Source organism: Ranitomeya variabilis, chromosome 1, assembly GCF_051348905.1.
Source record: "Ranitomeya variabilis isolate aRanVar5 chromosome 1, aRanVar5.hap1, whole genome shotgun sequence".
NCBI classification, from domain to species: Eukaryota; Metazoa; Chordata; class Amphibia; order Anura; family Dendrobatidae; genus Ranitomeya; species Ranitomeya variabilis.
Window position 1 is genome coordinate 1,156,890,558 of NC_135232.1, and position 144,179 is coordinate 1,157,034,736.

Consider the following 144,179-nt stretch of genomic DNA (forward strand, 5'->3'; position numbering starts at 1 on the left):
GGTTCGTTTGCATGGCATTCCGGAGAATATTGTGTCCGATAGAGGTTCCCAGTTTGTTTCTAGGTTTTGGCGGGCCTTTTGTGCTAAGCTGGGCATTGATTTGTCTTTTTCTTCCGCATTTCATCCTCAGACAAATGGCCAAACCGAGCGAACTAATCAGACTTTGGAAACTTATTTGAGATGCTTTGTGTCTGCTGATCAGGATGATTGGGTGGCTTTCTTGCCATTGGCCGAGTTTGCCCTTAATAATCGGGCTAGTTCTGCTACCTTGGTTTCGCCCTTCTTTTGCAATTCTGGTTTTCATCCTCGTTTTTCTTCAGGGCAGGTTGAGCCTTCTGATTGTCCTGGGGTGGATTCTGTGGTTGACAGGTTGCAGCAAATTTGGGCTCATGTGGTGGACAATTTGGTGTTGTCTCAGGAGGAGGCTCAGCGTTTTGCTAACCGTCGTCGGTGTGTTTGTTCCCGGCTTCGGGTTGGGGATTTGGTCTGGTTGTCTTCCCGTCATGTTCCTATGAAGGTTTCTTCCCCTAAGTTCAAGCCTCGGTTTATTGGCCCTTATAGGATTTCTGAGATTATTAATCCTGTGTCTTTTCGTTTGGCCCTTCCAGTCTCTTTTTCCATCCATAATGTTTTTCATAGATCTTTGTTGCGGAAATATGTGGTGCCCGTTGTCCCCTCTGTTGATCCTCCTGCCCCGGTGTTGATTGATGGGTAGTTGGAGTATGTGGTTGAGAAGATTTTGGATTCTCGTTTTTCGAGGAGGAGGCTTCAGTATCTTGTCAAATGGAAGGGTTATGGCCAGGAGGATAATTCTTGGGTTGTTGCCTCCGATGTTCATGCTGACGATTTGGTTCGTGCCTTTCATTTGGCTCGTCCTGATCGGCCGGGGGGCTCTGGTGAGGGTTCGGTGACTCCTCCTCAAGGGGGGGGTACTGTTGTGAATTCTGCTCTTGGGCTCCATCTGGTGGTTATAAGTGGTAGCGCTGCTGTCTTCAATCATAGCATGTCATCAGGTGGGTCCACTTAATGCAATCCACTGGGCTATTTAGTTTTGTTTCACCCTTTTGTTAGTGCCAGTTGTCCATTGTTCCTGGAGGATTCACATCTCTGCCTGGTCTCTCCTGCTTTGCTGTTCATTGCAACAAAGATTAGTTCTGGCTTTGTTTTTGCAGTCCACATGCTGTGGGCCTTATAGTTCAGTGCATTTCTATGTTTAGTCTTGTCCAGCTTGGTCAGTATAAGGACTTGCTCATCCAAGCTGGTATCTCTGGAGATGCAGATATACCCTCTATATCTTTAGTTAGATGTGGAGATTTTGTATTTTCTGTGGTGGATATTTTCTAGTGTATTAATACTGACTGCATAGTACTCTGTCCTATCCTTTCTATCTAGCTAGAATGGCCTCCTTTGCTAAATCCTGATTTCAGTCTGTGTATGTTAATTCCCTCTCCTCTCACCGTCAATATTTGTGGGGGGTTGTCTATCCTTTGGGGATTTTCTCTGAGGCAAGATAGTTTTTCTGTTTCTTTCTCTAGGGGTATTTAGTCCTCCGGCTGTGACGAGGTGTCTAGGGAGTGTCAGGAACATCCCACGGCTACTTCTAGTTGCGGTGTTAAGTTCAGGGTCCGTGATCAGTACAGGTACCACATTCTCCAGAGTACGTCTCATGCTGCTCCTAGGCCACCAGATCACAACAGGGCACAGGCTCTAGCGAAACCAGGGCCACAGTCCTCAGGCTCTCAGAGCCGAGGTTCTTCCTCCTCCGCAGCTGATGACACTACGGAGTGGGAAAGAGCGTCGGCACAAATGTTCTTCTCCCCGGAGAGAAAATGGAGGGTGAAATGGAACCGGGAGAAGAACAGGGACCATCTAGCCTAGCGAGAATTTAGCCGCTGGGCAATCTATATATAGACCAAATTTTTGTGGTTGGTGTAAACTTGAAAGGGAAAGTGAGCCCCCTCCAGGAGGTGTCTCCACTCTGAGAAAGCCAACTTCATGGCTAGCAACTCCCTGTCCCCCATGGAATAATTCCTCTCGGCTGGTGTGAAGGTCTTGGAGAAGAAGAAGCAAGGATGCTTCCGACCTTGAGCATCCTTCTGGAAGAGGACTACTCCAGCACCGACGGAAGAGGCATCCACCTATATAATAAATGGTTTATTGACATCGGGGCGATGTAAAATGGGAGCGCTAGCGAAGTGTGACTTAATAGAGGGAAAGGCCCTGGAAACCTCCTCCGACCACAATTTGGGAATTGCTCCCTTTTTGGTGAGGGCAACCAAGGGAGTTACCAAAGTTGAGAAGTGGGGAATGAAAGTAATAAAAAGCGATAGTAATTAATGAACCCCATAAAGCGCTGCATCGCTTTGAGAGAATGGGGTCCCTGCCAGTCCATCACAACCTGTAGCTTGGCAGGATCCATAGCCAATACCTGGGCGGAGATGACATAGCCAAGGAAAGGCAAGAACTCCTGCTCAAACACACACTTCTCCAACTTGGCGTAGAGGGAGTTTGCCCGTAGGAGGTCGAAGACTTTGCAAACATCTCTCCAGTGGGAGTCTTTATCTGGAGAGTAGATGAGAACATCATCCAGAGAGACTACAACCGAGGTGGAGAGCATATCCCGGAAGATATAATTCACAAAGTCTTGGAAAATGGCAGGAGCATTACAGAGCCCGAAGGGCATAATCACTTATTCATAGTGCCCATCCCTGGTGTTAAATGCCATCTTCCATTCATCCCCTCACGGATGCGAATCAGGTTGTAAGCACCCCGCAGATCAAGTTTAGTAAATACCCTCGTATCATGTTCTCATACACTTTATGCAGTTAATAGCCCTCTGTGTCTGTACTGTTACATACTTAGGCAGTTAACTGGTTCATGCAGCTTTACATGAACACCCGAGCCTTACACTATGGCTGGTCCAAATAACTAAAGCAATTGCTACCATCCACCTCTCGTGTCTCCCCTTTTCCTCATAGTTTGTAAGCTTGCGAGCAGGGCCCTCATTCCTCCTGGTATCTATTTTGAACTGTGAATTCTGTTATGCTGTAATTAGTGTTGAGCATTCCGATACCGCAAGCATCGGGTATCGGCGGATATTTGCGGTATCGCAATTCCGATACCGAGTTCCGATACTATTGTGATATCAGGAATCGGTATCGGGATCCATATTAATACGTAAAATAAAGAATAAAAATAAAACATATTGATATACTCACCTCTCCGACGGAGCCTGGACCTTACCGATGTAACCGGCAGCCTCCGTTCCTAAGAATGAGCGCGAGAAAGACCTTCGATGACGTCGCAGCTTGTGATTGGTCGCGTGAGCGGTCACATAAGGTCCAGGCTCCGTCGGAGAAGTGAGTATATCAATATTTTTTATTTTTATTCTTTATTTTACACATTAATATGGATCCCAGGGCCTGAAGTATCCCGATACTTGGTGTCCCATTGACTTGTATTGGTATCGGGTATCGGTATCGGCGATATCCGATACTTTTCGGGTATCGGCCGATACTATCCGATACCGATACTTTCAATTATCGGACGGTATCGCTCAACACTAGCTGTAATGTCTATTGTCTGTACAAGTCCCCTCTATAATTTGTAAAGCGCTGCAGAATATGTTGGCGCTATATAAATAAAATTATTATTATTATTATTATTACCCTCGCTCCCCGCAACCTATCAAATAGCTCTGATATCAGAGGCAGAGGGTATTTGTTCTTAACGGTGATGGCGTTAAGACCCCTGTAATCAATACATGGACGTAGTTCTCCATTCTTCTTCTGCACAAAGAAGAACCCAGCCCCTGCAGGTGACACTGACTTCCTAATGAATAGTGTTGAGCGATAAGGTCCGATACTTGAAAGTATCGGTATCGGATAATATCGGCCGATACCCGAAAAGTATCGGATATCGCCGATACCGATACCCGATACCAATACAAGTCAATGGGACACCAAGTATCGGAAGGTATCCTGATGGTTCCCAGGGTCTGAAGGAGAGGAAACTCTCCTTCAGGCCCTGGGATCCATATTACTGTGTAAAATAAAGAATTAAAATAAAAGATATTGATATACTCCCCTGTCCGGAGGCCCCTGGACATCACCGCTGGTAACCGGCAGCTTGCTTTGCTTAAAATGAGCGCGTTCAGCGCCTTCCATGACGTCACGGCTTCTGATTGGTCGCGTGCCGCTCATGTGACCGCCACGCGACCAATCACAAGCCGTGACGTAATTCTCAGGTCCTAAATTCCTAAAATTAGGAATTTAGGACCTGAGAATTACGTCATGGCTTGTGATTGGTCGTGTGGCGGTCACATGAGCGGCACGCGACCAATCAGAAGCCGTGACGTCATAGAAGGCGCTGAACGCGCTCATTTTAAGCAAAGCAAGCTGCCGGTTACTACCAGGGCGCGTCAGAGGGTGAGTATATCCCTATTTTTTATTTTAATTCTTTATTTTTTACATGGATATGGATCCCAGGGCCTGAAGGAGAGTTTCCTCTCCTTCAGACCCTGGGAACCATACACTGGGAACTTCCGATTCCGATTCCCGATACCACAAAAGTATCGGATCTCGGTATTGGAATTCCGATACCGCAAGTATCGGCCGATACCCGATACTTGCGGTATCGGAATGCTCAACACTACTAATGAATCCTTTCGCCAGATTCTCCTGGATGTATTGTTGTGACATCGCCTCTGTCTCTGGGAGAGAAAGTGGATAGACTCGACCCCGGGGATGCTCTGCACCAGGCAAGAGGTCAATAGGACAGTCATAGAGGCGGTGGGGCGGAAAGTTCTCCGCAGCCCTCTTGGAGAATTCGTCCGCATAGGGCCAATAGTACATGGGGAGAGAGGAAAGATCTGCGGGTACTTCAATAGCAGCAACCTGAACACACTCCCTCAGACATCTGCCCTCACAAGATTCACTCCATCCCAAAATCCTCCCTGAGGACCACTCTATATGAGGGGAGTGGTAACGTAACCAGGGTATCCCTAGCAGGATCTCGTCTATTCCCTCGGGGATGACAAGAAGGAAAATAATCTCCTGATGGGATGGAGACATAGATAATGTAAATGGGATGGTCTGGTGTGTTATTTGTGAGGACAGTGTCGACCCATTCACCACTCTTACAGTCACCAGCTTGGCGAGCATCACCAGGGGTAATGATTGGCATTGGGCGAAGGCTGAGGACATAAAATTCCCCTCTGCCCCAGAATCCACACAAAGCTCGACTGGAAGAGTGGATGGGCCAAAGGTGATTGTCTCATTAAAGGACAGTTTGGAGGAAAATACTGCTGTGCCTAGGGAACCTCCTCCTACTTTTACTAGACGCGGTCGTTTCCCGACCGCTGGGTACATTCTTGGCATAATGTCCTAACTGATGGCAGACATTACAGACTTGAGTGGCCTGAGACTTAGGTCCTGCTCGAGAAACCTCCATGGCCTCATGGGACTTGGATGCTTGAACAGGAGATTCCAGAGGACTGGCGAAGGTAGGAGCCAACTGGAACCTCTGCCTACACTCATTAAAATGAAGGTCGATGTGGGTAGAAATAGTTATAAGTAGTGTTGAGCATTCTGATACTGCAAATATCGGGTATCGGCCGATATTCGCTGTATCGGAATTCCGATACCGAGTTCCGATATTTTTGCGATATCGGAAATCGGAATCGGAAGTTCCTATAGTGAAATTATGCAATATATTGAAGTGTGGGTGGTGCGTGGGCGGTGCGTGGGCGGAGACTGCGTGTGTGCATGTGTGCATGTGCGGGCGGTGTCTGTGCGTGACCGTGGGGCTCTCTGCGGCGTGCGGGGTCTCTGTGCGGCGTGCGGAGTGTCTCTGTGCGGCGTGCGGGGTGTCTCTGTGCAGCGTGTCTCTGTGCGGTGTGTCTCTGTGCGGCGTGCGGGGTGTCTCTGTGTGGCATGCGGGGTGTCTCTGTGCAGCATGTCTATGTGCGGCGTGCGGGGTGTCTCTGTGCGGCGTGCGGGGTGTCTCTGTGTGGCGTGCGGGGTCTCTGCGGCGTGCAGGGTGTCTCAGTGCGGGCATATTCCAATGGGACAACAAGTCCCATTGGACGATGCCTGCTACACTGACACTGATTGACACATTAGCCAATGATGGGACAGTAGTAGTCCCATCATCTGGCTAATGTGTTGAATGATGAAAAAAAAAATACTCCATACATACTCCATACATACTCTATACATACATACTCCATACATACATACTCCACACATACATACTAGATGCATACATATTACATACATACATACATACATACTACACACATACTGTGAGGCTGTGGCCTCTGATACAGCTAGGGGTCTCTGTTTGTTCTCCCCAGAATGTGCATGCAGACGGATGAAGTCCATAGGTGTTGATGTGAGTCACGGATTTCCGGTCCATGTTTTCCAGGTGGCTGAAGGCCACAGGTTTGCATGTGTTTAAAAATCCTGCAGTAAGGAGTATGGGTGTGTCAGACCATGTCAGGTGTGTGAGGTGCACGTCATTGTCAGTCTGGTGTGTGCTGGTCTGCAGAGTGCACGGAGGCCAGCAGAGCCAGCACCCAGGGCAGCTGAATAGCCTGGCACCCGCAGCGTACACAGAGATGCAAGTCATCCATGGTACTGGTCTCGGATGTGGACAGTCCTGTGCCCGGAGGTGGATGTCCTGTGCCCGTAGGAGTCAGATGTGGACAGTCCTGTGCCCGGAGGTGGATGTCCTGTGCCCGAAGGAGTCAGATGTGGACAGTCCTGTGCCCGGAGGTGGATGTCCTGTGCCCGAAAGAGGACTAGCAGGTGCAACCATTGCAAACAGGTGGATATGGTGCCCGGCTGCTATCCGGAGGATATCCTGAACTGTGTACGACTGTGTGAGTAAAGAGTCTGTAAAGAGACTGTGATACAGCAATGCAGGACACCCACGAGAACTAGGCAGAGGAGGGCTGGCGTGTGTAGTGTCTGCAACATATGAGGCTGTGTGTATGGAGACGTATAGAGACTGTGAGATGGTGTGCGGTCGCCCAGGGAAACTGGACAAGGGAAGTCTGGCCTGTTTAGGGACTGCAAATCTAAAGCCATGTGATATTTATTGCTTTGAACTGGTGTAAACTGGTCACTGATAATATCCACTGAAGTTATATGCATTTATGTGAATTGGACTTTAGCGCTGTAAAGAAACACATTAAAAGAGACTTTTGTGTTTGAATTTGTGGGTCACTGCTTCTTCACTGCGTACGAAGCTACTGCAGCTTTACAATACATACATACTACATACATACATACTACATACATACATACATACTACATACATACATACTACATACATGCTGCATACATACTACATACATACATACTACATACATACATACTACAGACATACTACATACATTCATACATACTACATACTACATACATTCTACATATATACTACATACATACATACTACATGCATACATACTACATACATGCTGTACACATGCTGCATACATGCTACATACATGCTACATACATAATACATGCTACAAACATACTACATACATACATACTGCATACATACTACATACATACTGCATACATACTGCATACATACTACATACATACTGCATACATGCTACATACATACTACATACATGCTGCATACATGCTACATACATACTACATGCTACATACATGCTACATACATACATACTACATACATACTGCATACATACATATTCCATACAGTACATTCACACATTACATACATGACATACATATAGACATACAGTACATTAAACATAGAATACATACTCACCGTTACTTGTCATTTTGATCCCCGAAGCCAGTGTCATCTGTAAAAAATATGAAAAAAACAAACAACCAATATACTCCCTGTCCGCAGAAATCCACGAGTGTCCCACGACGGTCTCCCGTGGAGAATGGCAGCAACAGCTGTTGCAACCGCTCTCCAGGGGACCCAGGAACACAATGACGGGAGGACGGTATCCTTCCGCACTGTATTCCTCCGCCGCTGTAAAAAAAAGTCCCTAGTCTCACTTTATGGCATTGCTGGCTGAGAAATTTTCCCAGGCAGCAATTGCCATAAAGTGAGACTTTGAACTCAGATAACCTCAGTGATACACTGCAGGAGCCATTGTCTCCTGTCAGTGTGTCACTGAGGGTCCTATAGAGCAGTGACATCACCCGATGTCACTGCTCTATAGGGGAGATCATCGTGGGACACTCTTTATTAATTGGACTACGGCGGACAGGTAGCATACGGTTTATTATTTTAAATTTTTTGCAGGCGCTGAAGTATGGTAAGTATGGTGAAATGAAGAATATTAAAATACTTTTTCCTAATGTGTGCGTGTTTTATTAACCCTTTCTTACTATTGGATTAATAAGGGATAGGCGTCTTATTGACGCCTGAAGACACAAAAGAGCACAGTGAGGTCAAAAATACTCTGTTGTAAAAAAATCACAGTAATCAGCAAGTGCTAGTCAAAAGATGTAAAGAAAACAGGGTATTTAGTTGATACGTTTTTTTGCAAAAAAATGTATACTAAGCTGCTCCACCAAATCGTCAAGGTATACCCTTATAGAGCAGTCCTAACTAATGTATAAAATCCCTATCTGATCGTCTGTATAGTACCTGTATAAGCAGGGTTCAGAGAAGGACTATCCATGTGGACATGCAGGATGGAACAGCTTAAATGCAAATGACCCACAGAGGAGTGGTGGACTCCCCAGTCTTGTAGAAACAAGAGAACAATTAGAGAACCAGAAACACATGGGCCACTTGCACATTGAACAAGTCTGTAGGAACCTGTTCACACCACCAGAAAACTTGAAGACACAAAAGAGCACAGTGAGGTCAAAAATACTCTGTTGTAAAAAAAATCACAGTAATCAGCAAGTGCTAGTCAAAAGATGTAAAGAAAACAGGGTATTTAGTTGATACGTTTTTTTGCAAAAAAATGTATACTAAGCTGCTCCACCAAATCGTCAAGGTATACCCTTATAGAGCAGTCCTAACTAATGTATAAAATCCCTATCTGATATATTTAAAACCTGATCATCTGTATAGTACCTGTATAAGCAGGGTTCAGAGAAGGACTATCCATGTGGACATGCAGGATGGAACAGCTTAAATGCAAATGACCCACAGAGGAGTGGTGGACTCCCCAGTCTTGTAGAAACATGAGAACAATTAGAGAACCAGAAACACATGGGCCACTTGCACATTGAACAAGTCTGTAGGAACCTGTTCACACCACTAGGGTTGAGCGACCTTAGCTTTTTTAGGATCGAGGTGGGTTTTGTGAAACCCGACCTTCTTGGATGTCGGATCGTATGGAATCGGCCGATTCTACTGTAAAGTCGGGTTCCGGACCCGGAACACGAAACCCAATGTATGTCAATGAAATTATATTTTTTTTATTCTCTCTCTCTCTCTCTCTCTCTCTCTCTCTCTCTCTCTCTCTCTCTCTCTCTCTCTCTCTCTCCCCTCCGTGCAAGGCATATGTTATTTTTTGACTCCGGAAATTACTACGTCCGAAAACGTAACATAGCACTATGATGCCGCAGGAGCCGGAACCTATGTCATCATGCTGCCCACAATTAATTGGCTCAAAAAAATGGCGGGGAAGGCGTCATTCGAAATGCGACTTTGGCGCCAAGTTCGCGTTCCACGTGGCCGACCCACACTGGGATCGGATCGGGTTTCATGAGACGCCGACTTTGCCAAAAGTCGGCGACTTATGAAAATGAACGACCCGTTTCGCTCAACCCTACACACCACCAGAAAACTTGAAGACACAAAAGAGCACAGTGAGGTCAAAAATACTCTGTTGTAAAAAAATCACAGTAATCAGCAAGTGCTAGTCAAAAGATGTAAAGAAAACAGGGTATTTAGTTGATACGTTTTTTTGCAAAAAAATGTATACTAAGCTGCTCCACCAAATCGTCAAGGTATACCCTTATAGAGCAGTCCTAACTAATGTATAAAATCCCGATCTGATATATTTAAAACCTGATCATCTGTATAGTACCTGTATAAGCAGGGTTCAGAGAAGGACTATCCATGTGGACATGCAGGATGGAACAGCTTAAATGCAAATGACCCACAGAGGAGTGGTGGACTCCCCAGTCTTGTAGAAACAAGAGAACAATTAGAGAACCAGAAACACATGGGCCACTTGCACATTGAACAAGTCTGTAGGAACCTGTTCACACCACCAGAAAACTTGAAGACACAAAAGAGCACAGTGAGGTCAAAAATACTCTGTTGTAAAAAAAATCACAGTAATCAGCAAGTGCTAGTCAAAAGATGTAAAGAAAACAGGGTATTTTAGAAAACACCAGTAATTGTCTTACCGCTGTCTCCAACATCATGTCCTCCCTCTATCTGAAACTGAACCTGTCAAAAATGGAACTCCTCATGTTTCCTCCCTCTACTACTCGCTTTGCCTGACATTGCTATCTCTGTGTGTGGTTCTACCATTACTCTCAAGCAACATACCTGCTGCCTTGGGGTCATACTTGATTTTGAGCTTTCGTTCACCCCCCACAGCCGATCACTGGCTCGCTCTTCTTATCTGCACCTCAAAAACATTTCTAGAATTCACCCTTTTCTCAATTTTGACTTTGCAAAAATTCTTACTGTTTCACTTATTCATTCTCATCTAGACTATTGTAACTCTCTACTAATCGGCCTCCCTCTTACCAAACTCTCCCCGCTCCAATCTGTCCTGAATGCTGCAGCCAGGATCATATTCCACACCAACCGTCATACCGATGCCTCTACCTTGTGCCAGTCATTACACTGGTTACCCATCCACTCCAGAATCCAGTACAAAACTACTACCCTCATGCACAAAGCACTCCTTTGCTCAGCACCACCCTACATCTCCTCTCTGGTCTCAGTCTACCACCCTACCCTTGCCCTCCGCTCCACTAATGACCTCAGGTTAGCATCCTCAATAATCAGAACCTCCCACTCCCATCTCTAAGACTTTTAATGTCCTTCACCAATTCTTTGGAATGCACTACCCAGGTTAATATGATTAATCCCCAATCCCCACAGTTTTAAGCGTGCCCTAAAAATGCATTTGTTCAGACTGGCCTACCGCCTCAACGCATTAACCTAACTATCCTTGTGTGGCCCATTCAAAAAACCTCAACCATAATCAAGTTCCTCGCATCCTGTTCTCATACACTTTATGCAGTTAATAGCCCTCTGTGTCTGTACTGCTACATATTTAGGCAGTTAACTGGCTCATGCAGCTTTACATGAACACCCGAGCCTTACACTATGGCTGGTACGAACAATGAAAGCAATTGTCACCATCCACCTCTCGTGTCTCCCCTTTTTCCTCATAGATTGTAAGCTTGCGAGCAGCAGGGCCCTCATTCCTCCTGGTATCTGTTTTGATCTGTGTTTATTGTTATGCTGTAATGTCTATTGTCTGTACAAGTCCCCTCTATAATGTAAAGCGCTGTGGAATATGTTGGCGCTATAGAAATACAATTATTATTATTATTATGTTTTGGTTATGACAAATGCATTTATTGTCTTTATCATCTCTTTATTGTGCTCTGTGAGTCCATTTAGGAGGGACTATTTTTGTTTTTGAGCGTTTGGAATTTTTTTAATGTTTTTATTGTGTGGCCGATGTTTGTTCTTTTTTGGTATCCCATTTCATAATAAAAATTGTTGTTCAGGTGATCCCTGTTTTTGTGCATATTCTTTTATTCTTTCTGCTTTTTGTTTTTTCATGTATATTTTGTATGCATGCTGATGATCCCTAGATTAACAAATACTGACATTTCGGAAACACACATAGAAGGATAATGGTCCCAATATAAGGACCTAAATGAGAGCGCGACAGCAACTCTACTGAAATATATTAATACTATAGAGAACAAGGAGTATACCCTCAAACATAATTAACCATGAAGATAGCAATAAAGTGAGACATCAAAAGATGGTAAATTAAGCATGTAAAACGTATATCTTTATTCCATAAGCTCACATACATAGAATAACAACAATAAATACATACGGGCATCAAGCCCAAAGTACAAATACCTGACAAAGTGCAATAGGGGGGATTAAACCAATGGCGTCAATGAATGCCAGGGAACCATTCTAGTGGTGTAATTTGTAGCAGGTGATCATAAATAAACTCAGAGCTAGGGTTGAGCGAAACGGGTCGTTCATTTTCAAAAGTCGCCGACTTTTGGCTAAGTCGGCGTCTCATGAAACCCGATCCGACCCCTGTGCTTGTCGGCCATGCGGTACGCGACTTTCGCGCCAAAGTCGCGTTTCAATGACGCTAAAAGCGCCATTTCTCAGCCAATGAAGGTGAACGCAGAGTGTGGGCAGCGTGATGACATAGATCCTGGTCCCCACCATCTTAGAGAAGGGCATTGCAGTGATTGGCTTGCTGTCTGCGGCGTCACAGGGGCTATAAAGGGGCGTTCCCGCCGACCGCCATCTTACTGCTGCTGATCTGAGCTTAGGGACAGGTTGCTGCCGCTTCGTCAGAAGCAGGGAGAGCGTTAGGCAGGGTCCACTAACCACCAAACCGCTTGTGCTGTAGCGATTTCCACTGTCCAACACCACCTTCGGTGTGCAGGGACAGTGGAAGCTACATTTTTTTTTTTCTCTCAGCACTGTAGCTCATTGGGCTGCCCTAGAAGGCTCCCTGATAGCTGTATTGCTGTGTGTACGCCACTGTGGAAACCAACTGCTTTTTTCAAAGCACATATCCTCTTGTTCCTTCCTTTCTGCACAGCTATCTTTTTTGTTTGTCCACACTTTTTATTTAATTTGTGCATCAGTCCACTCCTATTGCTGCCTGCCATACCTGGCTTACATTACTGCAGGGAGATAGTAATTGTAGGACAGTCCCTGTTTTGTTTTGTTTTTTTGTTTTTTTTGTGGGAGATTAAGATTTGCATTTCTGCTACAGTGCCATCCGTGTGTGTGCCATCCCTGTGTGCGCCATCTCTCACTCAGTGGGCCATAGAAAGCCTATTTATTTTTTTGCTTGATTTGGATTCTAAAATCTACCTGAAAAAAAAACACTACATCAATCAGTGGGAGATTAATACTGTCCTCAGGGCTTGTGTGCCACTCCTGATCCTGACTCCTGTGAGCGCCATCTCTCACTCAGTGGGCCATAGAAAGCCTATTTATTTTTTTGCTTGATTTGGGTTCTAAAATCTACCTGAAAAAAAAATCACTACATCCATCAGTGGGAGATTAATACTGTCCTCAGGGCTTGTGTGCCACTCCTGATCCTGACTCCTGTGCGCGCCATCTCTCACTCAGTGGGCCATAGAAAGCCTATTTATTTTTTTGCTTGATTTGGGTTCTAAAATCTACCTGAAAAAAACACACTACATCCATCAGTGGGAGATTAATATTGTCCTCAGGGCTTGTGTGCCACTCCTGATCCTGACTCCTGTGAGCGCCATCTCTCACTCAGTGGGCCATAGAAAGCCTATTTATTTTTTTGCTTGATTTGGGTTCTAAAATCTACCTGAAAAAAAACACTACATCAATCAGTGGGAGATTAATATTGTCCTCAGGGCTTGTGTGCCACTCCTGATCCTGACTCCTGTGAGCGCCATCTCTCACTCAGTGGGCCATAGAAAGCCTATTTATTTTTTTGCTTGATTTGGGTTCTAAAATCTACCTGAAAAAAAAAACACTACATCCATCAGTGGGAGATTAATGCTGTCCTCAGGGCTTGTGTGCCACTCCTGATCCTGACTCCTGTGAGCGCCATCTCTCACTCAGTGGGCCATAGAAAGCCTATTTATTTTTTTGCTTGATTTGGGTTCTAAAATCTACCTGAAAAAAAAACACTACATCAATCAGTGGGAGATTAATATTGTCCTCAGGGCTTGTGTGCCACTCCTGATCCTGACTCCTGTGAGCGCCATCTCTCACTCAGTGGGCCATAGAAAGCCTATTTATTTTTTTGCTTGATTTGGGTTCTAAAATCTACCTGAAAAAAAAACACTGCATCAATCAGTGGGAGATTAATATTGTCCTCAGGGATTGTGTGCCACTCCTGATCCTGACTCCTGTGAGCGCCATCTCTCACTCAGTGGGCCATAGAAAGCCTATTTATTTTTTTGCTTGATTTGGGTTCTAAAATCTACCTGAAAAAAAAAAACACTACATCCATCAGTGGGAGATTAATGCTGTCCTCAGGGCTTGTGTGCCACTCCTGATCCTGACTCCTGTGCGCGCCATCTCTCACTCAGTGGGCCATAGAAAGCCTATTTATTTTTTTGCTTGATTTGGGTTCTAAAATCTACCTGAAAAAAAAACACTACATCCATCAGTGGGAGATTAATATTGTCCTCAGGGCTTGTGTGCCACTCCTGATCCTGACTCCTGTGAGCGCCATCTCTCACTCAGTGAGCCATAGAAAGCCTATTTATTTTTTTGCTTGATTTGGGTTCTAAAATCTACCTGAAAAAAAAACACTACATCCATCAGTGGGAGATTAATATTGTCCTCAGGGCTTGTGTGCCACTCCTGATCCTGACTCCTGTGCGCGCCATCTCTCACTCAGTGGGCCATAGAAAGCCTATTTATTTTTTTGCTTGATTTGGGTTCTAAAATCTACCTGAAAAAAAAAACACTACATCCATCAGTGGGAGATTAATGCTGTCCTCAGGGCTTGTGTGCCACTCCTGATCCTGACTCCTGTGCGCGCCATCTCTCACTCAGTGGGCCATAGAAAGCCTATTTATTTTTTTGCTTGATTTGGGTTCTAAAATCTACCTGAAAAAAAAACACTACATCCATCAGTGGGAGATTAATATTGTCCTCAGGGCTTGTGTGCCACTCCTGATCCTGACTCCTGTGAGCGCCATCTCTCACTCAGTGGGCCATAGAAAGCCTATTTATTTTTTTGCTTGATTTGGGTTCTAAAATCTACCTGAAAAAAAAACACTACATCCATCAGTGGGAGATTAATATTGTCCTCAGGGCTTGTGTGCCACTCCTGATCCTGACTCCTGTGAGCGCCATCTCTCACTCAGTGGGCCATAGAAAGCCTATTTATTTTTTTGCTTGATTTGGGTTCTAAAATCTACCTGAAAAAAAAACACTACATCCATCAGTGGGAGATTAATATTGTCCTCAGGGCTTGTGTGCCACTCCTGATCCTGACTCCTGTGAGCGCCATCTCTCACTCAGTGGGCCATAGAAAGCCTATTTATTTTTTTGCTTGATTTGGGTTCTAAAATCTACCTGAAAAAAAAACACTACATCAATCAGTGGGAGATTAATACTGTCCTCAGGGCTTGTGTGCCACTCCTTATCCTGACTCCTGTGTGTGCCATCTCTCACTCAGTGGGCACTGGGCCATAGAAAGCTTTTTTTTTTTTTATTATTATTATTTGGTTTCTAAATTGTCCCTGAAAAAAACAATTTATCTTATTTGGTTTCTAAAGTCTCCCTGAGGAAAAAAAAAAAAGGTGGGAGATTAATATTGACATTTGTGCTTGAGTGACAGTCCTGCGTGTGTGGCATCTCTGTGATTTTGTGCCACAGAAAACAGAGTGTGTAACATTGTGCCTGATTTTCCTTGTGGTCTCACCAACCTGTTAAGGGATATTGAAATCATACTGAAGTTATAGCTTACCGTGTAAGTTGTTTGACAGCAACAAATAAAGTTACTTTGGTTAAGTTTTTAAAACAATGAGGAAGTCTGGTGCAAGAGGTCGTGGCTGTGGGCGTTCATTGTCAGCTGGTAATGATGGTAGTGGTAGTGGAGCATCAGGTGGTCGTGGGGATAAAAATATTCCACGTAAGTCTGGAGCTGTGGAGCCAGTTTCGTCGTCTGGCTACACAAGGCCTCGAACGCTCTCTTTTCTGGGAGTAGGAAAACCGCTTTTAAAGGCGGAGCAGCAACAGCAAGTTTTGGCTTACATTGCAGACTCAGCCTCTAGCTCTTTTGCCTCCTCTTCTGAAACTGGTAAATGTAAAAGCAGCGCGTCGCTTGTGGATGTCCACGGTCAGGGACAAGTCGCTTCCTTGTCCTCTTCAGCAAAAACTACAACAAGAGAGAAGGATGCAGCAGGCGACACAACGGGTTACTCCATGGAGCTCTTTACACATACCATCCCTGGCTTACAAAGTGAAACACTTAACAGGCCATGCCCATTACAAGTTGATTCTGACATGGAGTGCACTGATGCACAGCCACAGCCAGAGTACTATGCTGCTCCTTTGACTCAGACCACCACATTGCCCTCTCAGGGTACTGATCCACAATCAGACCCTGATGAGACTATGTTGCCCCGCCACGAACGCTATACCACCGACCGACACAGTGACACAGACGAAGTTGCACACGAGCTCAAAGAGGAGTTAATAGATGACCCAGTTATTGACCCCGATTGGCAGCCATTGGGGGAACAGGGTGCAGGCGGCAGTAGTTCAGAAGCGGAGGTGGAGGAGGGGCCACAGCAGGCATCAACATCGCAACAGGTTCCATCTGCCGGGCCCGTATCTGGCCCAAAACGCGTGTCAAAGCCAAAACCTGTTGGAGGACAGCGTGGCCATCCGGTTAAAGCTCAGTCTGCAATCCCTGAAAAGGGATCCGATGCTAGGAAGAGTGCAGTCTGGCATTTTTTTAAACAACATCCAATTGATCAGCGCAAAGTCATCTGTCAAAAATGTTCAACTAGCTTAAGCAGAGGTCAGAATCTGAAATGTCTCAATACTAGTTGCATGCATAGACACTTAACCACCATGCATTTTCAAGCCTGGACTAACTACCAAACGTCCCTTAAGGTTGTAGCACCCTCGGCCAATGAAGCTAGTCAGCAACGCAACATCCCTTCCGTCACTGTAAGGCCACCATTTTCCGCACCACCGGCAGTATCTGTACAGGTTTCTTTGCCAGCCAAAAGCACTCAGGGTCAGGGAATCACCAGTTTTGTAGGAGGAAATATTGCATCTAGGTCACCGGCGGAAACAATACCATCTCCAACTGTCTCGCAGTCTGCCATGTCCACCGGCACACCCGCAAGTTCCACGATCTCCATCTCTCCAGTTCAGCCCACACTACATGAGACTCTGGTTAGAAAAAGGAAGTACTTATCCTCGCATCCGCGTACACAGGGTTTTAACGCCCACATAGCTAGACTAATATCGTTAGAGATGATGCCCTACCGGTTAGTTGAAAGCGAAGCTTTCAAAGCCCTGATGGAGTACGCTGAACCACGATACGAGCTACCCAGTCGACACTTTTTTTCCAGAAAAGCCATCCCGGCCCTGCACCAGCATGTTAAACAGCGCATCGTCCATGCACTCAGGCAATCTGTGAGTACAAAGGTGCACCTGACTACAGATGCATGGACCAGTAGGCATGGCCAGGGACGTTATGTGTCCATCACGGCACACTGGGTGAATGTGGTGGATGCAGGGTCCTCAGGGGACATCAATTTCGGGACAGTTGTGCCTAGCCCACGGTCTAGGAAACAGTTGGCTGTAGGCGTTCGCACCACCTCCTCCTCCTCCTCCTCCTCGTCCTCCTGCAGAAGCTACAGCTCTTCCACAGACCACAGTCGGCCAACCACTCCATCGGCAGATGACACTGTTGCACACCAGTTGTCCCATTATGGGCCAGCTACTGCCAAGCGTCAGCAGGCTGTATTGGCTATGAAGTGTTTGGGCGACAACAGACACACCGCGGAAGTTCTGTCCGAGTTCTTGCAACAAGAAACGCAGTCGTGGCTGGGCACAGTAGATCTTGAGGCAGGCAAGGTAGTGAGTGATAACGGAAGGAATTTCATGGCTGCCATCTCCCTTTCCCAACTGAAACACATTCCTTGCCTGGCTCACACCTTAAACCTGGTGGTGCAGTGCTTAATGAAAACTTATCCTGGGTTCTCCGACCTGCTCCTCAAAGTGCGTGGACTTTGCTCACATATCCGACGTTCGCCTGTACACTCCAGCCGTATGCAGACCTATCAGCGGTCTTTGAACCTTCCCCAGCATCGCCTAATCATAGACGTTGCAACAAGGTGGAACTCAACACTGCACATGCTTCAGAGACTGTGCCAACAGAGGCGGGCTGTTATGTTTTTGTGGGAGGATACACATACACGGGCAGGCAGTAGGATGGCAGACATGGAGTTGTCTGGTGTGCAGTGGTCCAAGATACAAAACATGTGTCAAGTCCTTCAGTGTTTTGAGGAATGCACACGGCTGGTTAGTGCAGACAACGCCGTAATAAGCATGAGCATCCCCCTAATGCGTCTGCTGATGCAAAGTTTGACGCACATAAAGGAGCAGGCGTCTGCACCAGAGGAAGAGGAAAGCCTTGATGACAGTCAGCCATTGTCTGGTCAGGGCAGTGTACAGGACGAGGTAGCGGGCGAAGAGGAGGTGGAGGACGAGGAGGATGATGGGGATGAGTATATTTTTAATGCGGAAGCTTTCCCGGGGGCACTGGAAATTGGTTGCGTGGCAAGGCCGGGTTCTGGTTTTTTGAGGGACACAAGTGACGTAGATTTGCCTGAAACTGCCCCTCAACCAATCACAACCGGAGATTTGACAACTGGAACTTTGGCCCACATGGCGGATTATGCCTTACGTATCCTAAAAAGGGACACACGCATAACGAAAATGATGAACGATGACGATTACTGGTTGGCCTGCCTCTTTGATCCACGCTATAAAGGCAAATTGCAAAATATTATGCCACATGAGAACTTGGAACTAATATTAGCAACCAAACAATCAACTCTTGTTGACCGTTTGCTTCAGGCATTCCCAGCACACAGCGCACGTGATCGTTATCACACGAGCTCCAGGGGGCAGCAGATTAGTAGTGTTAGGGGTGCACACATCAGAAGTGGCGTTGGACAAAGGGGTTTTCTGACCAGGTTGTGGAGTGATTTTGCTATGACCGCAGACAGGACAGGTACTGCTGCATCAATTGAAAGTGACAGGAGACAACATTTGTCCAGTATGGTTACTAACTATTTTTCATCCCTTATCGATGTTCTCCCTCAACCGTCATTCCCATTTGATTACTGGGCCTCAAAATTAGACACCTGGCCAGAATTGGCAGAATATGCATTGCAGGAGCTTGCTTGCCCGGCAGCAAGTGTCCTATCAGAAAGAGTATTCAGTGCTGCAGGTTCAATATTAACCGAAAAAAGGACACGTCTGGCTACCCAAAATGTTGACGATCTAACATTCATTAAAATGAACCACAACTGGATTTCAAAATCTTTTGCCCCACCTTGCCCGGCCGACACCTAGCTTTCCTATGAAAAGTTCTTGCCTGTGGACTACTGTGAATTACTTTTCTAATGTCTAATTTTCTGCAGCTGATTGTCCGGCATATGACATGTTTACACCTCCCTAAATGGCCAAACTCACCACACGGGGCCGTGGTATCGCGACTTGGCGCAAGCACCCGTGAGACAGCTGTTTGCCTGAAGAGGTGGGTGTGCTCGCTTTTGGTCGACGGCATTGGTACTGGGTCCCTCATAGTACAATAAAGTGTCTCTGGCGGTGGTGGTGCGCACCCAACGTCAGACACACTGTTGTAACATGAGGGGCCCAGGGCCTGTACCGCCGGCCACAAGAGAGTTCACCCACCCCCAGGTCAAACATTGCTCTACCACTTCCACAGTTATCTCTCACACTTCCACCAATGTTTAGTCTATGCGCTGACATCCTTCCATACCTGCCACTGACAATACCATTGTGTTGACATGTATGATGGTACATAACATAGTCAGGGGCAGTGTCCTCTATTTACCACAGTAAATACTTTGCGCTAAATTAGTAGGTCTGAAACAACGCAGAGGATCCCACCCCTGAACCTAATGATTGCACCCTTTAGTGTCTTTGTTTTAATGCGAGACATTCACATTTATTTGTTGTTTTTTGACTACTAACTGGCAGACACTCATTACAATCGGCCTCCGTTGACCACACCACTGCTGCCCGTGTACCCCTGGAACCTATTTTACAGTGCCTACAGCCAGCCAATTTTATTATGTTAGGCCTTCGAAGCCTGTCTGCGGTCCCTCCTTCCACTAGGCCTCCACTGACCAGACCACTGCTGCCCATGTACCCCTGGAACCAATTATAAAGTGCCTCCAGCCAGCCCATTTTATTGTGTTAGGCCTTCGAAGCCTGTCTGCGGTCCCTCCTTCCACTAGGCCTCTACTGACCAGACCACTGCTGCCCGTGTACCCCTGGAACCAATTATATATGTATGATGGTACTTAACATAGTCAGGGGCAGTGTCCTCTATTTACCACAGTAAATACTTTGCGCTAAATTAGTAGGTCTGAAACAACGCAGAGGATCCCACCCCTGAACCTAATGATTGCACCCTTTAGTGTTTTTGTTTTGTTTTAAGGCGAGACATTCACATTTAATTGTTGTTTTTGACTACTAACTGGCAGACACTCATTCCACTAGGCCTCCGCTGACCAGACCACTGCTGCCCATGTACCCCTGGAACCAATTATAAAGTGCCTACAGCCAGCCCATTTTATTATGTTAGGCCTTCGAAGCCTGTCTGCGGTCCCTCCTTCCACTAGGCCTCCACTGACCAGACCACTGCTGCCCGTGTACCCCTGGAAACAATTATAAAGTGCCTACAGCCAGCCCATTTTATCATGTTAGGCCTTCAAAGCCTGTCTGCGGTCCTTCCTTCCACTAGGCCTCCACTGACCAGACCACTGCTGCCCGTGTACCCCTGGAACCTATTTTACAGTGCCTACAGCCAGACCATTTTATTATGTTAGGCCTTCGAAGCCTGTCTGCGGTCCCTCCTTCCACTAGGCCTCCACTGACCAGACCACTGCTGCCCGTGTACCCCTGGAACCTATTTTACAGTGCCTACAGCCAGCCCATTTTATTATGTTAGGCCTTCGAAGCCTGTCTGCGGTCCCTCCTTCCACTAGGCCTCCACTGACCAGACCACTGCTGCCCGTGTACCCCTGGAACCAATTATAAAGTGCCTACAGCCAGCCCATTTTATTATGTTAGGCCTTCGAAGCCTGTCTGCGGTCCCTCCTTCCACTAGGCCTCCACTGACCAGACCACTGCTGCCCGTGTACCCCTGGAACCTATTTTACAGTGCCTACAGCCAGCCCATTTTATTATGTTAGGCCTTCGAAGCCTGTCTGCGGTCCCTCCTTCCACTAGGCCTCCACTGACCAGACCACTGCTGCCCGTGTACCCCTGGAACCAATTATAAAGTGCCTACAGCCAGCCCATTTTATCATGTTAGGCCTTCGAAGCCTGTCTGCGGTCCCTCCTTCCACTAGGCCTCCACTGACCAGACCACTGCTGCCCGTGTACCCCTGGAACCAATTATAAAGTGCCTACAGCCAGCCCATTTTATTATTTTAGGCCTTCGAAGCCTGTCTGCGGTCCCTCCTTCCACTAGGCCTCCACTGACCAGACCACTGCTGCCCGTGTACCCCTGGAACCTATTTTACAGTGCCTACAGCCAGCCCATTTTATCATGTTAGGCCTTCAAAGCCTGTCTGCGGTCCTTCCTTCCACTAGGCCTCCACTGACCAGACCACTGCTGCCCGTGTACCCCTGGAACCAATTATAAAGTGCCTACAGCCAGCCCATTTTATTATGTTAGGCCTTCGAAGCCTGTCTGCGGTCCCTCCTTCCACTAGGCCTCCACTGACCAGACCACTGCTGCCCGTGTACCCCTGGAACCAATTATCAAGTTTATAAGCGTGTCCCGAGGAACACTCCGGTATAAAACATCAGAAAATATAAAAATAAGTATTTTGCTTATAATAAAGAAAATACTGGAGAGATATCAAATGCATACATTTTAACATTAAAAACAAAAACACATACAACCAAAAACTGGTACAGTACCAAAATTGGCCACCAGCTACAAAAACTTTCTCCTGCAAGTAGTTAACTGAAAGGTTTTTTTCCATTGAAAACACAGATATGGCATCCACCGAGTGTTGTCCTGTCGCGTCTTCTTTATATTATTGCAAAGAAGCTGCAACTGAATAAAGCTGTGCTTCAACCTTCTGGCTTTCGGCCTATAGTATCAGATATTAAACTGCATTTGGCCTTCAACTTTGGTTACGGCCTACTAACGGTGTCTGCCCCTCCCTGGTGTTGCCCTCAACTGAATACAGCTGAGCTTCAACCTTCTGGCTCTCATTAAGTGCTGTGTTTTTCAAAGTTGGTGGTTAGGGCCTACTAACGGTGTCTGCCCCTCCCTGGTGTTGCCCGCAACTGAATAAAGCTGTGCTTCAACCTTGTGGCTTTCGGCCTATAGTATCAGATATTAAACTGCATTTGGCCTTCAACTTTGGTTACGGCCTACTAACGGTGTCTGCCCCTCCCTGGTGTTGCCCTCAACTGAATAAAGCTGTGCTTCAACCTTGTGGCTTTCGGCCTATAGTATCAGATATTAAACTGCATTTGGCCTTCAACTTTGGTTACGGCCTACTAACGGTGTCTGCCCCTCCCTGGTGTTGCCCTCAACTGAATAAAGCTGAGCTTCAACCTTCTGGCTCTCATTAAGTGCTGTGTTTTTAAAAATTGGTGGTTAGGGCCTACTAACGGTGTCTGCCCCTCCCTGGTGCTGCCCTCAACTGAATAAAGCTGTGCTTCAACCTTCTGGCTTTCAGCCTATAGTATCAGATATTAAACTGCATTTGGCCTTCAACTTTGGTTACGGCCTACTAACGGTGTCTGCCCCTCCCTGGTGTTGTCCTCAACTGAATACAGCTGAGCTTCAACCTTCTGGCTCTCATTAAGTGTTTTTTAAAAAACAAAATGGTGGTTAGGGCCTACTAACGGTGTCTGCCCCTCCCTGGTGTTGCCCTCAACTGAATACAGCTGAGCTTCAACCTTCTTGCTCTCATTAAGTGCTGTGTTTTTAAAAATTGGTGGTTAGGGCCTACTAACGGTGTCTGCCCCTGCCTGGTGTTGTCCTCCACTGAACAAAGCTGAGTTTCCACCTTCTGGCTCTTTTTTTTTTTTTTTAAATTGCTGGATGGGGCCTAATAGCTCTGTTTGCTCCTCCCTGGTGTTTGTCCTCAACTAAAAAAAGCTGAGCTTCAACTTTATGGCTTTCGGCCTATAGTATCAGATATTAAACTGCATTTGGCCTATTAGTGTGTTTGGGCCCTTAAAACAGTGTCTGCTGCTCCTGGGTTTGCTACTCCACTCAACAAAGCAATGCCGCCTGTTTAGTCCTGTTACCAATTTTGAACTGCATTTAGCCTACTTTATTCTTTGGCCCTATATCTGTTTCCTCCTCATCCTGCCCACTGCCCAGCCACTGCTACATGAGTCTGCTGGTACATTGACCTAGACCACTACATTCCCCTTGCACTCTACACAGCCAGAATCTGACCCTGCTGAAAGTCAGGTTCCCCTTCCCGCATGTCACCTTACACAGGGACAAAGAGGAAGGTGCAGATGAAAGTGCAGGTTCCTTCATCAGGTGGGGGGGGCATACTCGTTGGCGACGTCACTGGCACATGGCCCCTCAGAGTACGCAAAAGTGTCGCTGCTGGTGGGAGGCGCCCCCGCCGTGCAAACACACCGCTGTACTTTGAGGGGCCCTGTGCCAGTGCCAATGCCAACGAGTGGGCCCCCCTGCTTGCTTAGGATCACAGCACTTGCAAACTTGACATACTTACCTCTCACTGCTCCACCGCCGTGACGTAGTCCATGTTTCCTGTGCCCACTAAAACCTTGAACCAGCCCTACCCCCCACAACTTTTGCCAAATCACCCCCAATTTCCAGTGCCCAATTATTATTATAAAGTTAATTTAGATTGACAAGCTTCAGAAAACAAGAATGGATGTTTTTGGCATTAAAATGGGCACTGTAGGTGTTTTCCTGGCCTCCACTCACTGCCGGCTATGCTTCCCCATTGACTTGCATTGGGTTTCGTGTTTCGGTCGATCCCCGACTTTTAGCGATAATCGGCCGACTTCACTCGACTCGACTCTGGACTAAGTCGGGTTTCACAAAACCCGACTCGATCTTAAAAAAATGAAAGTCGCTCAACCCTACTCAGAGCAAAAGAAAATGCATGTGCAGTTCTCCATAGGGGAAGGGATGCACGTGCTAGCTATACCCCAGGAGAAACACATACTCACTACATCAAAAAATTGATCAGCTGCTTACCCATGTGAGAGAATAAGGGTGCCCGGCAGGCAATGAACGCCACTAGCCCCAAATCTTTTGATGTCCCACTTTATTGCTATGTTTATGTTTGAGGGTATACTCCTTGTTCTCTATAGGATTAATAATGCTGATGATCCCTGTTTAATATAATTTTCTTTATCTGTGGTGCCCGCAAACCTTCTTCCTTCTCCCAAGTCTAGGACACACACTCCTTTACATTGGGCCTAGTTTTTAATGAGGCCTTCCTCAACATATCATCATTCGCCGCCACTCAAACACCATGGTGAACGTGTTGTATGCTGCTACAGCCATTCAATTTTTGGCCAAGGGTGTGTATGATACCCATAAATACATTTTTTAAACTGTAACACCCATGGGGAAATGTTGGTCAGCCCATACACTTATTGTATGGGCATTACGAGTCTAGGAGACACTCCTTGGTAATGGGTCAGTTTTGTTTAAGAGGCCTCCTCCATGTTTCTTCCAAGGGGGGATTGGGGTGCTTGCAAATTTGGGTCAAGGCGGCCCTTGCATTCAATGCAAAATTAAACAGTATGGCAGGACCAACTGAAGAATGTGAAGCAGGTTTTCCTGTGGCCTCTAGTATCTGGGTTCAAAGGCTTATTGGGGTGCAAATGACTTGATAGCAGGGCAGGCCTTGCAGTCAGTGCAACATTTTTTCAGGAAGCCCTCCTGTACCTCTCGTGAAAGGGGTATTGAGGTGTGTTGTAATTGTTGACAGCCCAGCCACTCATTGCATAGGCTATAACAGCATAGGAGACCCACTGTTTAATAATGGCCCTTTAAAAATACTAATGCCGCCTGTAGCCCCTCTAAAAGTAAGCTTTGTGACTTTAAGTCTCTCCTTTGTAAATGAAACAAGATGGGTCTCCTTATGTGTCACACACCACATGGCCAGCTAGGGGTGATACATGTTACAATGACATTTCACAGTGAATGCATTTCTATTGGTTGAAAGCAATGTTAAAGTTGAAAAAAGCATCAAAAACGCTCTGGGGTTAATTATTCTGCCTTATATACAAGTCATTACCCTGGGAAGGATGTACCTTAACATATTTCCCAGCAAAATCCATTTTGGTTTAGTTTTTGTATGCATTTTGGCGCACCAGTAAAAAGAGCGGGAAACTCTGACAACATTGCTTACTGCCAGGCTCGGACTGGCCAATAGGGTAACAGGGGAAACCCCCGGTGGGCCCTTGTGTAGATCTGGGCCCCCAACCCCACTGTATGGGCAGTGCTTGGCATAATTCACTTGATTCACTCTGTAGAGAAAAAAAGCAGCATTTTATCATTCATTAACCAAACTACCCAGTTTATTACTATAAAGACAAGGAATACAAAACAAGCGAAATCTGGTAACACCTCTACTCATGATTGAACATCTATAATATGTATGAGAGGAACCTGGCGCTTGTGCAAAGGATGTCACAGGACACACCCAAATGATTGCTAAAGCAAATACTACCAAAAAATAGGTGCAAAGAAACGTCCAAATTAAGCAAAAAATCTTTATTAAATATATAAATATTATAACAAGGAATAAAGAAACAGTGGGTAAAAGAGCAGATGTCACATACAGTACGCATGTAGACAGACCGCACCCCCACACATTAGCAGCCAGGCAGGACACAATGGAAGTGCAGGGTATCCATTGCTTGCTAACAGCTCCATTCTGAAAATCACTGACCATATCACATATATATATACACTCTCTTCAGGAGCCCATGTACGTGAACACCCATCAAGGTGACAGTTTTAAATAGATCCAAAGAGTATCTTACCAGCTGCCAATACGGGGAGCGCGTCCGCTACAGACCCACCCCGACGCGCGTTTCGGCGGTATCCTTCCTCAGGGAGCGTGTCGTGTCAGCATGCTCATTGGGTTTATATAGTGCTACCGGTCAAGAGTAACCAATGCGCAGGGACGTCACGCAATCAGGGCACCGGACCGGCACCGGAAAGCACGGGCCCATGCGATTCGATGCCGGGCCGCGACCCGGAAACGCCGCGACAGCCCATTGCGCATGACCGGAAATACCAAGGCGGCCATATTGGAATAGGGAACGCTGCAATATAGGTAATGTACCCACATAAAGGATCAGAAGCAGATGCGCGGCCATATTGCAAAAGGGAGGCAATGCCCAACCAAATATAACAAACAGCAGATCATCATGCACATTTATACAGATAAAAGGAATATATCCGGAGCCATACAGACCCCACTGCTGACATCAATGGCGATGATAAATAATGACAAAAGCAAGTAACGCTGCACATATTATGTATAATCTGTATGCCCAATTGAAGTTGCAACAGATATATCACCATAGTATATAGATATATCCCCATGGTATATATCTAACATAGCCCATAGTACAGCCATGTTCATACTGTTGTTACCTATTTTTCCAAAGATATATAATACATCTCACTCTTAATGTTAAGTAGACAAGGTATATATATATATGTATATGCATATCTGAAAAACAATGATAGTCTATACATTTTTTTATTCAAATGGGATTCTGAAATGGGCGGGGAGTCTGATTTTAAACATTCATCAATACTATTGGAGTAACACACCTTAATGCATACACAGCATATATAATAAATCCATCTTATATAAATATACGTGCACACAGAATATGGTAGGCATAAAAACGTCATAATTCTATTGCAGAAAAGAGGCCGCATAGGTAGTTGATCCAACGATATTCATGCACCACACCAGAGCTGGCTAGCAAATGGATGACACGACAACAGGCGTAATATTGCTATAAAGATAGAAAAGTTAATAAAAAAATTAATAACATATATAAAAAGATTAATTAAAAAGCCAACTGTACAGAAATCCACAAATATAGCCACATATGTGGCCAACCAATTCATAGAAAAGGGACGAATGAGAGACATTCATTAAGGCCATGTGGATCTACGGTATTCAATCGCCAAATCCATTTGCCCTCCATCTGACTAAGACGTCTAGATAGATTTCCGCCGCATATATTAATTTTAATGCAATCAATGCCACGTACTCGAAAGAGAGCACTATTGCAGTTATGAAAAAGCTTGAAATGGCGAGGGATGGTTTTGAGGGTGGCTTGCTTCGTGTGAGTGGCCGCCGCCTCGATGCCCATAACGTGTTTCCTGACACGGACTTTGAGTTGTCTGGATGTAAGGCCTATGTATACCAGACCACAAGGACATGTGGCATTATACACCACATACCTTGTAGTACAAGTTATGTGGTGACTGATTTTATATGTCCTAGTACCATCAGCATTCCTGAACGTGTCAGCACGGTCCATGTTTGGGCAGGCGACACAGCCACCACACGGAACACAGCCAACCTTTTAAGGAAATCTATCCAGAAATGTCATTTTATGATTTTTATCATAATGGCTAGAGACCAAAAGGTTACGTAGATTCTTACCCCGCCTATATGCCACCGATGGTTTATCTGGAATAATTTTGGCGAGAGTTGCATCCACTTTAAGCATAGGCCAAGCATTTAAAATAGCGGAATAAACCCTGTCGGACTGGGAGTTGAAGGTAGTGACAAAACGTGTCACTTGTTTATTGGAAGAGGATTGGAGACGTGAGTTGTCATAGAGAAGATCGTGCCTAGAAGAGTGTTTAGCCCTGTGGTATGCCCTTTTGAGCACCCGACGGCTGTATCCCCTGGCGACGTTGTTTTAGTTCCTCAGCCCTGTATTCAAAATCAGCATCAGTGGAACAAATGCTCCTGATGCGGAGAAATTGGCTGATGGGGACTGACCTAACCATGTGCCTAGGATGCCCAGATGTGGCATGAAGCAGGGTATTTGTGGCAGTTTCTTTTCTAAATATGTCCGACTGCAACATGCCCCAAGGATCCCTACTTATAGTCACATCTAAGAAGTCGAGTGTACTTACACTTGAACAAAATGTCAAATGGATGTTGCGGTCGTTGCTATTTAATACATCAATGAACTGCGCAAGGTCGAACGGAGTGCCCTGCCAGACAAAGAAGATATCATCGATGTAGCGCGTCCATAAAAGGACACGCTCAATCGACCCCAATCTGTCAGACAGGAAGAGGTCCCTCTCCCACAGCCCCAGAAAGAGGCCGGCATAGGACGGCGCAAAGGCCGCCCCCATGTTGGTCCCCTGGAGCTGTAGGTAGAAGCACCCCTTAAATGTGAAAAAATTGTGAGTGAGGGCGAACTCCAATAGCTCCAGCAGAAGTGTACGAATACCAATGGGTAAAGATGACATATCTAAAAAGAATTTCACAGCCATTAGGCCGTCACTGTGTTTGATATTCGTATATAATGATTCCACATCCGCTGAAGCCATCAGAGTATCGTCCTCCAGATACAGTCCGTCGACCCGGCGCAGAAAATCCCCTGTGTCTTTCAGGAAGGAAGGGAGGCCCATAACTAAAGGTTGGAGATAATAATCTATCCATTTGTTGGTATTCTCCAAGAAATTCCCCACCCCAGAAATAATGGGTCTCCCAGGTGGTGTGGTGGAGCTTTTATGAATCTTAGGGAATAAGTATAAAGTAGATATCGTAGGCTCAGGAACCACCAAGGCCAATGCAAGATCTTTGGTTATAATGCCCTCATCTAATGCCCTTTGGATGATCATTTCAAGTTGGGATGAATAAGCTGAGAGGGGGTTATAGGAAAGTTTCCTATAGCATGTTGTATTGTTAAGCTGACGAAAAGCCTCCCTCTCGTACATCTCTCTGGGCCAGAGGACGACATTACCTCCCTTATCGGCAGGCTTCAGAATAATATTAGGTAGTTCCTGCAGATATCTTAGCCTACTCCTCTCATTTTTAGAAATATTGTCTTTAATTGAGAATTTTGGAATTTTATATAGCTCCGCCACAACCACCTGGACAAACAACTCAATGTTTGCACAGGTAGATAGTGGGGGGAATTTCTTGGAACGTGGGCGGATAGATGGAGGAACCTTACCTCCTTCTCCCACGTGTTCAATGGCAAGTTCTTCCAAAATTCTTAGGGCCTCTTGTTCCTCCTCTGTTGGAAAAAGGGAATTTAATGCATTGTTATGAAAATATCTCTTAAAAAGCAACGACCGTGCAAAGATGTGTAAATCCTTAATAGTTGAAAATAAATCAAAACAGGACGTAGGCACATATGAAGGGCCCTTCCCCAGCAGATTCAAATCGACATCAGATAGTGTCAAATCACTCAAATTAATCACCTTATTGTCACGGTGCATTTTTGATGGTGCTGCATTCCTTTTCTAGGGATGAAATGAATGATCCCGAAGTCTTGCATCAGAACCAATTGTAGATACGGAAGCACCTGAAATATCAGAATGCCCGCTCATGGTTGACACTGAAGTATTAGATGGGCTCCTACGTAAGGGCCCACTAACAGATTTTCTCCACATGTATACTCTATTAGCCTGGTAGTCCTTTGAATCCCTATTGAATTTGATCATTTGGGAATCTTGGATCTTCTTAATTAATGTTTCAATAGATTTATCCAATTCAGCTTCAAATTTCAAGATCCTCTCTGATGAACAACCGGCCCGTATCTCCAATTGGATGGCATCAATCTGTGTATCCAGTTCACTGATTTTAGTTGTGTTTAACCCAATCAGTAACTGTAGAAACACCTCTGAACATTTATTACACGCCTCCTCCCATTTAGTAACAAAATCTGAATATTCCACCGGATATGAAGGGATGACTCAAACACGCAGTCCTCTAGGGATCATTCCGCTAGATACATATCTCTCAAGAAATAGGCGATTCCACCATATACGTGATCTCTTGAGTATAAGACCATTAATACTGTGGAATTTTTCTTCCCAAGTTCTATCAATTGGCTGCTTGGTAACTGACACACTATTCCCAAAAACCTTGTCCACCTCGCTGAGCCAAGTCTTGTCTCTGGCTCTAAAATCCATCTTGTAAACCAAGAAACCTGTGCATAACACAGAAAATATACAATAAAGACAAGGAATACAAAACAAGCGAAATCTGGTAACACCTCTACTCATGATTGAACATCTATAATATGTATGAGAGGCAACTGGCGCTTGTGCATAGGATGTCACAGGACACACCCAAATGATTGCTAAAGCAAATACTACCAAAAAAATAGGTGCAAAGAAACGTCCAAATTAGGCAAAAAATCTTTATTAAATATATAAATATTATAACAAGGAATAAAGAAACAGTGGGTAAAAGAGCAGATGTCACATACAGTACGCATGTAGACAGACCGCACCCCCACACATTAGCAGCCAGGCAGGACACAATGGAAGTGCAGGGTATCCATTGCTTGCTAACAGCTCCATTCTGAAAATCACTAACCATATCACATATATATATACACTCTCTTCAGGAGCCCATGTACGTGAACACCCATCAAGGTGACAGTTTTAAATAGATCCAAAGAGTATCTTACCAGCTGAAAAAAACACCATTGGAGGAAAACCTCCACTAAACTAAACAAAAAAACACCAGAAGACAGGCATGGATGCTTACCTGTTCAAGGCCTCCAACAATTGCACTACCCAGGGTGCACCAGGCCCAAGTAAAGATAGCAAACAACACAGGTGCAAATAATACCGATGCAGCCAACCTACAATCAGGAATTGGCTGCTTGGAGCACCCATGCAAAAAAATATAGTCTGTATGTGGCATGGTTAGCCCGCTATATATATGGCGTCATTAATAGGCTATTCACCATATATTTTGCAGTCCTGTGTGAACATGCCACATACAGACTATATTTTTTTGCATGGGTGCTCCAAGCAGCCAATTCCTGATTGTAGGTTGGCTGCATCGGTATTATTTGCACCTGTGTTGTTTGCTATCTTTACTTGGGCCTGGTGCACCCTGGGTAGTGCAATTGTTGGAGGCCTTGAACAGGTAAGCATGCCTGTGCTCTGGTGTTTTTTTATCTTACCAGCTGCCAATACTGGGAGCGCGTCCGCTACAGACCCACCCCGACGCGCGCTTCGGCGGTATCCTTCCTCAGGGGGCGTGTCGTGTCAGCATGCTCAGTGGGTTTATATAGTGCTACCGGTCAAGAGTAACCAATGCGCAGGGACGTCACGCAATCAGGGCGCCGGACCGGCACCGGAAGGCACGGGCCCATGCGATCCGATGCCGGGCCGCGACCCGGAAACACCGCGACAGCCCATTGCGCATGACCGGAAATACCAAGGCGGCCATATTGGAATAGGGAACGCTGCAATATAGGTAATGTACCCGCATAAAGGATCAGAAGCAGATGCGCGGCCATATTGCAAAAGGGAGGCAATGCCCAACCAAATATAACAAACAGCAGATCATCATGCACATTTATACAGATAAAAGGAATATATCCGGAGCCATACAGACCCCACTGCTGACATCAATGGCGATGATAAATAATGACAAAAGCAAGTAACGCTGCACATATTATGTATAATCTGTATGCCCAATTGAAGTTGCAACAGATATATCACCATAGTATATAGATATATCCCCATGGTATATACAGTTAGGTCCATATATATTTGGACAGAGACAACATTTTTCTCATTTTGGTTATACACATTACCACAATTTAATTTTAAACAAAACAATTCAGATGCAGTTGAAGTTCAGACTTTCAGCTTTCATTTGAGGGTATCCATATTAAAATTGGATGAAGAGTTTAGGAGTTTCAGCTCCTTAACATGTGCCACCCTGTTTTTTAAAGGGACCAAAAGTAATTGGACAATTGACTCCAAGGCTATTTCATGGACAGGTGTGGGCAATCCCTTCATTATGTCATTCTCAACTAAGCAGATAAAAGGCCTGGAGTTGATTTGAGGTGTGGTGCTTGCATTTGGAAGGTTTTCCTATGAAGTAAACATGCGGTAAAGGAGCTCTCCATGCAGGTGAAACAAGCCATCCTTAAGCTGTGAAAACAGAGAAAAAACCCATCCGAGAAATTGCTACAATATTAGGAGTGGCAAAATCTACAGTTTGGTACATCCTGAGAAAGAAAGAAAGCACTGGTGAACTCATCAATGCAAAAAGACCTGGGCGTCCACGGAAGACAACCGTGGTGGGTGATCGCAGAATAATCTCCATGGTGAAGAGAAACCCCTTCACAACAGCCAACCAAGTGACCAACACTCTCCAGGAGGTCGGCGTATCAATAACCAAATCTACCATAAAGAGAAGACTGCATGAAAGTAAATACAGAGGGATCACTGCACGGTGCAAGCCACTCATAAGCATCAAGAATAAAAAGGCTAAAAAACATCTAAAAAAGCCGGCACAGTTCAGGAAGAACATTCTTTGGACAGATGAAACCAAGATCAACCTCTACCAGAATGATGGAAAGAGAAAAGTATGGCGAAGGCGTGATACAGCTCATGATCCAAAGCATACCACATCATCTGTAAAACACGGCGGAGGCAGTGTGATGGCTTGGGCATGCATGGCTGCCAGTGGCACTGGGGCACTAGTGTTTATTGATGATGTGACACAGGAATGAATTCTGAGGTCTTCAGAGCCGCCATACTGTGTGCTCAGATCCAGCCAAATGCAGAAAACTGATTGGTCGTCGTTTCATACTACAGATGGACAATGACCCAAAACATAAAGCCAAAGCAACCCAGGAGTTTATTAAAGCAAAGAAGTGGAATATTCCTGAATGGCCAAGTCAGTCACCTGATCTCAACCCAATTGAGCAACATTTCACTTGTTAAAGACTAAACTTCAGACAGAAAGGCCACAAACAAACAGCAACTGAAAACCACCGCAGTGAAGGCCTGGAAGAGCATCAAAAAGGAGGAAACACAGCGTCTGGTGATGTCCATGAGTTCAAGACTTCAGGCCGTCATTGCGAACAAAGGGTTTTCAACCAAGTACTAGAAATGAACATTTTATTTAAAATTATTGAATCTGTCCAATTACTTTTGGTCCCTTTAAAAACAGGGTGGCACGTGTTAAGGAGCTGAAACTCCTAAACCCTTCATCCAATTTTAATGTGGATACCCTCAAATGAAAGCTGAAAGTCTGAACTTCAACTGCATCTGAATTGTTTTGTTTAAAATTCATTGTGGTAATGTCTATAACCAAAATGAGAAAAATGTTGTCTCTGTCCAAATATATATGGACCTAACTGTATCTAACATAGCCCATAGTACAGCCATGTTCATACTGTTGTTACCTATTTTTCCAAAGATATATAATACATCTCACTCTTAATGTTAAGTAGACAAGGTATCTATTTATATATATGTATATGCATATCTGAAAAACAATGATAGTCTATACATGTTTTTATTCAAATGGGATTCTGAAATGGGCGGGGAGTCTGATTTTAAACATTCATCAATACTATTGGAGTAACACACCTTAATGCATACACAGCATATATAATAAATCCATCTTATATAAATATACGTGCACACAGAAGATGGTAGGCATAAAAACGTCATAATTCTATTGCAGAAAAGAGGCCGCATAGGTAGTTGATCCAACGATATTCATGCACCACACCAGAGCTGGCTAGCAAATGGATGACACGACAACAGGCGTAATATTGCTATAAAGATAGAAAAGTTAATAAAAAAATGAATAACATATATAAAGATATATAGTATATATATAAGTTTATTACTATATAGAGATACAGGTAAATTTGTGAACGAGGGAAGTGTAATAATTGTATGAGGTGAAAAATGTGCCCCCCCCAAGTCAATGTTACTGGTGGGCCCTTGGCAACCCAGTCCGACACTGCTTACTGCTGTGACCTAGGAGTCAGAAATGCTTCTTAGGGCAAACCCCATGATGTCCCTGTGTCATTTGAGCAGTGTTTCCATCATTTTCAGACATTTTTAGACTTTAAAAGGACCCCGGGGGGATCACGGTAAAAATACTCGGGTCTCCCATAGACTTACATTGGGCTCGTTGTTCTGGCCAAGTACCCGAGTATTCCAATTTGCTCGACCCGAGCATCGAGCACCCGAGCATTCTAGTGCTCGCCCATCACTAATAATAATCTTAAAATATAGATGACATAAAAAAAGGTGGGGGCAGGAATAAGCACAGCTCAATGTAGGCCCCCATGACCGTGCTTGGCCATAGGCATCTTTCAAATTTGGTGGTAGAGGGTTCCAATTGGTTAGGGGGGGAGCTTGGGGAGGGACCTTAGTGGTGGGGGCATTGGCAACAAGGAAAGTGTGAGAAGAATGTCACTTGGGGACAGGAAGCCAGTGTGAAGAGACCCACCCAGCCTCCCTCTCTCTTTTGTATTCGGTAATTGGTGATTGTTTTGTCACAGTGGCATAGCTGGCGGGGGTGGGGTTCTTGGAGTTGATGCTGATTCAGCGAGGAAGGAATTGTAAGTAAATTCCGGACAGTTAAAATGGTGTTGGTTGATCTGGCATTTTTGGTTATGGGCTCTGGATGGGGATTTTTGCCCTGGGAGCTGGTCGGTGGTTCATTTTCCCAGAGTGGGATTTATGGTGCCCCCGAGCTGGTGGTGTACGGCTGAGGGTAAATAGTGGTTTTTAAGTTCTTTTTGGTTTTGCAAAAAATATTTTAAGCCAGATTGTTCCGCGTGCTCCAAGAACCCTCCCCTCCATTTTTACATAAATACATATTAATGATTAATGAAAATGTTTGTTATTGTTTGCTAATAAACTGGCCGCCTTGGCCAAAATTTATCCAAAAATAATTAATGTGTCTCGTCTTTATTTAACAGAGTGTTGTTTTGTTTTGACGAGTTAGTGGGGGTGGTGGTCACAGGTAGACGGGAGCCATATTGGGCATACACGATCAGGGAAACAATATGACAAAATATGCAAGAGCACAGCACAATAATTGTAGTGGGTACAAGGACACAGGTTCAACCTCCTACTTCTACAAAACCCCATAACATTAGCCTTTAACCCCTTAACGACCGCTGATACGCCTTTTAATGGCGGCCGCTAAGGGTACTTAAACCACAGCGCCATTAATTAACGGCGCTGTGGAAAAAGTGAATAGCGCCCCCCAGAGTCGGATTTTCTCTGGGGTCTCGGTTGCCGAGGGTAGCCGAGACCCCAGAGAACATGATTCGGGGGGGTTTTACCGACCCCCGAGTTGCGATCGCCGGTAATTAACCGTTTACCGGCGGTCGCAACAAAAAAAAAAAACACGATTTGCCGTTTAATTTCTCTGTCCTCTGATGTGATCGCACATCGGAGGACAGAGAAATGTGGTCCCCGATGGCCCCCAATAGCCCGATACTTACCTACCTCCCCCGGTGCTCCTCGTGGCTCCCGATGGGCGCCGCCATCTTTTTTCCGGGAAAAAATGGCGGGCGCACGCGCAGTGCGCCCGCCGCCCGGCACCCGGAAGATCTTTGGGGTCTCGGCTGCTGGGGGTAGCCGAGACCCCAAAGAACATGATCGGGGTCGGTTTGCACCGTCCCCTGTTTTGCGATCGCCGGTAATTAACAGTTTACCGGCGACCGCAAAAAAAAAAAAAAAAAAGCGATCGATCTGTAATTCTCTGTCCTCTGATGTGATCGCACATCAGAGGACAGAGAAATAGGGGGATTCGGGGACCCTAACATACTCACCCGGTGTCCCTGGGTCCCCTTCTGAGAGAAGACGATTTGGGGCTAAAATTAGGGTTAGGGTTAGGGTTAGGGTTAGGGTTAGGGTTAGAGTTAGGGTTAGAGTTAGGGTTAGGGTTAGGGTTAGAGTTAGGGTTAGGGTTGGGGCTAAATTTAGGGTTAGGGTTAGGGCTAGGGTTAGGGTTAGGGTTAGGCTACTTTCACACTAGCGTTTTTTGGCTTCCGTCGCAATGCGTCGTTGGAGAAAAAACGCATCCTGCAAAAGTGCTTGCAGGATGCGTTTTTTCTCCAGTGGCTTGCATTAGCGACGCATTGCGACGGATTGCCACATGTCGCATCCGTCGTGAGACGGATGCGTAGTGCTTTGGCGGACCGTCGGCACAAAAAAAGCTACATGTAACTTTTTTGTGCGACGTGTCCGCCATTTCCGACCGCGCATGCGTGGCTGGAACTCCGCCCCCGCCTCCCCGCACCTCACAATGGGGCAGCGGATGCGTTGAAAAAACAGCATCCGCTGCACCCGTTGTGCGGCGCTTACAACGCTAGCGTCGGTACGTCGGCCCGACACACTGCGATGGGCCGAGTACGACGCTAGTGTGAAAGTAGCCTTAGGCTTCTTTCACACTTGCGTCGGTACGGGGCGGTCGCAATGCGTCGGCCCGACGTACCGACGCATGTTGTGAAAATTGTGCACAACGTGGGCAGCGGATGCAGTTTTTCAACGCATCCGCTGCCCAGTCTATGTCCTGGGGAGGAGGGGGCAGAGTTACGGCCACGCATGCGCGGAAATGGCGGACGCGACGTACAAAAAAAAAGTTACATTGAACTTTTTTTGTGACGACGGGGGCTAAAGTTATGGTTAGGGTTGGGGCTAAAGTTAGGGTTAGAGTTGGGATTAGGGTTAGGGTTTGGATTAGTATTGGGATTAGTGTTACGTTTGGGATTAGGGTTGGGATTAGGGTTAGGGTTGGGATTAGGGTTAGGGGTGTGTTGAATTTAGGGTTTTGATTAGGGTTATGGTTAGGGTTGAGATTAGGGCTGTTTTGGGGTTAGGGTTGTGATTATCGTTAGGGTTGTGATTAGGATTATGGATCGGGTTGAGATTAGGGTTAGGGGTGTGTTGGAGTTAGGGTTGGAGTTATAATTTGGGGGTTTCCACTGTTTAGGTACATCAGGGGGTCTCCAAACACGACAGCCAATTTTGCGCTAAAAAAGTCAAATGGTGCTCCCTTCCTTCTGAGCTCTGCCGTGCGCCCAAACAGTGGTTTACCCCCACATATGGGGCATCAGCGTACTCGAGATAAATTGGACAACAACTTTTGTGGTCCAATTTCTCCTGTTACCCTTGTGAAAATAAAAACTTGGGGGCTAAAAATCTTTTTTGTGGGAAAAAAAAATATTTTTTTATTTTTGCTACTCTGCATTATAAACTTCTGTGAAGCACTTGAGCATTCAAAGTTCTCACCACATATCTAGATAAGTTCCTTAGGGGGTCTAGTTTCCAAAATTTGGTCACTTTTGGGGGGTTTCTACTGTTTAGGTAAATCAGGGGCTCTGCAAACACAACATAACACCCACAGACAATTCTATCAAAGTCTGAATTCCAAAATGGCGCTCCTTCTCTTCCGAGCTCTGCCGTGTGCCAAAACAGTGGTTTACCCCCACATATGGGGTACCAGCATACTCAGAACAAATTGGACAACAACTTTTGAGGTCCAATTTCTCTTGTTACCCTTGTGAAAATAAAAATTTGGGGGCTAAAAAAATCTTTTTTGTGGGAAAAAAAAATGTTTTTTATTTTCACTACTCTGCATTATAAACCTCTGTGAAGCACTTGGGGATTCAAAGTTCTCACCACATATCTAGATAAGTTCCTTGGGGGGTCTAGTTTTCAAAATGGGGTCACTTGTGGGGGGTTTCTACTGTTTAGGTACATCAGTGGCTCTGCAAACGCAACATAACGCCCGCAGACCATTCTATCAAAGCCTGCATTTCAAAATGGCGCTCCTTCCCTTCCGAGCTCTGCCGTGCGCCCAAACAGTGGTTTACCCCCACATATTGGGTACCACCATACTCAGGAGAAATTGGACAACAACTTTTGGGGTCCAATTTCTATTGTTACCCTTGTGAAAATAAAAATTTGGGTGCTAAAAAAATCTTTTTTGTGGGAAAAAAAATATTTTTTATTTTCACTACTCTGCATTATAAACTTCTGTGAAGCACTTGGGCATTCAAAGTTCTCACCACATATCTAGATAAGTTCCTTGGGGGGTCTATTTTCCAAAATTGGGTCACTTGTTGGGGGTTTCTACTGTTTAGGTACATTAAGGGTCTGCAAACGCAACATAACACCCGCAGACAATTCTATAAAAGTCTGCATTCCAAAATGGCGCTCCTTCCCTTCCGAGCTCTGCCGTGCACCCAAACAGTGGTTTACCCCCACATTTGGGGTACCAGCATACTCAGGACAAATTGGACAACAACTTTTGGGGTCCAATTTCTCTTGTTACCCTTGTGAAAATAAAAACTTGGGGGCTAAAAAATCTTTATTGTTAAAAAATATATATATTTTTTTTTCACGACTCTGCATTATAAACTTCTGTGATGCACTTGGGCATTCAAAGTTCTCACTACACATCTAGATAAATTCCATGGGGGGTCTAGTTTCCAAAATGGGGCAACTTTTGGGGGGTTCCTACTGTTTAGGCACATCAGGGGCTCTCCAAACGCGACATGGCGTCCGATCTCAATTCCAGTCAATTTTGCATTGAAAAGTCAAATGGCGCTCCTTTGCTTCCGAGCTCAGCCATGCGCCCAAACAGTGGTTTACCCCCACATATGGGGTGTCGGCGTACTCAAGATAAATTGTACAACAACTTCTGTGGTCTAATTTCTCCTGTTACCCTTGTGAAAATAAAAATTTGGGGGCAAAAAGATCATTTTTGTAGAAAAAATGTGATTTTTTATTTTCACGGCTCTACGTTATAAACTTCTGTGAAGCACTTGGGGGTTCAAAGTGCTCACCACACATCTAGATAAGTTCCTTAAGGGGTCTAGTTTCCAAAATGGTATCACTTGTGGGGGGTTTCCACTGTTTAGGCACATCAGGGGCTCTCCAAACGCGACATGGCATCCGATCTCAATTCCAGCCAATTCTGCATTGAAAAAGTCAAACGGTGCTCCTTCACTTCCAAGCGCCGCGGTGCGCCCAAACAGTGGTTTACCTCCACATATGGGGTATCGGCGTACTCAGGAAAAATTGCACAACAAAATTTATGGTTAAATTTCTGTTTTTACACTTGTGAAAATTAAAAAAAATGGTTCTGAAGTAAAATGTTTGCAAAAAAAAGTTAAATGTTCATTTTTTTCTTCCACATTGTTTCAGTTCCTGTGAAGTACGTAAAGGGTTAATAAACTTCTTGAATGTGGTTTTGAGCAGCTTGAGGGGTGCAGTTTTTAGAATGGTGTCACACTTGGTTATTTTCTATCATATAAACCCCTCAAAATGACTTCAAAGGTGATGTGGTCCCTAAAAAAAACATGGTGTTGTAAAAATGAGAAATTGCTGGTCAACTTTTAACCCTTATAACTCCCAAACAAAAAAAAAATTGTTTCCAAAATTGTGCTGATGTAAAGTAGACATGTGGGAAATGTTATTTATGAACTATTTTTTGTGACATATCTCTCTGATTTAAGGGCATAAAAATACAAAGTTTGAAAATTGCAAAATTTTAAAAATTTTCGCCATATTTCCATTTTTTTCATAAATAATCGCAATTAATATCGAAGGAATGTTACCATTAACTTTAAGTACAATATGTCACTAAAAAACAATCTCAGAATCAGCGGGATCCGATAAAGCGTTCCAGAGTTATAACCTCTTAAAGTGACACTGGTCAGAATTGTAAAAATTGGCTCGGTCATTAAGTACCAAATTGGCTCTGTCACTAAGGGGTTAAACTGATATAAGTAAATATTGCAAACATGCATTATACATAGAAAGGCAAAAGAGAGATGGAGTAAGAGAATACATAAAACATGCCAGTACTCCGCACCCCGTGGCTTCTGTGACTCCAACGCACGTTTCGCCTAGTGGCTTTCTCAGGGAGTGTCCTAGTCGTCCTTGAGTAGGTGATGTCATTGTTTATGAGCGAATATCCTACTATACACTTTATTATTATTATGAGCTAATCTCAGTTCTTGTATCAAAGCTGCTTATTTTCATGTCTACTATTAATTTCTGAAATAAAAACTAAAACGAGGGTTAGGCTTTAAGTTTACGAGTGTGATGTGAGAAAGTGTGGAAGAGCTCTCAGAAAAACAATACTTTACAAAGCACTGTGTATTTATATATATATTTATATATTTATTTAAAGATTCTTTTTGTAGGGAACGCTTTACGGAAATAATTTCTTATCTGATTTTTCTTTTTGCCATCGGAAATATCAACAAGAATCCGGACATTTTGCCCAATATTACACTGGGATATCATCTTTATGACTCGTGCTCTGACGGACGACTGGCAGCACGACATGTGTTACGTTTTCTGTCTGGCCCGGGTGAGATAATACCGAATTACTCTTGTACGGGCCGTGGTCAGCTGGTTGGTATCGTTGGGGATCAGCACTCACCGTCCACTATTGCAGCAGCACAAATCCTTGGTTTATATGGATACCCTCAGGTACTGGATATTCCCCGCATTTCTTTAGTAGAAGTGATGTAATATGATTGAATAATTATTTTCTAATAATGTCTCTAATAATTGTGATAAGTAATGTTAGTAAAGCACAGCACACCTTCTACACACATCATCTAATGTTCTGAGTCACTAGAAAAAGGAAAGATTCCCATGTACAGTCATTTGTTACATATGGAAACATCCAAACATCACTTGGTTCTTTATTCAACCAGCATGTAAAGGAGAAAGTGACTGAAATAAGCAAACAGGAAAATAATGATTTTATTTATATGGCACCAATAAAATCCACAGCTCTTTATAATTAAGTGTAACATGTACAAATAACATCAGACATTACAGAGTGTGGAGACTAGAGATGAGCGAATATTGCAATGTTCAGTTTGGATTAAGATCACCTGCGAGGTGGGTGAGGTATGTGTAGGCCTGCTGTGCTGGGAGCCCTCATACGAGGTGGGTGAGGTATGTGTAGGCCGGCTGTGCTGGGAGCCCTCATACGAGGTGGGTGACGTATGTGTAGGCCGGCTGTGCTGGGAGCCCTCATACGAGGTGGGTGAGGTATGTGTAGGCCTGCTGTGCTGGGAGCCCTCATACGAGGTGGGTGAGGTATGTGTAGGCCGGCTGTGCTGGGAGCCCTCATACGAGGTGGGTGACGTATGTGTAGGCCGGCTGTGCTGGGAGCCCTCATACGAGGTGGGTGACGTATGTGTAGGCCGGCTGTGCTGGGAGCCCTCATACGAGGTGGGTGACGTATGTGTAGGCCAGCTGTGCTGAGAGCCATCATACGAGGGGGGTGAGGTATGTGTAGGCCTGCTGTGCTGGGAGCTCTTATACGAGGTGGATGACGTATGTGTAGGCCTGCTGTGCTGGGAGCCCTCATACGAGGTGGGTGAGGTATGTGTAGGCCTGCTGTGCTGGGAGCCCTCATATGAGGGGGGTGAGGTATGTGTAGGCCTGCTGTGCTGAGAGCCCTCATACGAGGGGGGTGAGGTATGTGTAGGCCGGCTGTGCTGGGAGCCCCCATACGAGGTGGGTGAGGTATGTGTAGGCCGGCTGTGCTGGGAGCCCTCATACGAGGTGGGTGAGGTATGTGTAGGCCGGCTGTGCTGGGAGCCCTCATACGAGGTGGGTGAGGTATGTGTAGGCCGGCTGTGCAGGGAGCCCTCATACGAGGTGGGTGAGGTATGTGTAGGCCGGCTGTGCTGGGAGCCCCCATACGAGGTGGGTGAGGTATGTGTAGGCAGGCTGTGCTGGGAGCCCTCATACGAGGTGGGTGAGGTATGTGTAGGCCGGCTGTGCTGGTAGCCCTCATACGAGGGGGGTGAGGTATGTGTAGGCTGGCTGTGCTGGGAGCCCCCATACGAGGTGGGTGAGGTATGTGTAGGCCGGCTGTGCTGGGAGCCCTCATACGAGGTGGGTGACGTATGTGTAGGCCGGCTGTGCTGGGAGCCCTCATACGAGGTGGGTGAGGTATGTGTAGGCCGGCTGTGCAGGGAGCCCTCATACGAGGTGGGTGAGGTATGTGTAGGCCGGCTGTGCTGGGAGCCCTCATACGAGGTGGGTGAGGTATGTGTAGGCCGGCTGTGCTGGGAGCCCTCATACGAGGTGGGTGACGTATGTGTAGGCCGGCTGTGCTGGGAGCCCTCATACGAGGTGGGTGAGGTATGTGTAGGCCTGCTGTGCTGGGAGCCCTCATACGAGGTGGGTGAGGTATGTGTAGGCCGGCTGTGCTGGGAGCCCTCATACGAGGTGGGTGACGTATGTGTAGGCCGGCTGTGCTGGGAGCCCTCATACGAGGTGGGTGACGTATGTGTAGGCCGGCTGTGCTGGGAGCCCTCATACGAGGTGGGTGACGTATGTGTAGGCCAGCTGTGCTGAGAGCCATCATACGAGGGGGGTGAGGTATGTGTAGGCCTGCTGTGCTGGGAGCTCTTATACGAGGTGGATGACGTATGTGTAGGCCTGCTGTGCTGGGAGCCCTCATACGAGGTGGGTGAGGTATGTGTAGGCCTGCTGTGCTGGGAGCCCTCATATGAGGGGGGTGAGGTATGTGTAGGCCTGCTGTGCTGAGAGCCCTCATACGAGGGGGGTGAGGTATGTGTAGGCCGGCTGTGCTGGGAGCCCCCATACGAGGTGGGTGAGGTATGTGTAGGCCGGCTGTGCTGGGAGCCCTCATACGAGGTGGGTGAGGTATGTGTAGGCCGGCTGTGCTGGGAGCCCTCATACGAGGTGGGTGAGGTATGTGTAGGCCGGCTGTGCAGGGAGCCCTCATACGAGGTGGGTGAGGTATGTGTAGGCCGGCTGTGCTGGGAGCCCCCATACGAGGTGGGTGAGGTATGTGTAGGCAGGCTGTGCTGGGAGCCCTCATACGAGGTGGGTGAGGTATGTGTAGGCCGGCTGTGCTGGTAGCCCTCATACGAGGGGGGTGAGGTATGTGTAGGCTGGCTGTGCTGGGAGCCCCCATACGAGGTGGGTGAGGTATGTGTAGGCCGGCTGTGCTGGGAGCCCTCATACGAGGTGGGTGACGTATGTGTAGGCCGGCTGTGCTGGGAGCCCTCATACGAGGTGGGTGAGGTATGTGTAGGCCGGCTGTGCAGGGAGCCCTCATACGAGGTGGGTGAGGTATGTGTAGGCCGGCTGTGCTGGGAGCCCCCATACGAGGTGGGTGAGGTATGTGTAGGCAGGCTGTGCTGGGAGCCCTCATACGAGGTGGGTGAGGTATGTGTAGGCCGGCTGTGCTGGGAGCCCTCATACGAGGTGGGTGAGGTATGTGTAGGCCGGCTGTGCTGGGAGCTCTCATACGAGGTGGGTGAGGTATGTATAGGCCGGCTGTGCTGGGAGCCCTCATACGAGGTGGGTGAGGTATGTGTAGGCCGGCTGTGCAGGGAGCCCTCATACGAGGTGGGTGAGGTATGTGTAGGCCGGCTGTGCTGGGAGCCCCCATACGAGGTGGGTGAGGTATGTGTAGGCAGGCTGTGCTGGGAACCATCATACGAGGGGGGTGAGGTATGTGTAGGCCGCCTGTGCTGGGAGCCCCCATACGAGGGGGGTGAGGTATGTGTAGGCCGGGTGCGCTGGGAGCCCTCATATGAGGTGGGTGAGGTATGTGTAGGCTGGCTGTGCTGGGAGCCCTCATACGAGGTGGGTGAGGTATGTGTAGGCTGGCTGTGCTGGGAGCCCTCATACGAGGTGAGTGAGGTATGTGTAGGCCGGCTGTGCTGGGAGCTCTCATACGAGGCGGGTGAGGTATGTGTAGGCCGCCTGTGCTGGGAGCCCCCATATGAGGGGGGTGAGGTATGTGTAGGCCGGCTGTGCTGGGAGCGCTCATACGAGGTGGGTGAGGTATGTGTTGGCTGGCTGTGCTGGGAGCCCTCATACGAGGTGAGTGAGGTATGTGTAGGCCGGCTGTGCTGGGAGCCCTCATACGAGGTGGGTGAGGTATATGTAGGCCGGCTGCGCTGGGAGCCCTCATATGAGGTGGGTGAGGTATGTGTAGGCTGGCTGTGCTGGGAGCCCTCATACGAGGTGGGTGAGGTATGTGTAGGCTGGCTGTGCTGGGAGCCCTCATACGAGGTGAGTGAGGTATGTGTAGGCCGGCTGTGCTGGGAGCTCTCATACGAGGTGGGTGAGGTATGTGTAGGCCGCCTGTGCTGGGAGCCCCCATATGAGGGGGGTGAGGTATGTGTAGGCCTGCTGTGCTGGGTGCCCTCATACCACATGCAGCAGCTCAACCTGTTTTTATGCTCATCCACTCCCAGATGGCACAAAATGAGTTTCATAGACTACTATTGTCAGAAAAATGTAAGGATAATAATCCGAGCAGTTGACTCAAAAGATGCAGAGGACTGCCGGTCTCAGAGGCCTACTGATACAGGCAACAGACATGAATTAGACCCATCCAGAAGTGTTCATATTTGCAAAAATAATTGGCAGACATAGTGATGAGCGAGTGTATTTGTTATTATTCGCTATTGATATGGTATTCGGGTTACACAATATATGTAGTCACAAGCGAACACTAAATTGCTCGAGTGCTTGTTGCTCGGGTCGAGCAGATTGGAATACTCGGGTACTCTGCCAGAACAACAAGCCCAATGTAAGTCTATGGGAGACCCGAGTATTTTTACCGTGATCCCCCCAGGGTCATCTGAAAATGATGGGAACACTGCTCAATTGACACGGAACATCATGTGGATTGCCCCTGGAAGCATTCCTGTCTCCAAGGTCACAGCTGTAAGCAATGTTGTCAGAGTTTTATGCCATTTTTACAGGTGCGCCAAAAAACAAACAAAAATGAAACTAAAATGGATTTTGCTGGGAGATATGTTAACGTACATCCTTTCCAGGGTAATGTCTTGTATATAAGGCAAAATAATTAATCCAGATCGAAATGTTCCTCCACCACTTGGGCTATGTTCACACGCAGCATTTTTGAAGCGTTCTTTAACTTTAACATTGCTTTCAACCAATAAAAATTCATTCACTGGGAAATGTCTAATCACCGAATTTCAAATATTAGAGACACAAAACATAAACAACTCTCACTGAATAGTGCTCAATTCATGTAATAAAACAGAACCTTTAATAGATTACAATAAAAAATCTCAATAGCAAATTATAAATAGTTTTTTGGCCACACCCCATAAAAATGACATGGGTTTGCTACTTTTGATACAGAGAAAAGGAAGGATCCACCCTAAGATGTAACTATACTAACCCTTCCTACCAGCGGAGGTTGGCACCCTAAACCTGCGCACTGGCTCCTCCGCTCAATGTCGACTCTCCCTCCTTATCCCTAGATCACCCTATGAAGAAGCAGCGCACAGGAAATCATGAGAGTACCATATGTAGAAGTACAGTACCCAACCTCTGATATACCACATGGTACGTGTAATATATCGAAGGGGGGAGATTTTTTTGCAGAACACCAAAATCAAGTTTGAGATTATAAAAATAGGCAGGTATTGATCAAGATATATACCATCCCTTAGACAGTTATGCCAGGGATGGTATCATTAAATAGATCATATAGATATTTTTGCTAATCATTAATGCACAATAGTCATGCTTCACAAAATAAGTGTCCAGTGCGTAAAGACACTCCGGCATATCTATCATAGGCAATTATTGTGCTTCACATACATTGCACTTTGCCCAGGCAACAAAAAAATCCCCTCTTAATAGGGTAAATACTGGGAATAATATAGTACACCAGCATGCAAATCTTGCTGCACCTTAATCCGATTTCACAATAAGGCTAGGTTCACATTGCGTTAATGTGTGCACGCTAAGGGACAGCGTTGCACGGCGAAAATGTCGCAATTACCGCCATGCAACGGGTCCGTTAGCGCACCCATTGACAGCAATGTGAATTTTCCTTGCAGCGCATTGCTATCGCGCGCCTTTTTCGCTTCGCGCTAGCGATGTGCCGTTCTTCTGTGGCGTGCCTCGGGAGCGCTGCTTGCAGCGTCCGCGGCACGCCCGAGGTCCGTTCCCCGCTCTCGCAGATCGGGGATCTGCGAGAGCGGGGACGTTAACGAGACCCCTAATGCGACCCCTAAATAAACATTGCATTAGCGCAATCCGCTAGCGCAATTCGCTAGCGCTAGCGCTAAACAGATTGCCCTAACGCAATGTGAACCTAGACTTAAGATGGTCAGAAACATATTTTTTAGCTATATATTAAGTCCCAGTATAGCCATCATCGGCAGACATTCATTTAAACCCCAGTTGGTATTATATAGATATTGCACCGTGCCCAGAAAAAAGGAACCATATATCAAGCTCTCATAATGCGTGATCAAAAAAGATACCAAGACTTTTTTTGTGTCCTCAGAGGGGTTAAATTGTCAATCCATACCTCCATTTATACTCAGACAAAGTATATTTGGTCAGTATGCATATTTCTCGACGCGTTTCCCCAATTGTTGGTTCTTCAGGAGAACATACTGGTATAAAGATCCCATACAAGGGAGACTTATCTATAGATCAGGGTGACAGCGTGCGGGGTAATGCCATATTCACATGTCAAGGACCGGCATCCGCCATTTCTTAGAACCTCCTTTCAACCCCTCACCTTATACCACCCAGTATTACATCTTCCGGGGTAAGGGCGGGACGCATCCACGCCCCATGCTTCTGGAACACAAATGCGGTCCACCAGGGGCAAGCACAGATACACTTCCAGGACGTGCACCATAATACGTCACCTGTGGGCAGTTCTAACTCATGGAGCGCAAATGCATTCCACCGGGCGCATGTACGCACCGGTCATATAAACAACTACCTCCATATCCAGGTAGTATTAGGATATAGCCCATACCAAGTAACTGTCATGTCGGACGCTGTTCACACTAGGGCGTCCGACAGACAGCGGTAATTCCGCTTTTGTCCACTATGCGCTCATTGACGTCGGCTACATTTTATCGAGCTGGTCTGGGGTTAATTTACCTGGTGCTCGGATTGGAAGCTGGGTCACGCCCACTGCCTTTAAATAGTTCTTCTGAACATTGGGCATCACCGATTATAGCTTCAGTCTAGTGCTTGGTTATCTCGGTCTGGAGTGGTGAGCTAGTGGTTGGAGTATCGTATCTGGTGGAGTATATTTCCCTTTGTCTTATTTACTCCTTCCTATATTTGTGTTTATTTTTCCCTGAGCATTTATAGTGTATTCCTGAGTGTCTGAGGCGTGGTGTATATTTTCCGTTATCCTTGTCTGTTCGATTGTGGGTATTGGCGTGTTATCACTTCACTGGGTGGAGGGTGGTTGTTGTGAATTCCGTTCTTGGGCTCCCTCCTGTGGTTGTGAATGGTACTTTTGTGAGTTCTGCCCTTGGGCTCCCTCTGATGGTTTCGAGTGGAACTGCTGCTCCTTGAGTTTAGCTGTAGCAGCTGCTTTCACTAATCGTCTCTCCTGGATTTGCTATTTAACCTGGCTCTGGTCTTCAGTTCATGCCAGCTGTCAATGTTTTCTGGGTTGGATTCAGATCTCTCCTTGGATTTCTCTGATGGCCTGTCCATTTCAGCAAAAGATAAGTTCTTGCTAGTTCTTTGGTTGTCCATTTGCTTTGGACTTTATTCCTCAGCTCATGTTATGTTTCTTTTTGTCCAGCTTGTCATTATGATATATTCAGGATAGCTGGAAGCTCTGGGGAAGCAGATTTGCCCCTCCACACCGTGAGTCGGTGTGGAGATCATTTTTGTAAACTCTGCATGGATTTTTAGTTTTTAATACTGACCGCACAGTATCCTTTCCTATTTCTGTCTATCTAGATTAGAATTGGCCTCCTTTGCTAAAATCTGTTTTCATTTCTGTGTACGTCATTTCCCTCTCCACTCACAGTCAATATTTGTGGGGGGCTATCTTTCCTTTTGGGAATTTCTCTGAGGCAAGATAGTTTTCTGTTTCCATCTTTAGGGGTAGTTAGTTCTCAGGCTGTGACGAGGTGTCAAGGGAGTGACAGGAACATCCCACGGCTATTTCTAGTGTTGGTTTTAGGATTAGAAACTGCGGTCAGTAAAGTTACCACCTTGTTGTGAATTTGGATTCTGGGCTCCCCCGGTGGCCGCTTTTGGAATTGGACTTGTCATCCTCTTTCCTGTTTCACCTGGTTCCATCAGTAGTGGGTGTCGCTATTTAAGCTCATTTCTCTGGTGGTTTCTTGCCGGTCAACAATGTTATCTGATGCCTCTCAGTGCTTGTTCCTGCTTCTAGACAACTACTAGATAAGTTGGACTTTTGTCCATGTTTTGTTTTGCCTATTTGTTCCAGTTCACAGCTGAAGTTTTGTTACTGTGTCTGGAAAGCTCTCGTTGATCAGGGATTGCTACTCTGGCGTTATGAGTTAATGCCAGAGTTTAAGGTAATCTCTGGATGGTGTTTTGTTAGTGTTTTTCTGCTGACCATGAAAGTATACTATCTGTCTTCTGCTATCTAGTAAGCGGACCTCAAATTTGCTAAGACTATTTTCCTGCTGCGTTTGTTGTTTCATCTGAACTCACCGTCATTATATGTGGGGGGCTACTGTCTTCTTTGGAATATTTCTCTAGAGGTGAGCCAGGTCTTATATTTCCCTCTGCTAGCTATTTAGGTCTTAGGCCAGAGCTGGGCATCTAGCGATAAATAGGAAATGCTACCTGGCTATTTCTAGTTGCGCGGCAGGCTTAGTTCATGGTCAGTATAGTTCCATCTTCCGAGAGCTTGTCCCTCTATAGGCTTGCTATGATCTCTGCTTGCAGAGATCATGACAGTTTGACCGGCCAATAAAGTGTTAAAGACCCAGGTTGAGAAAGGAGAGTTATAAGAAGTCTGCTGGAATTTTTTTTTTTTTTTTTTTCTCCTCCAGTCTGCCTTGCTGCAGTCTTTTTTCTCTCTCTCCTCCTAATCTCTGTATGCTCTGTGTGCACCTGACAATAATGGATCTCCAGAGTGTAACTGCGGGTTTGAATAATCTCATCACGAAAGTACAAAATTTACAAGATTTTGTGGTACATGCTCCGGTATCTGAACCGAGAATTCCTTTGCCGGAGTTCTTCACAGGGAATAGAGCTAGCTTCCAGAATTTCCGAAATAATTGTAAGCTTTATTTGTCCCTGAAGTCTCGTTCAGCTGGAGACCCTGCTCAGCAGGTTAGGATTGTGATTTCCTTGCTCAGGGGTGACCCTCAAGATTGGGCCTTCTCATTGCCAGCAGGGGATCCTGCGTTACGCGATGTGGATGCGTTTTTTCTGGCCTTGGGCTTGCTTTATGAGGAACCTCATTTGGAACTTCAGGCAGAAAAAACTTTGATGGCACTATCTCAGGGGCAAGACGAAGCTGAAGTTTTCTGCCAAAAATTCCGTAAATGGTCTGTGCTTACTCAGTGGAATGAGTGCGCCTTGGCGGCAACTTTCAGAGAAGGTCTCTCTGATGCCGTTAAGGATGTTATGGTGGGGTTCCCTTTGCCTGCAGGTCTGAATGAGTCCATGACAATGGCTATTCAGATTGATAGGCGTCTGCGGGAGCGCAAACCGGTGCACCATCTGGCGGTGTCTATGGAAAAGACGCCAGAAAGTATGCAGTGTGATAGAATTCTGTCCAGGAGCGAGCGACAGAATTTTAGACGGAAGAATGGATTGTGTTTCTATTGTGGGGATTCTACTCATGTTATATCAGCATGCTCTAGGCGTACAAAGAAGCTTGATAAGTCTGTTTCCATTGGCACCATTCAGTCTAAGTTTATTTTGTCTGTAACCCTGATTTGCTCTTTGTCATCCATTGCCACGGACGCCTATGTTGACTCTGGCGCCGCTCTGAGTCTTATGGATTGGTCCTTTGCCAATCGTTGTGGTTTTGATTTAGAGCCTTTGGAGACTCTTATTCCTCTGAAGGGGATTGACTCCACCCCATTGGCTAATAATAAACCACAATACTGGACACAAGTAACCATGCGTATCAATCCGGATCACCAGGAGATTATTCGTTTCCTGGTGCTGTATAATTTACATGACGATTTGGTACTGGGATTGCCATGGTTGCAGTCTCACAACCCAGTCTTGGACTGGAGAGCAATGTCTGTGTTGAGCTGGGGATGTAAGGGTATTCATGGGGACGTACCTTTGGTTTCTATTTCGTCGTCCATTCCCTCTGAAGTCCCTGAGTTCCTCTCTGATTATCAAGACGTCTTTGACGAACCCAAGCTTGGGTCGTTACCTCCGCACCGTGAGTGCGATTGTGCCATAGATTTGATACCGGGTTGTAAATATCCAAAGGGTCGTTTGTTTAATTTGTCTGTGCCGGAACATGCTGCTATGCGGGAATATATAAAGGAGTCTTTGGAAAAGGGACATATTCGTCCATCTTCTTCTCCCTTGGGAGCTGGGTTTTTCTTTGTCTCAAAAAAAGACGGCTCTTTGAGACCATGTATTGATTATCGGCTTCTGAATAAGATCACTGTTAAGTATCAATACCCATTGCCATTGCTTACTGATTTGTTTGCTCGTATAGAGGGTGCTAAGTGGTTCTCTAAAATTGATCTTCGTGGGGCGTATAATTTGGTGCGGATCAGGCAGGGGGATGAGTGGAAGACCGCATTTAATACGCCCGAGGGCCACTTTGAGTATTTGGTCATGCCTTTTGGTCTTTCTAATGCCCCTTCAGTTTTCCAGTCTTTTATGCATGATATTTTCCGCGATTTTCTGGATAAATTTATGATAATATATCTGGATGATATTCTGATTTTTTCTGATGACTGGGACTCTCATGTCCAGCAGGTCAGGAGAGTTTTTCAGGTTCTGCGGTCTAATTCTTTATGTGTGAAGGGGTCTAAGTGCGTTTTTGGGGTCCAGAAAATTTCCTTTTTGGGGTATATTTTTTCTCCCTCTTCCATTGAGATGGATCCCGTCAAGGTGCAAGCTATTTGTGACTGGACTCAGCCCTCCTCTCTTAAGGGTCTTCAGAGATTTTTGGGCTTTGCCAACTTTTACCGCCGATTTATTGCTGGTTTTTCGGATGTCGTTAAACCACTGACTGATTTGACCAGACAAGGCGCTGATGTTGCTAATTGGTCCCCTCATGCTGTAGAGGCCTTTCAGGAACTTAAGCGCCGTTTTGCCTCTGCCCCTGTGTTGCGTCAGCCTGATGTGAATCTGCCTTTTCAGGTTGAGGTTGACGCTTCGGAGATCGGAGCTGGGGCAGTGTTGTCGCAGAAAGGTTCCGACTGCTCCGTCATTAGGCCTTGTGCCTTCTTTTCTCGCAAATTTTCGCCCGCAGAGCGGAATTATGATGTTGGGAATCGGGAGCTTTTGGCCATGAAGTGGGCGTTTGAGGAGTGGCGCCATTGGCTCGAGGGGGCTAGGCATCAGGTGGTGGTATTGACTGACCACAAAAATTTGATTTATCTTGAGACTGCCAGACGCCTGAATCCTAGACAGGCGCGCTGGTCTTTATTTTTTTCTCGCTTTAATTTTGTGGTGTCATACCTACCGGGTTCTAAGAATGTTAAGGCAGATGCCCTTTCTAGGAGTTTTGACCCGGACTCTCCTGGTAATTCTGAACCCACAGGTATCCTTAGGGAGGGAGTAATTTTGTCGGCCGTTTCTCCTGATCTGCGGCGGTCCTTGCAAGAGTTTCAGGCGGATAGACCGGATCGTTGTCCGCCTGATAGACTGTTTGTTCCGGATGATTGGACCAGCAGAGTCATCTCTGAGGTACATTCTTCTGCATTGGCAGGTCATCCCGGAATTTTTGGTACCAGGGATTTGGTGGCAAGATCCTTCTGGTGGCCTTCCCTGTCACGAGATGTGCGAGTCTTTGTGCAGTCATGTGACGTTTGTGCTCGGGCCAAGTCTTGTAGTTCTCGGGCTAGCGGACTGCTGTTGCCCTTGCCTATTCCTAAGAGGCCTTGGACACACATCTCGATGGATTTTATTTCAGATCTGCCTGTTTCCCAGAAGATGTCTGTCATCTGGGTGGTCTGTGACCGTTTCTCTAAAATGGTCCATTTGGTTCCTCTGCCCAAGTTGCCTTCTTCTTCTGAGTTGGTTCCTCTGTTTTTTCAGAATGTTGTCCGATTGCACGGTATTCCTGAGAATATTGTTTCTGACAGAGGTACCCAATTTGTGTCTAGATTTTGGCGGGCATTCTGTGCTAGGATGGGCATAGATTTGTCTTTTTCATCTGCTTTTCACCCTCAGACTAATGGCCAGACCGAGCGGACTAATCAGACCCTTGAGACATATCTGAGGTGTTTTGTCTCTGCTGACCAGGATGATTGGGTTGCTTTTTTGCCATTGGCAGAGTTCGCCCTCAATAATCGGGCCAGTTCTTCCACCTTGGTGTCCCCGTTTTTCTGTAATTCGGGGTTTCACCCTCGATTTTCCTCCGGTCAGGTGGAATCCTCGGATTGTCCTGGAGTGGATGCGGTGGTGGAGAGATTGCATCACATCTGGGGGCAGGTTATGGACAATTTGAAGTTGTCCCAGGAGAAGACTCAGCGTTTTGCCAACCGTCGTCGTCGTGTTGGTTCTCGGCTTTGTGTTGGAGATTTGGTGTGGTTGTCTTCTCGTTTTGTCCCTATGAGGGTCTCTTCTCCTAAGTTTAAGCCTCGGTTTATCGGCCCTTATAGAATATTGGAGATTCTTAATCCTGTTTCTTTCCGTTTGGACCTCCCTGCGTCCTTTTCCATTCATAACGTTTTTCATCGGTCGTTATTGCGCAGGTATGAGGTGCCTGTTGTACCTTCAGTTGAGCCTCCTGCTCCGGTGTTGGTTGAGGGTGAGTTGGAGTACGTTGTGGAGAAAATTTTGGACTCTCGTGTTTCCAGACGGAAACTCCAGTATCTGGTCAACTGGAAGGGTTACGGCCAGGAGGATAATTCTTGGGTCAATGCATCTGATGTTCATGCTTCTGATCTTGTTCGTGCCTTCCATAGGGCTCATCCTGGTCGCCCTGGTGGATCTGGTGAGGGTTCGGTGCCCCCTCCTTGAGGGGGGGGTACTGTTGTGAATTTGGATTCTGGGCTCCCCCGGTGGCCGCTTTTGGAATTGGACTTGTCATCCTCTTTCCTGTTTCACCTGGTTCCATCAGTAGTGGGTGTCGCTATTTAAGCTCATTTCTCTGGTGGTTTCTTGCCGGTCAACAATGTTATCTGATGCCTCTCAGTGCTTGTTCCTGCTTCTAGACAACTACTAGATAAGTTGGACTTTTGTCCATGTTTTGTTTTGCCTATTTGTTCCAGTTCACAGCTGAAGTTTTGTTACTGTGTCTGGAAAGCTCTCGTTGATCAGGGATTGCTACTCTGGCGTTATGAGTTAATGCCAGAGTTTAAGGTAATCTCTGGATGGTGTTTTGTTAGTGTTTTTCTGCTGACCATGAAAGTATACTATCTGTCTTCTGCTATCTAGTAAGCGGACCTCAAATTTGCTAAGACTATTTTCCTGCTGCGTTTGTTGTTTCATCTGAACTCACCGTCATTATATGTGGGGGGCTACTGTCTTCTTTGGAATATTTCTCTAGAGGTGAGCCAGGTCTTATATTTCCCTCTGCTAGCTATTTAGGTCTTAGGCCAGAGCTGGGCATCTAGCGATAAATAGGAAATGCTACCTGGCTATTTCTAGTTGCGCGGCAGGCTTAGTTCATGGTCAGTATAGTTCCATCTTCCGAGAGCTTGTCCCTCTATAGGCTTGCTATGATCTCTGCTTGCAGAGATCATGACAGTTTGACCGGCCAATAAAGTGTTAAAGACCCAGGTTGAGAAAGGAGAGTTATAAGAAGTCTGCTGGAATTTTTTTTTTTTTTTTTTTCTCCTCCAGTCTGCCTTGCTGCAGTCTTTTTTCTCTCTCTCCTCCTAATCTCTGTATGCTCTGTGTGCACCTGACAATAATGGATCTCCAGAGTGTAACTGCGGGTTTGAATAATCTCATCACGAAAGTACAAAATTTACAAGATTTTGTGGTACATGCTCCGGTATCTGAACCGAGAATTCCTTTGCCGGAGTTCTTCACAGGGAATAGAGCTAGCTTCCAGAATTTCCGAAATAATTGTAAGCTTTATTTGTCCCTGAAGTCTCGTTCAGCTGGAGACCCTGCTCAGCAGGTTAGGATTGTGATTTCCTTGCTCAGGGGTGACCCTCAAGATTGGGCCTTCTCATTGCCAGCAGGGGATCCTGCGTTACGCGATGTGGATGCGTTTTTTCTGGCCTTGGGCTTGCTTTATGAGGAACCTCATTTGGAACTTCAGGCAGAAAAAACTTTGATGGCACTATCTCAGGGGCAAGACGAAGCTGAAGTTTTCTGCCAAAAATTCCGTAAATGGTCTGTGCTTACTCAGTGGAATGAGTGCGCCTTGGCGGCAACTTTCAGAGAAGGTCTCTCTGATGCCGTTAAGGATGTTATGGTGGGGTTCCCTTTGCCTGCAGGTCTGAATGAGTCCATGACAATGGCTATTCAGATTGATAGGCGTCTGCGGGAGCGCAAACCGGTGCACCATCTGGCGGTGTCTATGGAAAAGACGCCAGAAAGTATGCAGTGTGATAGAATTCTGTCCAGGAGCGAGCGACAGAATTTTAGACGGAAGAATGGATTGTGTTTCTATTGTGGGGATTCTACTCATGTTATATCAGCATGCTCTAGGCGTACAAAGAAGCTTGATAAGTCTGTTTCCATTGGCACCATTCAGTCTAAGTTTATTTTGTCTGTAACCCTGATTTGCTCTTTGTCATCCATTGCCACGGACGCCTATGTTGACTCTGGCGCCGCTCTGAGTCTTATGGATTGGTCCTTTGCCAATCGTTGTGGTTTTGATTTAGAGCCTTTGGAGACTCTTATTCCTCTGAAGGGGATTGACTCCACCCCATTGGCTAATAATAAACCACAATACTGGACACAAGTAACCATGCGTATCAATCCGGATCACCAGGAGATTATTCGTTTCCTGGTGCTGTATAATTTACATGACGATTTGGTACTGGGATTGCCATGGTTGCAGTCTCACAACCCAGTCTTGGACTGGAGAGCAATGTCTGTGTTGAGCTGGGGATGTAAGGGTATTCATGGGGACGTACCTTTGGTTTCTATTTCGTCGTCCATTCCCTCTGAAGTCCCTGAGTTCCTCTCTGATTATCAAGACGTCTTTGACGAACCCAAGCTTGGGTCGTTACCTCCGCACCGTGAGTGCGATTGTGCCATAGATTTGATACCGGGTTGTAAATATCCAAAGGGTCGTTTGTTTAATTTGTCTGTGCCGGAACATGCTGCTATGCGGGAATATATAAAGGAGTCTTTGGAAAAGGGACATATTCGTCCATCTTCTTCTCCCTTGGGAGCTGGGTTTTTCTTTGTCTCAAAAAAAGACGGCTCTTTGAGACCATGTATTGATTATCGGCTTCTGAATAAGATCACTGTTAAGTATCAATACCCATTGCCATTGCTTACTGATTTGTTTGCTCGTATAGAGGGTGCTAAGTGGTTCTCTAAAATTGATCTTCGTGGGGCGTATAATTTGGTGCGGATCAGGCAGGGGGATGAGTGGAAGACCGCATTTAATACGCCCGAGGGCCACTTTGAGTATTTGGTCATGCCTTTTGGTCTTTCTAATGCCCCTTCAGTTTTCCAGTCTTTTATGCATGATATTTTCCGCGATTTTCTGGATAAATTTATGATAATATATCTGGATGATATTCTGATTTTTTCTGATGACTGGGACTCTCATGTCCAGCAGGTCAGGAGAGTTTTTCAGGTTCTGCGGTCTAATTCTTTATGTGTGAAGGGGTCTAAGTGCGTTTTTGGGGTCCAGAAAATTTCCTTTTTGGGGTATATTTTTTCTCCCTCTTCCATTGAGATGGATCCCGTCAAGGTGCAAGCTATTTGTGACTGGACTCAGCCCTCCTCTCTTAAGGGTCTTCAGAGATTTTTGGGCTTTGCCAACTTTTACCGCCGATTTATTGCTGGTTTTTCGGATGTCGTTAAACCACTGACTGATTTGACCAGACAAGGCGCTGATGTTGCTAATTGGTCCCCTCATGCTGTAGAGGCCTTTCAGGAACTTAAGCGCCGTTTTGCCTCTGCCCCTGTGTTGCGTCAGCCTGATGTGAATCTGCCTTTTCAGGTTGAGGTTGACGCTTCGGAGATCGGAGCTGGGGCAGTGTTGTCGCAGAAAGGTTCCGACTGCTCCGTCATTAGGCCTTGTGCCTTCTTTTCTCGCAAATTTTCGCCCGCAGAGCGGAATTATGATGTTGGGAATCGGGAGCTTTTGGCCATGAAGTGGGCGTTTGAGGAGTGGCGCCATTGGCTCGAGGGGGCTAGGCATCAGGTGGTGGTATTGACTGACCACAAAAATTTGATTTATCTTGAGACTGCCAGACGCCTGAATCCTAGACAGGCGCGCTGGTCTTTATTTTTTTCTCGCTTTAATTTTGTGGTGTCATACCTACCGGGTTCTAAGAATGTTAAGGCAGATGCCCTTTCTAGGAGTTTTGACCCGGACTCTCCTGGTAATTCTGAACCCACAGGTATCCTTAGGGAGGGAGTAATTTTGTCGGCCGTTTCTCCTGATCTGCGGCGGTCCTTGCAAGAGTTTCAGGCGGATAGACCGGATCGTTGTCCGCCTGATAGACTGTTTGTTCCGGATGATTGGACCAGCAGAGTCATCTCTGAGGTACATTCTTCTGCATTGGCAGGTCATCCCGGAATTTTTGGTACCAGGGATTTGGTGGCAAGATCCTTCTGGTGGCCTTCCCTGTCACGAGATGTGCGAGTCTTTGTGCAGTCATGTGACGTTTGTGCTCGGGCCAAGTCTTGTAGTTCTCGGGCTAGCGGACTGCTGTTGCCCTTGCCTATTCCTAAGAGGCCTTGGACACACATCTCGATGGATTTTATTTCAGATCTGCCTGTTTCCCAGAAGATGTCTGTCATCTGGGTGGTCTGTGACCGTTTCTCTAAAATGGTCCATTTGGTTCCTCTGCCCAAGTTGCCTTCTTCTTCTGAGTTGGTTCCTCTGTTTTTTCAGAATGTTGTCCGATTGCACGGTATTCCTGAGAATATTGTTTCTGACAGAGGTACCCAATTTGTGTCTAGATTTTGGCGGGCATTCTGTGCTAGGATGGGCATAGATTTGTCTTTTTCATCTGCTTTTCACCCTCAGACTAATGGCCAGACCGAGCGGACTAATCAGACCCTTGAGACATATCTGAGGTGTTTTGTCTCTGCTGACCAGGATGATTGGGTTGCTTTTTTGCCATTGGCAGAGTTCGCCCTCAATAATCGGGCCAGTTCTTCCACCTTGGTGTCCCCGTTTTTCTGTAATTCGGGGTTTCACCCTCGATTTTCCTCCGGTCAGGTGGAATCCTCGGATTGTCCTGGAGTGGATGCGGTGGTGGAGAGATTGCATCACATCTGGGGGCAGGTTATGGACAATTTGAAGTTGTCCCAGGAGAAGACTCAGCGTTTTGCCAACCGTCGTCGTCGTGTTGGTTCTCGGCTTTGTGTTGGAGATTTGGTGTGGTTGTCTTCTCGTTTTGTCCCTATGAGGGTCTCTTCTCCTAAGTTTAAGCCTCGGTTTATCGGCCCTTATAGAATATTGGAGATTCTTAATCCTGTTTCTTTCCGTTTGGACCTCCCTGCGTCCTTTTCCATTCATAACGTTTTTCATCGGTCGTTATTGCGCAGGTATGAGGTGCCTGTTGTACCTTCAGTTGAGCCTCCTGCTCCGGTGTTGGTTGAGGGTGAGTTGGAGTACGTTGTGGAGAAAATTTTGGACTCTCGTGTTTCCAGACGGAAACTCCAGTATCTGGTCAACTGGAAGGGTTACGGCCAGGAGGATAATTCTTGGGTCAATGCATCTGATGTTCATGCTTCTGATCTTGTTCGTGCCTTCCATAGGGCTCATCCTGGTCGCCCTGGTGGATCTGGTGAGGGTTCGGTGCCCCCTCCTTGAGGGGGGGGTACTGTTGTGAATTTGGATTCTGGGCTCCCCCGGTGGCCGCTTTTGGAATTGGACTTGTCATCCTCTTTCCTGTTTCACCTGGTTCCATCAGTAGTGGGTGTCGCTATTTAAGCTCATTTCTCTGGTGGTTTCTTGCCGGTCAACAATGTTATCTGATGCCTCTCAGTGCTTGTTCCTGCTTCTAGACAACTACTAGATAAGTTGGACTTTTGTCCATGTTTTGTTTTGCCTATTTGTTCCAGTTCACAGCTGAAGTTTTGTTACTGTGTCTGGAAAGCTCTCGTTGATCAGGGATTGCTACTCTGGCGTTATGAGTTAATGCCAGAGTTTAAGGTAATCTCTGGATGGTGTTTTGTTAGTGTTTTTCTGCTGACCATGAAAGTATACTATCTGTCTTCTGCTATCTAGTAAGCGGACCTCAAATTTGCTAAGACTATTTTCCTGCTGCGTTTGTTGTTTCATCTGAACTCACCGTCATTATATGTGGGGGGCTACTGTCTTCTTTGGAATATTTCTCTAGAGGTGAGCCAGGTCTTATATTTCCCTCTGCTAGCTATTTAGGTCTTAGGCCAGAGCTGGGCATCTAGCGATAAATAGGAAATGCTACCTGGCTATTTCTAGTTGCGCGGCAGGCTTAGTTCATGGTCAGTATAGTTCCATCTTCCGAGAGCTTGTCCCTCTATAGGCTTGCTATGATCTCTGCTTGCAGAGATCATGACACCACCTCCTCAGAGCTTGTCCCATGTTTCTCTTTAACCACCAGGTCATATCAGTGTTGCTTCCTAACCACCAGGTCATAACAGTACAGCTGGCCCGCAATGTGTTGAATGCATCTCAAAAGAGGGAAAAAAAAAAAGTTCTGAGCCATTTTTTTTTTCTTTGCAGCCTGTTTTGTCTTTTTTTCCCCTTAATCTCTGGGTGGTTCAGGATTCTGGTGCTGACATGGAGGTTCAGGGTCTGTCCTCGCGTGTGGATCAACTCGCTGCAAGGGTACAGAGTATCCAAGATTATGTTGTCCAGACTCCAGTTTTAGAGCCTAGAATTCCTATTCCTGATTTGTTTTCTGGGGATAGATCTAAATTTTTGAACTTTAAAAATAACTGCAGATTGTTTTTTGCTCTGAGACCCCGTTCCTCTGGTGACCCCATTCAGCAGGTGAAGATTGTCATTTCTCTGCTGCGTGGCGACCCGCAGGACTGGGCATCCTCCCTTGAGCCAGGGAATCCTGCATTGCTCAATGTAGATGCATTTTTTCAAGCGCTCGGATTGCTGTATGACGAACATAATTCTGTGTGTCAGGCAGAAAAAACCTTGCTGGCTCTGTGTCAGGGTCAGGAAGCAGCAGAAGTATACTGCCAGAAATTTTGAAAGTGGTCTGTGCTCACAAAATGGAATGAGTATGCCCTGGCAGCGATTTTCAGATAGGGTCTTTCAGAAGCCCTTAAAGATGTTATGGTGGGGTTCCCCACGCCTGCTGGTTTGAACGAATCAATGTCTTTGGCCATTCAGATTGATCGGCGCCTGCGCGAGCGCAAGGTGGTGCACCATATGGCGGTGTCTTCTGGGCTGAGTCCTGAGCCTATGCAATGTGATAGGATTTTGACTAGAGCAGAACGGCAGGAATTCAGACGTCAGAATGGGCTGTGTTTTTACTGTGGTGACTCTACTCATGCTATTTCTGATTGTCCAAAGTGTACTAAGAGGGTCGCTAGGTCTGTTACCATTAGTACTGTACAGCCTAAATTTCTCTTGTCTATTACCCTGATTTGCTCATTGTCGTCCTTTTCAGTTATGGCATTTGTGGATTCTGGCGCTGCCCTGAACTTAATGGACTTAGAATTTGCCAAACGCTGTGGTTTTTCCTTGGAGCCTTTGCAGAGCCCTATTCCCTTAAGGGGGATTGATGCTACGCCATTGGCCAAGAATAAGCCTCAGTACTGGACACAGTTGACCATGTACATGGCTCCAGCACATCAGGAAAATATTCGCTTTTTGGTGTTGCATAATTTGCATGATGTGGTTGTGCTGGGTTTTCCATGGTTACAGGTACATAATCCAGTGCCGGATTGGAAATCTATGTCTGTAACTAGTTGGGGTTGTCAAGGGATACATAGTGATATTCCTTCGATGTCAATTTCCTCTTCCCCTTCTTCTGAAGTTCCTGAGTTTTTGTCGGATTTCCAGGATATATTTGATGAGCCCAAGTCCAGTTCCCTACCTCCTCATAGGGACTGTGATTGTGGTATTAACTTGATTCCTGGCTGTAAGTTCCCTAAGGGCCGACTTTTCAATCTGTCTGTGCCAGAGCATGCCGCTATGCGGAGTTATGTAAAGGAGTCTTTGGAGAAGGGGCATATTCACCCGTCTTTGTCACCGTTGAGAGCAGGGTTCTTTTTTGTTGCCAAGAAGGATGGCTCCTTGAGGCCCTGTATAGATTATCGCCTTCTCAATAAGATCACGGTCAAGTTCCAGTACCCTTTACCTTTGCTTTCTGATTTGTTTGCTTGGATTAAGGGGGCTAGTTGGTTTACCAAGATCGACCTTCGAGGGGCGTATAATCTTGTTCGTGTTAAACAGGGTGATGAATGGAAAACAGCATTTAATACGCCCGAAGGCCATTTTGAATACCTTGTGATGCCATTTGGGCTCTCTAATGCTTCATCTGTGTTTCAGTCCTTTATGCATGATATCTTCCGGAATTATCTGGATAAATTCATGATTGTATATTTGGATGATATTTTGTTTTTTTCTGATGATTGGGAGTATCATGTGAAGCAGGTCAGGATGGTATTTCAGGTCCTTCGTGCTAATGCGTTGTTTGTGAAGGGGTCTAAGTGCCTCTTTGGAGTTCAGAAGGTTTCTTTTTTGGGTTTCATTTTTTCTTCCTCGGCTATTGAAATGGACCCTGTTAAAGTCCAGGCCATTCATGATTGGACTCAACCCACATCTGTGAAGAGCCTTCAGAAATTTTTGGGCTTTGCTAATTTTTATCGCTGCTTCATTGCTAATTTTTCCAGTGTGGTTAAGCCTCTGACCGATTTGACGAAGAAAGGCGCTGATGTGATGAATTGGTCCACCGCGGCTATTGAGGCCTTTCAGGAGCTTAAACATCGTTTTACTTCTGCCCCTGTGTTGCGTCAGCCAGATGTTTCTCTCCCTTTTCAGGTTGAGGTTGACGCTTCTGAGATTGGGGCAGGGGCCGTTTTGTCTCAGAGAAGTCCTGATAGCTCTTTGATGAAACCATGTGCTTTCTTCTCCAGAAAGTCTATGCCTGCTGAGCGTAATTATGATGTTGGCAATCGGAAGTTGTTGGCTATGAAGTGGGCATTTGAGGAGTGGCGACTAGGGTTGAGCGAAACGGGTCGTTCATTTTCAAAAGTCGCCGACTTTTGGCAAAGTCGGGTTTCATGAAACCCGATCCGACCCCTGTGCGGGGTCGGCCATGCGGTACGCGACTTTCGCGCCAAAGTCGCGTTTCAATGACGCGAAAAGCGCCATTTCTCAGCCAATGAAGGTGAACACAGAGTGTGGGCAGCGTGATGACATAGATCTCAGTCCCCACCATCTTAGAGAAGGGCATTGCAGTGATTGGCTTGCTTTCTGCGGCGTCACAGGGGCTATAAAGCTGCGTTCCCGCCGACCGCCATCTTACTGCTGCTGATCTGAGCGTAGGGAGAGGTTGCTGCCGCTTCTTCAGAAGCAGGGATAGTGATAGGCAGGGTACATAAAGCTGCAAACTGCTTGTGCTGTAGCGATTTCCACTGTCCAACACCACCTTTTGTTTGCAGGGACAGTGGAAGCTACATTTTTTTTTCCTCAGCGCTGTCGCTCATTGGGCTGCCCTAGAAGGCTCCCTGACCCTGATAGCTGCGTTGCTGTGCCTGTGTGTGTACGACGCTGTGCAAACCAACTGCTTTTTTCAAAGCACAAATCCTCTTGTTCCTTCCTTTCTGCACAGCTATCTTTTTTGTTTGTCCACACTTTTTATTTAATTTGTGCATCAGTCCACTCCTTATTGCTGCCTGCCATACCTGGCTGAGATTACTGCAGGGAGATAGTAATTGTAGGACAGTCCCTGTTTTTTTTTTTGTGGGAGATTAAGATTGGCATTTCTGCTAGAGTGCCATCCCTGTGTGTGCCATCTCTCACTCAGTGGGCCATAGAAAGCCTATTAATTTTTTTGCTTGATTTGGGTTCTAAAATCTACCTGAAAAAAAATCACTACATCAATCAGTGGGAGAAAAACATTGGCCTCAGGGCTTGTGTGCCACTCCTGACTCCTGTGTGTGCCATCTCTCACTCAGTGGGCCATAGAAAGCCTTTTTTTTTATTATTTGGTTTCTAAAGTCTCCCTGAAAAAAAAAAAATTCAAACAGTAGGAGATTAATATTGCCCTTTCTGCTTGTGTGCCACTCCTGACTCCTGTGTGTGCCATCTCTCACTCAGTGGGCCATAGAAAGCCTATTTATTTTTTTGCTTGATTTGGGTTCTAAAATCTACCTGAAAAAAAATCACTACATCAATCAGTGGGAGAAAAATATTGGCCTCAGGGCTTGTGAGCCACTCCTGACTCCTGTGTGTGCCATCTCTCACTCAGTGGGCCATAGAAAGCCTTTTTTTATTATTATTTGGTTTCTAAAGTCTCCCTGAAAAAAAAAAAAAATTCAAACAGTAGGAGATTAATATTGCCCTTTCTGCTTGTGTGCCACTCCTGACTCCTGTGTGTGCCATCTCTCACTCAGTGGGCCATAGAAAGCCTATTAATTTTTTTGCTTGATTTGGGTTCTAAAATCTACCTGAAAAAAAATCACTACATCAATCAGTGGGAGAAAAATATTGGCCTCAGGGCTTGTGTGCCACTCCTGACTCCTGTGTGTGCCATCTCTCACTCAGTGGGCCATAGAAAACCTTTTTTTTTTATTATTTGGTTTCTAAAGTCTCCCTGAAAAAAAAAAAAAATTTCAAACAGTGGGAGATTAATATTGCCCTTTCTGCTTGTGTGCCACTCCTGACTCCTGTGTATGCCATCTCTCACTCAGTGGGCCATAGAAAGCCTTTTTTTTTTTTTCTTGATTTGGGTTCTAAAATCTACCTGAAAAAAAAAAATTCAAACAGTGGGAGATTAATATTGCCCTTTCTGCTTGTGTGCCACTCCTGACTCCTGTGTGTGCCATCTCTCACTCAGTGGGCCATAGAAAGCCTATTAATTTTTTTGCTTGATTTGGGTTCTAAAATCTACCTGAAAAAAAAAAAAATTCAAACAGTGGGAGATTAATATTGCCCTTTCTGCTTGTGTGCCACTCCTGACTCCTGTGTGTGCCATCTCTCACTCAGTGGGCCATAGAAAGCCTATTTATTTTTTTGCTTGATTTGGGTTCTAAAATCTACCTGAAAAAAAAAAAAAATTCAAACAGTGGGAGATTAATATTGCCCTCTCTACTTGTGTGCCACTCCTGACTCCTGTGTGTGCCATCTCTCACTCAGTGGGCCATAGAAAGCCTATTAATTTTTTTGCTTGATTTGGGTTCTAAAATGTACCTGAAAAAAAATCACTACATCAATCAGTGGGAGAAAAATATTGGCCTCAGGGCTTGTGTGCCACTCCTGACTCCTGTGTGTGCCATCTCTCACTCAGTGGGCCATAGAAAGCCTATTTATTTTTTTGCTTGATTTGGGTTCTAAAATCTACCTGAAAAAAAAAAAATTCAAACAGTGGGAGATTAATATTGCCCTTTCTGCTTGTGTGCCACTCCTGACTCCTGTGTGTGCCATCTCTCACTCAGTGGGCCATAGAAAGCCTATTAATTTTTTTGCTTGATTTGGGTTCTAAAATCTACCTGAAAAAAAATCACTACATCAATCAGTGGGAGAAAAATATTGGCCTCAGGGCTTGTGTGCCACTCCTGACTCCTGTGTGTGCCATCTCTCACTCAGTGGGCCATAGAAAGCCTATTTATTTTTTTGCTTGATTTGGGTTCTAAAATCTACCTGAAAAAAAAAAAATTCAAACAGTGGGAGATTAATATTGCCCTTTCTGCTTGTGTGCCACTCCTGACTCCTGTGTGTGCCATCTCTCACTCAGTGGGCCATAGAAAGCCTATTAATTTTTTTGCTTGATTTTGGTTCTAAAATCTACCTGAAAAAAAATCACTACATCAATCAGTGGGAGAAAAATATTGGCCTCAGGGCTTGTGTGCCACTCCTGACTCCTGTGTGTGCCATCTCTCACTCAGTGGGCCATAGAAAGCCTATTTATTTTTTTGCTTGATTTGGGTTCTAACATCTACCTGAAAAAAAAAAAATTCAAACAGTGGGAGATTAATATTGCCCTTTCTGCTTGTGTGCCACTCCTGACTCCTGTGTGTGCCATCTCTCACTCAGTGGGCCATAGAAAGCCTACTAATTTTTTTGCTTGATTTGGGTTCTAAAATCTACCTGAAAAAAAATCACTACATCAATCAGTGGGAGAAAAATATTGGCCTCAGGGCTTGTGTGCAACTCCTGACTCCTGTGTGTGCCATCTCTCACTCAGTGGGCCATAGAAAGCCTTTTTTTTTATTATTTGGTTTCTAAAGTCTCCCTGAAAAAGAAAAAAAAATTAAAACAGTGGGAGATTAATATTGCCCTTTCTGCTTGTGTGCCACTCCTGACTCCTATGTGTGCCATCTCTCACTCAGTGGGCCATAGAAAGCCTATTTATTTTTTATTATTTGGTTTCTAAAGTCTCCCTGAAAAAGAAAAAAAAAAGAAAACAGTTGGAGATTAATATTGCCCTTTCTGCTTGTGTGCCACTCCTGACTCCTGTGTGTGCCATCTCTCACTCAGTGGGCCATAGAAAGCCAATTTATTTTTTATTATTTGGTTTCTAAAGTCTCCCTGAAAAAGAAAAAAAAAATAAAACAGTGGGAGATTAATATTGCCCTTTCTGCTTGTGTGCCACTCCTGACTCCTGTGTGTGCCATCTCTCACTCAGTGGGCCATAGAAAGCCTTTGTTTTTTTTTATTATTTGGTTTCTAAAGTCTCCCTGAAAAAGAAAAAAAAAAGTTAAAACAGTGGGAGATTAATATTGCCCTTTCTGCTTGTGTGCCACTCCTGACTCCTGTGTGTGCCATCTCTCACTCAGTGGGCCACAGAAAGCCTATTTATTTTTTATTATTTGGTTTCTAAAGTCTCCCTGAAAAAGAAAAAAAAAAGAAAACAGTGGGAGATTAATATTGCCCTTTCTGCTTGTGTGCCACTCCTGACTCCTGTGTGTGCCATCTCTCACTCAGTGGGCCATAGAAAGCCTATTTATTTTTTATTATTTGGTTTCTAAAGTCTCCCTGAAAAAGAAAAAAAAAATAAAACAGTGGGAGATTAATATTGCCCTTTCTGCTTGTGTGCCACTCCTGACTCCTGTGTGTGCCATCTCTCACTCAGTGGGCCATAGAAAGCCTTTGTTTTTTTTATTATTTGGTTTCTAAAGTCTCCCTGAAAAAGAAAAAAAAAAGTTAAAACAGTGGGAGATTAATATTGCCCTTTCTGCTTGTGTGCCACTCCTGACTCCTGTGTGTGCCATCTCTCACTCAGTGGGCCATAGAAAGCCTCTTTATTTTTTATTATTTGGTTTCTAAAGTCTCCCTGAAAAAGAAAAAAAAAATAAAACAGTGGGAGATTCGCCAGAAGACTCGCTACACTCATCAGGAGGGCGTTAAAATAGAAGAAGAGGGGATGGGAAGAAAAACATTAGACTCGAACAAAGAAGACCCAGGAAAACATACTCAGAAGGGAGGTAAGAACATTTCTAAAACAATCCACAGCGAGGAGATTGGAACAAAACAAAATCCTCTAAACTGCATGCTCGCAAACGCCAGAAGCCTGACAAACAAGATGGAAGAACTAGAAGCAGAAATATCTACAGGTAACTTTGACATAGTGGGAATAACCGAGACATGGTTAGATGAAAGCTATGACTGGGCAGTTAACTTACAGGGTTACAGTCTGTTTAGAAAGGATCGTAAAAATCGAAGAGGAGGAGGGGTTTGTCTCTATGTAAAGTCTTATCTAAAGTCCACTTTAAGGGAGGATATTAGCGAAGGGAATGAGGATGTCGAGTCCATATGGGTCGAAATTCATGGAGGGAAAAATGGTAACAAAATTCTCATTGGGGTCTGTTACAAACCCCCAAATATAACAGAAATCATGGAAAGTCTACTTCTAAAGCAGATAGATGAAGCTGCAACCCATAATGAGGTCCTGGTTATGGGGGACTTTAACTACCCGGATATTAACTGGGAAACAGAAACCTGTGAAACCCATAAAGGCAACAGGTTTCTGCTAATAACCAAGAAAAATTATCTTTCACAATTGGTGCAGAATCCAACCAGAGGAGCAGCACTTTTAGACCTAATACTATCTAATAGACCTGACAGAATAACAAATCTGCAGGTGGTCGGGCATCTAGGAAATAGCGACCACAATATTGTACAGTTTCACCTGTCTTTCACTAGGGGGACTTGTCAGGGAGTCACAAAAACACTGAACTTTAGGAAGGCAAAGTTTGACCAGCTTAGAGATGCCTTTAATCTGGTAGACTGGGACAATATCCTCAGAAATAAGAATACAGATAATAAATGGAAAATGTTTAAGAACATCCTAAATAGGCACTGTAAGCGGTTTATACCTTGTGGGAATAAAAGGACTAGAAATAGGAAAAACCCAATGTGGCTAAACAAAGAAGTAAGACAGGCAATTAACAGTAAAAAGAAAGCATTTTCTCTACTAAAGCAGGATGGCACCATTGAAGCTCTAAAAAACTATAGGGAGAAAAATACTTTATCTAAAAAACTAATTAAAGCTGCCAAAAAGGAAACAGAGAAGCACATTGCTAAGGAGAGTAAAACTAATCCCAAACTGTTCTTCAACTATATCAATAGTAAAAGAATAAAAACTGAAAATGTAGACCCCTTAAAAAATAGTGAGGAAAGAATGGTTGTAGATGACGAGGAAAAGGCTAACATATTAAACACCTTCTTCTCCACGGTATTCACGGTGGAAAATGAAATGCTAGGTGAAATCCCAAGAAACAATGAAAACACTATATTAAGGGTCACCAATCTAACCCAAGAAGAGGTGCGAAACCGGCTAAATAAGATTAAAATAGATAAATCTCCGGGTCCGGATGGCATACACCCACGAGTACTAAGAGAACTAAGTAATGTAATAGATAAAACATTATTTCTTATTTTTAGGGACTCTATAGCGACGCGGTCTGTTCCGCAGGACTGGCGCATAGCAAATGTGGTGCCAATATTCAAAAAGGGCTCTAAAAGTGAACCTGGAAATTATAGGCCAGTAAGTCTAACCTCTACTGTTGGTAAAATATTTGAACGGTTTCTGAAGGATGTTATTCTGGATTATCTCAATGAGAATAACTGTTTAACTCCATATCAGCATGGGTTTATGAGAAATCGCTCCTGTCACCAATCTAATCAGTTTTTATGAAGAGGTAAGCTATAGGCTAGACCACGGTGAGTCATTGGACGTGGTATATCTCGATTTTTCCAAAGCATTTGATACCGTGCCGCACAAGAGGTTGGTACACAAAATGAGAATGCTTGGTCTGGGGGAAAATGTGTGTAAATGGGTTAGTAACTGGCTTAGTGATAGAAAGCAGAGGGTGGTTATAAATGGTATAGTCTCTAACTGGGTCACTGTGACCAGTGGGGTACCGCAGGGGTCGGTATTGGGACCTGTTCTCTTCAACATATTCATTAATGATCTGGTAGAAGGTTTACACAGTAAAATATTGATATTTGCAGATGATACAAAACTATGTAAAGCAGTTAATACAAGAGAAGATAGTATTCTGCTACAGATGGATCTGGATAAGTTGGAAACTTGGGCTGAAAGGTGGCAGATGAGGTTTAACAATGATAAATGTAAGGTTATACACATGGGAAGAAGGAATCAATATCACCATTACACACTGAACGGGAAACCACTGGGTAAATCTGACAGGGAGAAGGACTTGGGGATCCTAGTTAATGATAAACTTACCTGGAGCAGCCAGTGCCAGGCAGCAGCTGCCAAGGCAAACAGGATCATGGGGTGCATTAAAAGAGGCCTGGATACACATGATGAGAGCATTATACTGCCTCTGTACAAATCCCTAGTTAGACCGCACATGGAGTACTGTGTCCAGTTTTGGTCACCGGTGCTCAGGAAGGATATAATGGAACTAGAGAGAGTACAAAGGAGGGCAACAAAGTTAATAAAGGGGATGGGAGAACTACAATACCCAGATAGATTAGCGAAATTAGGATTATTTAGTCTAGAAAAAAGACGACTGAGGGGCGATCTAATAACCATGTATAAGTATATAAGGGGACAATACAAATATCTCGCTGAGGACCTGTTTATACCAAGGAAGGTGACGGGCACAAGGGGGCATTCTTTGCGTTTGGAGGAGAGAAGGTTTTTCCACCAACATAGAAGAGGATTCTTTACTGTTAGGGCAGTGAGAATCTGGAATTGCTTGCCTGAGGAGGTGGTGATGGCGAACTCAGTCGAGGGGTTCAAGAGAGGCCTGGATGTCTTCCTGGAGCAGAACAATATTGTATCATACAATTATTAGGTTCTGTAGAAGGATGTAGATCTGGGGATTTATTATGATGGAATATAGGAATATAGGCTGAACTGGATGGACAAATGTCTTTTTTCGGCCTTACTAACTATGTTACTATGTTACTATGTATTAATATTGCCCTTTCTGCTTGTGTGCCACTCCTGATTCCTGTGTGTGCCATCTCTCACTCAGTGGGCCATAGAAAGCCTATTTATTTTTTATTATTTGGTTTCTAAAGTCTCCCTGAAAAAGAAAAAAAAATAAAACAGTGGGAGATTAATATTGACATTTGTGCTTGAGTGACAGTCCTGTGTGTGTGGCATCTCTGTGATTTGGTGCCACAGAAAACAGAGTGTGTAACATTGTGCCTGATTTTCCTTGTGGTCTCACCAACCTGTTAAGGGATATTGAAATCATACTGAAGTTATAGCTCACCGTGTAAGTTGTTTGACAGCAACAAATAAAGTTACTTTGGTTAAGTTTCTAAAACAATGAGGAAGTCTGGTGCAAGAGGTCGTCATGGCCGTGGGCGTTCATTGTCAGCTGGTAATGATGGTAGTGGTAGTGGAGCATCAGGTGGTCGTGGGGATAAAAATATTCCACTTAAGTCTGGAGCTGTGGAGCCAGTTTCTTCGTCTGGCTACACAAGGCCTTGAACGCTCTCTTTTCTGGGAGTAGGAAAACCGCTTTTAAAGGCGGAGCAGCAACAGCAAGTTTTGGCTTACATTGCAGACTCAGCCTTTAGCTCTTTTGCCTCCTCTTCTGAAACTGGTAAATGTAAAAGCAGCGCGTCGCTTGTGGATGTTCACGGTCAGGGACAAGTCGCTTCCTTGTCCTCTTCAGCAAAAACTACAACAAGAGAGAAGGATGCAGCAGGCGACACAACGGGTTACTCCATGGAGCTCTTTACACATACCGTCCCTGGATTAGAAAGTGAAACACTTAACAGGCCATGCCCATTACAAGTAGATTCTGACATGGAGTGCACTGATGCACAGCCACAGCCAGAGTACTATGCTGCTCCTTTGACTCAGACCACCACATTGCCCTCTCAGGGTACTGATCCACAATCAGACCCTGATGAGACTATGTTGCCCCGCCACGAACGCTATACCACCGACCGACACAGTGACACAGACGAAGTTGCACACGAGCTCGAAGAGGAGGTAATAGATGACCCAGTTGTTGACCCCGATTGGCAGCCATTGGGGGAACAGGGTGCAGGCGGCAGTAGTTCAGAAGCGGAGGTTGAGGAGGGGCCGCAGCAGGCATCAACATCGCAACAGGTTCCATCTGCCGGGCCCGTATCTGGCCCAAAACGCGTGTCAAAGCCAAAACCTGTTGGAGGACAGCGTGGCCATCCGGTTAAAGCTCAGTCTGCAATCCCTGAAAAGGGATCCGATGCTAGGAAGAGTGCAGTCTGGCATTTTTTTAAACAACATCCAATTGATCAGCGCAAAGTCATCTGTCAAAAATGTTCAACTAGCTTAAGCAGAGGTCAGAATCTGAAAAGTCTCAATACTAGTTGCATGCATAGACACTTAACCACCATGCATTTTCAAGCCTGGACTAACTACCAAACGTCCCTTAAGGTTGTAGCACCCTCGGCCAATGAAGCTAGTCAGCAACGCAACATCCCTTCCGTCACTATAAGGCCACCATTTTCCGCACCACCGGCAGTATCTGTGCAGGTTTCTTTGCCAGCCAAAAGCAGTCAGGGTAAGGGAATCACCAGTTTTGTAGGAGGAAATATTGCATCTAGGGCACCGGCGGAAACAATACCATCTCCAACCGTCTCTCAGTCTGCCATGTACACCGGCACACCCGAAAGTTCCACGATCTCCAGCTCTCCAGTCCAGCTCACCCTACATGAGACTCTGGTTAGAAAAAGGAAGTACTTATCCTCGCATCCGCGTACACAGGGTTTTAACGCCCACATAGCTAGACTAATCTCGTTAGAGATGATGCCCTACCGGTTAGTTGAAAGCGAAGCTTTCAAAGCCCTGATGGAGTACGCTGAACCACGATACGAGCTACCCAGTCGACACTTTTTTTCCAGAAAAGCCATCCCAGCCCTACACCAGCATGTTAAACAGTGCATCGTCCATGCACTCAGGCAATCTGTGAGTACAAAGGTGCACCTGACTACAGATGCATGGACCAGTAGGCATGGCCAGGGACGTTATGTGTCCATCACGGCACACTGGGTGAATGTGGTGGATGCAGGGTCCACAGGTGACATCAATTTCGGGACAGTTGTGCCTAGCCCACGGTCTAGGAAACAGTTGGCTGTAGGCGTTCGCACCCCCTCCTCCTCCTCCTCCTCGTCCTCCTGCAGAAGCTACAGCTCTTCCACAGACCGCAGTCGGCCAACCACTCCATCGGCAGATGACACTGTTGCACACCAGTTGTCCCATTATGGGCCAGCTACTGGCAAGCGTCAGCAGGCTGTATTGGCTATGAAGTGTTTGGGCGACAACAGACACACCGCGGAAGTTCTGTCCGAGTTCTTGCAACAAGAAACGCAGTCGTGGCTGGGCACAGTAGATCTTGAGGCAGGCAAGGTAGTGAGTGATAACGGAAGGAATTTCATGGCTGCCATCTCCCTTTCCCAACTGAAACACATTCCTTGCCTGGCTCACACCTTAAACCTGGTGGTGCAGTGCTTATTGAAAACTTATCCTGGGTTCTCCGACCTGCTCCTCAAAGTGCGTGGACTTTGCTCACATATCCGATGTTCGCCTGTACACTCCAGCCGTATGCAGACCTATCAGCGGTCTTTGAACCTTCTCCAGCATCGCCTAATCATAGACGTTGCAACAAGGTGGAACTCAACACTGCACATGCTTCAGAGACTGTGCCAACAGAGGCGGGCTGTTATGTTTTTGTGGGAGGATACACATACACGGGCAGGCAGTAGGATGGCAGACATTGAGTTGTCAGGTGTGCAGTGGTCGAAGATACAAGACATGTGTCAAGTCCTTCAGTGTTTTGAGGAATGCACACGGCTGGTTAGTGCAGACAACGCCATAATAAGCATGAGCATCCCCCTAATGCGTCTGCTGATGCAAAGTTTGACGCACATAAAGGATCAGGCGTCTGCACCAGAGGAAGAGGAAAGCCTTGATGACAGTCAGCCATTGTCTGGTCAGGGCAGTGTACAGGACGAGGTAGCGGGCGAAGAGGAGGTGGAGGAAGAGGAGGATGATGGGGATGAGTATATTTTTAATGCGGAAGCTTTCCCGGGGGCACTGGAAATTGGTTGCGTGGCAAGGCCGGGTTCTGGTTTTTTGAGGGACACAAGTGACGTAGATTTGCCTGAAACTGCCCCTCAACCAATCACAACCGGAGATTTGACAACTGGAACTTTGGCCCACATGGCGGATTATGCCTTACGTATCCTAAAAAAGGACACACGCATTACGAAAATGATGAACGATGACGATTACTGGTTGGCCTGCCTCCTTGATCCACGCTATAAAGGCAAATTGCAAAATATTATGCCACATGAGAACTTGGAACTAATATTAGCAACCAAACAATCAACTCTTGTTGACCGTTTGCTTCAGGCATTCCCAGCACACAGCGCACGTGATCGTTCTCACACGAGCTCCAGGGGGCAGCAGACTAGGAGTGTTAGGGGTGCACACATCAGAAGTGGTGTTGGACAGAGGGGTTTTCTGACCAGGTTGTGGAGTGATTTTGCTATGACCGCAGACAGGACAGGTACTGCTGCATCAATTGAAAGTGACAGGCGACAACATTTGTCCAGTATGGTTACTAACTATTTTTCATCCTTTATCGATGTTATCCCTCAACCGTCATTCCCATTTGATTACTGGGCATCAAAATTAGACACCTGGCCGGAATTGGCAGAATATGCATTGCAGGAGCTTGCTTGCCCGGCAGCAAGTGTCCTATCAGAAAGAGTATCCAGTGCTGCAGGTTCAATATTAACCGAAAAAAGGACTCGTCTGGCTACCCAAAATGTTGACGATCTAACATTCATTAAAATGAACCACAACTGGATTTCGAAATCTTTTGCCCCACCTTGCCCGGCCGACACCTAGCTTTCCTATGAAAAGCTCTTGCCTGTGGACTACTGTGAATTACTTTTCTAATGTCTAATTTTCTGCAGCTGATTGTCCAGCATACGACATGTTTACACCTCCCTAAATGGCCAAACTCCCCACACGGGGCCGTGGTATCGCGACTTGGCGCAAGCACCCGTGAGACTGCTGTTTGTCTGAAGAGGTGGGTGTGCTCGCTTTTGGTCGACGGCATTGCTACTGGTTCACTCATAGTACAATAAAGTGTCTCTGGCGGTGGTGGTGCGCACCCAACGTCAGACACACTGTTGTAACATGAGGGGCCCTGGGCCTGTACCGCCGGCCACAAGAGAGTTCACCCACCCCCAGGTCAAACATTGCTCTACCACTTCCACAGTTATCTCTCACACTTCCACCAATGTTTAGTCTATGCGCTGATATCCTTCCATACCTTCCACTGACAATACCATTGTGTTGACATGTATGATGGTACTTAACATAGTCAGGGGCAGTGTCCTCTATTTACCACAGTAAATACTTTGCACTAAATTAGTAGGTCTGAAACAACGCAGAGGATCCCACCCCTGAACCTAATGATTGCACCCTTTAGTATTTTTGTTTTGTTTTAATGCGAGACATTCACATTTAATTGTTGTTTTTGACTACTAACTGGCAGACACTCATTACAATCGGCCTCCATTGACCAGACCACTGCTGCCCATGTACCCCTGGAACCAATTATAAAGTGCCTACAGCCAGCCCATTTTATTGTGTTAGGCCTTCGAAGCCTGTCTGCGGTCCCTCCTTCCACTAGGCCTCCACTGACCAGACCACTGCTGCCCGTGTACCCCTGGAACCAATTATAAAGTGCCTACAGCCCGCCCATTTTATTGTGTTAGGCCTTCGAAGCCTGTCTGCCGTCCCTCCTTCCACTAGGCCTCCACTGACCAGACCACTGCTGCCCGTGTACCCCTGGAACCAATTATAAAGTGCCTACAGCCCGCCCATTTTATTGTGTTAGGCCTTCGAAGCCTGTCTGCGGTCCCTCCTTCCACTAGGCCTCCACTGACCAGACCACTGCTGCCCGTGTACCCCTGGAACCAATTATAAAGTGCCTACAGCCTGCCCATTTTATTGTGTTAGGCCTTCGAAGCCTGTCTGCGGTCCCTCCTTCCACTAGGCCTCCACTGACCAGACCACTGCTGCCCGTGTACCCCTGGAACCAATTATAAAGTGCCTACAGCCCGCCCATTTTATTGTGTTAGGCCTTCAAAGCCTGTCTGCGGTCCCTCCTTCCACTAGGCCTCCACTGACCAGACCACTGCTGCCCGTGTACCCCTGGAACCAATTATAAAGTGCCTACAGCACGCCCATTTTATTGTGTTAGGCCTTGGAAGCCTGTCTGCGGTCCCTCCTTCCACTAGGCCTCCACTCACCTGACCACTGCTGCCCGTGTACCCCTGGAACCAATTGTAAAGTGCCTACAGCCAGCCCATTTTAGTATGTTAGGCCTTGGAAGCCTGTCTGCGGTCCCTCCTTCCACTAGGCCTCCACTGACCTGACCACTGCTGCCCGTGTACCCCTGGAACCTATTTTACAGTGCCTACAGCCCGCCCATTTTAGTATGTTAGGCCTTGGAAGCCTGTCTGCGGTCCCTCCTTCCACTAGGCCTCCACTCACCTGACCACTGCTGCCCGTGTACCCCTGGAACCAATTGTAAAGTGCCTACAGCCAGCCCATTTTAGTATGTTAGGCCTTGGAAGCCTGTCTGCGGTCCCGCCTTCCACTAGGCCTCCACTCACCTGACCACTGCTGCCCGTGTACCCCTGGAACCTATTTTACAGTGCATAGAGCCTATTTTTTTTATTTTATTTAATAATAATAAAGCCATGATGGACTACGCTGTACCACGCTATGAGCTACCCAGTTGACAATTCTTTTGCGAGAAAAGCCATCCCACCCCTCCACCAGCATGTTAAAGACCACATTGTCCTTTCATTCTGTCAATCTGTGAGTCCAAAGGTACACCTGAAAACAGACACATGGAGCGGAAGGCATGGCCACGGAAGGTTACGTGTCCTTTGTGGCGCAATGGGTTAATGTATTGGATGCATGGTCCACACAAAGGACAGCCTGGTAAGTCTGTCTGCAGTCCCTAATTCAAGTTGTCCTCAAATGAATAAATCTGAGCTTCTAACTTCTGGCTCTGATTAACTGCTGTTTTTAAAAATATTGTTGGTTCCGGCCTACTAACGGTGTCTGCCCCTGCCTGGTGTTGTCCTCAACTGAATAAACCTGAGCTTCTACCTTCTGGCTCTGATTAACTGCTATTTTTAAAAAAATTGTTGGTTCTGGCCTACTAACGGTGTTTGCCCCTGCCTGGTGTTGTCCTCAACTGAATAAAGCTGTGCTTCAACCTTCTGGCTCTCATTAAGTGCTGTGTTTTTAAAAATTGGTGGTTAGGGCCTACTAACGGTGTCTGCCCCTCCCTGGTGTTGCCCTCAACTGAATACAGCTGAGCTTCTACCTTCTGGCTCTGATTAACTGCTGTTTTTAAAAAAAATGTTGGTTCCGGCCTACTAACGGTGTCTGCCCCTGCCTGGTGTTGTCCTCAACTGAATAAAGCTGTGCTTCAACCTTCTGGCTCTCATTAAGTGCTGTGTTTTTAAAAATTGGTGGTTAGGGCCTACTAACGGTGTCTGCCTCTCCCTGGTGTTGCCCTCAAATGAATACAGCTGAGCTTCTACCTTCTGGCTCTGATTAACTGCTGTTTTTAAAAAAATTGGTGGTTCCGGCCTATTAACGGTGTCTGCCCCTGCCTGGTGTTGTCCTCAACTGAATAAAGCTGAGCTTCTACCTTCTGGCTCTGATTAACTGCTGTTTTTAAAAAAATTGTTGGTTCCGGCCTACTAACGGTGTCTGCCCCTGCCTGGTGTTGTCCTCAACTGAATAAAGCTGAGCTTCTACCTTCTGGCTCTGATTAAGCTTTTTTTTTTTCTTTTTTTTTTTATTGCTGGATGGGGCCTAATACCTCTGTTTGTTGCTCCCTGGTGTTTGTCCTCAACTGAATAAAGCTGAGCTTCTACCTTCTGGCTCGCATTAAGTGCTGTTTTTTAAAAGATTGGTGGTTCCGGCCTACTAACGGTGTCTGCCCCTGCCTGGTGTTGTCCTCAACTGAATAAAGCTGTGCTTCAACCTTCTGGCTCTCATTAAGTGCTGTGTTTTTAAAAATTGGTGGTTAGGGCCTACTAACGGTGTCTGCCCCTCCCTGGTGTTGCCCTCAACTGAATACAGCTGAGCTTCTACCTTCTGGCTCTGATTAACTGCTGTTTTTAAAACAATTGGTGGTTCCGGCCTACTAACGGTGTCTGCCCCTGCCTGGTGTTGTCCTCAACTGAATAAAGCTGAGCTTCTACCTTCTGGCTCTGATTAACTGCTGTTTTTAAAACAATTGGTGGTTCCGGCCTACTAACGGTGTCTGCCCCTGCCTGGTGTTGTCCTCAACTGAATAAAGCTGAGCTTCTACCTTCTGGCTCTGATGAACTGCTGTTTTTAAAAAAATTGTTGGTTCCGGCCTACTAACGGTGTCTGCCCCTGCCTGGTGTTGTCCTCAACTGAATAAAGCTGTGCTTCAACCTTCTGGCTCTCATTAAGTGCTGTGTTTTTAAAAATTGGTGGCTAGGGCCTACTAACGGTGTCTGCCTCTCCCTGGTGTTGCCCTCAAATGAATACAGCTGAGCTTCTACCTTCTGGCTCTGATTAACTGCTGTTTTTAAAAAAATTGGTGGTTCCGGCCTACTAACGGTGTCTGCCCCTGCCTGGTGTTGTCCTCAACTGAATAAAGCTGAGCTTCTACCTTCTGGCTCTGATTAACTGCTGTTTTTAAAAAAAATTGTTGGTTCCGGCCTACTAACGGTGTCTGCCCCTGCCTGGTGTTGTCCTCAACTGAATAAAGCTGAGCTTCTACCTTCTGGCTCTGATTAACTGCTGTTTTTAAAAAAATTGGTGGTTCCGGCCTACTAACGGTGTCTGCCCCTGCCTGGTGTTGTCCTCAACTGAATAAAGCTGAGCTTCTACCTTCTGGCTCTGATTAAGCTTTTTTTTTTTTTTTTATTGCTGGATGGGGCCTAATACCTCTGTTTGTTGCTCCCTGGTGTTTGTCCTCAACTGAATAAAGCTGAGCTTCTACCTTCTGGCTCTCATTAAGTGCTGTTTTTTAAAAGATTGGTGGTTCCGGCCTACTAACGGTGTCTTCCCCTGCCTGGTGTTGTCCTCAACTGAATAAAGCTGTGCTTCAACCTTCTGGCTCTCATTAAGTGCTGTGTTTTTAAAAATTGGTGGTTAGGGCCTACTAACGGTGTCTGCCCCTCCCTGGTGTTGCCCTCAACTGAATACAGCTGAGGTTCTACCTTCTGGCTCTGATTAACTGCTGTTTTTAAAAAAATTGGTGGTTCCGGAATACTAACGGTGTCTGCCCCTGCCTGGTGTTGTCCTCAACTGAATAAAGCTGAGCTTCTACCTTCTAGCTCTGATTAACTGCTGTTTTTAAAAAAAAATTGTTGGTTCCGGCCTACTAACGGTGTCTGCCCCTGCCTGGTGTTGTCCTCAACTGAATAAAGCTGAGCTTCTACCTTCTGGCTCTGATTAACTGCTGTTTTTAAAAAAATTGGTGTTTCCTGCCTACTAACGGTGTCTGCCCCTGCCTGGTGTTGTCCTCAACTGAATAAAGCTGAGCTTCTACCTTCTGGCTCTGATTAACTGCTGTTTTTAAAAAAATTGGTGGTTCCGGCCTACTAACGGTGTCTGCCCCTGCCTGGTGTTGTCCTCAACTGAATAAAGCTGAGCTTCTACCTTCTGGCTCTGATTAACTGCTGTTTTTAAAAAAATTGTTGGTTCCGGCCTACTAACGGTGTCTGCTCCTCCCTGGTGTTGCCCTCAACTGAATACAGCTGAGCTTCTACCTTCTGGCTCTGATTAACTGCTGTTTTTAAAAAAATTGGTGGTTGCGGCCTACTAACGGTGTCTGCCCCTGCCTGGTGTTGTCCTCAACTGAATAAAGCTGAGCTTCTACCTTCTGGCTCTGATTAACTGCTGTTTTTTAAAAAAATTGGTGGTTCCGGCCTACTAACGGTGTCTGCCCCTGCCCGGTGTTGTCCTCAACTGAATAAAGCTGAGCTTCTACCTTCTGGCTCTGATTAACTGCTGTTTTTAAAAAAAATTGGTGGTTCTGGCCTACTAACGGTGTCTGCCCCTGCCTGGTGTTGTCCTTGTAGTGCCCCCACTGCCGCAGGGCCGAGGGGTACCTGGTGCCGGGCCTCTGAGTCTCTGCTCCGGGGTTGTCACGGTGGCTAGGCCCGGTCCGTGACCCTGTCGTGGGGCGCACAGTGTAATAGGTATAACAGTTGATGGTGATAAGGCTGTAGTGGTGCAGTGCAGTAAATAACGAGGACACCAGGTTGCAGTCTCTTTACCTCTTTACTGATGATCTCTGGGTCCTCAGTCCAGAATATGGTTCACCAGGCTGCGCAAGTCCAGCCGGTCCAATGGCACCTCCAGAGTTCTCTTCACAGGTGGAAATCGGTGCCTTCCCTCTAGCGCTATGTGTTGCGGTCCTTCCCTGCTGTGCTTACGGAAAGTCCCCACAACTGTTGTGTCTGTTTCTTAAGTTCCCTCACAACTCAATTAGATGATGTTCTGCTAATTATCTGTCCCTCCCTGGTATTCTGGTTGGGACGGCACCCGTTTAACGGGTAGGCTCGGAGCTCTTCCGGGACCCTAGAGTCGCCCCTCTCCACAAGTTGCCCCCCAAGACTGCATAGGTGATTTAAGTTAGACAGCCCGCCTCAGACTGACTGTCCTGCCGCTGTTTAGAGTATTGCTTGAAGCTGAATGTTATTATACTCCCTCGGCGTTCCGGCCACCGGTAGTGCGCATCAGTAGGATGTTGCCTCGGTCTTACAGCACGACCCCTACTGGTATTTCTCCTTTTGCGTGATCTCGTTTCTCACTCAGCACAATCTATCTCTCTTCTAGTCCTTCCTTGGGCACCGCCGCTACCCGGAGCAGGCACGGTCCCGTTACGTTCGTTCAAGTTGCCAAGCCTCTGTCAGGATCCCACCCCTGACAGAGACCCTACCGTATCTTCCCCCACAACACCCTCTGCCACCAGGTGTTGCCTGGTTCCAACCCAGTCAGCTTTCTGATCTAACTTCCTGCCTGACCCCCAGTTTACCCACTATGGTGGGGAGTGGCCTAGTGAATAGAACCCTTAGCTCCCCCCGGAGGCCTGACTGTGAAATGTATTGGTGTCTGTGATACCTGATCAGATGAACTCCTTCAGTGCCATCAGATGTACCATAGCTCCCCTTAGTGGAGGAGCCACAGTACTGCAACGACCAGGACTCTGGGGCGCTGCATCCTCAACTGAATAAAGCTGAGCTTCTACCTTCTGGCTCTGGTTAACTGCTGTTTTTAAAAAAATTGGTGGTTCCGGCCTACTAACGGTGTCTGCCCCTGCCTGGTGTTGTCCTCAACTGAATAAAGCTGAGCTTCTACCTTCTGGCTCTGATTAAGCTTTTTTTTTTCTTTTTTTTTTTAATTGCTGGATGGGGCCTAATACCTCTGTTTGCTGCTCCCTGGTGTTTGTCCTCAACTGAATAAAGCTGAGCTTCTACCTTCTGGCTCTCATTAAGTGCTGATTTTTAAAAGATTGGTGGTTCCGGCCTACTAACGGTGTCTGCCCCTGCCTGGTGTTGTCCTCAACTGAATAAAGCTGTGCTTCAACCTTCTGGCTCTCATTAAGTGCTGTGTTTTTAAAAATTGTGGTTAGGGCCTACTAACGGTGTCTGCCCCTCCCTGGTGTTGCCCTCAACTGAATACAGCTGAGCTTCTACCTTCTGGCTCTGATTAACTGCTGTTTTTAAAAAAATTGGTGGTTCCGGCCTACTAACGGTGTCTGCCCCTGCCTGGTGTTGTCCTCAACTGAATAAAGCTGAGCTTCTACCTTCTGGCTCTGATTAACTGCTGTTTTTAAAAAAAATTGTTGGTTCCGGCCTACTAATGGTGTCTGCCCCTGCCTGGTGTTGTCCTCAACTGAATAAAGCTGAGCTTCTACCTTCTGGCTCTGATTAACTGCTGTTTTTAAAAAAATTGTTGGTTCCGGCCTACTAACGGTGTCTGCCCCTGCCTGGTGTTGTCCTCAACTGAATAAAGCTGAGCTTCTACCTTCTGGCTCTGATTAACTGCTGTTTTTTAAAAAAAATTGTTGGTTCCGGCCTACTAACGGTATCTGCCCCTGCCTGGTGTTGTCCTCAACTGAATAAAGCTGAGCTTCTACCTTCTGGCTCTGATTAACTGCTGTTTTTAAAAAAATTGGTGGTTCTGGCCTGCTAACGGTGTCTGCCCCTGCCTGGTGTTGTCCTCAACTGAATAAAGCTGAGCTTCTACCTTCTGGCTCTGATTAACTGCTGTTTTTTAAAAAAAATTGTTGGTTCCGGCCTACTAACGGTATCTGCCCCTGCCTGGTGTTGTCCTCAACTGAATAAAGCTGAGCTTCTACCTTCTGGCTCTGATTAACTGCTGTTTTTAAAAAAATTGGTGGTTCCGGCCTACTAACGGTGTCTGCCCCTGCCTAGTGTTGTCCTCAACTGAATAAAGCTGAGCTTCTACCTTCTGGATCTGATTAAGCTTTTTTTTTTTTTTTTTTTTTAATTGCTGGATGGGGCCTAATACCTCTGTTTGCTGCTCCCTGGTGTTTGTCCTCAACTGAATAAAGCTGAGCTTCTACCTTCTGGCTCTCATTAAGTGCTGTTTTTTAAAAGATTGGTGGTTCCGGCCTACTAACGGTGTCTGCCCCTGCCTGGTGTTGTCCTCAACTGAATAAAGCTGTGCTTCAACCTTCTGGCTCTCATTAAGTGCTGTGTTTTTAAAAATTGTGGTTAGGGCCTACTAACGGTGTCTGCCCCTCCCTGGTGTTGCCCTCAACTGAATACAGCTGAGCTTCTACCTTCTGGCTCTGATTAACTGCTGTTTTTAAAAAAATTGGTGGTTCCGGCCTACTAACGGTGTCTGCCCCTGCCTGGTGTTGTCCTCAACTGAATAAAGCTGAGCTTCTACCTTCTGGCTCTGATTAACTGCTGTTTTTAAAAAAAATTGTTGGTTCCGGCCTACTAATGGTGTCTGCCCCTGCCTGGTGTTGTCCTCAACTGAATAAAGCTGAGCTTCTACCTTCTGGCTCTGATTAACTGCTGTTTTTAAAAAAATTGTTGGTTCCGGCCTACTAACGGTGTCTGCCCCTGCCTGGTGTTGTCCTCAACTGAATAAAGCTGAGCTTCTACCTTCTGGCTCTGATTAACTGCTGTTTTTTAAAACAAATTGTTGGTTCCGGCCTACTAACGGTATCTGCCCCTGCCTGGTGTTGTCCTCAACTGAATAAAGCTGAGCTTCTACCTTCTGGCTCTGATTAACTGCTGTTTTTAAAAAAATTGGTGGTTCTGGCCTACTAACGGTGTCTGCCCCTGCCTGGTGTTGTCCTCAACTGAATAAAGCTGAGCTTCTACCTTCTGGCTCTGATTAACTGCTGTTTTTTAAAAAAAATTGTTGGTTCCGGCCTACTAACGGTATCTGCCCCTGCCTGGTGTTGTCCTCAACTGAATAAAGCTGAGCTTCTACCTTCTGGCTCTGATTAACTGCTGTTTTTAAAAAAATTGGTGGTTCCGGCCTACTAACGGTGTCTGCCCCTGCCTAGTGTTGTCCTCAACTGAATAAAGCTGAGCTTCTACCTTCTGGATCTGATTAAGCTTTTTTTTTTTTTTTTTTTTTAATTGCTGGATGGGGCCTAATACCTCTGTTTGCTGCTCCCTGGTGTTTGTCCTCAACTGAATAAAGCTGAGCTTCTACCTTCTGGCTCTCATTAAGTGCTGTTTTTTAAAAGATTGGTGGTTCCGGCCTACTAACGGTGTCTGCCCCTGCCTGGTGTTGTCCTCAACTGAATAAAGCTGTGCTTCAACCTTCTGGCTCTCATTAAGTGCTGTGTTTTTAAAAATTGGTGGTTAGGGCCTACTAACGGTGTCTGCCCCTCCCTGGTGTTGCCCTCAACTAAATACAGCTGAGCTTCTACCTTCTGGCTCTGATTAACTGCTGTTTTTTAAAAAATTGGTGGTTCCGGCCTACTAACGGTGTCTGCCCCTGCCTGGTGTTGTCCTCAACTGAATAAAGCTGAGCTTCTACCTTCTGGCTCTGATTAACTGCTGTTTTTAAAAAAAATTGTTGGTTCCGGCCTACTAACGGTGTCTGCCCCTGCCTGGTGTTGTCCTCAACTGAATAAAGCTGAGCTTCTACCTTCTGGCTCTGATTAAGCTTTTTTTTTTTTTTTTTTTTTTTAATTGCTGGATGGGGCCTAATACCTCTGTTTGCTGCTCCCTGGTGTTTGTCCTCAACTGAATAAAGCTGAGCTTCTACCTTCTGGCTCTCATTAAGTGCTGTTTTTTAAAAGATTGGTGGTTCCGGCCTACTAACGGTGTCTGCCCCTGCCTGGTGTTGCCCTCAACTGAATACAGCTGAGCTTCTACCTTATGGCTTTCGGCCTATAGTATCAGATATTAAACTGCATTTGGCCTACTAGTGTGGTTGGGCCCTTAAAACAGTGTCTGCTGCTCTTGGGTTTGCTACTCCACTGAACAAAGCAGTGCCGCCTGTTTAGTCCTGTTACCAATTTTGAACTGCATTTAGCCTACTTTATTCTTTGGCCCTATATCTGTTTCCTCCTCATCCTGCCCATTGCCCAGCCACTGCTAGATGAGTCTGCTGGTACATTGACCCAGACCACTACTTTCCCCTTGCACTCTACACAGCCAGAATCTGACCCTGCTGAAAGTAAGGTTCCCCTTCCCGCATGTTATACCACCTTACACAGGGACAAAAAGGAAGGTGCAGATGAAAGTGCAGGTTCCTTCATCAGGTGGGGGGGGCATACTCGTTGGCGACGTCACTGGCACAGGGCCCCTCAGAGTACGCAAAAGTGTCGCTGCTGGTGGGAGGCGCCCCCGCCGTGCAAACACACCGCTGTACTTTGAGGGGCCTTGTGCCAGTGCCAATGCCAACGAGTGGGCCCCCCTGCTTGCTTAGGATCACAGCACTTGCAAACTTGACATACTTACCTCTCACTGCTCCACCGCCGTGACGTAGTCCACGTTTCCTGTGCCCACTAAAACCTTGAACCAGCCCTACCCCCACAACTTTTGCCAAATGACCCCAATTTCCAATGCCCAACTATTATTATAAAGTTAATTAAGATTGACAAGCTTCAGAAACAAGAATGGATGTTTTTGGCATTAAAATGGGCACTGTAGGTGTTTTCCTGGCCTCCACTCACTGCCGGCTATGCTTCCCCATTGACTTGCATTGGGTTTCGTGTTTCGGTCGATCCCCGACTTTTAGCGATAATCGGCCGACTGCACTCGACTCGACTCTGGACAAAGTCGGGTTTCACAAAACCCGACTCGACCGTAAAAAAAATGAAAGTCGCTCAACCCTAGTGGCGACATTGGCTTGAGGGAGCTAAGCATCGCGTTGTGGTCTTGACCGATCATAAGAATCTGATTTACCTCGAGTCTGCCAAGCGGTTGAATCCTAGACAAGCTCGATGGTCTCTGTTTTTCTCCCGTTTTGATTTTGTGGTCTCGTATCTTCTGGGATCTAAGAATGTGAAGGCTGATGCCCTTTCTAGGAGTTTTTTGCCTGATTCTCCGGGAGTCCTTGAGCCCGCTGGTATTCTCAAGGAGGGGGTGATTCTTTCTGTCATCTCCCCTGATTTGCGGTGGGTGCTTCGGGAGTTTCAGGCTGATAAACCTGACCGCTGTCCAGTGGGGAAACTGTTTGTTCCTGATAGATGGACTAGCAAGGTAATTTCGGAGGTTCATTGTTCAGTCTTGGCTGGTCATCCTGGGATTTTTGGTACCAGAGATTTGGTTGCTAGGTCCTTTTGGTGGCCTTCCTTGTCACGGGATGTGCGTTCTTTTGTTCAGTCCTGTGGGACTTGTGCCCGGGCCAAGCCTTGCTGTTCCCATGCTAGTGGGATGCTGTTGCCTTTGCCGATCCCTGAGAGGCCCTGGATGCATATTTCCATAAATTTTATTTCTGATCTTCCTGTTTCTCAGAAGATGTCTGTCATCTGGGTGGTTTGTGACCGGTTTTCTAAAATGGTCCATTTGGTACCTTTGCCTAAGTTGCCTTCCTCCTCTGATTTGGTTCCATTATTTTTTCAGCATGTGGTTCGTTTGCATGGCATTCCGGAGAATATTGTGTCTGACAGAGGTTCCCAGTTTGTTTCTAGGTTTTTGCAGTCCTTTTGTGCTAGAATGGGCATTGATTTGTCTTTTTCTTCAGCATTTCATCCTCAGACAAATGGCCCAACGGAGCAAACCAATCAGACCTTGGAAATCTATTTGAGATGCTTTGTGTCTGCTGATCAGGATGATTGGGTGACCTTCTTGCCGTTGGCCGAGTTTGCCCTCAATAATCGGGCTAGTTCGGCTACCTTGGTTTCGCCTTTCTTTTGTAACTTTGGTTTTCATCCTCGTTTTCCCTCGGGGCAGGTTGAGCCTTCTGACTGTCCTGGTGTGGATTCTGTGGTGGACAGGTTACAGCAGATTTGGACTCATGTGGTGGACAATTTGACGTTGTCTCAGTAAAAGGCTCAAAGTTTTGCTAACAGTCGTCGGTGTGTTGGTCCCCGCCTTCGTGTTGGGGATTTGGTCTGGTTGTCTTCTCGTCATGTTCCTATGAAGGTTTCTTCCCCTAAGTTCAAGCCTCGCTTTATTGGTCCTTATAAGATTTCTGAAATTATCAATCCGGTGTCTTTTCGTTTGGCCCTTCCAGCTTCTTTTTCCATTCATAATGTGTTCCATAGATCTTTGTTGCGGAGATATGTGGTGCCCATGGTTCCCTCCGTTGATCCTCCTGCTCCGGTGTTGGTTGAGGGGGAGTTGGAATATGTGGTGGAGAAGATTTTGGATTCTCGTTTTTCGAGGCGGAAGCTTCAGTATCTGGTCAAGTGGAAGGGTTATGGCCAGGAGGATAATTCTTGGGTTGTTGCCTCCGATGTCCATGCTGCCGATTTGGTTTGTGCTTTTCACTTGGCTCGTCCTGATCGGCCTGGGGGCTCTGGTGAGGGTTCGGTGACCCCTCCTCAAGGGGGGGGTACTGTTATGAATTCCGTTCTTGGGCTCCCTCCCGTGGTTGTGAATGGTACTTTTGTGAGTTCTGCCCTTGGGCTCCCTCTGGTGGTTTCGAGTGGAACTGCTGCTCCTTGAGTTTAGCTGTAGCAGCTGCTTTCACTAATCGTCTCTCCTGGATTTGCTATTTAACCTGGCTCTGGTCTTCAGTTCATGCCAGCTGTCACTGTTCTGGGTTGGATTCAGATCTCTCCTTGGATTTCTCTGATGGCCTGTCCATTTCAGCAAAAGATAAGTTCTTGCTAGTTCTTTGGTTGTCCATTTGCTTTGGACTTTATTGCTCAGCTCATGTTATGTTTCTTTTTGTCCAGCTTGTCATTATGATATATTCAGGCTAGCTGGAAGCTCTGGGGAAGCAGATTTGCCCCTCCACACCGTGAGTCGGTGTGGAGATCATTTTTGTAAACTCTGCATGGATTTTTAGTTTTTAATACTGACCGCACAGGATCCTTTCCTATTTCTGTCTATCTAGATTAGAATTGGCCTCCTTTGCTAAAATCTGTTTTCATTTCTGTGTACGTCATTTCCCTCTCCACTCACAGTCAATATTTGTGGGGGGCTATCTTTCCTTTTGGGAATTTCTCTGAGGCAAGATAGTTTTCTGTTTCCATCTTTAGGGGTAGTTAGTTCTCAGGCTGTGACGAGGTGTCTAGGGAGTGTCAGGAACATCCCACGGCTACTTCTAGTGTTGTGTTAAGTTCAGGGTCTGCGGTCAGTAAAGGTACCACCTCCTCCAGAGCACGTCCCATGTTGCTCCTAAACCACCAGTTCATAACAAATCCCCTTCTCTAAGATGGTGGGGACTGAGATCTATGTCATCACGCTGCCCACACTCTGCGTCCACCTTCATTGGCTGAGAAATGGTGCTTTTAGCGTCATTGGAACACGACTTTGGCGCGAAAGTCGCGTACCGCATGGCCGACCCCACACAGGGATCGGGTCGGGTTTCATGAGACGCCGACTTTGCCAAAAGTCGGCGACTTATGAAATGACCGATCCGTTTCGCTCAACCCTAGTCAGTATTAAAACCCTAAAAAATATCCACAGCAGATAATACAAAAATTCCACCATCTAACTAAAGACATGGAATGTATATCTGCATCTCCTGAGAATCCAACTTGACTGAATAAATCCTTAGACAGTCTAAGCTGGACAAGAAAAAACAATGAATAGCACTGAATTGTAAAGCACACAGCATGTGTGCTGCTGAAACAAAAACCAGACACTTATCTTTGCTGATATGGCAGCAGGGCAGGAGGAACCAGACAGAGATGCAAAACCTCCAAGAACAATGGACAACTGGCAAGGACTAATGAATCATGCACAACTAAATACCCCAGTGAGAACAGCAATAAGCAGAAACACCTGAGCAGGATTACAACACAGGGACAACTGCATTACCACCAACAACCACCGGAGGGAACCCAAGAGAAGAATTCACAACAGTACCCCCCCTTGAGGAGGGGTCACAGAACACTCACCAGAGCCCCCAGGCTGATTAGGACGAGCCAGATGAAAGGCACGGACCAAATCAGCAGCATGGACATCAGAGGTAAAAACCCAAGAATTATCCTCTTGGCCATAACCCTTCCATTTGACAAGGTACTGAAGCCTCTGCCTCGAAAAGCGAGAATCCAAAATCTTCTCAACCACATACTCCAACTCCCCATCAACCAACACAGGGGCCGGAGGATCAACAGAAGGAACAACGGGCACCACATATTTCCGCAACAAAGATCTATGGAAGACATTATGGATAGCAAAAGAGGCCGGAAGGGCCAATCGAAAAGACACCGGATTAATAATCTCAAAAATCCTATAAGGACCAATAAACTGAGGCTTAAACTTAGGGGAAGAAACCTTCATAGGAACATGACGGGAAGATAACCAGACCAGATCCCCAACCCGAAGCCGGGAACCAACACACCGACGACGATTAGCAAAACGTTGAGCCTCCTCCTGAGACAACACCAAATTGTCCACCACATGAGCCCAAATCTGCTGCAACCTGTCAACCACAGAATCCACACCAGGACAGTCAGAAGGCTCAACCTGCCCCGAGGGAAAACGAGGATGAAAACCAAAGTTACAAAAGAAGGGCGAAACCAAAGTAGCCGAACTAGCCCGATTATTAAGGGCAAACTCGGCCAATGGCAAGAAAGCCACCCAATCATCCTGATCAGCAGACACAAAGCATCTCAAATAAGTTTCCAAAGTCTGATTAGTTCGCTCGGTCTGGCCATTTGTCTGAGGATGAAATGCGGAAGAAAAAGACAAATCAATGCCCAGCCTAGCACAAAAGGCCCGCCAAAACCTAGAAACAAACTGGGAACCTCTGTCAGACACAATATTCTCTGGAATACCATGCAAATGAACCACATGCTGAAAAAACAACGGAACCAAATCAGAAGAGGAAGGCAATTTAGGCAAAGGCACCAAATGAACCATCTTAGAGAACGAGTCACAAACAACCCAGATAACCGACATCCTCTGGGAAACCGGAAGATCAGAAATAAAATCCATAGAAATATGCGTCCAGGGCCTCTCAGGGACCGGCAATGGCAAAAGCAACCCACTAGCACGGGAACAACAAGGCTTGGCCCGCGCACAAGTCCCACAGGACTGCACAAAAGAACGCACATCACGTGATAAAGAAGGCCACCAAAAGGACCTACCAATAGTGTTGAGCATTCCGATGCTGCAAGTATCGGGTATCGGCCGATACTTGCTGTATCGGAATTCCGATACCGGGATTCCGATACTCTTGTGGTATCGGATATCGGGTATCGCAACAACATTAATGTTAAAATGTGTAAAAGAGAGAATTAAAATAAAAAATATCGCTATACTCACCTGTCCGACGCAGCCGGGACTTCAGCGAGGGAACCGGCAGCGTTGTTTGTTTAAAATTCGCGCTATTACTTGGTTACGTGAATTCCCGGCTTGTGATTGGTCAGGTCGGCCATGTTGCCGGGACGCGGACCAATCACAGCAAGCCGTGACGAAATTACGTCACGGCTTGCTGTGATTGGTCCGCGTCCCGGCAATATGGCCGCCCTGACCAATCACAAGCCGTGACGTCACGGGAGGCTGGACACGCGCCCATTTTAAAACGAGCGCATCCAGCCTCCCGGCTTGTGATTGGTTGACCGCGGCGCAACCAATCACAAGCCGTGACGTCACGGGAGGCTGGACACGCGCCCATTTTAAAATGAGCGCGTGTCCAGCCTCCCGTGACGTCACGGCTTGTGATTGGTCAGGGCGGCCATATTGCCGGGACGCGGACCAATCACAGCAAGCCGTGACGTAATTTCGTCACGGCTTGCTGTGATTGGTCCGCGTCCCGGCAACATGGCCGACCTGACCAATCACAAGCCGGGAATTCACGTAACCAAGTAATAGCGCGAATTTTAAACAAACAACGCTGCCGGTTCCCTCGCTGAAGTCCCGGCTGCGTCGGAGAGGTGAGTATAGCGATATTTTTTATTTTAATTCTTTCTTTTACACATTTATATGGTTCCCAGGGCCTGAAGGAGAGTTTCCTCTCCTTCAGACCCTGGGAACCATCAGGAATACCGTCCGATACATGAGTCCCATTGACTTGTATTGGTATCGGGTATCGGTATCGGATTGGATCCGATACTTTGCCGGTATCGGCCGATACTTTCCGATACCGATACTTTCAAGTATCGGACGGTATCGCTCAACACTACCTACCAACCAAATCCCTGGTACCAAAAATACCAGGATGGCCAGCCAACACAGAACAATGAACCTCAGAAATCACTCTACTAGTCCATCTATCAGGAACAAACAGTTTCCCCACTGGACAGCGGTCAGGTTTGTCAGCCTGAAATTCCTGAAGAACCCGTCGTAAATCAGGGGAAATGGCAGAAAGGACCACCCCTTCTTTCAAAATACCGACCGGTTCAAGGACCTCAGGAGAATCAGGCAAAAAACTCCTAGAGAGGGCATCAGCCTTAATATTCTTAGAACCCGGAAGATACCAGACCACGAAATTGAAACGGGAAATAAACAAGGACCATCGAGCCTGCCTAGGATTCAGCCGTCTGGCAGACTCGAGGTAAATCAGATTCTTATGATCGGTCAAGACCACAATACGGTGCTTAGCTCCCTCAAGCCAATGTCACCACTCCTCAAACGCCCACTTCATAGCCAACAACTCCCGATTGCCGACATCATAATTGCGTTCAGCAGGCGAAAACTTACGGGAAAAGAAGGCACACGGTTTCAACAAGGAACCAACAGAATCCCTCTGGGACAAAACGGCCCCTGCCCCAATCTCAGAAGTGTCAACCTCAACCTGAAACGGAAGAGAAACATCCAGTTGACGCAACACCGGGGCAGAAGTAAATCGGCATTTAAGGTACCTTCACACGAAGCGACGCTGCAGCGATAGCGACAACAATGCCGATCGCTGCAGCGTCGCTGTTTGATCGCTGGAGAGCTGTCACACAGACCGCTCTCCAGCGACCAACGATGCCGAGGTCCCCGGGTAACCAGGGTAAACATCGGGTTGCTAAGCGCAGGACCGCGCTTAGTAACCCGATGTTTACCCTGGTTACCAGCGTAAAAGTAAAAAAAACAAACAGTACATGCTCACCTGCGCGTCCCCTGCCGTCTGCTTCCTGACACTGACTTAGCTCCGGCCCTTACAGCAGAGCGGTGACGTCACCGCTGTGCTTTCACTTTCACTTTAGGGCCGGAGCTCAGTCAGAGAGCAGGAAGCAGACGGCAGGGGACGCGCAGGTGAGTATGTACTGTTTGTTTTTTTTACTTTTACGCTGGTAACCAGGGTAAACATCGGGTTACTAAGCGCGGCCCTGCGGTTGGTAACCCGATGTTTACCCTGGTTACCAGTGTAAAACATCGCTGGTATGGTTGCTTTTGCTTTCAAACACAACGATACACAGCGATCGGACGACCAAATAAAGTTCTGGACTTTATTCAGCGACCAGCGACATCACAGCAGGATCCTGATCGCTGCTGCGTGTCAAACGAAATGATATCGCTAGCGAGGACGCTGCAACGTCACGGATCGCTAGCGATGTCGTTTCGTGTGAAGGTCCCTTTAAGCTCCTGAAAGGCAGAGACAGCTGCAGAGGACCAATTCGTCACATCAGCGCCTTTCTTCGTCAAATCGGTCAAGGGTTTAACCACACTGGAGAAGTTAGCAATGAAACGGCGATAAAAATTAGCCGTCACTCTTCTCTTCAGGGGCGATGGTTGCCGCCCCCTCAGCACTGTTGCTTCTTAAATCCGGCGCCTGTGCTGTGCGTGCCTGCCTGGGGCAGGCGCAAATAACAATGCTGGAAGGCGGGGGAGCAGGGAGAGCTTCAGAGATGGGAGAGCGTCCGAGATGGGGGAGCACCTGAACAGCGCAGTGTGCATGCCCAGGAATGCCAGCCCCGCACTGTGTTATTCATTATGCACAGTGCGGGGCTGGCATTCCTGGCCATGCGCACTGCGCTGTTCAGGCGCTCCCCCATCTCGGACGCTCTCCCATCTCTGATGCTCCCCCTGCTCCCCCGCCTTCCGGCATTGTTATTTGCGCCGGATTTAAGAATCAACAGCGCTGAGGGGGCGGCAACCATCGCCCCTGAAGAGAAGAGTGACGGCAGTTGGAAGATTCATAGAGGACGATTCGGACCGCCTCCAGGTACAATATCTGGTCTTTGTGGCCAATTTTTAAAACGCTTTATTGAGGTAATAACTTAATCAAAAACTAAAAGAGCCACCTTGTTAGACTGCAGCATTACTGCTGCACAAGGTGGCTCTTTTAGTTTATAACGGCTGGAGGGGGTGACAGTGGCCCTTTAAGTCCTTCATGCACGATATCTTGCGGACTTATCTTGACTTATTTTTAGCCAAAGGTGTAGCATGAATGCCCCTTAAAGGAATAGGATTCTGCAAAGACTGCAAGGGAAAACCACAACGCCTGGCAAACTCAAAGTCCATTAAGTTCAAAGCAGTGCCTGCATCCACAAACGCCATGACAGAAACTGATGACAATGAGCAGATCAAGGACACAGATAACAGAAATGTAGGTTGTACAGTACTGATGGTAAATGAACTAGCGATCCTCTTTGTACGTTTAGGGCAGACTGAAATGACATGAGAAGCATCGCCACAATAAAAACACAACCTATTCTGACGTCTGAATCCTTGTTGTTCCGTTCTAGACAGAATCCTATCACACTGCATTGGCTCAGGCATCTGCTCTGAGGACAATGCCACAGCGCGCACAGTTCTGCGCTCCCACAAGCATCGATCAATCTGAATGGCAAGAGACATAGAATCACTCAGACCGACAGGCGTGGGAAACCCCACCATAACATCTTAAACGGATTCAGAAAGACCCTTTCTGAAAATTGCCGCCAAAGCATCATCATTCCATTTAGTCACCACAGACCTACATTTCTGACAATACAATTCTGCCGCTTCTTGACCCTGAGACAGGGCCAACAAGGTCTTCTCCGCTTGATCCACAGAATTTGGTTCATCATATAATAATCATAAAGCCTGAAAAAAGTTGTCTATATTATGCAAGGCCGGATTCCCAGATTCCAGGGAAAATGCCCAATCCTGAGGATCGCCACGCAGCAGGGAGATGACAATTTTAACCTGCTGAATGGAATCACCAGAGGATCGAGGTCTTAGAGCAAAAAACAGTTCACAGTTGTTTTTAAAACTCAAACATTTGGACCTGTCACCAAAAAACAAATCAGGAGTAGGAATCTTAGGCTCTAAAACCGGAGTCTGAACAATATAATCAGAAATACCCTGTACCCTAGCAGCAAGCTGGTCTACATGAGAAGCCAATCCCTGAACATCCATGCCAGCACAAAACTCCTCAACCACCCAGAGAAAAAGAGGGAAGGAAAGACAAAGCAGACTACAGAAAAAAAAATGGCTCAACACCTTTCTTCCCTTCTTCTGAGATGCATTTAACTCATTATTGGCCAGTTGTACTGTTATGATCCGGTGACCTTGGAGCAGCATGAGACTTTCTCTGGAGTAGGTGGAACCTGTACTGACCGCAAACCCTAAACTGACACCGCAACTAGAAGTAGCCGTGGGGTGTACCTAACACATCCTAGACACCTCAACACAGCCGGAGGACTAAATACCCCTATAGATAGAAATGGGAATACTATCTTGCCTCAGAGCAGAACCCCAAAGCATAGGCAGCCCCCCAACAAATATTGACTGTGAGTAGGAGAGGGAAGACACACGCAGACTGAAAACAGGATTTAGCAAAAGAGGCCACTCTAGCTAAATAGGAAAGGATAGGACAGAATACTAAGTGGTCAGTATTAAAACCCTAAAAAATATCCACAGCAGATAATACAAAAATTCCACCATCTAACTAAAGACATGGAATGTATATCTGCATCTCCTGGGAATCCAACTTGACTGAATAAATCCTCACACGGTCTAAGCTGGACAAGAAAAAACAATGAATAGCACTGAATTGTAAAGCACACAGCATGTGTGCTGCAAAAACAAAAACCAGACACTTATCTTTGCTGATGTGGCAACAGGGCAGGAGGAACCAGACAGAGATGCAAAACCTACAAGAACAATGGACAACTGGCAAGGACTAATGAATCCTGCACACCTAAATACCCCAGTGAGAACAGCAATAAGCAGGGACACCTGAGCAGGATTACAACCCAGGGACAACTGCATTACCACCAACAACCACCGGAGGGAACCCAAGAGCAGAATTCACAACATGCCTCTATGCAACACATTGAGTGCCTCTGTGCATAATAGTGTCTTTATGCATCATATTGAATGTCTTTGTGCATCATATTGCACCACAGTACCTGTATGCATCATATTGAATTCTTCTGTGCATCATAGTGCATCATAGTGCCTCTATGCATCAAATTGAATGCCTGTGTGCATCATACTGCATTATGGTGCCTCTATGAATCATATTGAATGCCTCTGTGCATCATATTGAATCATATTGCCTCTATGCATCATATTGAATGTCTCTGCATAATATTTCACCATAATGCCTCTATATATCATATTGAGTACTTCTGTGCATCATGTTGAGTGCCTCTGTGCATCATATTGCACCACAGTGCCTGTATGCATCATATTGCATTCTTCTGTGCATCATAGTGCATCATAGTGCCTCTATGCATCAAATTGAATGCCTGTGTGCATCATACTGCATTATGGTGCCTCTATGAATCATATTGAATGCCTCTGTGCATCATATTGAATCATATTGCCTCTATGCATCATATTTAATGTCTCTGCATAATATTTCACCATAATGCCTCTATATATCATATTGAGTACTTCTGTGCATCATATTGAGTGCCTCTGCATCATATTGCATCATATTGCCTCTATGCATCATAATGAATGCCTCTGTGCATCACATTGCACCATAGTGCCTCTATGTATCATATTGAATGCCTCTGTGCATCATGTCATCATAATGCCTCAATACATCATATTAAGTTCTTCAGTGCATCATATTGAATACCTCTGTGCATCATATTGCATCATATTGCCTCTATGCATCATATTCAATGCCTCTGTACATCATACTGCATCACATTGCCTCTATGCATCATATTGAATTCATCTGTGCATGGTACTGCATCATATCGCCTCTATGCATCATATCATCATATTGAATGCCTCTGTGCATCATATTGCAGAGTGCCTCTGTGCATCATATTGATTGCCTCTGCACATCTAATTGCATTGTAGTGCCTCTATTCATCATATTAAATGCCTCTGTGCATCATATTGCACCAGAGTGCCTCTATGCATCATACTGAATGCCTCTGTGCATCACATTGCACCATAGTGCCTCTATGCAACATTTTGAGTGCCTCTATGCATCATAGTGTATTTATGCATCATATTGAATGCCTCTGTGCATCATATTCCATCTTAGTGCCTCTATGCATCATACTGAATACCTCTGTGCATCATATTGCACTATATTGCCTCTATGCAACAAATTGAGTGCTTCTGTGCATCATAGTGTCTTTTCGCATCAAATGGAATGTCTCTCTGCATCATAGTGCCTCTATGCATCATACTGAGTGCCTCTGTGCATCATGTTGCACCACAGTGCCTCTATGTGTCATATTGAATGCCTCTGTGCATCATAGTGCATAATAGTGCCTCTATGCATCAAATTGAAAGCCTGTGTGCATCATACTGCATTATGGTGCATGTATGCATCATATTAAATGCCTCTGTGCATCATATTGCATCATAGTGCCTCTATGCATCATATTGAATGCATTCGTGCATCATATTGCACCAGAGTGACTCTGTGCATCATATTGAATGCCTCTGTGCATCAAATGCATAACAGTATCTCTAAGCATCATGTTGAATGCATCTGTGCATCATATTGCATCATAGTGCCTTTATATATCATATTAAATACCTCTGTGCATCATAGTGCATCATAGTGCCTCTGTGCATCATATTGCACCATAGTGCCTCTATGCAACATACTGAATGTCTCTGTGAATCCTAGCGTGTTTATGCATCATATTGAATGTCTCTGTGCATCATAGTGCCTCTATACATCATACTGAGTGCCTCTGTGCATCATATTGCACCATAGTGCCTCTATGCATCATATTGAATGCCTCTGTGCATCACACTGTATTATGGTGCCTCTATGCATCATATTGAATGCCTCTGTGCATCATATTGCACCATATTGCCTCTATGCATCATATTGAATGTCTCTGCATCATATTGCTCCATATTGCCTCTATGCATCATATTCAATGCCTCTGTGCATCATACTGCATCATATTGCCTCTATGCATCATATTGAATGCATCTGTGCATGGTACTGCATCATAGTGCCTCTATGCATCATATCATCATATTGAATGCCTCTGTGCATCATATTGAAGAGTGCCTCTGTGCATCATATTGAGTGTCTCTGCACATCTTATTGCATCATAGTGCCTCTATTCATCACATTAAATGCCACTGTGCTTCATATTGCACCAGGGTGCTTCTATGCATCATATTGAATGCCTCTGTGCATCATATTCAATGTATCTGTGCATCATATTGCATCATAATGCCTCTATGCATTATATTGAATACCATTGTGCATCATACTGCATCATAGTGCCTCTGTGCATCGTATTGAATGCACCTGTGCATCATATTGCACCATAATGCCTCTATGCAACATATTGAGTGTATATGTGCATCATAGTGTCTTTATGCATCATATTGAATGTCTCTGTGCATCATATTGCCTCTATGCATCATACTGAGTGCTTCTGTGCATCATAATGCACCATAGTGCCTCTATGCATCATACTGAATGCCTCTGTGCATCATAGTGCATCATAGTGCCTCTATGCATCAAACTGAATGCCTGTGTGCATCATACTGCATTATGGTGCCTCTGCATCATATTAAATGCATCTGTGCATCATATTGCATCATCAATTTGCCTCTATGCATCATATTGAATGTCTCTACATTATATTGCACCATAATGCCTCTATGCATCATATTGAATGCCTCTGTGCATGGTTCTGCATCATAGTGCCTCTATGCATCAAATTGAATGCCTCTGTGCATCATATTACATCATAGGTCCTCTATGCATCATATCATATTGAATGCCTGTGTGCATCATATTGCAGAGTGCCTCTGTGCATCATATTAGGTTCCTCTGTGCATCACATTGCACCTGACTGCCTCTATGCATCATATTGAATGCCTCTGTGCATCATATTGCATCATAGTGCCTCTACGCATCATATTGAATGCCTATGTGCATCATACTGCATCATAGTGCCTCTATGCATCATATTGAATGCCTCTGTCCATCATACTGCATCATATTGCCACTATGCATCATATTGAATGCCTCTGTGTATCATACTGCATCATAGTGCCTCTATGCATCATATTGAGTTCCTCTGTGCATCAATATGTCTCTATGCATCACACTGAATGCCTCTGTGCATCACAGTGCCTCTATGCATCATACTGAGTGTCTCTGTTCATTATATGGCATCATAGTGCCCCTATGTATCATATTAAGTGCCTCAGTGCATCATATTGCATCATAGTGCCTTGTTGCATCATAGTGCCTATGTGCTTCATATTGCATCATAGTGCTTCATATTGTTTCATGGTGCCTCCGTGCATCATATTGTATCCTATTGCCTCTGCGCATCATATTGCATCATAGTGCTTCATATTGCATCATAGTGCCTTGTTGCAACATAGTGCCTCTATGCATGTATTGAGTGCCTCAGTGCATCATGTTGCTTCATAGTGCCTTTGTGTATCATACTGCATTATATAGCTTCAAAATGCCTTTGTGTATCATATTGCATCATAGTGTTTCATAGTTCCTATAGGCATCACAGTGCTTCATAGTGCTTCGGTGCCCATTGCCTCATGGGGTATGATTAGAGTGTCATAGTGCCTCTGTGCTTCATAGTAATTTGGGCTTGGTGCCTTTTGTGCCTCTGGCTGTGGGCCTCTGGGTCAGAGCTTCTCACTTGTGCCTTGTGGCGTGGCCGCACATTGTATCATAGGCCTACCACTTCACATTTTGTCTTAGGCCCCAATTCTGGTTATAGAGTCCTCGTGTTTTTGGACCCAGATCCAGCTTCTGTTGCTTCATTCTTTAGAACAGGGCTTAGCGAAGCAAACAGCTATGCTTGAATTGACTTAGTAAATTAACATTTCTTCTGTTTAGAACAGATCTCTCAAGTGAGCTATTACCTTAATTGCTAAAGGCAAGTCTCTTTCATAATTAGCTTTAAAGGGTGACATATGTTGTTTTGGTACAGCCCATAAAAGGACATACTTCTGTCCTGGGAGCAGAAAATACCATGAAGTGGAAGGAAAGAATCCTTCTCAACTCCACACACAGCAATCAAGAATAGTTGCCTTAACCAACATCCAGTAGACAGATTCTCGTCCTATAAGTCTGTTGCGTTATTGTTACCATGGACAGCATCACTGCCTTTTGTACTTTGTGGCAAATCAGCAGCACTGTGTCATGTGACAGAGGATCCCATTCTCGTGGCTTTTACAGCAGTCAGGGCTCCTAAGATAAATGAAACTGTATCCAGGACTCTTACAGCTGAGAACCCATAGTCTCACTGCCTCACTGTAGTATTTGTGTATATATATATATATATATATATATATATATATATATATATATATACTGTATATATATATATGTGTGTGTGTATATACTGTGAGGCAGTGACCCCTGTTAGAGCTAAGGGGCGCTGGATTTGCTCTCCAGAATGTGCATGGAGGCGCAGTGAAGCCATAAGGGCATACTGCAGACACAGGTGTGGCTGTAATTAGAATAGTGAAGCAGTGACTGATTAATAAGCCCTGTAGTAGTGGGGGAGGTGTGTCAGTGTGTTCTTGGAAGCAGATAGGACAGTTGTCTGCAGAGCTCTCTCTGTGTGGAGCAACACAGAGGCTAAAGGAACCAGAGAGACTGACACCCTGCATCTTGGGCTGTCTTATATGTACCCGGCTGCACTCCAGAGTATAAAGAGTGCAGTGCGCTGAGTGAGTACGGAAAATTGTTACCGGCGTGTGGTCACCCAGGGAAACTGGACAGACGGAAGTTCGGCCTGTGTATTGACTGCGTCATATAGCCATGCATTATTAATGGACTGTATGAAGAAGCCATATACTATATTGACTGTGTGGGGAGTAAAGTCACTCTGGTCCATCGTTCCCTTGTTGCTGGGGACAACACCAATGGACAGAAAGTGGAGGTGATGGGTATCCATTTGGAAATCCGGGAGTACCCGACCACAGAGGTCAATGTTTCTACCCCATGTGGAGACATTAGACATGTGGTGGGAGTGGCAAAGACCCTTTCCTGTGGGACTGTGTTGGGAAGAGATTTTCCCATGTTTTGGTCCCTGTTGGAGACCAGGGTAAACCCTCTCATGGAAAAAGTTATACCGGGTGCAGAACCCAAAGATATTGAAATACCTGCCATAGGGGTCGCCAACCTAGGGACAGAGTGTAATCCCCATAGGCTCCCCCTAGAGGTAGCAGCAGGAGAAGCTAAAGATGTTGTTTCGGGCATAGAACCCAAAATGTATGCCACAGGGGTCGCCAATTTAGGATTAGAGTGTAATCCCGATAGGCTCCCTCTAGTGGTTGTGGCAGTAGAGGTCGCAGGGACCCCATTGAACCCTGAGCTGGAGGTGTTCCCTGGTAAGGTTAGGACAGCTCAGATCCAGGGTCCCTTTCGGAGACGCAGATATAAAAGAAGCAGGTATGAGAAGAGCCGAGAGTGTATGATCGCGGAGGCGACTGGGGACGTGCGAACGAGGAACCCTCTGGCACCAGTCAAGGATGGGGCCGGGGGTCAGGGTAAATTAGATAGAGCGCTCGCCAGACAGCAGTGTCGGGAGGCTCAGATTTGGGTGCGGCGTAGTGCAGATATATGCTCAGAGTTGCCAGCGCGGTCTGTGGCGTTTCAGAGTGATATAGTCACTGGGGCATGGGTAAGGGTACAGAGGAAGCGGTACCAGGGGCCCGAAAGCAGATACTTCGGTGACAGGATGTCCCGTGGGGTTAGTGAACCTGAGGTAAACAAAGTAAAGTCCACCCAAAACTGTCCCAAATCTGCAGTTAATCAGAAAAGAGGGTTTGGCTTCTGCAATGGAGATAGGGGTGGGTGGTCCCATAATGAAATATGGAGGAGAAACGCAAAGGGGAGGGATGCGTGCGCCAATCAATGGTTACGGTCCCTACTTTGGTTTCTCAATGAAGTGTCGAGCGGGGATGTCAGGGGGGCATACTGATGCCATGTCTTTCGCCCTTACAGGGTAACAAATGTTCAACCACCCAGGTATGAACAGGGGGGAGGATATGTGAGGCAGTGACCCCTGTTAAAGCTAGGGGGCGCTGTATGTGCTCTCCAGAATGTGCATGGAGGCGTAGTGAGGCCATGAGGGCATACTACAGACACGTGTGGCTGTAATTAGAATAGTGAAGCAGTGACTGATTAAAAAGCCCTGTAGTAGTGGGGGAGGTGTGTCAGAGTGTTCTTGGAAGCAGACAGGGCAGTTGTCTGCAGAGCTCTCTCTGTGTGGAGCAACACAGAGGCTAAAGGAACCAAGGAGACTGACACCCTGCGTCTTGGGCTGTCTTATTTGTACCCGGCTGCACTCCAGAGGATAAAGAGTGCAGTGCGCTGAGTGAGTACAGAGACTTTGTCTTATTGGTTCCCGACTGCACTCCAGAGGATAAAGAGTGCAGTGCGCTGAGTGAGTACAGAGACTTGTTACCGGTTTGCGGTCACCCAGGGAAACTGGACAGACGGAAGTTCGGCCTGTGTATTGACTGCGTCATATAGCCATGCATTATTAATGGACTGCATGAAGAAGCCATATACTATATTGACTGTGTGAAGTAACACAATAAAAGAACGTTTTGTTTGAACTTGTTTGGGTCACTGCCGTTTCACTGTGTATAGTCATACCGCTGCATCACAATACATACATATATACATACAATGTCTGGACTAATGACTCGTATAGAGGCAGTTTCAAATAATCTCTCATGTCAGAAGATTTGTACCAGCCCCTCCCCCACCACCACCACTTTCATCGATTCCAGAGGCCAGACTCCCTGTGTCTAACATCAGTAAAACAGGAGTGATCCACGTTTCCCTTTCAGCGCTTCTAATGAGAAGCCCAACATTGGTAAGGGCAGGAGATATTACCTGCCAGATGGCATATTCCTTAGTTTCAATAATATCCAACCCTTACTCGGGGTTTAGACATCTTAGGATTCGGAATAGACGTGATCTCCTGGATGAGTAATGTGCGTACATCCCAATGCTTTCTCATCCATGTACTAACTGTTATTGGTTTGATCTTCCCTCAGTCCAGGGTCTCTACCCTGCAGGTCTCCTTGTATTATGGTAAGCTGGTCTGTAACCAAGGTTTAACCTGAGCCCAGGAGGACCGATGAAGGAACAGTCCTGTGTAGTTAAGCTCATGCAGACGATTACTGGTCGGTACAGTCCTCATTGCATTGTGGTTATGACTATCACCATACTTTTTTGGGCAATAAGGTTTTCTAAACCTATTCTGGGGCTGTGGTGCTTATAAATATCTAACACAATAACTGTAATAACTCTCTGCTGTTCATTATTGGTATTGGAGTACAATGTGCCTGTTTCAGTCTCTGTTTCTGCTCCATACCTTGTTTTCCACATTCATACTAAAATTGGCCATTATAGATGTATATCAGACACTCACTACAGTGATTATATTTGCGGATCTCTTTGGATATCTATATTTCTTCTGATCCTTCTGATCATTTATATATCTAGTCTGGTTCTTGGCTGGGACTTTGGTCCTTGGGCTTCTGTACCCACCCTGGGATCTTTTCTTTGGTATTCTCCATGGTCTTGTCTGGAGGGACGTAATGGAAAAAGGGAATTAGACCTACCGGTAATTCTGTTTCCAGTTAGTCCCTCAGGACAGCACTCTTATTTCACTTCCTTGGGTTTGTCTTTAGGCTTGCAGGGATCAATCTTCGGCAGATCGTTCATCCGTTGGGTCACCATGGCTCGAGATTAAGATGATTGCCGTTAAATGGTTTATTAAATACGGGTTTGTAAGGGTGCGTTTAGACAATTTCCTTCCATCCTTTTGTGGTACTGCAAGGTTGGAGGTGAGAGGGGCGTTTTAGCCTCTCTGTGATCCTGACCCGCTATAGGTCATGGAAGGACTTCCTCCATGGTGCTGTCCTGAGGGACTAACTGGAAACAGGTCTAATTCCCTTTTTTTTGGTCACCGCGACATTGCATTAGTATTCATTAACGGGCGATTAAAAGATCGAACATCAAAAACGTTAGCTAGGCACCCAAAAAATGAGCCCTCACCCAACCTGAGATCACAAAAATGGAGACGGTACGGGTCTTGGAAAATGGCACAATTTTTTTTCAAGCAAAGTTTGGAATTTTTTTTCACCACTAAAAATAACCTAGACATATTTAGTGTCTATGAACTTGTAATGACCTGCAGAATCATAATGGATGGCCAGTCTTAGCATTCAGTGAACCTAGCAAAAAAGCCAAACAATAAACAAGTATGGGATTGCACTTTTTTTGCAATTTCACTGCACTTGGAATTTTTTTCCCATTTTCTAGTACACAACATGCTAAAACCAATTGTGACATTCAAAGGTACAACTCATCCCACAAAAAATAAGCCCTCAAATGGCCAAATTGACGGAAAAAAAAAAGTTATGGCTCTGGAAAAAAGGAGAGGGAAAAATGAAAACGCAAAACCAAAAAAGCACTGGTCATGAAGTGGATAAAAAAGATTTTTGGTTTGGTTTTGTAGGTCTTTTTTTAAAATCTGTAAAATGGCGCAATAGTCTGACAACATTATTCCCAGATCCCATATGTGAGTCAGAAAGGCATGCCGGCATCGTCTCCATGCTGTTCCCATTTAGTTTTAGCTCTTTCCCATCCATTTCAGCTGTTTTCTCAGGCCCCCAGAAGTGTTTGTTGGGTCCTGCAGTAAATAAATTTAGCTTTCCCATTGACTTGTATTGTATATTCATTATTTGGTACGAATACTCTAATATTAGAAAGTATTTGTGATGATTTTCCCAAATCCACATTTTTCACCATTCGATCTTCACTACAAATTGCCTTTTTGCTCAAAAATGTTGTGACTTATGAAGGTGTTTTGTCAGAACATTAATCAGTCGCCCCCAATGTGTTTTTTGTGTTTTGCAGATCAGTTATGGATCCACCGATCGCTCAGTTTCTGATAGACGCCTCTATCCACATGTTTTCAGTACAGTCCAAAATCACCACATCCATTATATGGTAATTTCCAAACTTTTGAAGCATTTTGACTGGACCTGGGTTGGAATTTTAGTATCAGATGATGATAATGGAGAGAATGAACTGCAGATACTAACAAAACTCATGAGAGAACATGGGATCTGTGTGGCCTTCACCATAAACCTTAAAAGGGATTTGTACAATATTTTAGCGGTTTTTAAGCATCCAGAAGTCAGTATCATTATCATTTGTGGGAGCTTCTCTAACAAGGTTTATCATACAGCGGGCTTAAATTCTCTGTTTACTGACAAAACTTACATCTTTCCACCATTCTGGGTCTCCAGTTACCTCACTGAACATGGAGACTTTCTAATATTGAACGGAAGTCTAGAAGTGGACATTTCATCAAAATCTTTTCCTAGTCTGGAAGACATTGTGAAAAACTACAGGAAAATGCCCAATATAACCCAAGATAAGGAATGCGAAATATTAGATCTGCTATTTGATGGTGCATATAGAGATTACTTCTACTCATTCAATTGGACTGTGGACGATTATAATATTTCGGTTGAGTTTATTGTGCCAAGTTATTGTAATTACCTCTCATCAGGGTTTTCTCCGAGATTATATTATGCAGTAGAAGCTCTGGCTAAAGCTCTACATGAAATGCTCTTATTCGTAAAAGACAAATATCAAGAAAATTCCACAACCAGATTTCTACAATACACACGGAAGCTACAGCGCTTCCTCCAAATGACAAAGAATTCACCGCATCCAACGAATCCTACATATTACTTCAATAAACAAGGGGAAGCTGTACATTCATACAAGATAACAAACTGGATATTAATTCATAATACGAGTTTTAAGGTTGTACAAAGTAAGAAAGTAGGACATTTTACACCATGGGCGGTCAGTGGCCAAGAGCTTTACATGAACACCCCGTCTATAACATGGAAACACGCAGAGGTAAGAAGTAGTGATGGGCGAATAGTAAATTGCTCGGGTTATCGTTGCTCAGGTACTGGACCCAAGCAAGGAGCCGAATGTAGGTCTAAGGCTGCCGTCACACTAGCAGTATTTGGTCAGGATTTTACATCAGTATTTGTAGCCAAAACCAGGAGTGGGTGATAAATGCAGAAGTGGTGCAGATGTTTCTATTATACTTTTCCTCTAATTGTTCCTCTCCTGGTTTTGGCTTACAAATACTGATGTAAAATACTGACCAAATACTGCTAGTGTGATGGCAGCCTAAGGGAGACTCGGCAGTCTGCAGAGAGACTAGAAATTGTGGAAGTCGATGGGATCAGTACTCAAATGACATGGGAACATCATGGGGAACCCCTGGAAGCATCTCTGACTCCCAGGTCACTGCTGTGAACAATGTTGTCAGAGTCTTATGCCACTTTTACAGACTCACAAAAAAACATACAAAAATGAAACCAAAATGGATTTTCTAGGGAAATATGTTAAGAAACATGTTTTCCAGAGTAATGACTTGTATATAAGGCAAAATAAATAACCAAAAACAATAATGCTTCTCCACCCATTGGGCTATGTTCACACGTAACGTTTTTGATGCGTTTTTGAACTTTAGCATTGCTTTCAACCAAGACAAATGCATTCACTGGGAAATGTAATTTTAACGTTTTACAACCTTATCTGGCCATGTGGTGTGTGACACATCATCAGACACATCCTGTTTAATTTATGAAGGAGGGATTCTGAAAGTCACATAGCCTACTTGATATATACTATTCTTAAAGGGCCAGCAGTCAGCCATCCCTATTCTTATATTATTATTATTATTATTATTATTATTATTATTATTATTATTATTATTTATTGTTATAGCGCCATTTATTCCATGGCGCTTTACATGTGAGGAGGGGTATGAATAATAAAAACAAGTACAATATTCTTAAACAATACAAGTCATAACTGGTACAGGAGGAGAGAGGACCCTGCCCGCGAAGGCTCACAATCTACAAGGGATGGGTGAGAATACAGTAGGTGAGGATAGAGCTGGTCATGCAGCGGTTTGGTTGATCGGTGGTTACTGCAGGTTGTAGGCTTGTTGGAAGAGGTGGGTCTTCAGGCTCTTTTTGAAGGTTTCGATGGTAGGCGAGAGTCTGATGTGTTGTGGTAGAGGGTTCCAGAGTAGGGGTGATACGCGAGAGAAATCTTGTATACGATTGTGGGAAGAGGAGATAAGAGGGGAGTAGGGAAGATGTTGTGAGGATTGGAGGTTGCGTGTAGGTAAGTACCGGGAGACGAGGTCACAGATGTATGGAGGAGACAGGTTGTGGATGGTTTTGTATGTCATGGTTAGGGTTTTGTACGGGAGTCTCTGGGCAATGGGGAGCCAGTGAAGGGATTGACAGAGGGGAGAGGCCGGGGAATAGCGAGGGGACATGTGGATTAGTCGGGCAGCAGAGTTTAGAATAGATTGGAGGGGTGCGAGAGTGTTAGAGGGGAGGCCACAGAGCAGGAGGTTGCAGTAGTCAAGGCGAGAGATGATGAGGGCATGGACTAGGGTTTTTGCAGATTCTTGGTTGAGGAATGTACGGATTCGTGAAATACTTTTGAGTTGAACTCGGACGGAAGTGGAAAGGGCTTGGATATGTGGCTTGAAGGAGAGATCAGCATCAAGGATTACCCTGAGGCAGCGAGCTTGTGGGACTCGGGAGAGTGGGCAGCCATGCACTGTAATGGGTAGGTTCGTTGGGGGGGTCACGTGAGATGGGGAAAGATGATGAATTCTGTTTTGTCCATGTTAAGTTTCAGAAATCTAGCGGAGAAGAAGTATGAAATAGTGGACAGGCATTGAGGGATTCTGGTTAGTAGGGAGGTGATATCTGGTCCAGAGATGTAGATCTGTGTGTCATCAGCATAGAGGTGATACTGGAAGCCATGAGATTCTATGAGCTGTCCCAGGCCAAAGGTGTAAATGGAGAAGAGCAGGGGCCCAAGGACTGAACCTTGTGGGACTACGACAGATAAGGGGCGAGGTGAGGAGGTGGTGTGTGAGTGGGAGACGCTGAATGTTAGGTATGACGAGATCCAGGATAGGGCCAAGTCTGTGATGCCAAGGGATGAGAGGGTCTGTAATAATAGGGAATGGTCCACTGTGTCAAAGGCAGCCGACAGGTCGAGGAGGAGGAGGACAGAGTAGTGTCGCTTGCTCTTGGCGGTTAAGAGGTCATTGGTGACCTTAGTTAGGGCAGTTTCAGTGGCGTGGTGTGACCAGAAGCCAGATTGTAAGCAGTCAAAGAGGGAGCAAGAAGAGAGATGGGAGTACAGTTCAAAGTAGACTGTCATGTCGGACGCTGTTCACACTAGGGTGCCCGACAGACAGCGGTAATTCCTCATTCGTCCACTATATGCTCAGTGGTGCCGGCTAGATTGATCCAGATTTTCCGGGGTTAATCTGGCTGGTACTTGGGTTGGAGGCTTAGTCACGCCCACTGCCTTTAAATAGTTTTGCCGGGCTTTGGGTGTCGCCGATTATAGCTTGTGTCTTGTGCCTGGTGATCTCGGTTCGGAGTGGTGGTCTTGGAGAGGAAATATCGTATCTGGTGGTGTATTATCCTTTGTCATATTTCTCCTTCCTATATTTGTGTTTTGTTTTGCCCCGTGCACATTATAGTGTCTTCCTTAGTGTGTATGTGGCGTGTTGCGTTTTTAGTTTTCCCTGTCTGTGCTTTCTGTAGGGGTTGGTGTGAGGTCTTATCACTGGGTGGTGGGTGGAGGTTTCAGCTTAGTTCTGAAGCAGGAATCAGGGAGAGGCCTGGCGGCCCAGACATGCACACCTTCAGTGTAAACTCTGGGAGAGGGAGAGACAGGGTTTCCCTAGCCTGAGGAATATTGCAGGGGCCCGGATAATCAGTTGTAGTCTACCCAGTATCCCCGTGACATTATAATCGGCCAATATTTTTTGTATTCCATGGATCCGATGACTTCCATAACCCGCCAGTTGGAGGCGCTGTCCCTACAGGTCACTGAGCTGAAGGGGGCAGTTCAGCAACAGGGTCTAGTAGTATCTAATGTGCAAGCTGAATCTGCAGGCAGAGTTGCTGAGCCAAAGTTACCTTTACCTGAAAGGTTTACTGGGGAACGCAGTAGATTTGTTACTTTTCGTGAGGCTTGTAAACTATATTTTCGTATGCGCCCTATCTCCTCCATTAGTGAGACTCAGCGTGTGGGCCTGGTGTTGTCACTACTGAACGGGGACCCTCAAGCATGGGCATTTTCTTTACCATATGATTCTGCTGCATATAACTCAGTGGAGAGTTTTTTCTGCTCTTGGACTCATTTATGAGGATCCTAACAGAATGGGTCTAGCAGAATCTAAAATTCGCGCTATCCGCCAGGGGGAGCGTATGGTGGAGGATTACTGTTCTGAATTTCGCCACTGGGCGGTAGAAACACAGTGGAATGATCCCGCGATGCAGAGTCAGTTTGTTCATGGGGTTTCAGGAAGGGTTAAAAAAGCCCTTCTGATGTATGAGACTCCTGCTTCTCTAGAATCCGCTATGAGTCTTGTTATCTGCATTGATTGCTGTCCGTGTCATGGGGTACAAGAGACGCCACCTATGGGAGAGAGTGTAGGTACACGTGAGGTTGCTGCAGGTGAGCCCACGGAGCCTATGCAAATCACAGGGGTGTCACATGTGAAGCATCGTGCCCCTTTACTCAGGAAGCAGAGAGCCTGTTTTTGCTGTGGTAAAACTGGTCATTATGTTAATACTTCTCCTCTGCTATCTAAGAAAAGTGCAACGGTGGAAAAATTACTAAGCTCATAGGGTGTGGATGAGGCCAATCTGAGCTTATGCATATCCTCCCTTGTGGTTTATCAGTGCATGCTCCCTGCCAAAGTTATGGTCGCTGGCAGAGAGCTGCCTATCACTGTGTTTGTGGATAGTGGTTCTGCCACTAATCTCATTGATGAGGAGTTTGCACGCACAGCTGGTTTCAGGATCGAAAAACTGCCTAATCCTATCCGGGTGGTCACCATCAATGCCGCTCCTCTCCCACAGGGGGAGATTACTGAGTTTGTGGCTGAAGTTAAACTCCACATTAGGGTCCTACATGCGGAGCAAGTTACATGTAAGTGTCACGGGAGACCTAGGTGTGAAAGAGCAAATAACCCAGGCCCCTGCGATTTCCCTGAAAACTAGGGAAACCCTGACTGACCCTCTACCCAGAGTTTACACTGATGGTGTGCATGTCTGGGGCTCCACCCTCACCCTATCTCCTGTTTCAACTCTAGGCTGAAACTACCACCCAGCCACCCAGTGAAGAGACCTCTAACCAGCTCCCACAGTAAGCACAGACAAGGATAACGGAAAATATACACCACGCCGCAGTCACTCAGGAATACACTATAAGTGCAAAGGGCAAAACAAATACAAATATGGGAAGGAGAAAATAAGACAAAGGGAAATACACCACCAGCAACGATACTCCAACTACCAGCTCACCACTCCAGACCGAGATAACAATGCAAGAGACAGAAGCTATAATCGGCGACGCCCAATGTTCAAAAGAACTATTTAAAGGCAGTGGGCGTGGCCCAGCTTCCAATCCGAGCTCCAGCTAAATTAACCCCGGACCAGCTAGATAATATCTAGCCGACGCCACTGAGCACATAGTGGACAAAAGCGGAATTACCGCTGTCTGTCGAACGCCCTGGTATGAACAGCGTCCGACATGACAGTAAGGTGCTCAGTAATCTTCCTGCTCAAATGGTTCTGGGTTTTCCATGGTTGGCTATGCACAACCCGGTGATTGACTGGAAAACTCAGGACATTATCCAGTGGAGCAGATTCTGCCAGGAGAATTGCCTGGGCCACGTGTGTGTCCGCTGTGACTCCTAGTATTCCTGAGTCTCTGCTGGATTTCGCAGATGTGTTTTCTGAGAAGGGTTGTTCAGAATTGCCACCACATTGTCCCTATGACTGTGCTATTAGGCTAAAACAAGGGGCCAAATTGCCGAAAGCTAGGATGTTTAACATCTCTGGTCCTGAGAGGCAAGCTTTAAAAGACTACATCGCTGAGAGGCTGAGTAAAGGGCATATCAGGTGTTGGCAGAACATCATGATGCTGTCCTGGCTGGCCATCCAGGGGGTAGGGGAACTTTGGAGTTGGTGTCGCGTCGGTTTTTGTGGCCCAAGATCTGACAGGACGTGGTCTCATACGTGTCAGCATGCACCGCGTGCGCTAGGGCTAAGACGCACTGCTCCCGTCCTGCTGGCACACTACTTCCTCTCGGGGTACCCAGTAGGACAGAGATCTCCATGGATTTTATCACAGACTTGCCCTCCTCAGCTGGGAACACTGTCATCTTGGTGATTGTTGATCGATTCTCAAAAATGTCGCACTTTGTGTCTTTGCCTTTGTTGCCTAATGCTAAGACTCTGGCTCAGGTATTTGTGCAGGAGGTGGTCAAACTTCACGGGGTCCCGTCTGACATCGTGTCTGATAGGGGTACTCAGTTTGTGGCTAAATTTTGGAAAGCTTTTTGCTCACGGCTGGGGATCAAGTTGTCGCATTCTTCGGCGTTTCATCCTCAGTCAAATGGTCAGACCGAGCGTATGAACCAAAATTTGGAGCAGTACTTACGCTGTTTTGTTTCTGACAACCAGGAGGAGTGGTTGACGTTCCTTCCTTTGGCTGAGTTTGCCATAAAAAATCACCGCCAGGAATCTTCTGGGGAGTCTCCGTTCTTTTGTGTTTACGGGCACCATCCTCAATTTTGTACATTGAGTCAGGGGGGCTCTTCTGGCATCCCGGAGGAGGACCTGTTAGGAGCACAACTGTCTTCCATCTGGAGGAAAGTGAAACAGCGTCTGTTGAGCATGGGTGCAAGGTACAAATGTATGGCTGACAATAGACGTGTGCCAGGTCCGGACCTGTGTGTGGGTGACTGGGTGTGGTTGTCCACAAAAAACATAAGACTCAAGATACCATCCCTTAAGTTGGGTCATAGGTTTATTGGTCCGTTTAGGGTCGCCGCCATCATTAACCCGGTTGCCTACCGATTGGAGCTCCCTACGGTGTATAAGATTCACAACGTGTTCCACAGATCGTTATTAAAAAAGGTGGTGGGTTCTGTGGACGTGGCGTCGATGCCTCCTCCAGTCTTGGTGGATGGCAGTTTAGAGTTTGAAGTCTGCAAGGTGGTTGACTCTCGAGTGGTGCACCGCACATTACAGTACCTGGTACACTGGCGTGGTTATGGGCCGGAGGAGTGGTCTTGGGTAGCAGCCTCGGATATACATGCGGACCGGCTGGTCAGTATGTTTCACCGCCACCATCCGGACAAGCCGGGTCCTATAAGTCGTGAGGGCCCTGGGGTCCCTCATAGAAGGCGGGGTACTATCATGTCGGATGCTGTTCACACTAGGGCGTCCGACAGACAGCGGTAATTCCTCATTCGTCCGCTATATGCTCAGTGGTGCGGGCTAGATTGATCCAGATTTTCCGGGGTTAATCTGGCTGGTACTTGGGTTGGAGGCTTAGTCATGTGTTGTGAATTCTGCTCTTGGGCTCCCTCCGGTGGTTATAAGTGGTAGCGCTGCTGTCTTCAATCACAGCATTTCATCAGGTGGGTCCACTTAATGCATTTCTCTGGGCTATTTAGTTTTGTTCCACCCTTTAGTCAGTGCCAGTTGTCCATTGTTTTTGGAGGATTCACATCTCTGCCTGGTCTATCCTGCTTTGCAGTTCATTTCTACAAAGATAAGTTCTGGCTTTGTTTTTGCAGTCCACTGGCTGTGGGCTTAATAGTTCAGTGCATTTCTATGTTTTGTCTTTTCCAGCTTGGTCTGTATAAGGACTTGCTCATCCAAGCTGGTATCTCTGGAGATGCAGATATACCCTCTATATCTTTAGTTAGATGTGGAGATTTTGTATTTTCTGTGGTGGATATTTTCTAGTATTTTAATACTGACTGCATAGTACTCTGTCCTATCTTTTCTATCTAGCTAGAATGGCCTCCTTTGCTAAATCCTGATTTCAGTCTGTGTATGTTAATTCCCTCTCCTCTCACCGTCAATATTTGTGGGGGGCTGTCTATCCTTTGGGGATTTTCTCTGAGGCAAGATAGTTTTTCTGTTTCTTTCTCTAGGGGTATTTAGTCCTCCGGCTGTGACGAGGTGTCTAGGGAGTGTCAGGAACATCCCATGGCTACTTCTAGTTGCGGTGTTAAGTTCAGGGTCCGCGGTCAGTACAGGTACCACCTTCTCCAGGGTACGTCCCATGCTGCTCCTGGGCCACCAGATCATAACAGTACAACTGGCCAACAATAAGTTAATTGCTTCTCAAAAGAAGGGAAGGAAAGTGCTGAGCCATTTTTTTTTTTTGTAGTCTGTGGTGTCTTTTTTTCCCTCTTTACCTCTGGGTGGCTCAGGAGTTTGGCGCTGACATGGATGTTCAGGGTCTGGCTTCTCGTGTGGATCAGCTTGCTGCTAGAGTACAGGGTATTTCCGATTATATCGTTCAGACTCCAGTTTTAGAGCCTAGAATTCCAACTTCTGATTTGTTTTTTGGGGACAGGTCCAAATTTTTGAGCTTTAAAAATAACTGTAAACTGTTTTTTGCTCTGAAACCACGTTCCTCTGGTGATCCCATACAGCAGGTTTAAATTGTCATTTCTCTGCTGCACGGCGATCCTCAGGATTGGGCATTTTCCCTGGAATCGGGGAATCCGGCTTTGCTTAATGTAGACACCTTTTTTCAGGCGCTAGGGTTATTGTATGATGAACCTAATTCAGTGGATCATGCTGAGAAGACCTTGTTGGCCCTGTGTCAGGGTCAAGAAGCGGCAGAATCTTATTGCCAGAAATTTAGAAAATGGTCTGTGCTGACTAAATGGAATGAGGATGCCTTGGCAGCAATTTTCAGAAAGGGTCTTTCTGATTCCGTTAAAGATGTTATGGTGGGGTTCCCCACGCCTGCTGGTCTGAGTGATTCTATGTCTCTGACCATTCAGATTGATCGGCGCTTGCGCGAGCGCAGAGTTGTGCACACTATGGCGTTGTCCTCTGAGCGGAGTACTGAGCCTATGCAGTGTGATAGGATTTTGTCTAGAGCTGAACGACAAGGATTCAGATGTCAGAATAGGTTGTGTTTTTACTGCGGCGACTCTGCTCATGTTATTTCTGATTGTCCTAAGCGTACAAAGAGAATAGCTAGTTCCGTTACCATCAGTACTGTACAACCTAAATTTCTGTTATCTGTGACCCTGATCTGCTCATTATCGTCATTTTCTGTCATGGCATTTGTGGATTCAGGCGCCGCTTTGAACTTAATGGACTTAGAATTTGCCAAACGTTGTGGTTTCCCCTTGCAGCCTTTGCAGAATCCTATTCCTTTGAGGGGTATTGATGCTACACCGTTGGCTAAAAATAAACCTCAGTTTTGGACACAGCTGACCATGTGCATGGCGCCAGCCCATCAGGAAGATTGTCGCTTTCTGGTGTTGCAGAATTTGCATGATGCTATTGTCCTGGGTTTCCCATGGTTACAGGTACATAATCCGGTGTTAGATTGGAAATCTATGTCTGTGACTAGTTGGGGTTGTCAGGGGGTTCATGGTGACATTCCTTTGATGTCAATTTCCTCTTCCCTTTCTTCTGAAATTCCTGAGTTTTTGTCAGATTTCCAGGATGTATTCGATGAGCCCAAGTCCAGTTCCCTTCCACCGCATAGGGACTGTGATTGTGCTATTGACTTGGTTCCGGGCTGTAAGTTCCCTAAAGGCCGACTTTTCAACCTGTCTGTGCCAGAACATGCCGCCATGCGTAGTTATGTTAAGGAGTCTTTGGAGAAGGGGCATATTCGGCCATCTTCTTCACCTTTGGGAGCAGGTTTTTTTTTTGTTGCCAAAAAGGATGGCTCCTTGAGACCCTGTATTTATTATCGCCTCTTGAATAAGATCACGGTCAAATTCCAATACCCTTTGCCATTGCTTTCTGATTTGTTTGCTAGGATTAAGGGGGCTAGTTGGTTTACTAAGATTGACCTTCGAGGGGCATATAATGTTGTTCGTATTAAGCAGGGTGATGAATGGAAAACTGCGTTTAATACGCCCAAAGGCCATTTTGAATACCTTGTGATGCCATTCGGGCTCTCTAATGCTCCATCTGTGTTTCAATCCTTCATGCATGATATCTTTTGGAGTTATCTTGATAAATTCATGATTGTATATTTGGTTAATATTTTGATTTTTTCCGATGATTGGGAATCTCATGTGAAACAGGTCAGGATGGTATTTCAGATCCTTCATGATAACGCTTTATTTGTGAAGGGGTCTAAGTAACTCTTTGGAGTGCAGAAGGTTTCTTTTTTGGCTTCATTTTTTCTCCATCATCTATAGAAATGGATCCAGTTAAGGTTCAGGCCATTCATGATTGGATTCAGCCCACATCCATGAAGAGCCTTCAGAAATTTTTGGGCTTTGCTAATGTTTATCGCCGTTTCATTGCCAACTTCTCCAGTGTGGTTAAACCCCTGACCGATTTGACGAAGAAAGGCGCTGATGTGACAAATTGGTCCTCTGCGGCGGTTTCTGCCGTTCAGGAGCTTAAACGCCGATTTACTTCTGCCCCTGTGTTACGTCAGCCGGATGTTTCTCTTCCATTTCAGGTTGAGGTTGGCGCTTCTGAGATTGGGGCAGGGGCCATTTTGTCTCAGAGGAATTCTGATGGTTCCTTGATAAAACCGTGTGCCTTCTTTTCTCGAAAGTTTTCGCCTGCAGAACGCAATTATGATGTCGGCTATCGTGAGTTGTTGGCTATGAAGTGGGCATTTGAGGAGTGGTGACATTGGCTTGAGGGGGCCAAGCACCGTATTGTGGTCTTTACCGATCATAAGAATCTGATTTACCTCGAGTCTGCCAAGCGGCTGAATCCTAGACAGGCTCGATGGTCCATGTTTTTCTCTCGTTTTGATTTTGTGGTCTCGTATCTTCCGGGTTCTAAGAATGTTAAGGCGGATGCCCTCTCTAGGAGCTTTTTGCCTGATTCTCCTGCGGTCCGTGAGCCGGTCGGTATTCTGAAGGAAGGGGTGATTCTTTCTGCTATCTCCCCTGATTTACGACGGGCTCTTCAGGAATTTCAGGCTGATAAACCAGACCGCTGTCCAGTGGGGAAACTGTTTGTTCCTGATAGATGGACTAGTAAAGTGATTTCTGAGGTTCATTGTTCTGTGTTGGCTGGCCATCCTGGGATTTTTGGTACCAGAGAATTGGTTGGTAGTTCCTTTTGGTGGCCTTCTTTGTCACGGGATGTGCGTTCTTTTGTGCAGTCCTGTGGGACTTGTGCACGGGCTAAGCCTTGCTGTTCCCGTGCTAGTGGGTTGCTTTTGCCTTTGCCAGTCCCTGAGAGGCCTTGGACGCATATTTCTATGGATTTTATTTCAGATCTTCCGGTTTCCCAGAGGATGTCGGTTATCTGGGTGGTTTCTGACCGGTTTTCTAAGATGGTTCATTTGGTACCTTTGCCTAAATTGCCTTCCTCTTCTGATTTGTTTCCGTTGTTTTTTCAGCATGTGGTTCGTTTGCATGGTATTCCAGAGAATATTGTGTCCGACAGAGGTTCCCAGTTTGTCTCTAGGTTTTGGCGAGCCTTTTGTGCTAGGCTGGGCATTGATTTGTCTTTTTCTTCCGCATTTCATCCTCAGACAAATGGCCAAACCGAGCGAACTAATCAGACTTTGGAAACTTATTTGAGATGCTTTGTGTCTGCTGATCAGGATGATTGGGTGGCTTTCTTGCCATTGGCTGAGTTTGCCCTTAATAATCGGGCTAGTTCTGCTACCTTGGTTTCGCCCTTCTTTTGCAATTCTGGTTTTCATCCTCGTTTTTCTTCAGGGCAGGCTGAGCCTTCTGATTGTCCTGGGGTGGATTCTGTGGTTGACAGGTTGCAGCAAAATTGGACTCATGTGGTGGACAATTTGGTGTTGTCTCAGGAGGAGGCTCAGCGTTTTGCTAACTGTCGTCGGTGTGTTGGTTCCCGGCTTCGGGTTGGGGATTTGGTCTGGTTGTCTTCCCGTCATGTTCCTATGAAGGTTTCTTCTCCTAAGTTCAAGCCTCGGTTTATTGGCCCTTATAGGTTTTCTGGGATTATTAATCCTGTGTCTTTTCGTTTGGCCCTTCCAGCCTCTTTTTCCATCCATAATGTTTTTCACAGATCTTTGTTGCGGAAATATGTGGTGCCCGTTGTCCCCTCTGTTGATCCTCCTGCCTGTGTTGATTGATGGGGAGTTGGAGTATGTGGTTGAGAAGATTTTGGATTCTCGTTTTTCGAGGCGGAGGCTTCAGTATCTTGTCAAATGGAAGGGTTATGGCCAGGAGGATAATTCTTGGGTTGTTGCCTCCGATGTTCATGCTGACGATTTGGTTCGTGCCTTTCATTTGGCTCGTCCTGATCGGCCTGGGGGCTCTGATGAGGGTTCGGTGACCCCTCCTCAAGGGGGGGTACTGTTGTGAATTCTGCTCTTGGGCTCCCTCTGGTGGTTATAAGTGGTAGCGCTGCTGTCTTCAATCACAGCATTTCATCAGGTGGGTCCACTTAATGCATTTCTCTGGGCTATTTAGTTTTGTTCCACCCTTTAGTCAGTGCCAGTTGTCCATTCTTTTTGGAGGATTCACATCTCTGCCTGGTCTATCCTGCTTTGCAGTTCATTTCTACAAAGATAAGTTCTGGCTTTGTTTTTGCAGTCGACTTGCTGTGGGCTTAATAGTTCAGTGCATTTCTATGTTTTGTCTTTTCCAGCTTGGTCTGTATAAGGACTTGCTCATCCAAGCTGGTATCTCTGTTATAAGGTAGAGAGGAATCACGGACAATGTTGGTACTGTCATCAAGGTACTCACTCAGCATCTTCCGAAACTTTGCACTCCTTGTGAGAGTACCACGCTCATCAGGGACAATGCGAAGGAAGAGTCTGAGAAAACTCTCCCTGAACTTTGCCAGTGTTCCCCTGCCTCTGCTGGATTGGATTTGTGTCTCTCTCACCTGTCCAACGAACTGTGATCTCTGCCACCACCGTTTTCAGATGGGAATTTTTGTAATAATTCCGCAACATGGGCCTTCTTGTACTGCCTTATTTTAGTAGACCTGTCCACCTTGGGAATGAGAGATAGAAAGGTCTAATTGTAGCATGGGTCTAGAAGTGTCACCAACCACAATGACTGTCACTCAAAATTTTGAGAATGCGAAGGTCACGGGAAGGGCAGCGTAACATAAACTCAGCCATGCGTGCCAGACTGGTAACAGGCAAGACTACCATGTCTTCAACAAGAGGATGACTGACCATGCTCTCCTTCTCCTCCCTATCCTCAGTCCATCCATGATGAACAGATGGTATGACAGTTGTTCAAGTAGTACCCTCCATAGAGCATAAAAGTAGCTCCTGTTCTTCCTCCTCCTCTTCCTCATTATCATCCAATTCAAATTGGGATGAGATGAGACTGGGCTGTGTGTAATCACCCTGTAGGGTTCCTTGCTCAATCTCATCATGCTCTGCCTGCAATGCATCCTCTTTGACTGTGAGCAGAGAGCATTTCAGAACACAGAGAAGTGAGATGGTGACACTAATTATGGCGTCATTGCCGCTCACCATCTTGGTGGAGTCCTCAAAGTTTTGGACGATGGTACATATGTCTAACATCCATGTCCACTCCTGAGGTCTTATGTGTTCAGTCTGAACTGAATACCGATAGCTTTGTTGATGCTGGTAGTCAAAAATTGCCCTCTTCTGCTCACAAATACTTCCCAACATCTGCAGTGTAGAGTTCCAAAGTGTGGAGACATCACACACTAGTCGGTAAGTTGGAAGTTGCAAACAATGCTTGAGCATAGCAAGAGTGGCGGAAGCTAAAGACAGCATAAAAGCGGCTTACTGTGACAAGCAGATCCGGCAGCTCCAGGTAGCTTTTGTGAATCCGCTGAACCACGAGTTTAAGCACATGGGCCAGGCATAGTACGTGCTTGAGCTCGCCTCGCCTAAGAGTCGCCACCAAGTTCCAGCCATTGTCACACACAACCATGCCTGGCTGTAGGTTCAGCAGTATCAGCCACAGATCTGCCTGCTCTTTCAGAGCTGTCCACAACTCTTCAGCATTGTACAGTTTCTCAGCTAAGCATATTAGCTTCAGCACAGCCTGTTGGTGCTTGTCTGAGGCAGTTCTTTAGTAGTGCATCCAGCTTGTGACTGATGGGGTCATTTCAGAGATGGAGACTGAAGAGGAGGAGAAGGAGGAGGTGCAGGAGCTGTAGACTGTGGTGATAACCCTGACTGATCTAGAGTCCACAATCCTCAGTATCAGGAGGATGTGTTCCATCCCAAGATCCGACTGGGTCCTGGCTTCAACTATGCTAACTCAGTGTGCCATCAGTGAGATGTACCATCCCTGCCCACAAGCACTTGCCCACTTGTCAGTGGTTTGGTGGACTTTCCCAGTACCTGCATTGTTGAGGGCACAGCTAATGTGGGACATGTGCTTGTGTAATGAAGTGGTGACAAACTGGGAGAAATAGTGGCGGCTGGGGATCAAGTACCTTGGGACGACTGCCGCCATCAGGTTGCGAAAAGCCTAAAAGGCAACATTTTGAGCACAAGCAGTGCTGAAATGTGGGAATTCAGTAGTGCGGCCTGTGGGGACTTGGCTGCATATTTGCGCTTGCATTCCAACGACTGGGGTATGGACAACTGAATGCTGTGCTGGGACAAGAACGTGGACGTGCATGCTGTTGGTGCTAGTTGAGTGTGTGCATTGAAAGGTGCAGGCAGGAGGCATCTTTGCATGCACCATGGACAAGGGATTGGCTTGCATGTGTAAAAGCAGAAGCAGTGGTGTCACCTGCAGACACTGCTCTGGGACCCAGGGGTTCGGCCAACAAAGTCAAGTGCTTTACTGCCATATGCCTGATCATGCGCATGGTGGTCAGGCTAGTAGTTTTGCTACCTTTGCTGATGCTGGCTTGACAGGTGGTGCAAATGGCCTTTTTGTGGTTATCGGCAGTCTCTAAAAAAATCTTTACTCGGGAAGACCGATCAGGTGGACTGGCAACTTCCTTTGTGTTAAGGGGGAACAGATGCTCACCTTCTATCTTTGGCTACCACACTCATTCATCCTTCCTGTTGGGGTGCTATGTTTCCCTTCTCCTGTATGCTGCTCTTCTTGTGCTGCATGCCCTCTTGTCAGGTTGAGTCAGTTACTATAACATCCACCATATCATCCTCTTCATCTATTTAAGCACCCTGGTCCTCCTAATCACTTTCTGGCAATTGTGTCTCATCATCCTCCACCTCTTGTGACACTTTACTACCATCGCCTTCGTGTGACCGTGGCTGCTCAAATATTTGGGCATTTCTACATGCAATCTCCTCTTGACCCATTTCAAGTGGACAGAGCGAGAGGACCAAATCTATAAATGGAAAAGTGAATAGCTCTTTGGAGTGTCCAAGTGTGGGATCAGTTGTCTTTGGGAACTTGGCATGGTGGGAGGAAGGAGGATCAAGGTGATGAATATATGATCCAGACTCAGGGCTACTGAGCCTTGACTGTGTGGAAGAAAGGGTGGTAGTGGTGGTGGCAAAGTGAATGGAAGTATTATCTGCTATCCAACCAACAACCTTTTGACACTGGGTGCAATTGTGGTGTACTGCGGTCCCCTAGTAATTGGGACAGGAAGGCCGGGCGAGAAGATGTGGGTGTTTGTTGTGGCACAATTTTAGCTGGCGCACAGCCTCAGCCTCTGCATGTTCCATCACCATTACATCCAGTTCCCCATCCTTTGCCATGTGCCTTGCCCATTTTACATGGAGGACAATAATTTCGACATTCATTACAAATGGCTGAATTTGAAGAGAACTTATATGTGATTAGTGTTATGGAAAACCACAGTCTTAAATAGCTGGCTTCTAGGTAATGATTTTAGCAGCAAACTGGTGTCAATAACTTTGCTAACACACTGCAACAAAATTGAAATGGAGGCAAGAAATTACAGAATTTTTAGCATAGTTACAGTGCCTCGCAAAAGTATTTGGGTCCCTGGAACTTTTCAACCTTTTCCCACATATCATGCATCAAACATAAAGAAGATACCAAATGTACATTTTTGGTGAAGAATCAACAACAAGTGGAACACAATTGTGAAGTTGAGTGAATTTTATCGGTTATTTTACATTTTTGTGGAAATACAAAAATTGAAAAGTGGGGCGTGCAATATTATTCGGCCCCTTTACTTTCAGTGCAGCAAACTCACTCCAGAAGTTCATTGTGGATCTCTGAGTGATCCAATGTTGTCCCAAATGACTAATGATGACCAATATAATCCACCTGTGTGTAATCAATTCTCCGTATAAATGCACCTGCTCTGTGATCGTCTCAGGGTTCTGTGTGAAGCACAGAGAGCATCATGAAGACCAAGGAACACAACAGGCAGGTCCGTGATACTGTTGTGGAGAAGTTTAAAGCCGGATTTGGATACAAAATTATTTCCAAAACTTTAAACATCCCAAGGAGCACTGTGCAAGTGATCATATTGAAATGGAAGGAGTATCATATCACTGCAAATCTACCAAAACCCGGCCATCACTCTACACTTTCATCTCAAACAAGGAGAAAACTGATCAGAGATGCAGACAAGAGGCCCATGATCACTCTGGATGAACTGCAGAGATCTACAGCTGAGGTGGGACAGTCTGTCCATAGGATAACAATCAGTTGTACACTGCACAAATCTGGCCTTTATGGAAGAGTGGCAAGAAGAAAGCCACTTCTCAAAGATATCCATAAAAAGGGTTGTTTAAAGTTTGCAACAAGCCACCTGGGAGGCACCAAACATGTGGAAGAAGGTGCTCTGGTCAGATGAAACCAAAATCGAACTTTTTGGCAACAATGCCAAACGATATGTTTGGCGTAAAGGCAACACAGCTCATCACCCTGAACACACCATTCCCACTGTCAGACATGGTGGTGGCAGCATCATGGTTTAGGCCTGCTTTTCTTCAGCAGGGACAGGGAAGATGGCTAAAATTGATGGGAAGATGGATGGAGCCAAATACAGGACCATTCTTGAAGAAGACCTGTTGGAGTCTGGAAAAGACCTGAGACTGGGATGGAGATTTGTCTTCCAACAAGACAATGATCCCAAACGTAATGCAAAATCTACAATGGAATGGCTCACAAGTCAACATATCCAGGTGTTAGAATGGCCAAGTGAAAGTCCAGACCTGAATCCAAACAAGAATCTTTGGAAAGTGCTGAAAACTGCTGTTCACAAACGACCTCCATCAAACCTCACTGAGCTTGAGCTGTTTGCCAGGAAGAATGAGCAAGAATTTCAGTCTCTCGATGTGCAAAACTGATAGAGACATACCCCAAGCGACTTGCAGCTGTAATCGCAGCAAAAGGTGGCGCAACAAAGCATTAAGTTAAAGGGGCCGAATAATATTGCACGCCCCACTTTTCAGTCTTTGTATTTTTACTAAAAATTAAAATAACCAATACATTTCGTTCAACTTCACAATTGTGTTCCACTTGTTGATTCTTCACCAAAAATTTCCATTTGGTATCTTTATGTTTGAAGAATGATATGTGGGAAAAGGTTGAAAAGTTCCAGGGAGACAAATACTTTCGCAAAGCACTGTATGTTATCTGTTTGTGGGAAACCCACAGTTTAAAATATCTGGCCCATAGGTAAAAAACAATTTCATCAAACTGGTGTCATTAACTTAAGCAAGAGACAGGAAAAACAGTGCAATGGAGGACTCAAATGCCACAATTTGTAGCCCACAGATAGATGAGGCATCTGACAGAGACAGGCCACTCTCAAATATTGTGTGTCTCTCTTTTTTTTTTTTTTTTTGGGGGGGGCAGAAAAATAAGACACAACCCAACAAAATTGATGGAGGCCTGATACCTTATGCATATTAAAACTATTAAAACTGAGCTGGGCCCCCTGATCAAGTCTGGGAGGAGAAGATTAACCCTTTTTGTGCTGACTGTCAGCAGGTCTCACACTGTATTTAAAATGCCCAGTCCACATAAAAATGGCGAGCATGTATATGAAAACACCATATAAAACCGATATCCCATAAAAATGGCTTCTTAGTGGGACACCACACATCCTCCACATCTCTTCAAACACCACTAGAACACCACTGTGAACGGCTTCCGTGATGCAACAGCCACGTTATTGTTTTCAAAGGGATGTTTGTGGTCTCAGCAGAGTTCATCTACCTTTTCTTGTGTCTCCCCCCTCCCAATGAGAAGTACAAATAAATATCAATTATTAAAAAATGATAGGGTTGTACAGGAAGAGCAAATAGATAGTCATAGTATGGCACTGCACCCTGTCAACACTAGACTACCTTTTTATAATTACCAGCATTGCATAAACATTTTAACATGCAGATGAAGTTGATAGAAACCCACAATCTATGTCGTCCCAGCACTCCTCTCTACACACATCAGTATTTAGATCACTATTACCATGATTTATTTCCCTTTAACATTTTTCTGTCTTCGATCACAGATATCACAACATGCTTCTGCCGCAGGGCAGCGAGAATGGCCTATGATTAAACAATTCTGGGTGACATTTTTACAGTGTGAAACATTAATTCGTCATAAAAAAATTATTTCTCTAGAGCACTGTCTGTGGACACTTAGAAATTCTCTCCACCCCCCATTTACTTGAATATGAAGGTTTTGAGATCCATTTGTAGGAATCCAAATAGTAAAGCTACCAAACAACAAATATTATCTTTTAAGTTGAAATAGATTATTGAAGAAATTTAAACAAGTTATTCAACATTTATTTAGCCTCCCTTGACAGAACAGTAGAACCATAATCATAATACTAGAGCAAGGGGAAAACAGAAATTCTTGAAGCAATAATGCAACTGCCCCACACCAAAGGTGAACTGTGCTACAATGCTGTGATCAGGATAAATTGTCCGACATCTGATGCCACACTCGGTCATACATCAACTACCTGCTGGTGTTCATCATCAGCGTTAAACAAAAACCAAAAAGAAAAATTATTTTTTTTTTAAAAAAGGAGTCTCTGGGCCCATATGTGAATTGTGAATCTCTCTTATTACCATCACCAAGTTGTGTTGGTGTCATCAGAGCTTAATCTTAAATGAAGGTGGTTGGATGATTGCTGATGACCCTGAAAATGTAAAGAGTGCTTTTAAGATAGAATCAGGATCAACTTCAGCTGGAGAATTATAAGCAACACTGGAGGAGGTGGAGGAGGAGGTTGTGTTTCTTTGACATTAACCTTCCTTCTTTGAAGGGATGTCATGAAATCTTAGAAATATGGGCTGGTCTGATGCTATCACACTACCATTCAAAGGAAGGTTGCATTTCATTGGTTGTCCATCTAGGTATCTGTTGTACTTTTTGTAGGCACCAATTGCATCTTCCTTTCTTACAAACAAAACCTCTGCAACTCCTGAGCTCAACAAGCAGGTGCGCTGCAAGGCAAAGCATACACAGAAAAGCTCCACGATATCTTCCTCAGTGATTCTTGGACGCAAATTATTAATGGTCATTTTTGTGCCTTCTAAAGAGCTAAAGAAAGACTCTTTATGAGTGGGCCCTACTGATGAACTGGCCTCTTTTGTGCCAAGTGTATGTGAGTCACCCACCAGGGCAGCGGGGTACTCGGTATCGGGTCCGGTCATCTTAAAGGGGTTGTCACGGTGGCTGCGACCCGGTCCATGGCCCTGGGCGCCCAATTAAAGGGGAAAGGTCTTTTAAGGGAAAAGTGTTTATAAGTCTGTCATGACCCCACCTGTGGTGTTCAGTCAATAGTAAATGAGTAAAGGACACAAGTTGTAAGTCTTTACCTGGTTTGCTGTAGTTGGAAGGCCACAGTCCAGGGCACTGGCAACAGGTACATAGGAGTCCAGGCAGCCCGGAAACAAGCGGAATCCCCTTGGCAAGTCAGGTTAGGAGCCTTCCACTCTGCGCTTGCTAATGTCCCTTGCTGCCTGAAGTGTTCCAAGCAAGGTCCTAATTCTTTCAGTTCTTTTCCTGTCCTGGGACAGGTACCTGTATGGCCGGCATCTTTAGCCACACTTTCTGGGGTCTCTAAACGGTGACTCCAGGCTCCGGGATGCTGCTGTGCCACAGGCATAGTTTGGGCAATGTCTATGTGATCTTATGCCCTCTGGTTCTGCTGTGTGTCCTGTAGTTTCACTCTAGCCTCGGCCTCCCAGTACCCAGTCTCTGCACATTGACTCCTCAGAGGCCTATTCTCAGCCTCCTTGAGCCCTGCAACTCTCCTCTGCTCCTTTCCTGTCTGTCCTCGCTCACAGACTGTCTGTACAAACTGAACTGCTGGGACCAATGGTCCCTGTCCACTGTCTCTCTCAGGCTGACTAACTCCTCCTCCAGATCAGGATCTTTATTCAGGGAAGCTGTCCTAAAACAGGGTTTTGAGCTCCCCCTCCTGGCCTGGATTTGGAAGGCGTTGTGTGTGTGATAACCTGCCAAAGGGAATCTCACTTGTCTCCAGGCATAGCACTACCCTCCCCGAGAGGAAGGCAGCACTACTGTGGTATCCGAACTCGTGGGGTGCCACATTTCCCCCCATTAAATCCAGTACTCCTAGACTGGGAAAAGAAACATAAACAAGAGGTTAGAAAGACATTTTTGCAAAACATTTGGAATATATCAAAACAGGTTGCTAACTTTCATCTCTAACGGGAGGCACGGTTCTTGAACATTGCAATGCTTCAAGTGGTCTTGGCCACCAGGTCAAGTGACTGTTTGGTGACTATGGGCTGTAGGGGAGCCCTCTGGCTGTCACGGTCCTTTGTGCGCAGGATACATGGGGCACACTCTCGGCACCACTTTTCAATGACTTTTATCATGCCAATTCAGTAAAACCTTCCACATAACAGGATCTTTAACTTCTTCCATCCGAAGTGTCTTGCTCCATCGTGGTACACTTCCAGAACCATTGGTGCATCTTGTCTTGGGACCACTATCTGCCAGACTAACTCATGAGTGTGTGGGTCGATGTTTCTCTGGCACAGCTTACCATCGTAGATAAATAATTTCCCTTTCTCCTTCCACAGTTGTTGCATCTCTTGTGGATCATCTGGACCAGGTTGTGAATCTGCTTGTGTCAGCAGCTCTTTCACTAGATGGACTGCGGGGTCACTGTCCTGTGTCTCTGCCCATCCATGGTGGGGCAATGGGTTCAGTGTGGCTACTTGCTTGTTACTGCACCTGTTCCTCACATAATAAGAGTACTGAGTTGCTCCAGGGCGATGGAAAGCTGGTAACTCGACCTCTTCCAGTACCACAGGATCCTCTTCCACCTCTGGTAAGTTGGGCTTGCTGGATAAGGCGTCGGCATTCTTGTGCCCTGCACGGTATTTGATGGTGAATTCATAGTTGGAAAATCGGGCCATTCAGCGCTGCTCCAAAACACCTAGTTTTGCTGTTTCCAGGTGTGTCAGCGGTTTGTTGTCCATGTAAACTGTGAATCTTGCTGAGGCCAGGTAGTGCTTGAACATCTCTGTTACCACCCAGATGATGGCGAGGAATTCCAGCTTAAAGGATCTATAATTTTCGGGGTTCCTTGCTGTAGGGAGAAGCTTCCTGCTGGCGTAAGCAATTACCCTGTCCTTGCCTTTCTGTACCTGGGACAGTAATGCTCCCAATCCCACATTGCTGGCATCAGCGTACAGCACAAACGGTTGGTCATATTCTGGGTAGGCCAGTACCTCATCTCCCGTGAGAGCCAACTTCAACCGAGTGAAGGATCCTTCCAGCCTGTCGTTCCAGTCAACGGAGTATTCTTACCCTTGGATTTCTTAGATTGGCCAACTAACAGGTCTTGCAGTGGTGCAGCTATCTTGATAAAGTCTTTAATAAATCTTCTGTAGTAGCCTACCAACCTGATGAACTGTCGGACTTCATGGATGTTACTGGGTTTCAGCCAGTTCTTGGTCACGGTGACCTTGTCAGGGTCTGGGGCCACTCCTTCAGAGCTTACCGCATGGCCCAGGTACTGCACTTTGGGTTTCAACAGGTGACATTTAGATGGTTTTACCTTCGAGCCAAAGTTGGACAGGGCTTTAAACACCTCAGCCAGGGGTTTCAGGTGGTCCTCATAAGTCTTGGAGAAGACTATAACATCATCCAAGTACAGCAAGATGGTTTCAAAGTTTTTGTGCCCAAGACAGCACTCCATCATTCTCTGAAGTGTTCCTGGGGTGTTGCACAGTCCAAACAGCATGTAATTAAATTCTGCAAGACCAATTGGTATTGTGAAGGCCGTCTTCTCCTTATCCGCCTCTGCTATGGGAATCTGCCAGTACCCACTGGTGAGATCCAAGGTGGAAAAGTAGTTAACAGATTTTAAGGTAGCTAATGACTCTTCTATTCTGGGCAACGGGTATGCATCCTTGTGTGTAATGCGGTTTATCTGCCTATAATCTATACACATTCTCATGGTGCCATCCTTTTTCCTGATGAAGACTAATGGAGCTGCTCTGGGGCTACAACTATCTCTAATTACCCCAGCCTCCTTCAACTCTCACAAGATCATTTTGGCACACTGGTAATGAGCTGGAGCTACAGGCCGGTACCTCTCCTTAATGGGTGGATGACTTCCCGTGGGGAAATAATGTTGTACACCTTTTACCTGCCCAAAATCTAGTGGGTGTTTACTGAATACCTGTTCATACTCATGGACCACCCGGTAAGCTCCTTGTTTCTAGTGTGAAGGTGTAGAATCAGTGCCCACGTCACGTGTAATTTCTGACACCAATCTTCCATTTGTCCTGCAGAGCCATTGTCCTCCACCTGGTTGGATGGGACCAAGGGTTCTGTTGCCTGTATCACATTATTATCAACAGTAAACAGTTTGGCAAGTGTAGCATATTTGGTTAGGTGGACCTCTTTCTCTCCACAGTTAAGGACACGTATTGGTACCCTCCCTGTTATGATCCGGTGACTAGGGTTGAGCGACTTTCATTTTTTTAAGATCGAGTCGGGTTTTGTGAAACCCGACTTTGTCCAGAGTCGAGTCGAGTGCAGTCGGCCGATTATCGCTAAAAGTCGGGGATCGACCGAAACAAGAAACCCAATGCAAGTCAATGGGGAAGCATAGTCGCAGTGAGTGGAGGCCAGGAAAACACCTACAGTGCCCATTTTAATGCCAAAAACATCCATTCTTGTTTCTGAAGCTTGTCAATCTTAATTAACTTTATAATAATAGTTGTTCAATGGAACTTGGGGGTCATTTGGCAAATTTGTGGGGGGTAGGGCTAGTTCAAGGTTTTAGTGGGCCCAGGAATCGTGGACTACGTCACGGCGGTGGAGCAGGGAGAGGTAAGTATTTCAACGTTGCAAGTGCTGTGATCCTGAGCAAGCAGGGGGGGCCCACTCGTTCGCACTGGCACTGGCACAGGGCCCCTCAAAGTATGGCGGTGTGTTTGCATGGCGGGGGCGCCTCCCACCAGCAGCGACACTTTTGCGTACTCTGAGGGGCCCTGTGCCAGTGACGTCGCCAATGAGTATGCCCCCCCACCTGATGAAGGAACCTGCACTTTCATCTGCACTTTCCTCTTTGTCCCTGTGTAAGGTGGTATAACATGCGGGAAGGGGAACCTTACTTTCAGCAGGGTCAGATTCTGGCTGTGTAGAGTGCAAGGGGAATGTAGTGGTCTAGGTCAAGTACCAGCAGACTCATCTAGCAGTGGCTGGGCAATGGGCAGGATGAGGAGGAAACAGATATAGGCCCAAAGAATAAAGTAGGCTACATGCAGTTCAAAATTGGTAACAGGACTAAACAGGCGGCATTGCTTTGTTCAGTGGAGTAGCAAACCCAAGAGCAGCAGACACTGTTTTAAGGGCCCAAACACACTAATAGGCCAAATGCAGTTTAATATCTGATACTTTAGGCCAAAAGCTTCAGACTGAAGCTCAGCTTTATTCAGTTGAGGGCAAACACCAGGCAGGGGCAGACACCGTTAGTAGGCCGTAACCAAAGTTAAAGGCCAAATTCAGTTTAATATCTGATACTATAGGCCGAAAGCCAGAAGGTGGAAGCTCAGCTTTATTCAGTTGAGGGCAAACACCAGGGAGGGGCAGACACCGTTAGTAGGCCCTAACCACCAATTTTTAAAAACACAGAACTCAATGAGAGCCAGAAGGTTGAAGCTCAGCTTTATTCAGTTGAGGGCAAACACCAGGGAGGGGCAGACACCGTTAGTAGGCCCTAACCACCAATTTTTAAAAACACAGCACTTAATGAGAGCCAGAAGGTTGAAGCTCAGCTTTATTCAGTTGAGGACAAACACCAGGCAGGGGCAGACACCGTTAGTAGGCCGTAACCAAAGTTGAAGGCCAAATGCAGTTTAATTTCTGATACTATAGGCCGAAAGCCAGAAGGTGGAAGCTCCGATTTAGACAGTGGAGGATAATTTGAATTAGGGACTGCAGACAGACTTAGTAGGCTGTCGACACCCTGTGGACCATGCATCCACCACATTAACCCATTGCGCCTTAATGGACACGTAATCTTCCGTGGCCATGCCTACAGGTCCATGCGTCTGTTGTCAGGTGCAGCTTTGTACTCACAGATTGCCAGAGTGCATGGACAATGCGGTCTTTTACATGCTGGTGGAGGGTTGGGATGGCTTTTCTCGCAAAAGAAGTGTCGACTGGTTAGCTTGTAGCGTGGTACAGCGTAGTCCATCATGGCCTTATTAATAGTAAATAAAATATATAACTAGGCTCTATGAACTTTTAAATAGGTTCCAGGGGTACACGGGCAGCATTGGTGTGGTCAGTGAAGGAGTATTGCAAGTAGGGGCCGCAGACAGGCTATCAAAGGCCTAAAATAACAAACAATAGGCAGGCATGGCAGTTTAAAATCGGTTACATGGATACACAGGCAGGCAGCATTGTGGTCAGTGGAGGAGTATTGCAAGTAGGGGCCGCAGACAGGCTATCAAAGGCCTAAAATAACAAACAATAGGCAGGCATGGCAGTTTAAAATCGGTTACATGGATACACAGGCAGGCAGCATTGTGGTCAGTGGAGGAGTATTGCAAGTAGGGGCCGCAGACAGGCTAACAAAGGCCTAAAATAACAAACAATAGGCAGGCATGGCAGTTTTAAATCGGTTACATGGATACACAGGCAGGCAGCATTGTGGTCAGTGGAGGAGTATTGCAAGAAGTGTCTGACACAGTTAGTACTCCCCTAAAATAAATAGATGTTAATGTCTCGCAAAACAACTATAAATAAAAAAAAGGGTGGCATGCTTAGGTACAGGGGTGGGCTCATCTGCAGAGTTTATGACAAAGTAATTTGGCAGTAAATTAGTATTTACTGGTGTCAATATAGGACACTGACCCAGACTACTGTAACTATCATCATAGATGTCAACAAATTGGTATTGATTGTCAGTGCCAGGCATTGAATGATGTCAGCGCATAGACTAAACATTGGTGGAGCTGTGCGAGATAATTTGGCACGTGGTAGAGCACAGTTTCAGCTGGGGGGGGGACTCTCTTGTGCCGGCGGTACCGCCCAAGGGCCCCTCATGTTACAACGGTGTGTCTGACGTTGGGTGCGCACCACCACCGCCAGAGACACTACATTGTACTATGAGGGACCCAGTGGCAGTGCCGTCGACCAAAAGCGAGCACACCCACCTCTTCTGACAAACAGCACTGTAACTAACGGGTGCTTGCGCCAAGTGTCGAGAGTGAGACAAAGGCCCCGTGGGGGGAGTTCTCCCACTGGGGGATGTGTAAACATGTCGTATGCTGGTCAAACAGCTGCTGCAAATTAAGAGATTTTAACACTCAGTAAGACCAGTCCACAAGCAAGACCTTTTTATAGGAAAGCTAGGTGTCAGCCGGGAAAGGTGGGGCAAAATAATTTGAAATCCAGGAGTGGTTCATTTTAATGAAGGTGAGATCATCCACATTTTGGGTAGCCAGACGAGTCCTTTTTTTCTGTTAATATTGAACCAGCAGCACTGACTACTCTTTCTGATAGCACACTAGCTGCTGGGCAAGCAAGCTCCTGCAACGCATATTCTGCCAATTCAGGCCAGGTGTCTAATTTGGATGCCCAGTAATCAAATGGGAATGACGGTTGAGGGAGAACATCAATAAGGGCTGAAAATTAGTTAGTAACCATACTGGACAAATGTTGTCTCCAGTCACTTTGAATAGATGCTGCAGTACCTGTCCTGTCTGCGGTCATTGCGAAATCACTCCACAACCTGGTCAGAAAACCCCTCTGTCCAACGCCACTTCTGATCTGTGCACCTCTAACACCTCTGCCCTGTAGCCTCCTGCAGCTCGTGTGAGAACCATCACCGGTGCTGTGTGCTGGGAATGCCTGAATCAAATGGTCTACAAGAGTAGCTTGTTTGGTTGCTAATATTTGTTCGAGGTTCTCATGTGGCATAATATTTTGCAATTTGCCTTTATAGCGAGGGTCAAGGATGCAGGCCAACCAGTAATCGTCATCGCTCATCATTTTAATAATGCGTGGGTCCTTTTTGAGGATACGTAAGGCATAATCTGCCATGTGGGCCAAAGTTCCAGTTGGCAAATCTGCGGTTGTGCTGGTTTGAGGGGCAGTTACAGGCAAATCTACGTCACTTGTCTCCCTTACAAAAACAGAACCCGGCCTTGCAACGCCACTAATTTCTGTTGGCCCAGAAGAAGCTTCCTCAGTAAAAAAGTACTCATCCCCATCATCCTCCTCGTCCTCCTCCTCCTCTTCGCCCGCTAACGCGTCCTCTACATGGCCCTGACCAGACAATGGCTGACTGTCATCAAGGCTTTCCTCTTCCTCGGCTGCAGACACCTGCTCCTTTATGTGCGTCAAACTTTGCATCAGCAGATGCATTAGGGGGATGCTCATGCTTATTATTGCGTTGTCTGCACTAACCAGCCGTGTGCATTCCTCAAAACACTGAAGGACTTGACACAGGTCTTGTAGCTTCGACCACTGCACACCTGACAACTCCATGTCTGCCATCCAACTGCCTGCCCGTGTATCCTCCCACAAATACATAACAGCATGCCTCTGTTCGCACACTCTCTGAAGCATGTGCAGTGTGGAGTTCCACCTTGTTGCAACGTCGATGATTAGGCGATGCTAAGGAAGGTTCAAAGAACGCTGATAGTTCTGCATACGTCTGGAGTGTACAGGCGAACGGCGGATATGCGAGCAAAGTCTGCGCACTTTGAGGAGCAGGTCGGGTAACCCCGGATAACTTTTCAGGAAGCACTGCACCACCAGGTTTAAGGTGTGAGCCAGGCAAGGAATGTGTTTCAGTTGGGAAAGGGCTATGGCAGCCATGAAATTCCTTTCGTTATCACTCACTTACCTAGCCTGCCTCAAGATGTACAGTGCCCAGCCATGACTGAGTTTCTTTCTGCAAGAACTCGGACAGAACTTCCGCGGTGTGTCTGTTGTCGCCCAAACAATTCATTGCCAATACAGCCTGCTGTCGCTTGCCACTAGCTGTCCCATAATAGCACACCTGGTGTGCAACAGTGGCAGCTGCGGATGGAGTGGATGTGCGACTGCGGTCTGTGGACGAGCTCTCACTTCTGCAGGAGGAGGAGGAAGAGGAGGAGGGGGGGCGAACGCCTACAGCCAACTCTTTCCTTGACCGTGGGCTAGGCAGAACTGTCCCAATATTGCTGTCCCCTGTGGAGCCTGCATCCACCACATTCACTGTCATGAATCCCCAATGGCTAGGGATAACACAGGATAAGCAAAGTATAATAAATATCGGACGAGCTCTAGGGTGATGGAACCTGGGCTGACCGCTGCCCTACGCCTGACAAACGCAACTAGAGATAGCCAGGGAGCGTGCCTACGTTGGTTCTAGACACCACGCACCATCCTAAGAGCTAACTAGTACTGCAGAGAAAACAAAGACCTCACTTGCCTCCAGAGGAATTAACCCCAAAGGTATAGTTGCCCCCCACATGTATTGACGGTGAAATGAGAGGAAGGCACACACATAGAGATGATGTATATAGCTTTAGCAAATAGAGGCCCGCTGAAAACTAGAAAGCAGAATGACACAAAAGGGGACTGAGCGGTCAGCAAAAAACCCTAATCAAAAAAACCATCCTGAGATTACAAGAACCCATGTACCAACTCATGGCACATGGGGAGAACCTCAGTCCACTAGAGCAACCAGCTAACAAAGAGACATTCTAAGCAAGCTGGACAAAAAACCAAACAACTGAAAATCAGCACTTAGCTTATCCTGAAAGATCTGGGAGCAGGTAGGCAGGAACCAAACAGAGCACATCTGAACACATTGATAGCCGGCAAGGGAAATGACAGAAAGGCCAGGTAAAATAGGAAACACCCAGCCTCTGATGGACAGGTGGAAACCAAAGGCCGCAACCCACCAAAGTCACCCAGTACCAGCAGTAACCACCAGAGGGAGCCCACAAACAGAATCCACAACAGTACCCCCCCTTTGAGGAGGGGTCACCGAACCCTCACGGGAACCCCCAGGGCGATCAGGGTGAGCTCTATGGAAGGCGTGGACCAAATCAGTCGCATGAACATCGGAGGCGACCACCCAGGAATTATCCTCCTGACCATAACCCTTCCACTTAACCAAATACTGGAGTTTGCGTCTGGAAACACGAGAATCCAAGATCTTTTCAACAACATACTCCAATTCTCCCTCCACCAGCACCGGAGCAGGAGGCTCGACCGAAGGAACAACAGGCACCTCATACCTCCGCAACAACGACCGATGGAACACATTATGAATAGCGAACGATGCTGGGAGATCCAAACGGAAAGATACAGGGTTAAGAATCTCCGAGATCCTATAAGGACCGATGAACCGAGGCTTGAACTTAGGAGAAGAGACCTTCATAGGGACAAAACGAGAAGACAACCACACCAAGTCCCCAACAAGAAGTCGGGGACCCACGCGGCGACGGCGATTAGCAAACTGCTGAGTCTTCTCCTGAGATAACTTCAAATTGTCCACCACCTGATTCCAAATGTGATGTAGCCTGTCCACCACCACGTCCACTCCAGGACAATCCGAAGACTCCACCTGACCAGAGGAAAAACGAGGATGAAACCCCGAATTACAAAAAAAAGGAGAGACCAACGTGGCCGAACTAGCCCGATTATTAAGAGCAAATTCGACCAGTGGCAAAAAAGCAACCCAGTCATCCTGATCAGCAGAAACAAAACACCTCAAATAAGTTTCCAAGGTCTGATTAGTTCGCTCCGTCTGGCCATTCGTCTGAGGATGGAATGCAGACGAGAAAGACAAATCAATGCCCATCTTGGCACAAAACGTCCGCCAAAACCTAGACACAAACTGGGATCCCCTGTCAGAAACGATATTCTCCGGAATCCCATGCAAACGAACCACGTTCTGAAAAAACAAAGGAACCAACTCAGAGGAGGAGGGCAACTTAGGCAAGGGCACCAAATGAACCATCTTAGAAAAGCGGTCACACACAACCCAGATAACGGACATTTTCTGTGAATCCGGGAGATCAGAAATAAAATCCATGGAAATGTGCGTCCAAGGCCTCTTCGGGATGGGCAAGGATAACAACAACCCACTAGCCCGTGAACAGCAAGGCTTAGCTCGAGCACACACTTCACAAGACTGCACAAAGGTACGCACATCCCTAGACAAGGAAGGCCACCAAAAAGACCTGGCCACCAAGTCTCTTGTACCAAATATTCCAGGATGACCAGCCAACACAGAAGAATGGACCTCGGAGATAACTCTACTGGTCCAATCATCCGGAACAAACAGTCTTTCTGGTGGACATCGATCCGGTTTATCCACCTGAAACTCCTGCAATGCGCGTCGCAAGTCTGGGGATACGGCGGACAATATTACCCCATCCCTAAGGATACCAGCAGGCCCAGTGTCTCCAGGAGAGTCAGGCACAAAACTCCTGGAAAGAGCATCTGCCTTCACATTCTTTGAACCTGGCAGGTATGAAACCACGAAATTGAAACGAGAAAAAAATAACGACCAACGAGCCTGTCTGGGATTCAAACGCCTGGCAGACTCAAGGTAAATGAGATTCTTGTGATCAGTCAAGACCACCACGCGATGTTTAGCACCCTCAAGCCAATGACGCCACTCCTCAAATGCCCACTTCATGGCCAAAAGCTCCCGATTACCCACATCATAATTGCGCTCGGCGGGCGAGAATTTTCTAGAGAAGAAAGCACATGGCTTCATCACCGAGCCATTAGAACTTCTCTGTGACAAAACCGCCCCCGCTCCAATCTCGGAAGCATCAACCTCCACCTGAAAAGGAAGTGAAACATCTGGTTGACACAACACAGGAGCAGAAGAAAACCGGCGCTTAAGTTCCCGAAAGGCCTCCATGGCCGCAGGAGACCAATCAGCAACATCAGCACCCTTTTTAGTCAAATCAGTCAAAGGTTTAACAATACTGGAAAAATTGGCAATGAACCGACGATAAAAATTAGCAAACCCCAAGAACTTCTGAAGGCTCTTAACAGATGTAGGTTGTGTCCAGTCGCAAATACTGTCATGAATCCCCAATGGCTAGGGATAACACAGGATAAGCAAAGTATAATAAATATCGGACGAGCTCTAGGGTGATGGAACCTGGGCTGACCGCTGCCCTACGCCTGACAAACGCAACTAGAGATAGCCAGGGAGCGTGCCTACGTTGGTTCTAGACGCCACGCACCAGCCTAAGAGCTAACTAGTACTGCAGAGAAAACAAAGACCTCACTTGCCTCCAGAGGAATTAACCCCAAAGGTATAGTTGCCCCCCACATGTATTGACGGTGAAATGAGAGGAAGGCACACACATAGAGATGATGTATATAGCTTTAGCAAATAGAGGCCCGCTGAAAACTAGAAAGCAGAATGACACAAAAGGGGACTGAGCGGTCAGCAAAAAACCCTAATCAAAAAAACCATCCTGAGATTACAAGAACCCATGTGCCAACTCATGGCACATGGGGAGAACCTCAGTCCACTAGAGCAACCAGCTAACAAAGAGACATTCTAAGCAAGCTGGACAAAAAACCAAACAACTGAAAATCAGCACTTAGCTTATCCTGAAAGATCTGGGAGCAGGTAGGCAGGAACCAAACAGAGCACATCTGAACACATTGATAGCCGGCAAGGGAAATGACAGAAAGGCCAGGTAAAATAGGAAACACCCAGCCTCTGATGGACAGGTGGAAACCAAAGGCCGCAACCCACCAAAGTCACCCAGTACCAGCAGTAACCACCAGAGGGAGCCCACAAACAGAATCCACAACAATTCACCCAGTGTGCCGTGATGGACACTGTTGTGAATTTGGTTTCTGGGCTCCCCCGGTGGTCACTGGTGGTACTGAACTTGTGTGCTTCTTCGCCTCTGTTCACCTGTTTCCATCAGGATGTGGGAGTTGTCTATTTAGCCTTGCTCCTCAGTCATTTCTATGCCGGCCAACAATGTTACCAGAAGCCTTTCTGTTGCATGTTCCTGCTCCTAGACTACTATCAGCTAAGTTGGACTTGTAGTCCTAAGTTTGTTCTGCATTTTTGTTCCAGTTCTCTGTGTTTGAATATTTCTGAGGCTGGAAGCTCTTGTGAGCTGAAATTGCCACTCTGGTGTCATGAGTTGATATTAGAGTCTTAAAGTAATTTCAGGATGGTGTTTTGAAAGGGTTTTCAGCTGACTGTGTAGTTCCCTTTTCTGTCTTCCTACTATCTAGTAAGCGGACCTCTATTTGCTAAACCTATCTTCATACTTCGTATGTCAATTTCCTCTAAAATCACCGACATTATATGTGGGGGCTACTGTCTGCCTTTTGGGGAAAATTTCTCTAGAGGTAAGCCAGGTCTGTATTTTCCTCTGCTAGGGTCAGTCAGTTCTCCGGCTGGCGCTGGGCGTCTAGGGATAAAACGTAGGCACGCTACCCGGCCACTGTTAGTTGTGCGGTAGGTTTAGCTCACAGTCAGCTCGAGTTCCCATCTTCCAAGAGCTAGTCCTTTTGTATGCTTTACTACGGTCTCTTGCCATTGAGAACCATGACAGTTTGGCCGGACTAGGGTTAAAATAATTGGCAGAAGAAAGGAGAGAAAAGAAGTCTGCAGTGAATTTTTTTTTTTTTTCCTGAGTTTGCTCATTAGTTGATTCACTAGCATCTCTGCTTACTGCAGCCTTCGTCTCTCTCTCCTTCTAATCCTTGAATGGTTCTGATTTCACCTGATGAAAATGTATCCTCAGAGTTTAGCTACAGGTTTGAATAATCTCGCTATGAAGGTTCAAAGTTTACAGGATTTTGTAATTCATGCTCCTATATCTGAACCTAGAGTACCTTTGCCTGAATTTTTCTCCGGGGATAGATCTCGCTTCCAGAATTTCAAACATAATTGTAAATTATTTTTGTCTCTGAGATCTCGCTCCGCTGGAGATCCTACACAGCAGGTCAGGATTGTAATTTCCTTGCTCCGGGGCGACCCTCAGGATTGGGCATTTGCTTTGGCACCAGGGGATCCTGCGTTGCTCAATGCGGATGCGTTTTTCCTGGCTTTGGGGTTGCTTTATGAGGAACCTCATTTAGAGATTCAGGCTGAAAAAGCCTTGATGGCCCTGTCTCAAGGGCAAGATGAGGCTGAAATATACTGCCAAAAATTTCGTAAGTGCTCTGTGCTTACTCAGTGGAATGAGTGCGCCCTGGCGGCGAATTTCAGAGAGGGTCTCTCTGATGCCATTAAAGATGTTATGGTGGGGTTCCCTGTGCCTGCAGGTCTGAATGAGTCCATGACAATGGCTATTCAGATTGATCGGCGTTTGCGGGAGCGCAAACCTGTGCACCATTTGGCGGTGTCTACTGAGAAGGCGCCAGAGATTATGCAATGTGATAGAATTCTGTCCAGAAGCGAACGACAGAATTTTAGGCGAAAAAATGGGTTATGCTTCTATTGTGGCGATTCAACTCATGTTATATCAGCATGCTCTAAACGTACTAAGAAGGTTGATAAGTCTGTTTCAATTGGTACTTTACAGTCCAAGTTTATTCTATCTGTGACCCTGATTTGCTCTTTATCGTCTATTACCGCGGACGCCTATGTCGACTCTGGCGCCGCTTTGAGTCTTATGGATTGGTCCTTTGCCAAACGCTGTGGGTTTAATTTAGAGCCTCTGGAATTTCCTATACCTCTGAAGGGTATTGACTCCACGCCATTGGCTAGTAATAAACCACAATACTGGACACAAGTAACTATGCGTATTAATCCGGATCACCAGGAGATTATTCGCTTCCTTGTGTTGTATAATCTACATGATGTTTTGGTGCTTGGATTGCCATGGCTGCAATCTCATAACCCAGTCCTCGACTGGAAAGCAATGTCTGTGTTAAGCTGGGGATGTCAGGGGACTCATGGGGACGTACCTTTGGTTTCCATTTCGTCATCTATTCCCTCTGAGATTCCGGAATTTTTATCTGATTATCGTGACGTTTTTGAGGAGCCTAAACTTGGTTCACTACCTCCGCACAGAGATTGCGATTGTACAATAGATCTGATTCCGGGCAGTAAGTTTCCAAAGGTTCGTTTATTTAATCTATCTGTGCCTGAACATGCTGCTATGCGGGAATATATTAAGGAGTCCTTGGAAAAGGGACATATTCGTCCTTCGTCATCTCCCTTAGGAGCCGGTTTTTTCTTTGTATCTAAAAAAGATGGCTCTTTGAGGCCGTGTATTGATTATCGGCTTTTGAATAAAATCACGGTTAAATATCAGTATCCTTTGCCCCTGCTTACTGATTTGTTTGCTCGAATAAAGGGGGCCAAGTGGTTCTCTAAGATTGATCTTCGTGGGGCGTATAATTTAGTGCGAATTAAGCAGGGGGATGAGTGGAAAACCGCATTTAATACGCCTGAGGGCCATTTTGAGTATTTAGTAATGCCTTTTGGTCTTTCAAATGCCCCTTCAGTCTTTCAGTCTTTTATGCATGACATTTTCCGTGAATATTTGGATAAATTTATGATTGTGTATCTGGATGATATTTTGATTTTTTCGGACGACTGAGACTCTCATGTCCAACAGGTCAGGAGGGTTTTTCATGTTTTGCGCTCTAATTCCTTGTGTGTAAAGGGTTCTAAGTGCGTTTTTGGGGTTCAAAAGATTTCGTTTTTGGGGTACATTTTTTCCCCCTCTTCCATTGAGATGGACCCTGTCAAGGTTCAGGCTATTTGTGATTGGACGCAACCCTCTTCTCTTAAGAGCCTTCAGAAGTTTTTGGGCTTTGCTAATTTTTATCGTCGATTTATAACTGGTTTTTCTGATGTTGCTAAACCGTTGACTGATTTGACTAAGAAGGGTGCTGATGTTGCTGATTGGTCCCCTGCTGCTGTGGAGGCCTTTCGGGAGCTTAAGCGCCGCTTTTCTTCCGCCCCTGTATTGCGTCAGCCTGATGTTACTCTTCCTTTTCAGGTTGAGGTCGACGCTTCAGAAATCGGAGCTGGGGCGGTTTTGTCGCAGAAAAGTTCCGACTGCTCCGTGATGAGACCTTGCGCGTTCTTTTCTCGTAAATTTTCGCCCGCTGAGCGAAATTATGATATTGGTAATCGGGAGCTCTTGGCTATGAAGTGGGCTTTTGAGGAGTGGCGTCATTGGCTTGAGGGGGCTAGACATCAGGTGGTGGTATTGACCGACCACAAGAATTTGATTTATCTTGAGTCTGCCAGGCGCCTGAATCCTAGACAGGCGCGCTGGTCGTTATTTTTCTCTCGGTTTAATTTTGTGGTTTCTTACCTACCGGGTTCTAAAAATGTGAAGGCGGATGCCCTTTCTAGGAGTTTTGAGCCTGATTCCCCTGGTAATTCTGAACCTACAGGTATCCTTAAGGATGGAGTGATATTATCTGCTGTTTCCCCAGACTTGCGACGGGTCTTGCAGGAGTTTCAGACGGATAGACCTGATCGTTGCCCGCCTGGTAGAATGTTTGTTCCTGATGATTGGACCAGTAGAGTCATCTCGGAGGTCCATTCTTCTGCGTTAGCTGGTCATCCTGGAATCTTTGGTACCAGGGATTTGGTGGCCAGGTCCTTCTGGTGGCCTTCCCTGTCGCGAGATGTGCGAGGTTTTGTGCAGTCTTGTGATGTTTGTGCTCGGGCCAAGCCTTGTTGTTCTCGGGCTAGTGGATTGTTGTTATCTTTGCCTATTCCGAAGAGGCCTTGGACTCCCGTCTTTTTCTATTCATAATGTCTTCCATCGGTCATTGTTGCGCAGGTATGAGGTACCAGTTGTGCCTTCCGTTGAGCCTCCTGCTCCGGTGTTGGTTGAGGGTGAGTTGGAGTACGTTGTCGAGAAGATCTTGGACTCCCGTGTTTCCAGACGGAGACTTCAGTATCTGGTCAAGTGGAAGGGCTATGGTCAGGAGGATAATTCTTGGGTGACAGCCTCTGATGTTCATGCCTCCGATTTGGTCCGTGCCTTTCATAGGGCTCATCCTGATCGCCCTGGTGGTTCTGGTGAGGGTTCGGTGCCCCCTCCTTGAGGGGGGGGTACTGTTGTGAATTTGGTTTCTGGGCTCCCCCGGTGGTCACTGGTGGTACTGAACTTGTGTGCTTCTTCGCCTCTGTTCACCTGTTTCCATCAGGATGTGGGAGTTGTCTATTTAGCCTTGCTCCTCAGTCATTTCTATGCCGGCCAACAATGTTACCAGAAGCCTTTCGGTTGCATGTTCCTGCTCCTAGACTACTATCAGCTAAGTTGGACTTGTAGTCCTAAGTTTGTTCTGCATTTTTGTTCCAGTTCTCTGTGTTTGAATATTTCTGAGGCTGGAAGCTCTTGTGAGCTGAAATTGCCACTCTGGTGTCATGAGTTGATATTAGAGTCTTAAAGTAATTTCAGGATGGTGTTTTGAAAGGGTTTTCAGCTGACTGTGTAGTTCCCTTTTCTGTCTTCCTACTATCTAGTAAGCGGACCTCTATTTGCTAAACCTATCTTCATACTTCGTATGTCAATTTCCTCTAAAATCACCGACATTATATGTGGGGGCTACTGTCTGCCTTTTGGGGAAAATTTCTCTAGAGGTAAGCCAGGTCTGTATTTTCCTCTGCTAGGGTCAGTCAGTTCTCCGGCTGGCGCTGGGCGTCTAGGGATAAAACGTAGGCACGCTACCCGGCCACTGTTAGTTGTGCGGTAGGTTTAGCTCACAGTCAGCTCGAGTTCCCATCTTCCAAGAGCTAGTCCTTTTGTATGCTTTACTACGGTCTCTTGCCATTGAGAACCATGACAGGACACGTAGCGTCCCTGGCCATGCCTACTGGTCCATGCATCTGTTGTCAGGTGCACCTTTGTAGTCACAGACTGCCTGAGTGCATGGACGATGCGGTCTTTAACATGCTGTTGGAGGGCTGGGATGGCTTTTCTAGAAAAGAAGTGCCGACTGGGTAGCTCGTAGCGTGGTACAGCGTAGTCCATCAGCGCTTTGAAAGCTTCGCTTTCAACTAACCGGTAAGGCATCATCTCTAATGAGATTAGTCTAGCAATGTGGGCGTTCAAACCCTGTGTACGCGGATGCGAGGATGAGTACTTCCTTTTCCTAACAAGAGTCTCATGTAGGGTGAGCTGGACTGGAGAGCTGGAGATCGTGGAACTAGCGTTGGTGCCGGTGGACATGGGTGAGTGAGAGAGGGTTGGAGATGGTATTCTTGCCGGTGCCCTACATGCAGTGTTTCCTGCTACTAACCTGGTGATTCCCTGACTGCTTTGGCCTGGCGACGAAAGCTGCACAGATACTGCAGGTTGTGTGGGAAATGGTCGGCTTACAGGGAGGGAAGGGATGTAGCCTTGCTGACTAGCTTCATTGGCCGAGGGTGCTGCAACCTTTAGGGACGTTTGGTAGTTAGTCCAGGCTTGCAAATGCATGGTGGATAAATGTCTATGCATGCAACTTGTATTTAGACTTTTAAGATTCTGACCTCTGCTTAAGGTAGTTGAACATTTTTGACAGATGACTTTGCGCTGATCATTTGGATGTTGTTTAAAAAAATGCCAGACTGCACTCTTTCTACTATCAGATACCTTTTCAGGCATTGCAGACTGAGCTTCTTTAACCGGATGGCCACGCTGTCCTCCAACTGGTTTAGGTTTTGCCACGCGTTTTTGGCCAGATACGGGCCCGGTAGATGGAACCTGTTGTGATGTTGATGCCTGCTGCGGCTCCTCCTCCTCCGCTTCAGAACTACTGCCGCCTGCACCCTGTTCCCCCAATGGCTGCCAATCGGGGTCCACAACTGGGTCATCTATGACCTCCTCTTCTATGTTGTGTGCAACTTCGTCTGTGTCACCGTGTTAGCCGGTGGTATTGCGTTCGTGACGGAGCACCATAGTCTCCGCTGATTTTGATTCTGCCTCAGTACACTGCGAGGGCAATGTTCTGGTCTGAGTCAAAGGAACAGCATAGTAATCTGGCTGTGGCTGTGCATCTGTGCTCTCCATGTCCGATTCAACTTCTAATGGGCATAGCCTGTTAACTGTTTCACTGTGTAACCCAGGAACGGTATGTGTAAAGAGCTCCATGGAGTAACCTGTTGTGTCGACTGACGCATCCTTCACTGTTGTTTTTTGTGAAGGACACAAGGAAGCGACTTGTTCCTGACCGGGAGCACCCACTGACGATGCACTGGTTTGACATTTGGCACTTTCCGAGGAGGAGGCGAAAGAGTTAGAGGCAGAGTCAGCAATGAAAGCCAATACTTGTTGCTCCTGCTCCGGCTTCAAAAGTGGTTTTCCTACTCCCAGAACAGAGAGCGTTCGAGGCCTTGTGTAGCCAGACAACGAACCTGGCTCAACAATTCGAGACTTAGGTGCTGTACTGCTTTTACCACGACCACCTGATGCTCCACCACCACTACCATCATTACCAGCTGACAATGACCGCCCACGGCCATGACCTCTTCCACTAGACTTCCTCATTGTTTGCAAAACGTAACCAAAGTAACGTTATTTGTTACTGTAAAACAACTTATCAGGTGAACTCAAACTTCTGTAGGATTTATATACACCTTTATAGGTGCCTGACACTGAAAGGAAAATCAGGCCCAATGTTACACACTAGGTTTTCCGTGCCCCAATAATTTGAGACTGATGGCACACACAGGACCAGCACTCAAGCAGAAATGCTAATCTTAATCTCCCACTATTTTTTTTTTTTGAAAAGGGAGAATTTAGAAAAAAATAAAAATGGCCAAGTATTACACAGTGTTTTCGGTGGCACACAATGAGAGACAGATACCACACACAGCAATGGCACGGAGGCAGACTTGCCAATATTTATCTCCCACTAATTTTTTTTGGGGAAAAGGGAGAATGTACCCCCCCCAAAAAAAAAAAATGGCCAAGTATTACACAGTGTTTTCGGTGCCACACAATGACAGACAGATGCCACACACAGCAATGACACGGAGGCAGACTCGCCAATATTTATCTCCCACTAATTTTTTTTTTGAAAAAGGGAGAATGTACCCCCCCCCAAAAAAAAAATGGCCAAGTATTACAGAGTGTTTTCGGTGCCACACAATGACAGACAGATGCCACACACAGCAATGGCACGGAGGCAGACTTGCCAATATTTATCTCCCACTAATTTTTTTTGGGGAAAAGGGAGAATTTAGCAAAAAAAAAAAAATGGCCAAGTATTACACAGTGTTTTCGGTGGCACACAATGAGAGACAGATACCACACACAGCAATGGCACGGAGGCAGACTTGCCAATATTTATCTCCCACTAATTTTTTTTTGGGAAAAGGGAGAATTTAGCAAAAAAAAAAAAAAATGGCCAAGTATTACACAGTGTTTTCGGTGCCACACAATGACAGACAGATGCCACACACAGCAATGGCACGGAGGCAGACTCGCCAATATTTATCTCCCACTAATTTTTTTTTTTAAAAAGGGAGAATGTACCCCCCCCCCAAAAAAAAAATGGCCAAGTATTACACAGTGTTTTCGGTGCCACACAATGACAGACAGATGCCACACACAGCAATGGCACGGAGGCAGACTTGCCAATATTTATCTCCCAGTAATTTTTTTTGGGGAAAAGGGAGAATTTAGCAAAAAAAAAAAATGGCCAAGTATTACACAGTGTTTTCGGTGGCACACAATGAGAGACAGATACCACACACAGCAATGGCACGGAGGCAGACTTGCCAATATTTATCTCCCACTAATTTTTTTTGGGGAAAAGGGAGAATTTAGCAAAAAAAAAAAAAAAATGGCCAAGTATTACACAGTGTTTTCGGTGCCACACAATGACAGACAGATGCCACACACAGCAATGGCACGGAGGCAGACTTGCCAATATTTATCTCCCACTAATTTTTTTTTGAAAAGGGAGAATTTAGCAAAAAAAAAAAAAAATGGCCAAGTATTACACAGTGTTTTCGGTGCCACACAATGACAGACAGATGCCACACACAGCAATGGTACGGAGGCAGACTTGCCAATATTTATCTCCCACTAATTTTTTTTGGGGAAAAGGGAGAATTTAGCAAAAAAAAAAAATGGCCAAGTATTACACAGTGTTTTCGGTGCCACACAATGACAGACAGATGCCACACACAGCAATGGCACGGAGGCAGACTTGCCAATATTTATCTCCCTGCAGTTATCTCAGAAAAGTATGGCAGGCAGCTGTAAAAAGGACTGCTGCACACAAAAGTGTGGGCAAACACACAAGATAGCTGTGCAGAAAGGAAGGAAAAACAGGATTTGTGCTTTGAAAAAAGCAGTTGGTTTGCACAGCGGCGTACACCAGGCACAGCAACGCAGCTATCAGGGTCAGGGAGCCTTCTAGGGCAGCCCAATGAGCTACAGCGCTGAGGAAAAAAAAATGTAGCTTCCACTGTCCCTGCAATCAAAAGGTGGTGTTGGACAGTGGAAATCGCTACAGCACAAGCGGTTTGTAGCTTTATGTACCCTGCCTATCACTATCCCTGCTTCCGAAGAAGCTGCAGCAACCTCTCCCTACGCTCAGATCAGCAGCAGTAAGATGGTGGTCGGCGGGAACGCCCCTTTATAGCCCCTGTGACGCCGCAGAAAGCAAGCCAATCACTGCAATGCCCTTCTCTAAGATGGTGGGGACTGAGAACTATGTCATCACGCTGCCCACACTCTGCGTCCACCTTCATTGGCTGAGAAATGGCGCTTTTAGCGTAATTGAAACGCGACTTTGGCGCGAAAGTCGCGTACCGCATGGCAGACCCCACACAGGGATCGGCTCGGTTTCATGAGACGCCGACTTTGCCAAAAGTTGGCGACTTATGAAAATGAACGATCCGTTTTGTTCAACCCTACCGGTGACCTTGGAGCAGCATGAGACTTTCTCTGGAGTAGGTGGAACCTGTACTGACCGCAAACCCTAAACTGACACCGCAACTAGAAGTAGCCTTGGGGTGTACCTAACACATCCTAGACACCTCAACACAGCCGGAGGACTAAATATCCCTATAGATAGAAATGGGAATACTATCTTGCCTCGGAGCAGAACCCCAAAGGATAGGTAGCCCCCCACAAATATTGACTGTGAGTAGGAGAGGGAAGACACACGCAGACTGAAAACAGGATTTAGCAAAAGAGGCCACTCTAGCTAAATAGGAAAGGATAGGACAGAATACTAAGCGGTCAGTATTAAAACCCTAAAAAATATCCACAGCAGATAATACAAAAATTCCACCATCTAACTAAAGACATGGAATGTATATCTGCATCTCCTGAGAATCCAACTTGACTGAATAAATCCTTACACAGTCTAAGCTGGACAAGAAAAAACCATGAATAGCACTGAATTGTAAACCATACAGCATGTGTGCTGCTGAAACAAAAACCAGACACTTATCTTTGCTGATATGGCAGCAGGGCAGGAGGAACCAGACAGAGATGCAAAACCTCCAAGAACAATGGACAACTGGCAAGGACTAATGAATCCTGCACACCTAAATACCCCAGTGAGAACAGCAATAAGCAGGGACACCTGAGCAGGATTACAACACAGGGACAACTGCATTACCACCAACAACCACCGGAGGGAACTCAAGAGCAGAATTCACAACAGTACCCCCCCCTTGAGGAGGGGTCACCGAACCCTCACCAGAGCCCCCAGGCCAATTAGGACGAGCCAGATGAAAGGCACGGACCAAATCAGCAGCATGGACATCAGAGGCAAAAACCCAAGAATTATCCTCCTGGCCATAACCCTTCCATTTGACAAGGTACTGAAACCTCCGCCTCGAAAAGCGAGAATCCAAAATCTTCTCAACCACATACTCCAACTCCCCATCAACCAACACAGGGGCCGGAGGATCAACAGAAGGAACAACGGGCACCACATATTTCCGCAACAAAGATCTATGGAAGACATTATGGATAGCAAAAGAGGCTGGAAGGGCCAATTGAAAAGACACCGGATTAATAATCTCAGAAATCCTATAAGGACCAATAAACCGAGGCTTAAACTTAGGGGAAGAAACCTTCAAAGGAACATGACGGGAAGACAACCAGACCAGATCCCCAACCCGAAGCCGGGAACCAACACACCGACGACGGTTAGCAAACCGTTGAGCCTCCTTCTGAGACAACACCAAATTGTCCACCACATGAGCCCAAAGTTACTGCAACCTGTCAAACACAGAATCCACCCCAGGACAGTCAGAAGGCTCAACCTGCCCCGAAGAAAAACGAGGATGAAAACCAAAATTACAAAAGAAGGGCGAAACCAAAGTAGCCGAACTAGCCCGATTATTAAGGGCAAACTCGGCCAATGGCAAGAAAGCCACCCAATCATCCTGATCAGCAGACACAAAGCATCTCAAATAAGTTTCCAAAGTCTGATTAGTTTGCTTGGTCTGGCCATTTGTCTGAGGATGAAATGCGGAAGAAAAAGACAAATCAATGCCCAGCCTAGCACAAAAGGCTCGCCAAAACCTTGAAACAAACTGGGAACCTCTGTCGGACACAATATTCTCTGGAATACCATGCAAACGAACCACATGCTGAAAAAACAACGGAACCAAATCAGAAGAGGAAGGCAATTTAGGCAAAGGCACCAAATGAACCATCTTAGAGAACCGGTCACAAACAACCCAGATAACTGACATCCTCTGGGAAACCGGAAGATCAGAAATAAAATCCACAGAATTATGCGTCCAGGGCCTCTCAGGGACCGGCAATGGCAAAATCAACCCACTATCACGGGAACAACAAGGCTTGGCCCGCGCACAAGTCCCACAGGACTGCACAAAAGAATGCACATCACGTGACAAAGAAGGCCACCAAAAGGACCTACCAACCAAATCCCTGGTACCAAAAATACCAGGATTAACAGCCAACACAGAACAATGAACCTCAGAAATCACTCTACTAGTCCATCTATCAGGAACAAACAGTTTCCCCACTGGACAGCGGTCAGGTTTGTCAGCCTGAAATTCCTG